At 46.4% G+C, this 144,179-nt stretch overlaps 1 pseudogene; it reads left to right on the top strand.

The window, feature by feature from the left end:
* Nucleotides 1-48,103: 48,103 nt before the first annotated feature.
* LOC144793559 (small nucleolar RNA U3) lies at nt 48,104-48,198 on the top strand (annotated as a pseudogene).
* The last annotated feature ends 95,981 nt before the right edge of the window (nt 48,199-144,179 follow it).

The following is a 144,179-nucleotide window of genomic DNA, read 5'->3' as shown; positions in this document are numbered from 1 at the left end:
CTTCAGCATCGTAAAGGAACTCTCCAACCCCAGCACCAATGTCAACGACATCCCTCCCTCACAAGAACTGTGCGACTGACTAGCCATCTTCTTCCACCGCAAGATCACTGACATCCACGACAGCTTCAACACCACGACCACCCCGACTACGCCAGACTCCACCTCCCCTGTGAACACTACCAGCGCCAACAGCCTGACCTCCTGGTCCAACGTCAACGAGACACGCAAGGTCATGAACTCCATCCACTCAGGATCTCCGTCAGACCCGTGCCCACACCACGTATTCAACAAAGCAGATGCAGCCACTGCACCCCAACTACGGAAGGTCATCAACATCTCCTTCGAAACAGCGACATTCCCGGAAAGCTGGAAGCATGCCGAAATCAACACCCTCCTCAAGAAGCCCAAGGCGGACCCCAAGGACCTCAAGAACTTCCTCTGGCCCATCTCCCTGCTCCCGTTCCCGACAAAGGCCATTGAGAAAATCGTCAACATGCAATTGGCCTGACACCTGGAAGACAACAACATCTCGGACCCGTCCCAGCCCGGATGCAGATGAAACCACAGCACCGAGACAGCCCTCATCGCCACCACAGACGACATCAGGCGCCAACTAGACAACGGCGAAACATCAGCCCTCATCCTCCTGGACCTGTCAGCCGCCTTCGACACGGTCTGCCATTGCACTCTAAAGACACGCCTCCTAGAAGCCGGAATCCAAGAGAAGGCCCTTGAATGGACCACGTCCTTCCTCTCCGGCAGAACCCAGAGCGTCCGCCTCCCACCCTACCGATCCGAAGCCACCAACATCATCTGCGGCGTCCCCCAGAGCTCAACTCTCAGCCCGACGCTGTTCAACATCTACATGGCCCCCCTCGCACAAGTGGCCCGCCATCACAACCTCAACATCATCTCCTACGCCGACGACACCCAGCTCATCCTCTCTCTCATCAAGGACCCACACACCGCCAAAACCAACCTCCACGAGGGAATCAAGGCCGTCGCCGACTGGATGAGGAGCAGCCGTCTGAAGCTGAACTCGGACAAGACGGAGGTCCTCATCCTCGGACCCACCCTCTCAGCCTGGGATGACTCCTGGTGGCCGACCACACTGGGAGCAGCACCAACACCCACTGACCATGCACCCAACCTAGGATTCATCCTCGACTCCTCCCTCTCCATGTCTAAGCAGGTCATCGCCGTCTCCTCCTCCTGCTACAACACCCTGCACATGCTCCGCAGGATCTACAAGTGGATCCCGACCGAAACAAAAAGAACGGTGACACAGGCCCTCGTCAGCACAAGACTGGACTACGGCAAAGCACTCTACGCAGGAATCCCAGCCAAACACCTACGACGACTACAACGCATCCAAAACGCCTCCGCCCGACTGATCGTCAACGTCCCCCGCCGCAGCCACATCACCCCCCACCTGAGAGACCTACACCGGCTCCCCGTCGACAAGAGGATCACTTTCAAGCTCCTCACCCACGCACACAAAGCACTCCACAACGCCGGACCAGCCTACCTGAACAGCAAACTCAGCTTCTACACCCCCACCCGCCAGCTCCGCTCCGCCAGCCTCGCCCTCACTGCTGTCCCCCTCATCCAACGAACGACCTCCGGCAGCAGATCCTTTTCCTACCTCGCCGCCAAGACCTGGAACACCCTCCCTACCCACATACGGCAGACCCAAGACCTACCCGCCTTCAGAAGACTCCTCAAGACCTGGCTCTTCGATCAGTGGCAGCACCCCCCCCCCCCCCCCCCTCCCCATAGCACCTTGAGACCCTCACGGGTAAGTAGCGTGCTTTACAAGTACTCTGATTGATTGATTGATTGATTCCCTACCTCCCGAGGCCTCCCCAAAAAAATGGAAATCCCTCTGCTGTTTACAACAGAGGGATTTCGAGCCCCTGTCCTCATGATGAATGGTTCCGTCATGAGAACCGGAGCACTGAAGGTGTTAAAGAGAGAGAAACATAAAATGCCTGTTTCTCTATTCCTGTTGCTTCCTTTGCAGTCTTTGAGGCCAGGGGTTGCAAAAAGAAAATGCCAAGGGTCACAAGGGGCAAGCCAGGGGTCGCACGTGAGACACCTGGTGATCCCTAAATGAGTCCATGATTTCACGAGGCAAGTAGGATAACCATGGTTGTCTCGAGGACAGGCTTAAAAAAGTGTGACTAACACAATAAGCCAGGTCGTCACTATCTCGACTCAGACAGCATACAAGATCCTCACAGTACAAATTATTTATTTACAGAGGCTTCATTGCACTGTCGCATATGTATTTTCACATATATGAAAGCACCATAAAATACATTGCAAAAGATCATACAGAACTCCAGTGGAAGGCTTGTTTAATGCTGAGTGAAAAATTGTATATATTTTATCCAAACTATTTCACTCTAGGAGACAGGGCTGTTGGTATAATTGTGTGCATCCAAGTAAATCTGTCATTCATTGTGGATGACTCATAATCAGTGGTGTAACAAGGCCCAGCTGAATGCGCACAGTTGTATTACGTATGGAATATATTTTTTATGTAACAGTGAGAACCCATTTGTACAATATCAAAATAGTCAGATAATACCACACAACAAGCAGTGTAGTTTGCCTTTCATTAAATAATATGCCTGGACATGTCACCTAGTCTGTATTTCCTGTTTTAAAAAAAAAATATTTTTCTTTGTAGCAAAAGTATTTTTAACAAAATGAAAAAGCAACCTTGACAGATCCTGTTACATAAATGCAATATTCATAATTCATTATTCGTTTTAAGTCTATGAAACCTTCATTCAAAACGTCACAGATATTTATAATACACAATTCATCAAGAAAGAAAACTTAATAAAAGCAATTAGAAAGAACAAACAAGATCAATTATGATTTAGTGCTGCAGGTACAATATACAAAAAACAGAAGCTCATGATATACTAAAAAGCTCAAGACCTGTTCAATATAAGTAATTATACTTATAAAACTCATGAATTGTGGTGAGATTAAAATGAATTAACGCATAGTTAAAAGTTAGTTACAAAACAATTCCGTTAAAAAATCACCAGATTCTATCAAATTTGGCAGAAGAGCCCACCCTCTTAGCGAACAATGTTTCTCGTTTGAGAACTCTGCCTTTTTATAAGCCATTGACTGATCGTCGGAACCACCTTGGATTTCCAGTTTGCTAAAAAAAGAGATCTCTCAATAAATGTTGCAAAAAAACTAAATTGATGTTGACCTGAGGCCGTCTTCACTCATCTCCATTCCACCAAAGAGGGCATTTAAAGGGCTCGGAGGAAGATTTATTTCCAATTTTTTATTGATTTCAGAGAAAAACATCTTGCTAAATTCTTTTTAGGTGGTGGCATGTAAACCCAATGTGAAGCCAATCCCCAGTTGTAAGTCCACATCTAAAGCACCTAGGACCAACAGTGGAGAACATTTTGTGAAGCCGATCAGGAGTATAGTAGATCATCCATCTGCTAAACCATGCAATCCTTCTTAGGTTGAACAGCAAAACACACAAGATGGCGGACGGAATGTTGCACAATGGCAAAACATTCACCCCCCAGTCACAGATCTGGGTTTAATCCATCGTTATTTTGCTCAGCAAGCCACCCCAGTTCAGACATGGCCATATGCAAATCAGTCTTGACCCTGTGCTTCATGGGAACAGTCCAGTCCGAACTGCCAAGCCATGTCTTCCCTGGACCGGAATCAAGCATCCTAGGACCGGTTTCTGGCTATCAGAGGTCTTCAGCCAGGATAGCTTGACTCCAGTGGCCTAGTGAGCAAGGGACCCACGTCTGGGCATACCCTTCCCACATAGGGTGAACAGCAAAACACACAAGATGATGGATGGAATGTTGCATAATGGCAAAACATTCGCCGCTAGTCACAGATCTGGGTTTAATCCATTGTTATTTTGCTCACCAAGCCACCCCAACTTCAGACATGGCCATATGCAAATCAGTCTTGGCCCTGTGCCTCATGGGAACAGTCCAGCCTGAACTGCCAAGCCATGTCTTCCCTGGACCAGAATCAAGCATCCTAGGACCGGTTTCTGGCTATCAGCCGTCTTCAGCCAGGATAGCTTGACTCCAGTGGCCTGGTAGAGCAAGGGACCCACATCTGGGCATACCCTTCCCACATAGGTTGAACAGCAAAACACACAAGATGATGGACGGAATGTTGCACAATGGCAAAACATTCACCCCCAGTCACAGATCTGGGTTTAATCCATCGTTATTTTGCTCAGCAAGCCACCCCAGTTCAGACATGGCCATATGCAAATCAGTCTTGACCCTTTGCCTCATGGGAACAGTCCAGCCCGAACTGCCAAGCCATGTCTTCCCTGGACTGGAATCAAGCATCGTAGGACCAGTCTCTGGCTATCAGCCAGGATAGCCTAATTTCTAAATAAACCTTTACTTGAACTTAAAAAACGTATTACTGCAGCTTGAGTAAAGTTTTCTGGAACTGGGTCCCCTTCAATGATCCCATTGAATAACGTTTTTAAGAAAACAGAGAGTTGAGGGGAAAAAATCATATAGATCTCGGAGGGGATTCCATCTGGTCCACAGGCCTTGGCTGCCGGAGATAAATGTATCGCCTGTGTACCTTCCTCAAGAGAAATAGCTGAGCTCAAGAGCGCTTGTGACTCAGGAGGTAATATAGGGCTGTTTATCCTATCAAACCAAGCTAAAGGAAACTCTGAGCTAGTGTTATGCGTTTCGGTGTAGAGATCTTTGTAATGATATAGAAAAACTTCTGAGATTTCTGAGGGAAGAGACGAAGAGCACAGCGATGTTGGGTCTACTATTTTTTTAATATGGTTAGTATTTGATCTCATTTTAGTAGACTAAGCTAGAAATCTGCCTATGTGATCGCTCTCTTCATATCTTTTCTGTCATACCGAGTCATGATGTAGAATTTCTTTAGCCACAAAGTATTATTGTAAGTTGGACTTGGCACCAGTGAGCTTAGCTTTCCCTTCTGGCATATCAAGATATTCTGCTGTTGTACTAATTAGCTCTTTCTCAAGTTGGAGTATTTAAGTATTCTCTTTCTTCCTCTTAAAGGCCAAGTTTGAAGTCACCTCGCCTCAAAAGAAAGCTTTTTCGGCGTTCCAGACAGTAAACGTAGAAGCGGTGTTAATATTAAATTTTTGAAGCTCCTCCAACGCCAAATGCATATGCGAGACCCATTGTTCATCAACAAATAGGGATTTATCGAATACCCATCTGGGCCTTGTTTTTGATTGAGTTTTAGTTTCAAACTTCACAGTAATCATAGCGTGATCTGAGAAAGGATTTTCACAAATCTCAGACTCAGTCTTTAAAAGAGTATGTGAAATAAAAAAAAAGTCAATCCGAGAGGAGGAATGAAATCTTCCTGAATGACAAGTATATTGTCTTTTATCTAGGTATTGGTCACTCCAGCAATCTACTAGGGCAAAGTCCCTTATAAAATCTTGGTGCAGCTTTCCAGACTTAGGTTTAGTTTGTGTTTTCTTGGCCCGAGAACAATCAATGGCTGGATTGATCAATAGATTAACATCGCCCCCTAGCACAAGATACCCAGACTGATTGCTTGCAAAATCATACAGGGGCTGCAGAGATGTAGGGACGCCCCCAATAGGGCCATAGTAGCTCACAAAGATAAAAAGCTGGTGTGAAATCTTCATCTGCACCCAGAGCCACCTTGCACTATGAGCTTTATGAACCATCAGGATCTCGCATGCATTGGAGTTTCTTAGTTATTAATATAGCAACCCCTCTAACAGCTGCGTTGGAGGAGGCGTACAATTCATGTTGAGTATAGCCAGGGGGCGTATGTAAGGGGGAGCCCTCCTTATAGTGTGTCTCTTGTGTGAGCATTATATTGGCTTATAGAGAGAGCTAAACCAAGCCATCATAGATCGTCTTTTGACTTTATTATTAAAGCCATTCACATTACAGGACACTACCTGCAGCATTTTAGTAAAAAAAAAAATGTTTCACAATAAAGACTGCCTGATAGCAGAACAAGGAAAAACAGATACATTTTCATAGGTCTTTGAGCTTTTACACATATGCTATATTTTATTGCCCAACCCATGACCCTTCCCTCCCAACCCACTCGTGTGACCCCCAACCCAATCAACCCACAGGCCCCCTTGACCTTGGAACCCCTCGAGGGTCTATCCCGTCTAGGGATCCCTGGGTGCCCTCCCCCGCTTCACGAGTGATCCCCCTCCCCCTCCCACTACCTCTCTGACCCTATCCATCCTCCCCCTTCTCCCTATGTTAGGGTGCAATGACATGGCACCCAGGGCGATGAGCGGGCGGCTCATGCTATTCAATAAAAGACTGAAGAGAAAAGAAAAAGAAAAAGGAAAAAAGAGAAAGAAAAAGAAAAAGAAAAAGCTGCATGACTGAATCCACTGCTGTCTATAGCCATCTATAGCTCAGAAAAGAAAGAGCAGAAGAAACAAGAAGCACTAGCCGTTACTCCCATCCCCTGCATGCTGCAAGGACTCCTGAGCTGTTTCAACAGGATAAGATTCTGGCGCGTGCTATCCAAGACAAAGGATTTCAGACCTCTGATAACTTTTCATTTAAAGTCTTTTCAGATATGTCCGCCTTCTCGGCAAGGAGGAGAAAAGAGTTCAGAGGCATGATTAATTCCTGTCAGCAGCTAGGGGTCCCGGCGGGTATAATCCAGCAATCTAAATTGAAAGTTCTATATAAAGGGCGTGTCCGGATTTTCCACTCTGTTGAAATTGTTTGTATTTCCTTGTTGCATAAATCTGTCAACTTTGCTGCAAAACTTGGCTCTCCCCATCCACAGAATTCCAGTAATACCGTCAGACCGGGACAGAGGATAGGACGGGCACCAAAATAAATGTGGCCGTCAGTAGCTAATTAGATAGTCAAAAAAGTGTCCCATGTTTGTAAATTAGGGAAGTTTTGGCAGCGGCAGGATCTCCGCATTGCAGTTTCTTATTGCGGGGAGCCCGCCACCGGGAGACAGCCATTACCACGCGGTTTTTACACCGCGGTACCATTTACGCGTCAATCCCAACGCAAGTCGTTACAACGACTTGCACTGGATGGCGCTATGTACTAAGGAATTGCATGATTTACAAATCCAACACCTTCCCTACTGTAACATAGGCTGGAGTTGGAATAGTAAATCATACTATTATAAAATCCAGCGCCTCCAGCGCAAGTCGTTGTAATGACTTGCGTAGTGATTGACGCGTTGTAATGGTACCGCGGTGTAGAAACCGCGTTGTAATATCACACAACCCCGCCACCAGTGCGGAGTCTCTGCCAGGAGTGCAGAAGGTCTTTGTAAATCGGGCTCCAAGATGTATGAGTATTTGTTAAGGGATGTAAGACTTGAGTTTGCTGCAGGCAATGTTTGTTTTAATATCAGGGAAATCAAGAGTAAAGCACCGCTCTAGCAGACCATACAACAGGACTACAACCAGCCAAACAAGCATTGGGAAAGCCAATAGTTTCGCCTCCATGAGTGCTTTTGACTTTGTCAAAGTCTTTTTGCGATGTACAGAAGAGTGCTGATGCTCAGTATAGATAAAAGGTAGTGGCGTGGCGTAGAGTGGCATAGAGGAGAGTAACACAAAGGAGAGTGATGTAGAGGGATGTAAAGGGAAGTGCCATAGAGTAGCATGGAGTGGCATACAGTAGAGTGGAGTTGTGTACAGTAGAGTGGCGTAGTGCAGTATGGCGTGGAGTAGAGTGGCATAGAATAGAGTGGCATGAACTGGAGTGGCAGAGTGGCATAAAGTAGAGTGGCATGAAGTGCAGTGGCTCAGAGTGGAGTGATGTAGAGTGGCATAGAGTGGAGCAAAGTGAAGCAAAGTAGAGTCGCATAGAGTGCAGTGGTGTAGACGTTAGTTGAGTAGAGTGACATAGAGTGCCATAGAGTAGAGTGGCATAGAGTGGTCTAGTGTAGAGTGGTGTAGTGTGGTGTGGAGTAGAGCGGTGTGGAGTGACATAGAGTGCAATGGAGTAGTGTTGGGTAGAGTGGTGTGGAGTAAAGCGGTGTGGAGTGGCGTAGAGTGCAATGAGGTAGTATAGAGCAGAGTGGCATCGAGTGCCTTAGAGTGGCATTGAGTAGACTGGCATAGAGTAGAGTGGCATGGAGTGGTGAAGAGTAGAGTAAAGTGATGCAGAGTGGAGTGGCTTAGAGTGGTGTAAACTAGGGTGGCATAGCGTAGAGTAGCATAGCATAGAATAGTTCGGTATGGGGTAGAGTGATGTAGAGTGGCGTAGAGTAGAGTGGTGCAAAGTGGAATAGCATAGATTAGGGTTCTCTGAGTGGAGTGGCGTAGAGTGAAGGGGCGTAGAGTAAAGTGGTGTAGACTAGAGGGCCATAGAGTGGTGTAGAGTAGAGTGGCACAGAGGAGGGTAGAGTGGCGTACAGTAGTGTGGAGTAAAGTGGCATGGTGTAAAGTGGCGTGGAATAGAGTAGAGTAGCATAGGGTAGGGTAGAGTGGCGTTTAGTGGAGTGGCGTAAAGTGACGTAGAGTAGAGTGGGGTAGAGTCAATGATTAATTTGAACTGGTGGTTTCCGGTGCTCAGCACCGGGACTTAATCATCAACATCGACGCTTTTCATGAGCACCAATGCCTAGAATCCCAGGAAGTTGAGCCAAGACTTGCTCTTGGCTCCCCAGTTCTGAAGGCAGCAGCTCTGGCCATTACGCCACTTCCTCTCCCCATTTTAATGGTTAGTAGTTGGTTCCTATTTAGGCAGAGCTAATAGGAGAAATGGGCTTGCAAGCAGCCTCCTGACAAGGGCCCGACACTTATTTATTTACAAATTAACCACTGGCTAGAGTGGAGTAGTGTAGGTTGACATAGAGTACGGTGGCATAGAGTAGAGTTGCATATAGTGGAATGGTGTTGAGTGCAGAAGAAAGAGTGGCAGGGGTGTGGAATTTAATACAATATCTACTTGTCCATTGGACAGGTTGCTTCATAAATGTACTTGTCTTGTAAAAAAGTTCACTTGTCCCTTTAGCGCAATATGCAGCAGCCATAAATTATGGCAGCAATCCCATTACATAAGAGCTCTGATAATAGCCTCTCTGATTATGCCGGTAGGATTTGAATTCTAGCAATGTCTACATTTTGACACCTTTCCACAGATCTACGTATTGGGGCTGGAGGTAGCAATAAGCAATAGTTCCAAGGTTGGAATGTGCTTTGGAATCTGTGCAATTCTACTTACTTGCTTGTTTTAGGGGGTTTCACCAGCTCTTCTCTAATCTTTTCACATACTGAGAGAGGTTGGACATTTTCTACTGACAAGGATGGAAATAAAACTTCTTCCACGGTTGGTAAAAAAGTGGCTGGAGGGAAAGTGAACTTGTAAATGCTCAACAGATTTTTGCATGAGCTAAAATGCACTTCACAAATATTTTCTAGGAGAACTATTTCCTGGCCTACATCTGTAAGCTATGGTGAATTCATGAACTTTGTAAATCTGCATTAATGGAGGGAATATATCATGGGTGCACTTTGCAACTTTATTTTAGAATTGAGTCCCTAATTCGGTCTTAAGTTAACCAAGACCTTTTGTTTTTATTAAACTTCTGTTGTCTATCTGTCTGTCTCTCGCTCTCTCTTTCTATCTATAGACTGGCTTCACTGTGAGTGACAGCATTCTGCTCTTTCACAAGGAGCATATCAGCACACAAAGTAGTTTTGTTCAGAGACTAAAGTGGCAATGTGTGTTTTTTGAGACCAAAAAATATTATTGCTTTTTCACAATGTTTGTTATAATGGTGAGGGACTGACAGCTCCCACAAAAATAAAGTTTTACTAAAACCATGTCAAAACAAGACACGCATTGACAAAACAAAAAGGCAGAACACCAATGTCAGACCTGTTGGCTTTGCCAATGATTGTTTATTTTCATGTTTCCCATAATCTAGTTGAAACTGGTTGCACTGATTTACTACTATGAATATTTTTCGGAGGAATACTAGCATGCTTCAACACATTTTAGTACATGTTGCTTCAAAGAAATGGTACCTAAAATTTCACAATAGTTTAGCAAAATGTTTTCTCCTAGTTGTATTTTTTTGGGAACATTTAATTTGAAAGCAAAGACTCGATTCGATTCAAAATCTTTATTCGGATTACAAAAAATCCATAAAAGCACAGTTTAAAATACAATTCAACATATTTACAATTACAGTTACAGTAGATGCAATAAATGTTATAAAGTGCATATCAGTACAATTACAAAGTCACATATTTCCATTGTCTAAAGTGCAAAGGAGGTCAATAATCATGAGGAGTACAAATAAATCAAGGGCATTCCATACTTCTACGTACATTAAAAATAACTTTTAGGAAAGTGCTTGTGCGGAATATAAGTTCATCGTCCTCTAATTTTAGGAGCATGAAATAGGACTGGTTCAAGGAAAGAGGTCTATGTTTTTTAAAATACGGGGCTAGAAACCATTTAATATATTTCATATAAAACTTACACATAAAAAAGAAATGTAAATCATTTTGTTTACTGGTTCCGTCACAAGGACACGGAATATTTCCATCTGGGCTGTGTCCCAAAGGAAAACAAAGTGAAAACTTTATCGTTCCTGCTCTCATTCTGAAGAGTAAGGATCTTTCCCAACTACACATTGGTAGTATCAAATACAATGGGAGTTGTTGGATTGATAAGTCATTGTTAATATAGGACACAACAGTTTGTTTTCGCATCTCTTCTGACAGTCTTTTTCCATTATAGGTGGCATATAGTTCAAGTTGGACTTCCTTTTTATCGGTCCTCTTAATGTGAGATGGATTATCAAAGAGGTCCCCTCTATCTATGCTAGACAAACTTTCTTGTATACCTCGAAGCCATGGGATCTTGTTCCATTTGTCACAGGCTAAGCATTCCCTTAGGATGTCCTGTGTTAGGCTAGCATAGTCATTTGCCCAAATAGCAACCAAAATAGTACGGGCCTGGCAGCAATAAAATCACTAATATAAGGTATATTCAGCTCTGAGTGGTAAATGTACCCTGATGATGAAATGGGAACCCCCAGTAGTTTCCTACAGAGCCGATTCTCTTCTCTTTGTAGTGTGGGGGGTTTTACTGAACCCCAAATTTCGGCGCCGTAGGTTGCCACTGGTGTACATTGAAGCCTATATATCTTTAAGATGGCTTTAGTTGCTCCAATTTTCCTCGGTCTGGGAAGGGATAAAATTGAGTTTATAGCCTTTGAGAACTTGTCTGTGGCGTGGGCAATATGCCCACTCCACACGCCGTTCGCAGCAAAGACTATACCTAAGTATGGGAAAGTTTTAGTTGAGAGCAACTTATCAGCTCCTATCGTAATAGAGTTTAGTTGCCTAGCACCCGGCCCACAAGACATAATGAATGATTTTTTTTAAATTTACTTTAAGATCCAGATTCCCCATATAAAATGAAAAATCCCTGACTAGTGCACGTAGGGCATTAGGTGTTAATCCCATGAGCACGGCGTCATCCGCATACAAAAGACAAGGTAGTGGGCCTCCTTTAATTTTGGGAACATCTGAGGTAGCCTTCTTGAGAGAGTTGCTCAGGCCATTTATATAAATAATGAATAACAGGGGTGCTAAAACGCACCCCTGTCTCACACCTCTTTCTACATTAATTGGCCCAGAAACTGTACCCTCCATGTCAATCCGTACTTGCGCCTTTGTATCTTTGTGCAGGTAGGCGAGGAAATGTACCAGGGGGGGGATCCAGGCCGTATGACAAAAGAATCGACCACAATTTTGACCTATTTACCAGGTCAAATGCGGACGATAAATCCATGAATGCAAGGTAAATGGGTGATGCCTTAGCTATATTATATTTACTGATTAAAAGATTTAGATTTAGGCATTGTTCAATGGTCCCAACCTTGCATCTAAAACCCATTTGACAACGGTCTAGTACCCCCATTTCCTCAGCCCAGTCATTGACTCTGTTGTACAGTACCCTGCCCAAGATCTTCAATGTATTGTCCAGGAGCGAAATAGGCCTGTAATTTACAGGATCAGATCTTTCGCCCTTTTTATAAATGGGCACTATTATGCTCGTGGACCAGGTTGCGGGTATTGGGACAAACGGTAGACTGTTAAAAAGGTTTACAAACATTTTCCCCCAGAGTTCCGGCTTATACTTGATTATGTCTATTGGGAAGCCTTCGGGCCCAGGTGCCTTGTTACCAAGGCTCTGATTGCTGGCCACGGTGACTTCCCCTACGGTGATTTCTAAGGATTCCAATATTCCTGGGGCATAGTCTTCTATAACAACTCCAGGGCTAGCATATATTTTGGAAAAGTGCAGTTCCCATTGCTCACTTGCTATGGTACAGCTAGTTGGAGTTAGTTGCTTACCCATATCCCGCATCTTTTTAACAGCAGGCCAGAAAGTCGTACTGCTCCCTAACGCAGCAGCAGTTATTAGTGCCTCCCATTGCTCAGCTAGTAAAGCAGCCTTCCTTGAGCCTATGGCTGTTTTATAATTTTGTCTAGCGGCCCTCACATCCCTTATGCTCCTGGGTTTGCAGTTTAAAGCTCTACGAAGAGCTTTATTTGCTGCTGAGCAATAGCAATCGAACCACCTTGGCTCAGGGGCAGTCAATTTAATAGGGACACTTAGGAGGGATTTTATGGTATTGCAGAGTTTAGAGAAATCTTTTACTATTCTGTGATGGTTCCCATCATCCAAAGAGCAGGATTCGATTAACAGACCATGGTTACTTATGATTGTGTTTGTTACTTGGCTACTGTCTACCCCTCGCCATTTTAATCTTAAATTATTAGTTGAGGCCGTGATATCCCTAGCTCCCAAGATGCGAACAAAGGCATTAGGGGGACCTAAGCCAATGTTAACCTCCAGGGCATTGTGGTCCCCGAAGGCAGTTTCAAGGACACCAGCCTTCTTGACTCTATCTATTAGGTCAGAAGACATAAAGATATAGTCCACTGTGCTAGAGAATTCTCGTCCTCTAAAGGTTGGGATGTAGGTAGGTGGCTCGTTTTTATTAACATCCATTATGTCTGTTAGGATGTGTTCATTAAGGAAGCGTTCTAATTCTTCGCCCCGTTTGTAAGCCCTATCTATTTGTATATTATCCGTTTTAGATGTTGTAAACTTTGCATTAAAATCTCCTGCTAGGATTGTCCTAGTGCTCACCTGATTATGGGATTTTTCCGTTATTTTAGATAATTCTCCGAAAAGTTCTATGTAATTCTTATTCGGAGTTGAGCTAAAATCATTATTATAAAAATTAATTAGGTAGTATGGAAGCCTACGAGTATACTCAATTATCTGAATATTTGGATTTTTAGAGGGGATCAATTTTATGGACCCCCCTATATTTATCTTAAACCCTATTAATAAACCTCCAATCGGGCGGCCAAAAACAGGCTTTTCGGCCTTAATACAATAGCAATGAAAGCCCTCTATATATACCGCTGTTATCGCCCAGGTTTCCTGCAATAATATTATGTCCTTATCTGAAATAACCTTTAGCCATTCCAAATCAGAGACCCTTTGCTGGAGTCCTGCAACATTCCAGCTTATAATCTTAAGTTCCTTATTTTGCACCCTTAAGTATTCACTACCTCTATTTGACTTAGTGTCCCGAGTGCTAATATAGCAACCCGGGTCTTGAATCCTCTGTTCCACCAACTCATAGGGGGTGGCATGTTCTTCCTTTTCTTGGGACACCATTTGACCCGGTGCACTAACTAAGCCTTGAGCTGGTGTAAGGTGTGCCTCATCTGTTTGTATACTTCCCACCTCAACCTCATTGATGATTTTTCCCCTAACACTGACATCTATTATAGTATTTTGTGATTCAGTTAGTGAAGGGAGTCAGTCAACCATATCCAAACTATTAAATCTGTTAGATGTGGGGAACCCCTAGATAGCCTCCCTTACCGGAGGACATCTCTGATAATTCCTATAATTATTATGCCTATGGTTGTTTCTCCCCCATTCTCCCCAGTTGTTTCCTAGGTCCCTCTGTCCCACCTGAGTCCACCCTTCATCCAATCCATAGTCATAACGTTCTTGTCTAACATTCCCTCTTGGTGGATAGAAGTATGAAAGGTGCCTTGTCTCGATACCCTCATTATATCCCTCACTGACCCAGGAACAGATGTAGTCCACTGTGCGAGGGTCATCGAAATTAATAATCACACAATCGCCTTGAACTCTCTTTTTCTCATGGCCTACCCAGGGTACTCTCCGTACTGTTCGGATTTTACTTGCACAGTGTGGTGGTAAAGGCCTATTATTGCTCAACCAGTGTGTGACTTTATTTAGTAAGGACCAAGATGGCTCATCTATGTTGTCTGGGGTCTCAGGGACTCCCGTCATCACTACAACATAAGGACTTGAGCCTGGGGGGAGATTAGCGGCGAATCGTCCTTTCTTCCCTTTATGCCACTCCTTTTCCTTATTTCCCTCATTGACTTTATCTTTCCCATTAATGGCATTATCCCCTGAGATGTTTTGGTTGTTATCTTGTAATTTTACAGTTGGGGTCGGTACTGTTGGTTTTAATGCCAAATCCTTAGCCGTCGGAGCTGCCTTAGATTTGGTCGTAGTGGTAGGGGGTGGCATGGTTTTTAATGTTGGCTGGGCAATTTTTTTGCGAAGGGGGAGGAGGACAATATTTGGATTTTACAGGGGGGCCTTTAATTATAGTACTTAATTCAGTTAGTTGTTTTTCTATCAACCCCAGTCGTGCATCCATGGTAGCTAGATGAGAACTCACAAGTTCCCCAACCTTCATTATTAGTTGACTGTTAGAGGTACAATCTTTACATATCGACCCAGACTAGACATTTCCCCTAAACATGCAGAATCTGTGATCCCTTTCTTACTCCCTTTTTTTAGACTATTTGCTGGGCCCTTCCCCTGCTTTTTCTGAACCTGGGGATTCCCCCTAGGGCTATTTGTAGTTGTAACTGAACTTTGTAATGGTGGTTTCTGTATAGCCCCCTCCCTTAAACCTCTCAAATTCCTTGAAGTGGTAGTTGAGTCATCCAAAATATTACTGGTGACAATGAGTGTATCAGGGATGGGGTTTACAACCGATAGGTCCAGGTTTATAGTCGGAGTATCACTAATAATAGGGTTATTTACAATTTCAATATTAGGGGTAACTTGAGGGGCCTCTATCATAATAGAGTCTAAGACAATTACAGGACTTGCTGTTGGAATTGACTCAGTCACCATACCCAGTTGTGTGTTAAAATCATCTGTCAGATCTAAATTTGGTGATTTTTCCAAACCCAACTGTAATTCTGACAGTGACTGGGTTGCGGAAAAATCTACGGTGTTTGGCATACTATGTATTTCCACTATTGCGCCAGGCTTAATATATGTTTCAGAGTCTCGGCAGGGTGTTTTGGCTGAGACTAGCAAACCCAATGATTACCTTTTCGCCTCTGCCAGTTCTAGGGAGACGCGTCGTTCCAATAAGGATATTCCATGATCTATTGCCTCATTTGCTTTTGTAATAAAGTTGTCAATGGGACCAGTAACCTTTGCTCCTCCAGCTGCAGTTTTACTCCGGCTACCCCTTGTAGACATGGTAGCCGTTATTATTCAAGCAGGAGGTATATGTTACAATGTAATAGGGGATATATGATTGGTACTTATCCTCGAATAGGGATCACAAGTCACGAAATCCAGATGTAAAGGGGGTGGCCCGTCCCGTCCCCTGTCGTCCCCGGACGGCCACAGACGGTCCTGCCCTTGTCCCGGGCTTCTCCCGGGCACGCTCCCGGGCACGCTCCCGCGCGCTCCCGCGCAGCGGCCCGTAGAGCTCCTTTTAAAATAGAGAGGGAAAGATTATGGGCGGGTGGGCGGGGCCAGCAGGGAGAGCAGCCCAGGTGTGGCGAGGGCTCGCAGGGACTCCTGGTAGGTTGAGTCCCTGCTTCCTAGCTCGCAGCCCTGCCGTCAGCTCCACACGCCCCGAGGTCACAGCTCCTCTCTGGAAGATGCACGCACTTGAAATGCGGCGCTGCGGCGAGGTCTCTCTCACACCACAATCCCGGTCACAAGGTGAGAAGTCGTTAGGAGTAGCAGCAAAACAGGCAAAAGGGTCCCGCAAGAACAAGCACCTCGCCCGCTTTTCACTCCGTGGGCGGGGGGCGGAGCCAGCAGGGAGAGCAGCCCAGGTTTGGCGAGGGCTCGCAGGGACTCCTGGTAGGTTGAGTCCCTGCTTCCTAGCTCGCAGCCCTGCCGTCAGCTCCACACGCCCGAGGTCACAGCTCCTCTCTGGAAGATGCACGCACTTGAAATGCGGCGCTGCGGCGAGGTCTCTCTCACACCACAATCCCGGTCACAAGGTGAGAAGTCGTTAGGAGTAGCAGCAAAACAGTCAAAAGGGTCCCGCAAGAACAAGCACCTCGCCCGCTTTTCACTCCGTGGGCGGGGGGCGGAGCCAGCAGGGAGAGCAGCCCAGGTGTGGCGAGGGCTCGCAGGGACTCCTCGTAGGTTGAGTCCCTGCTTGCTAGCTCGCAGCCCTGCCGTCAGCTCCACACGCCCCGAGGTCACAGCTCCTCTCTGGAAGATGCACGCACTTGAAATGCGGCGCTGCGGCGAGGTCTCTCTCACACCACAATCCCGGTCACAAGGTGAGAAGTCGTTAGGAGTAGCAGCAAAACAGGCAAAAGGGTCATCAATTTTACTTTGAAGCTTCTGCAAATATTTGCATCTAATCAGACAGCATTCTGGGAGCATTATACTTAGCCTCATAGTGTTAAACTCCACAAATGTGTGTACATATTTTTATAAAGGAATAACTGTCAGTAGTGCAGTCCGGGCTGACAACATTTTAATACCGCTCACTCTAATACTAAGGACTTTGCATTAATGAACCATAAATACAAGTTCGTACAGCATTGACATATGGGCATAAATATTACCTTAACTGCAGACAATTCCCTTCCCTGAGTCATAATGTGGGGATGTAAAGTGGCAGCCAAAGAGTTAGTGCTGACTACTTATCCCTAGCATGGAGTGGCTTTCAGTGGTGTGGAGTAGATTCCTATAGAGAACAATGCAGTGGAGAAGCATTGAGTGCAGTGGCATGGAGTGGCAGAGAGTTACATCTAGCAGAGTGTGTGTAGTGTAATAGAGTAATACAATGGAGCATAAAAGTGGGATGGAGTGGAATACAGTTGTGTGCAGTGGCGTAGAGGGGTGTGCAGTGGAGTGAGGTAGAGTGGAGGAGCATACGGTGGAATAGAGTGATATGGTGCAATGGTGTAGAATGGAGAGAGTCAGGGCCGGACTGGCCATAGCGGGCACCGGGCAATCCCCCGGTTCGCCGCTCGGGTGGGAGCCGTTTTTGTTACACAGTCGTTTTTGCAGCATAGCTGCAAAATCGGCCCTGTACCAAAATCGGCTGAAAACCGGTCACGGCAAAGAGCTTGGCGGCACCTCCAACCCCCCGAGGGGGTGGCGAGCACTTTGCCAGGGCCCGTTGTGGTTCCCAGTCCGGCTCTGGAGAGAGTGGGGTGGTGTAGAGCAACTGGGAGTGGCGTAGAGTGGTATAAAGTAGTATAATTGTGGGTGTATGTAATTAAAGCATTGATAGGGACAGCAGATAGGGTGACAGCTACATAACTAAGAAGTCATACACCTATGGTAAAAGTAGGAAAGCACATTACACATGAAGGAATAATAGAGAAACGCTTGTAGAATAGAAGACATAGTGCACTGCAAAAAGACAAGGAGGAGGAACATAGATGAGAAAGAACACATGTACTTGGTTCATGCTCCTAATGAAAGGGAGGGAAGCCTACAGGAGAATGACAACGAACAGGTTGTAAACCCGCTGAATATTAAAGAATACGACTTGCAACGCAGCCACTGCTCTGTGTATGCAAGACCTAAAAACCGCTCCATGCACTGACCTGTCAGAGCAACCCTTCAGGCACTTCCTGATTAACCTTTAGGCAATTCCGACCCTGAATTATCCCTGTATTCAGCATGTGCTTCATTTCCAGTGCCTTTTAACCAACAGCAAACAGGCATCTTGGTCTGCATGCTCTCCTGGCAGCACACAAGGACCAGGGAAGGGAAACACTCCCCCAGATAGCATCCAATCACAATTCATCCTCATTGAATTCTAGAGCCTGGATGTGAACTATATACCGTGACTGCAAAGTGGAGCCTTCAAAAAGAATTCAATGCAGACTATTCTTCACTTGCAAAAACATCTGTGCCAGTTTCATAGCTGTGGGAAGTGACTCAAAAGCATTACAGTGAGCCAATTCAGGAAGCACCCGTTGCTACCAGACTTGACATCTTGTGCTGACATTTGGAAGGCGAGTGGTAAAATCAACAGGCCTATGCCACTGTACTGTGTTTATGAATTTTGCAATGACAGCATCACTCTTCTTCTAAACAAACTCAACTAGACTTGATGCTAGGGAATGCGTCGCAAGACATGGACCATGTAGGGGTCAATGCTCATGAGCTAGGGTGGTCTCCTTTTGTGAGGTTTTGTAGTACTAGTTGAAGTGTTCTGGGGATTGTTAAGCCCAGCTTTCCACATACCTGCAAAGATAACACCACAGGTTAATTGGAAAGGTAACGCACCAAGGGTCAGATTTACAAGCCCCTTGCGTGGCTTTTACGCCGCCATTGCGTCAGTTTTGTGACGCAGCAGTGGCGCAAAAGATGCACCATGGTGCGGGGTATTTACAACGTGACGCATCTCCCAGATGCGTCACGTTGTAAAGCCCTGCGCCAGAAGAGGCGTGCCATCGCAGGGGAGGCGTTCCTGCGCAGGAACGCCTGCCAAATGTGGCTGAGTGAAATCTACAAGATTTTACTTAGTCACTTTTGGGCCCGTGCTGCGTCAAAACCCTGCGCCTGCTTGAAGCAGGCGTAAGGATTGACGCAGCATTGTACACATAGGGCCCCCCTGATCATTGCTGGAGCTGCGTCGCGCTTGCGACGCAACTCCAGCAATGCGCCGCTTTTACGGCACAGATGCGTCACACATCTGTGTCGTTTTTGCCCCATGGTGCGCCGCGTTGTAAATGCGGCGCATCATGGGTGGCGGAGCTGCGGCGCACAATTACTGGCGCATCCTTGCCGATATGCAGGGATGCGCCAGTAAATGTAAATCTGCCCCTAAGTTTATTAGAAGAATACAACCCACGACCGGCTCGGAAAAGTCTGCATCCAGATGGTCCCTAGCAGAACGCTAGATGGCTTTTAGAACTTATATGCCTCACGGAAGGTGCAGGCACAAGCATGCAAACACTTTATCTTGTATATCCTAAGTCATAGTTAACATACCATATTTGTTTATGCTGCTTTAACAAATGTAACTGTCATTTATGTGATGCAAGGAATTTACATCAACCCAGTATAAAATTGGATTATCAAGCATGCTGGTTGACTACATACCGCAAGGAATAATCACATCCCTTATCAAGATGAACCTCTAATGTCACTTAGGGGATATATATGAAACGATTTTGTATTCACAAATGCTGCAATTTGCAAAAAAACAGCGTTTGCGGGTAAAAAAATCACAAAACGCGATGTATGAGACATTTTCGCATCGCATTATTAAGGAATCGCTAATTTTGCGATTCTCAATTTTGCGTGAGCATTTAAGGAATTGCAAATTGCGATTCCTTAAATGCTATGTAACAAGCACCCAAGATGTGGAATTTCTCCTTAAGAAATCGCAAATTACCACCAACTTCAAGTTTCACACATGCTCATTTCAGGGGTTGCATAAGGGTGTCCTTATGACACCCTTGCAATTATTTTCAATTTGCGATTCTCAAATTGTGAATCGCAAATTGAGAATGACTTCCCATTCATTCCCAAAGGAATGAATGGGAAGGTATTCCTTAATTGCGATTACGCAATTTGCTAATCGCAATTAAGGAATACCAAGAAATCGCAAAATATTTGCGATTTTTAAAATACATCCCGTTTTGCAATTCTCAAATAGCGATTCTCAAAAAATCGCTATTTGAGAATCGCAATAACGGATTTTGATACATTTGCCCCTAAATAAACCTGAGCTCCATCCCCGATAGCAATGACACAGAGCAAAGAGGCTTAACTTAGAGCATTGTGTAAAGTATTTTCACAGTACTGAAATAGTAATAAAGTTGAAATGCAAAACAATAAAAATCCCAAACCACATTAGAAAAATGTATCAAACTTTAATAAACAAATTACACCAAAATTACGAAAATATAATAAGGGGAACTTCAGATATGATTTTTTAACATTTTAAGTAGGTATAGTGCCAAAAACACAGTACGGATGGTAGCCAATGGCTGTGGTCAACGGCAATTTGAGGTTGACTGCGATGGAGCCCGGATCAGATACACCAACTCTGGTCATTCTGGTCAAAGGTTTTACCTTCTGACTAGGGGCCAGATGTAGGAGCCAAAATACCGGTCGGTAACGGCCGAATTTGGCCGTTACCGACCGGTATTTAGGAATTGGCATGTAGGGGGCCAATTTTACTGATTCGGTAAATTTACCGAATCGGTAAATTTACCGAATCGGTAAAATACAGAATCGGTATTTTTACCGATTCGGTAACTTCCAGATGTAGGTGGGACTCTTCTGAGTCCCAAAGGCCTTTCAAATTCGGTATTTTACCACCCAATCCAATTGGGTGGTAAAATACCGAATCCAGGTGTGCATGCACATGTGTGCATGCACACCTATGCCATGTGACAGACAGACATGCCCTTAGGGCATGTCTGTGTGCCACATGGAGAGGTAGAACAATATCCCAGAAGGTATAAATTTCAAGACAATTTTCACAGTATGCAAAAAGCATTACATAACGTATTGAAAGGAGACACCTATTCAGATAGTTTTTGGAAAAAATACTTTTTAGTTGTTTTATATTGAAGCAGCAATTTTTTGAGAAAAAAAGTAATCTACAGCACATATACCATAATTCAGGGTGACAACCCTAAGAGAGACTTGGTGCCCGGTATGTACAAGTGAAGGGTGGCGACTCAAGTGCAAGCGTGTGCAGCGGCGGACGGCGCAAAGTGAGCAAAGTGCAGTATATACAATAAGTGGCTCAGTAGTGACATAAAATCAGTGACAATTTACAATGCAGTCTGAAATTGCAACAAAAACAATTGGGGTCACAATAATATGCGCCTGAAATTTGCGCTGGAGAGTCGACGACGTTTCGGTCCTTAGTCAGTCAGTCAGAATATCTTTATTCGACTTATTCAAAGTCATACAAAGAAGAAAACGATAAAAACATTTCATACAAGGCTTTTCCTTCCTTTTCCTTAAGAACAATAATTTAAATATACAATTTAAGAAAGTATTATACACAGTTAAAAAGTATTACATTCATAAAGTGAACATACATAATAAGACATTTACTTTAAGGCGAAGTTTGGCAGACAGCTTTCGCCCTTGAGGCGGCTACCAGAAAATTAGCTATGCAAAAAGTGACGCGTGGATTAGACATTAATTGTAAAAGGAGCAGAGCCGGTCTCACTTGAGTGAAGCCAGCCTCTTTCAGAATAGGGAACAAATATTTTTTTCTCTGCTCTATGTACAACCCACAAAACGTAACAAAATGAATTGTGTCCTGCACAGAGAACTGGTCACAGCAACAGGGAGGGGCTAAATCCGGCTTCTGCCAACTTTTAAAGGAACCTAAATAAAAGTGTAACAAATTAAATCTAAACTTAGTTAATAAAAACCTGTGAAAGGGGATTGTAACAAAACTAAGGTAGGATGCAAGTGAGGATGAGCTAACCAGAAGGCAATGTTCCCTTACTAATGGTTTCACCAATTCACGTTCCTCTCGGCATGCTTCCTTCCTTTCCCTAAATGACTTTTTTATAAAGTCAATATCCTGTGCCTTGATATTCTCTGGAGAGGAAAAAAGTTCCGGACGTCCCAGGTCAGTGAATGTTTTAGCTAAATAAGCCAGCCATGGGATATTATTAAATTTGTCCAGAGACAGCACATCGTGCATGATTTTATGATTCAGGGGAACTTCCTCGTTCATCCACATTTTCAGCCAAAGGATCAGAGGGGACATGCTCAATGTATCTGACAGATAAGGTAGGCCCACTTCTTTGTGGATAGAGTAAGTTGGGGTTGACTGTGGTACAGAAAGCAGGTTTCTGATGAATCTATTCTCTGCTCTCTGTATTAGATCTAAATTTACATACCCCCACAGAGCGGAACCATATAGCGCAATGGCCACAGGTTTACACTTATAAATTTTTAAGAGGGCTTCCATAGGCCTAGCCCCCAACTTGCCAGCAAAACCCAGGAGGGCTGATGACGATCTAATTACAGCTGACCTCTTTGCTCTTATCTGTGGCCCCCAGGACCCTTTCTGGTCAAACAGTACACCTAAATAGGGGAATGTGGATACCTTAGAGACGAGGTCCCCCCTGCAATAAAATGTTTTATGTCTTTTTGTGTTGCACTCGCACCCCATTACCATTGTGTGAGACTTAGATACATTTACCTTAAGGTCCAGACGCTCCATAAATGAACCGAAGGCGTCCAGGAGGTGCTGGAGGCCGACACCCGTGCGAGCGATCAGCACAGCGTCATCCGCATACAGAAGTGCCGGGATTTGGGCGCCTCCTGCATACGGGACGTCGGCCTCCTGCCCCCGCAGGTGTGCGCCCAGGCCATTGATGTAGATGATAAAGAGCAAGGGGGCTAATATACAGCCTTGCCGTACCCCCTTTAGGGATTTAAATAGGGGCGTACGTCTGCCATCATTAGTTACACGTACAGCTGCGAAGAGCTCCTGATGCAGAGAGGCCATGAACGCAACCAGGGCTTCATCAATGCCCATCTCCAACAGGATCAACCACAGCTTTGATCTATTGACCAAGTCGAAGGCCGAGGAGAGATCCATGAAGGCAAGAAACACGGACCCCTCCTTGGCTACAGTGTATTTGGAGATAAGCAAATGCAAATTAACGCACTGTTCAATGGTCCCTTTTTTTTCTCTAAAGCCATATTGTATCTCGGCAAGCCCGCCGCAGCTCTCCACATTCTCCCTCAACCTGGATAGAAGGACTCGGCCTAAGATTTTTACAGTTGAGTCCAGGAGGGATATAGGCCTATAACAGGCGGGATCATCCCGCTGGCCTTTATTTTTAAAAATAGGGACGATAGTGGATGTAGCCCATGAGGCGGGGACTGGATTACCATTAGCTGCGTTAAACACATTTGTCAAAACCTTTGCCCACAGTTTTGGTGAATACATAAAAAAGTCAGCGGGGACGCCATCAGGGCCAGGTGCCTTGTGCTTTGCAGTGTCCAAAATAGCTTTTTCTACTTCTTGGAGGTTAAAAAGGATGGGGCGGGGGGCTGCAATGCCCAACGGGACATCCTCAATTTCTTCATCCTCATCCCCGTAAACATTTTTAAAATGGGACAGCCATTTTTCGTCAGGGATCACGCAGTCCATGGGTTCATTGTTCTCATCTGAAAATAGAGGCTGTTTAATGATCTCCCAAAATCTCCTACTGTCCTTCAACACTGCCGTTGAAAGGAGATTTTCCCATGCTTCGCGTTTGATGGTGTCCTTACGCTTCTTTATAGCTAACTTGTAGATTTTCCTTAATCTGGTAATGTCTTCTTTTACCCTAGGGATATTTTTTAGGGCTACCAGCAATGATCTGTGGGCATTTGAGCATGCTGAGTCAAACCAGTGCATTGTTCCAGGGGTTCCCTTTTTTTGCTTGACTAAAAGATCCTTAGACACCTGGCCACATATTGCCTCAAAAGCCTCTACTATTTCTTGGCCCTGCGCACAAGGTTTTTTACAGATCTCTACCTTGTCCTTGATTTTAGGAATTTTTTTTGCATAAAATTCTTCCGGGATCACTTTGGCCCATTTCACTCGCCTATCTTGATCGGTAGTCCTCAAGGGGTGGGCAAGTTTTACTGTTATTGGGGGTGCTCCCATCTGAGCTCCCCAGGCCACTTCAAGTACTACCGGGTTATGGTCGCTAAAGTGTATTTGTACTGTGCGATAATCCATAGTCCGGTTTAGAATACCTTGTGAGACAAAAATATAGTCTATTACTGTGCCTTGTTGGGCACCCATAAAAGTTGGAAGTCTCAAACCCCCGTCAGGTTCATGCAAGTCAAAATTAGCAAGTAGTTCTTCTAGCTCCTCCCCCTCTGTAGAATGTTCAAAGTGGGGTCCCTGTGGACCCACGTCCCCATCATCATCATCACTACTTCCCATACAGGCTAGGTTACACAAATGAATATTAAAATCGCCTAATAAAATGAACTCAAAAACATACTCGATATTCTGGCTTACTGTTTTTAAAATGCTATCTAAATTAGCAACATTGCAACCTCTATAGTCACTATTCCCTGAGTTATAAAAATTTATGTATATGGTCCTGCTAGCGTTGTTAATCACCCTTCAACCATTAGGATGTTGTGGGAATCGGTGCTGATCTGCCTATAACTTCCCTTTAAGTCTAAAGAGAACAAGATTACAAGGCCTCCCTTAGCTCTTCCCATACGACTGGGGACAGCTGGCTTAGTAAAACTAGTGAACCCATCCCACCAAAGATTGGTGGATGTATCCCAGGTTTCTTGGAAAGCGATAATATGATGTTTTAAAACAAAACTTGACCAAGCCTTATCCTGTCGTTTGGTATTTAAGCCTGCTACGTTCCAACTTATAATCTTGCAGGAATCAGTGGGTTTCTTAAATTCTTGGTTCCCCACCAGAGCCCCTACAACTGATCGTGGCGATTGTGTCCCCTCATTAATTCCCACTTCCAAAAGACTCTGTAAATCATCGCTGACCAGGCTCTGATTTGCGCAAACCTCCGGCCAGTTTAGTGTATGAAAATGGTCACGATTTAATGTAACTTGGCCCTCTATCACTACCTTGCGGGTGGACTCGCTAGGATCTTGACCATTGATGTGTTGACCTCTCTTAGATGGTGGCATATTCAGAGCATCAGATGCCAAATCAATTTTGTCCGTGAGTCAATCACAGTCATTTAAGTTAGATAAAGGGCCATACCTGTTCCCCATTCCAAATCCCCAATCAAAAGGGGTAGCTACCTGGCCCCATCCACTGGCTGTTGTGTTCCACATGGGACGTTGGGTATTTGGATGTATCATAGACTGATCGTTTCCCAGCCGGGATATAAACCCATTACCCCGACCTCTATGGTCATATCCTTGTGGGCCGGGGCCCCAACCGTTTATAGTAGGCCCATGTACCATAACTGTTCTGGCATTTGACTCGATCGGGTAATTAAATCTTCCTGACTCATAGTTGATCGTAGGTTGAAAACGGTCATTATTGTATCGAGGTCTGGTGTCCCCTCCCCAGCTAATGGTATTTATGTGTCTCTTAGATCTGGGGATATTGGGGAAGGTAGAAAACTGGATCTCATTATAAAAGAATTTTATGGTGAGGGGAATTATAGAACCACTTCGTCGTTGGGGTGGAAAGATGTTAGACAGGATATTTGGGAGTACCTCTGCGTTAGCAAAGTTTAAGATTACACAGTCCCCCTTAAACTTTTTTGGCTTGTTCCCAATCCATGATACCCTCCTTGCCATAACAATATCCCCCGCTAATTTATCTGACCCTTGATATGCCATATGCATATTATTGGTGAGCCAATGTAGCGCTTTGTCCTTTAGACCTTGGTTAGATTCTGATTTATCTTGTGATAGAGCAGGGACGTTTGCCAATACGAGGACAACTGGTGAGGCTTCCAGGATGAATTGGGCTGAGTCATCCTCTTGTTGCAATCCTGCTGGGGTGACAGATGGAACAATGGAGGAATCTCCTACTATTTCCTGACTAGGCGCAGGTGGTGTTGGCAATGGTGGTGGCTGCCCTTGCGGGATAGTCTGTGTTAAGCTTTCCATTGGGGAGTCCTCCGTATCCACCAGTTTTGTGACGAGAATAGATAAGTTCTCCACCTCTTCAGTCAGCTTACTTTGTGCCCCACCCAACTTTTTTACCTCAAAGGTTAGTTTGTCCAGTTTCCCGATCAAAGGCTTAATAATTGTCCTGATTTTCATATCTATCATGTCTTGAATCCTGTTAAATAGATCATCATCAATAATGCGTCTTGACTCCACGTCGACATCGAGCTCCACATTTTTCCCTTCGCGTCTTGGCGGTGTTGCCAGCTTTTTCCTGCCTTGCTGTCTCCCCCCACGCTTTGCCTGAAATTTTCTACAGGTTCGCACAGCTCGTGCAACAGGCAGCTGGGGTGATAGGACTTCATCTACCGTATCTATGTGGTGGTTGGAGTCAGAGGCTACATTTACTGACAAATCTGCTGGTGGATCTGAGTCTTCGTCCTCATTGCCATTTTCTTGAGGATTAGGATCTGATATGTTTAAAGGAGGGTTTTCTGACGGTATGTCAGGCATTAATACGCTTAATGCACTTGAAGGAGGGCTTTCTGGAAGCAAAATTGGCGATTGGCTTAAGCCTAGGGATTGCCTTCTCTCGTTGTTAATCTTGCTGACCACTTGTACTAAATAGGAGTCTAAAGTATTGAGTGGCTCAGTGGCTACAGGTACCAATTTTTTCCCCATGTTTACAACTGGCTTTTAAGGGTTATCAAGGGGTTAGCACCACTAAATTTGTGCAATGTTAGCAAGGCGACGGGGTGTGACTATCATACAACAAAAGACACTTTTCAAATCAGCTCATGTCATAACGTAGACACGTACTTGACAAGGAATCCACAAATACAGTACCTTAGCAGCTCGATTCAGCTAATGTCAGGGAGGTGGCCTTGCCTGGCCTTTTCGTGCCTCTGAGGGCCACAGAGGGCCCGCCCTTTGCCCGGGCTTAGCCCCGGGCGTCCCGCTCGCGTCCCGCGACGCTGGGTGCTTGCTGATTATATTGCCCCTCCTGGCGCGTCTAGCGCGTCAGGGAACGCGCCGCCGCAAGGGCTGCCGGGATTTGTGGTCCCGGAGCGGCGGCGGCGAGCCTGGTGGTAGCGGTCACTGCGGGTGAGGTGTTTTATGGCGTGGCGTGGGTCTCCAGGACTCCTCTCGTGCCTCAGTCCTTCTCCTCGTATAGCTGGTGTCAAATAATGTTCCCCCCGCTCCTCCGAGGGCTTGCTGATTATATTGCCCCTCCTGGCGCGTCTAGCGCGTCAGGGAACGCGCCGCCGCAAGGGCTGCCGGGATTTGTGGTCCCGGAGCGGCGGCGGCGAGCCTGGTGGTAGCGGTCACTGCGGGTGAGGTGTTTTACGGCGTGGCGTGGGTCTCCGGGACTCCTCTCGTGCCTCAGTCCTTCTCCTCTTATAGCTGGTGTCAAATAATGTTCCCCCCGCTCCTCCGAGGGCTTGCTGATTATATTGCCCCTCCTGGCGCGTCTAGCGCGTCAGGGAACGCGCCGCCGCAAGGGCTGCCGGGATTTGTGGTCCCGGAGCGGCGGCGGCGAGCCTGGTGGTAGCGGTCACTGCGGGTGAGGTGTTTTACGGCGTGGCGTGGGTCTCCGGGACTCCTCTCGTGCCTCAGTCCTTCTCCTCGTATAGCTGGTGTCAAATAATGGTGTCAAATAATGTTCCCCCGGTCCTTAGTCAATGTGGACCATCTTCAGGACAGGGTTGTCTCGATTGGGGGTGCTGTGGGTAGAGAAATTAATTTTAGACCACTAGAAGAAACAGTGGTAGGGGAATGGGTAGGGTAGGAATAGCGGGGCATTCAGCTAGTTGGATCAGATGTGGGAGGGGGAGTAGGGAAGGGGAGGTAGGCAGATAAGGGACAGTACACTACAAGATTAATGTACAATTAAAATCAAGGGAGAGGGCAGCGGAGTACGAAAGCCACTGTGGATGGTCTCACCTGCGCGCAGAGGACCACGGCCGGGATTGAATAGAGCCGGCACGTTGTATCTGATCGCCCAGGGACTGGAATTCAAAGAGAAACGGGGGGTAACTATATTGGGTACTAGTTGGAACAATCCCCATTAGATAAAAAGTGGGAAGGAGAGTACCTGAATCCTACATCTGTTGGGATCGGCGTCTCAGGAATTAAAATAATGGTGCAATCACCTGTAAAACAGGCATGGTAGTGAGGGATAGGCCGATGTTAGTTGAACCACCGCGTATGAGATACAAAAAGGTCAGTCACATGGGTACCTGTAATAAATAGTTCCCCTCTACTTTCGTCTGGGCGATTGGAAGGCTAGGAGTACTGGATGCCCGGGGACCTGTAATAAAAGCGGGTCGTCAGTCTTGTTGTATTCCAGCTTGCCGGGATTGCATAGGAAACTACAGCTAAGGGAAATACCTTTTAATTAAAAAGTTCACTCCGCGCGAATTATCGAGGAAGCGGCAGTAATGGCGAATCCCTCTCGGTGGCCAGGCTCCTGCGAAAAAAAAAGAAAAAAAAATGTGTGCCACATGGCCATGCCTGTATTCGGGGTGCTAGAGGGTGTCAAAGTGACACCCCCTGAACCCTTGCTGGAATATTGCCCATTGATTCCTATGGGCTTCAAGGCCCATAGGAATCAATGGGCAATACCGAATCGGTATTTACCGATTCGGTAAATACCGATTTTTACAGAATCGGTAATTCAATTACCGATTTTACCTAAATCTCCCTCCTTCTATTTTACCGATTCATAAATACCGACTCGGTAAAATTTGGTATTTATGAATCGGTAAAATAGATTTACCTACATCTGGCCCTTAGCCCTTTAATTCCCAATCCACCACAGGAGTACACTTCTAAAGCCCCCAGGACCTCAAGGGGAGGCACTTAGAGACTATCAGGTTGTCAGGCAGAGGCCAACACCAGGGTCTAGTCCTGATCCAGTTGCCACTGGTCAGCCGGGTAAATACAGAAAAGGCCTCATGTAAGTTGTTGAGTTTTTTAGCTTGAAGAGAAGGTCCCCCATATGACCCTCCGAGTCTGGGGGCGTGGCTTGGACGCCAACCGGGATGGCAGTGTGAGCGATCAGCTCCGCGCCGGATCCCGCTATTAATCCTGAAATCCATACAATCGGTGCTCCCTGAGACGCGGTTTCACCGCTCGAAGCACAGCGGGACCGGAGGAGAGCAGCTGGGGGCTTGATGGAGACCGAGCGCTGCGCTGCGGGCTGATCCCAGACTTCGAGGGGACCGGACCGACACAAAGGAAGATGGCGGCACCAGGGAACTGAGGGGACGGCTGGCGGCCTGAGGAGAGACCGGACCGGAGCCGGATTGCCGAAGACTGCTTCCTAAGGCAAGTGAAACAGGGGCTCAACGGAAGGACTTTCCAGCGCCGGGCAGGAGACGTGAGAGGTTCTCACTGCCCGAGGAACAGACGAACACGGCGCCCATCCCCCCGCCCCCTGTAGTGGTGGCCGAGTGCGGAGCAGTCTGACCTAGGATCCGGCGTCTCCATCGGGCGGCGGCCGGGGCTTTTGCAAACACGGCCGGAAACTATTTAGGGGAGAGCGGAACGAGGTGATTATTTGGACTCTGTCCCTTTGCCGGTACTAGATGTCGAGGATGCGGAAGATATAGGGGGACCCATAACGCTGTCAGAGATTAAAATGGCCATCAAACAGATGGCCAGAAACAAAACACCAGGCGTGGATGGACTACCAATTGAATTCTATGTCAAATTTATCGATATATTAGCACCCAGGCTATTGATAGTGTACTCGGAAGCGGGACAGAGGGGACATTTGCCCGAATCGATGAGGGAGGCGCTGGTGGTTCCACTTCTGAAACCAGGCAGAGAGGCATTGGACGTGACGTCCTATCGACCCCTGTCCATGCTGACGGTGGATTATAAGATCTTAAGCCGTATCCTGGCCACCAGGTTACTACCGTACATGACCAGATTAGTTCATAGGGACCAAGCAGGGTTTATCCCTACCAGGAACACATCCATGAATATACGCCGGCTGATCCAGATGCTAGACAGTGCCAGGGACTCACCTCATAGTCCGGTGGTATTATCAGTTGACATCAAAAAGGCTTTCGATAGCCTTGAGTGGCAGTACCTGGATGGGGTGCTGCTGAAATTCGGCATAGGTGAAGGCTTCAGAAAATGGACGACGGTTCTATACTCCTTTGCCACAGCGAGGGTACGACTGGGACCGGTAATATCCTCGGTTTACCCTGTGCGTAGGGGGACGAGGCAGGGGTGCTCGCTGTCTCCCTTGTTGTTTGCACTGGCGATGGAACCTTTGGCAGCACTGGCAAGATCGGGCGCAATGTATCAAGGGGTAACGCAGAGAGCGAAGTCGCATTACATATCACTGTATGCGGATGACCTGTTACTGTACCTAGCCGACTCCGGACGAGCCCTGGAGGGAGCAGTAGACATGCTATCCAGATTTGGCATGATATCGGGCCTTAAGGTGAACTGGGCCAAAACTTGTGTTTTTCCATTGCAGGAGGGCACACCGTGCCCCCCCCTCACGCTGGAGGTGGTTTGGGAGCCCTCCAGCTTCACTTACTTAGGCGTCCGCATATATCACGAGACCGCGAACTTTTTAGAGGGCAATGTGGGGCGTTGCATGCGCGCGCTGAAGGGTTGTATGTCCTTTTTCTCAGCGTTACACGCATTGCACGTCAGAATAGACTCGATCCTCTGTAGTGGCCCCTTAGCTGCCATGGTAAATCACACGGAATATTTGACCAGGACGATCTCAGATCATAATCCCTTATTGGTATCAGTGCAATGGCAACAGGTGAGATCAGCGGTCCCCACATGGAGGCTGCAGCCTTACACACTAGAGGATGCGGTGTTTAGCAACACGGTCCAGCAGGGCATTGAACACTATTTTGGGGTGAATGAGGGCTCCGCGGCCACGAGATCGATAGAATGGGATGCAATGAAAGTGGTGGTGAGAGGCGTATGTATGGGCAGGTTCTCGAATGTAAGGACATCGGTCTTGACTGATCTGGTAAAGGCTGAAGATGTGCTGAGGGGATTGGAGCAGCGTAGGCCTGAGCGACCAGACCTACAGGAGCAGTTGCTTGAGGCTAAGGAAACGGTGGCGAAGGAAACTGAGCGGCTGCGATGCTATGATTATAAGCTATACACTATCAAGGTGCATGCGGAAAGGGATAAAGTGGGTACGCTTCTTGCCAAGCTCGCCAACCCAGAACCTAGGGGGTGACCGATCATGAGTATAAGAACAGGAGACATAGTTTACTCGCAATCAGTGGTCCTGGCACGCTTTAAGTCTTATTACACAGATTTATATAAATGCCAGTTAGAGGTGGAGGCTTCTGAGATAGGTGATTATTTGGACTCTGTCCCTTTGCCGGTACTAGATGTCGAGGATGCGGAAGATATAGGGGGACCCATAACGCTGTCAGAGATTAAAATGGCCATCAAACAGATGGCCAGAAACAAAACACCAGGCGTGGATGGACTACCAATTGAATTCTATGTCAAATTTATCGATATATTAGCACCCAGGCTATTGATAGTGTACTCGGAAGCGGGACAGAGGGGACATTTGCCCGAATCGATGAGGGAGGCGCTGGTGGTTCCACTTCTGAAACCAGGCAGAGAGGCATTGGACGTGACGTCCTATCGACCCCTGTCCATGCTGACGGTGGATTATAAGATCTTAAGCCGTATCCTGGCCACCAGGTTACTACCGTACATGACCAGATTAGTTCATAGGGACCAAGCAGGGTTTATCCCTACCAGGAACACATCCATGAATATACGCCGGCTGATCCAGATGCTAGACAGTGCCAGGGACTCACCTCATAGTCCGGTGGTATTATCAGTTGACATCAAAAAGGCTTTCGATAGCCTTGAGTGGCAGTACCTGGATGGGGTGCTGCTGAAATTCGGCATAGGTGAAGGCTTCAGAAAATGGACGAAGGTTCTATACTCCTTTGCCACAGCGAGGGTACGACTGGGACCGGTAATATCCTCGGTTTACCCTGTGCGTAGGGGGACGAGGCAGGGGTGCTCGCTGTCTCCCTTGTTGTTTGCACTGGCGATGGAACCTTTGGCAGCACTGGCAAGATCGGGCGCAATGTATCAAGGGGTAACGCAGAGAGCGAAGTCGCATTACATATCACTGTATGCGGATGACCTGTTACTGTACCTAGCCGACTCCGGACGAGCCCTGGAGGGAGCAGTAGACATGCTATCCAGATTTGGCATGATATCGGGCCTTAAGGTGAACTGGGCCAAAACTTGTGTTTTTCCATTGCAGGAGGGCACACCGTGCCCCCCCTCACGCTGGAGGTGGTTTGGGAGCCCTCCAGCTTCACTTACTTAGGCGTCCGCATATATCACGAGACCGCGAACTTTTTAGAGGGCAATGTGGGGCATTGCATGCGCGCGCTGAAGGGTTGTATGTCCTTTTGGGCGTCCCTTCCCTTATACGTGTTGGGCCGCGTGGCACTATTGAAGATGGTGGCACTTCCGCGGCTAGTTTATTATTTTAGGACATTGCCGATATGGATCCCGCAACGTATGTTTAAAGACCTACAGATGTTGGTGACTGGCTTCCTGTGGGGCCACGGACGGCGCAGGGTGGCGCTGAGAACCCTGACTAGGCCCAAGCTCGAAGGGGGGATGGCAGTCCCCGATTTTGAGTTATATTATCTGGCGGCACAACTGCAGATATTGACGCAACATGTGGCCAGGGAATTCAGGGGACCAGACCTCGACCGAGGGATCGGTATTCAGCGGCATGTCTTGTCCTACATAATATTGCAACAGAAATTAGATATGAGGGACCTCACGATGGAGGAAAAGACGCTCAGGCTCTGCTGGAACAGGAGTCTGAAGAGAGCGAAAAGCACCCGGTCATATGCACCAGAGATCCCACTGGGGATGCTGACTGCGCTGCCGCATGGGGGTGATTGGTCCCCGTTATCGGAGTGGGAGGAAGTGGGATTGCAGATGGTGGGAGACCTATACTTTGAGGGGACACTGGTCCCCTTCCGGACGTTGCAAGAACAGTTTGGCCTACCGGACGGGAACTTTCTGCTGCACGCGGCAGTGGTTGCGGCGATGCAAAAGCACTGGAAGGGAGGGCTGGCTGAGCCAGAGACGACTATGGCATGCCAGTACGTGGTTATGGCTGCGGGCACTACCAAGGCGGTGACCTGCCTCCATACTAGAATGTTACACGAGGGACTGGAACCGCTATTGGTGCTGAAGGCAAGATGGGAAGATAGTATAGGTAAGCCCATACCGGACACGATCTGGGGACATATTTTGAGCCGAACATGGAAGGGCACGAGAAATGCCAGATTCCAGCAGGTGCATTTCTTCATTATACATAGAGCCTACCTGACCCCGGAGAGGATTAAGCGGTACTTTCGGGTCCATGACGCCATGTACCCGAGGTGCTTGGCGCCTGAGGTGGACCTGTATCACCTGTTGTGGGGGTGTCCAAAGCTGGGGACGTACTGGCCTGAAGTAGGGGAACTCCTGAACGTGGTTACGGACAGGGAGGTCGATTTCGACATGGCGGCATGTCTGCTGCTCTGGTTCCCTCACACAAAGAGGACGAAAATTACAAGCAAATTTATCGACTTGGGACTCATGTTGGCTCAGAGGGAGATCACCTGGCACTGGAAGTCTAAAGAAGGCCCCTCAGTGAGGAGGTGGATGAATGAGCTGTTGAAATGGGCCGGTTGCGAAAGTATTCTTAGGATGCGACAGGCTGCCAAGACCGATAACGATAGAAGCTTGGAAATGGCGAGAGCATGGGAAATGATAGTTCAAGCATTGCGTGATTACATGGTAGAGGAGGAGGATGAAGCGCAATGAATGACAAGGGCTCCATGAGGCGTAAATGAGCAGAAGTTACTCCCGATTAGTGGCGTGCTCCAGTTCTACTGCAGCTTACATACACCCACATCAGCAGCAGTTGGGGAGGGTGGAGGGGGGAAGGGAGGGTTTGTTAGGGGTAGTTAGGCACACCGACACAGTTATGGAGGGAGCTGGGAGATGGGATCTGGGGCGAGACCGCAGTACTAGGGCCCCGGAGGTCTAGGGCAGGAACCCGGGAGGCGAGTATAGTATATCCCCAAGTTGGTCTCCACAAGAAGAAATGATAGGACTACATTGCAATAGGGGCTACACACTGAAACTGCCCCCGCAAGATGGTTGGTTGTGATTGGTGATGCATAGGGAGGTGAGACTTTAGGGGGGTAAAAAGCAGAAACCGAATAGGGTTGTTAACCGACCACCCAAGTGAGGTGGGCACTGGGACATCTTCTTGTAAATATGACCTGGCACGCCGCCCGACCTCCGGGATGTGGGCTGACTGGCTGTGTACGATTGTCCTGTCATCTATATGTTTGGCGATGTCGTAAGTGTACTGGTCGACCTGTTCTGAGGTCTTGTTACTAATTCTGCAATAAAAACAACTTAAAAAAAAAAAAAAAATGACCCTCCGAGTCTGCCTTTTACAAGAAAAACAGGTTGAGTCCCTCTGAGCTCCTCTCAGGTCACAGACAGCAGGTCCTGTCCTCTTCCGATCTTCCACAGGTCCAGCATGTGTTCGGGAGTAGGTGCCTGGAGGTGGCACATGAATACCTGGCATGAGCTAGTGGGTGAGAACGATTCCTGGGGACGCCCTAACCAATGGAGTAAAAGTTCTCAAAACCAAGCCTAGCGAGTCTGGGCATTTTTAAGATGATGAAAGTCTTCAGACACACTTAACTCAGGCTCTGAGGGCTGGGGTTTGTGTGGGGGAGCGTACTAAGGTAATCCTACGGTCCTCCCACATCCAACACTAAAATCTAGTTTGGGGAAGATAGTATACCCACAATAATCCCAGAGACAGAAGTCTGGTAGAAGAAAAGTAGGGTTTTCCAGCAACCAGACAGTGGATACAGAAGAATGGGTTTGGCATCCTGTGCCCTTTCTTTTCAAGTGCATTCACAGTGTTTTATATAAAACCCAGAGACAGACGTCTGGTGGAACAAACAAAGGGTTTTTCACCAATGTTAGAAAGGCGAACCCGGGGGAGGCAGAAAGTGTCTGACTGACCACCCCTAGGTCTACCCCTCCTTCAGAGAAGGGACCGAGCGATGTCGAGAGGCCTCCGACGGGAGGGCCCTCTCCTAGAATCGTACAGCAGAGTAACCACACCACTACAAATATACACCACACGTAGATAGAGTTTTCAATCTTTATCGGGCAATAAAATATCGTTTCAATATATACAGCAGATCCAGAGATCTGGAAAGTCTCGTGGCAAGGGGCAAGGTAGCGGTACAGTCTTATAGATGGTCGGTTGCAAGGAGACCCTACGCACAGCTCTCAATCCTCGAGCTGGGGGGTTCTGGAAGGTTGGGCCGCGGCAGCGCCAGCAGGCTCCAAGATGGTTCAGCGAAGATGGACCGCGGCAGCGCCAGCAGGTTCCAGGTAGAGCAGCAAGGGGAGTTCATCTCAGGGTCAGCCGCGACAGCGTCAGCAGGGCTTCTCGACTCCGGGATACAACTGCCGTCCTACTCCGGGGCTGGCCCAGATATAGGTCTGGAGTCCTTTGATGTCCGGACCCTCTCGCCTGGGGGTCAGAGGGGCCGGGATGATGGTGTCCAGACACCCAGCAGGGGGTGGGGCCAGCGCTCAGGGATGCCGGAGGTCGATCGAAACCAGGCATCCGGGGACAGTTGGAGAGCCATCGAAACTCCCCTCTCCTTGTCTCTGGTTGAGTGGCCACTCTACCACCCGGAGGGTTCTTGGTGCCTCGATGGCGGGCTCGCTGGGGCCGTGGCCGCAGCTGGTCCGGGACCACGTGTCTGTGACGTGATGGGCCCAAGATGGCGTCGGGCCTGGAATGAGGGTCCGGGGTGGGCACCGGACCGGTAATGCTGGGGCGGCCCGAGTGTGCCGTGTCAGTGGTTGTGGGCCACCGGGTGGCGGATCTGGTGGTTTGGAGGGCGTGCAGAGGTGTGCCCGAGGCCGACCCGGGCTGGATGGAGGGCCGATGTCGTCCGGGGCCCGCCATGTGGGAGGGGTAGGACCACGCCACGAGGCCGGGTCCAACACGCGTCCCCTCCAGCTGAAGGCAGGGGAGAGTCACCCATCTTCTTGGGGATTCTCCTCGCCAAGGCGGAAGAATCTGGAGAGGCTATCAGCGTTGGCGTGGTCGTTGCCAGGGCGATGCTCCACGGTGAAGTTCATCCCTTGGAGGGAGATGGACCAACGTAGCAACTTCGGATTCTCGCCATCTGCATCAACCACCGCAGGGGCCGGTGGTCGGTCTGGACTCGGAAGTGGGTGCCGAAGAGGTAGGGCCGGAGCTTCTTTAGGGCCCGTACGACGGCGAATGCTTCCCTCTCAATGGTGCTCCAGCATTGTTCTCGGGCCAGCAGGCGCCGGCTGATGAAGGCCACAGGAAGGTCAACTCCGTCAGAGTTCATTTGGGACAGTACGGCCCCAATGCCGTGTTCCGAGGCGTCAGTTTGGACGATGAACTCTCGGCTGTAGTCGGGGGCCTGGAGCACCGGGGCGGTGCACATGGCAGTCTTTAGTGTCTCAAAGGCTACTTGGCACTCGGGGGTCCAGTGCACCTTCGGGGGTAGTCTCTTGGAGGTTAGTTCTGTGAGGGGCCCCACAATGCTCCCATAGTCCTTTATGAACCGCCGATAGAATCCAGTGAGCCCCAGGAAGGCTCGGACGGCGGTCTGGGTGACGGGGGGCTCCCAGGCCTGGATGGCGTCGATCTTGGGTTGAAGGGGAGCCACTTGGCCGCTCCCCACTGGGTGTCCCAGATAGGTCACGGACCCTTGACCGATCTGGCACTTGCTGGCTTTTATTGTTAGTCCGGCCCGTTGGAGGGCCGTCAGGACCTTCCAGAGGTGGGTCAGGTGCTCGTCCCGACAGAGGCTGTACACCGCAATATCGTCCAGATAGGCGGCACTGAACTCTTCCAGCCCTGCCAGCACCCGATTCACTAGTCTCTGGAAGGTGGCCGGAGCATTCTTCATGCCGAAGGGCATCACGTTGAAGTGGAAGTGGCCATCGGGGGTCGAGAAAGCGGATCGTTCTTGTGCCCCTGGAGTGAGGCCGATTTGCCAGTATCCGGCCGTGAGGTCGAAGGTGCTGAGGTACCTGGCGGCTCCCAGGCGATCGATCAGTTCATCCGCTTGGGGAATGGGATGGGCGTCGGTCCTGGTGACGGCATTCAGTCCCCGGTAGTCGACACAGAACCGCAGCTCCGGGGGCACCCCGGGGGCGGCGGCCTTAGGGACCAGGACGACGGGACTGGCCCATGGACTGTCTGAGGGCTCGACTACCCCTAGGGCTAGCATCTTGGAAACTTCTGCTTGGATGCAGGTCCGGACTCGGTCGGGGACTCGGTAGGCTCGGTGCCGCACGGGCGGACTGTCCCCGGTGTCGATGTCGTGAACACACCACTGGGTGACTCCGGGGGTGAGGGAAAATAAGTTCGCAAATTGATCCAGCAGTTTCTGGCAGTCCTGGCGCTGTTTGGGTGTCAGCGCGGGAGAGAGGGAGACTCCCTCGACGGAGCCATCTTTCTCGGAGGTGCTCAGGAGGTCTGGTAGAGGCTCGGAGTCGTCCTCTGCTCCGTCATCGGTAGCCAACAACAGGCTCAGTTCGGTGTGGACAAAGTGGGGCTTGAGCCGATTGGCGTGTAGGACCCGGAGGGGGTTCCGGGGGGACTCCATGTCCACTAGGTAGGTGACGGGGCTCTTGCGCTCCACCACGTTGAAGGGCCCCGTCCATTTGTCCTGGAGGGCGCCGGGGTCGACCGGGGACATGACCCAGACCTGCTGGCCCGGCTCGAATTCAATGGACGAGGCATTTTCATCATACCAGCGCTTCATCTCCTCTTGACTGGCCTTCAGGTTGGTTTCGGCCAGTTCCCGGAACTTCCGAGTCTGGTTGCGGAGAGTCAAGAGGTATCGGAAAACATCGGGCGGAGTATCGGAGGCGGCCAGCTCCCAGCCTTCCTTGACCAGGCTGAGGGGGCCTCGCACCGGGTGTCCATATAATAGTTCAAAGGGGCTGCACCCCGGGGACTTCTGGGGTACCTCCCGGTAGGCGAACAGGAGGCATGGTAGCAGAACGTCCCATTTGCGCCGGAGGGGCTCTTCTAGGCCTTTGATCATTCCTTTCAGGGTCCTATTAAATCGCTCCACTAGTCCATTCCCTTGAGGGTGATACGGGGTGGTGAACTTATACGCGACCCCGCACTGTTGCCACAGGGACCGCATATATTTCGATATAAAGTTTGTGCCCCGATCACTGACGACCTCTCGGGGGAAGCCGAATCTGGAGAAGATCCCCATTAGCGCCCGACCCACTACGGGGGCTGTGATAGTCCGGGGGGGATAGCTTCTGGGTAGCGGGTGGCATGGTCCACCAGGACGAGGATGACGCGGTGCCCCTGAGAGGTTGGAGGATCCAGGGGCCCCACGATGTCGATCCCTACTCACTCGAAGGGAGTGGTCACCACGGGAAACGGTTGGAGTGGGGCCTGGATTTTCCCCCCACTCTTTCCGCTGGCTTGGCAGGTCGGACAGGTTCGGCAGTGGTTGTACACATCGCGGTGCATCTTCGGCCAATAAAAGTGGGTCACCAGGCGGCTGTAGGTTTTGTCCTGCCCCAGGTGCCCGGCGAGGGGCACATCATGTGCCAGGTTTAAGAGAAAGTCTCTGAAGTGGAGGGGGACGACTAGCACTCGGCCGGCCCCCAGCTCGGCGACCTTTTGTTCACTGTACAGGAGGTCCTGGTCCCAATAGATCCAGTGGGACCCCGAGGAGTCTCCTGTGGCTTGTGTGGCGGCTTGTTGTCGGAGTCCCTCAAGGGAAGGACATGTCTTTTGTTCCCGACGGAACTGCTCGCGGGTGGGGCCCCCTTCTTGGCGCCACTGGGCTAGTTCGGGAAGGGGCCCGAGCTCGGGAAGTTCTTCATGGCGGGGGCCCTGCGGCCCTAGTTCGGGTTCGGCCATGGCAGTGGCGGGTGGCGGAGGTGCCGGCCATTCAGGTTCTTCGGGCAGATTGTCTTCGGTTGGGACGGCGTCCCGGGTGGACATGGATCGGGTCGTTACGCAAACCCATTCAGGAAGGCCTAGCATCCCCAGATGCTCTCTTCGCTCGATCTGTGCCCAGGGGGAACTTTCCAGGTCGTTCCCTAGGAGGCAGTCCACCGGGGCATCGTCTCGGGCGGTGACTTTCAGCATGCCGGACACTCCTCCCCACTCGAAGGGGATGCGAGCCATCTGGCACAGGCTCTCGGAATTGTCCGCTGACCGGACAGGGCACAGAACGTGGGGCAAGATTTGTTCTGGGGTCACCAGATGGCAGCGGACGGCGGTCATGCTGGCCCCCGTGTCACGGAGAGCCTCGGCCCGGCGTCCGTTGATGGTGACCCACTGGCGGTACTTCTGGGTGTTGATCGGAATCTGGTCTCGGGGGATCATGTCTTTGTCGCCCAGGGAGGCGAGGCAAATGGCCGCGGACTCCCATTCTTCTGGTTCCATAGGGACCTCTTCTTCTTCATCCTTTTCCTCGCTCAGAGCAGCTGCAGTGATTTGTCGACCGGGGGGCCCGGTGGTGCCGGGCCGCTGGTTCATGGGGCAGAGAGGATCATTGGCATAGTGACCCAGCCGCTGGCATCTGTGGCACGTAACGTTGGGGCGTGGCCCCGGTCTCCCTGGATGGGCCCCCCTCGGGCTGGAGGCTGGTGTAGAGGAGGCGGGCGAAGACCCCGGCGAGAGGTCTCGGCTGATGCCAGACCGGCCGCCTCGCGGCCGGTGGTTCCCCGGGGACCCTCGTCCGTATTCTCCTGTGGTGTTCCGGTGGACGCGGTTGCTCGCCCACCGATCTGCTTCGACCGCTAGCTTTCGCGGCTCGGTCAACTTGCTGTCGAGGAGGTGTTGTCGTAGTTCAATGAAGCAGTTGTTGGAGAGGTGCTCCCATAACATCAGTTCGACCAACTGCTGGTAGGTAGTGACCTGACTGCCTTTGACCCCCCCTCGAAGGCTCTGCTAAAAAAGTTCACATATTCTACCCACGTGGTACCGGGGATTTTTTTACAGTCTCGGAACCTATGCCGGTACATTTCGGGGGTGAGTCCGTAGCGCGTGAGTAGGGTCGTTTTCATGTGTTCATAGGAGGTCATTTCGGTGTCCGGGAGTTCCAGCAGGGCGTCCCTCCCTTCGTTGACGAACTTTCCCCACAGGCCGGCGCCCCAATCCTTCAGGGGCACCCGATGGGCGGTCATGGCCACCTCGTAGGCTTTGAACCATTGTTGGATATCATCGTTCTTGTAGTATTCTTTGACTCCATCTTTCGGTAGGTGAACCTTGGTGTCCACGGGAGGGGCCGAGGTCTTGGCCCCGGCCGCGCTATCTTCGTTGATCTTGGCCTTGATTTCTAGTTCTCTCAGGCCTCGTTCGTGTTCATATGCTAGTCGTTTTTCTTCGAGGTCACGTTGTCTCCGTTTCTCTTCTAGATCTCCCTCCAGCCGTAGTTGCTCGAGGGCTATCTTTTTCTCCGCTAGCTGGAGTTCTCCGTCTAGCCGGAGTCGTGCAAGCTCCACTTCGTGTAGCCGGTTGCGCTCTCGTTCTCGAGCGTCTTCATAGATGAGGTCCGCGTTTAGTGTTGCGGTTCTTTCCCCCATCGGGGGTGCGCTGGTTTCCTGTTGCCCGTTCGGGCCATTCTCCTCTTGGGGTGGTCTGTCTCGGGTTTCCACCCAGGCTTGTAGGGCCGATTTGAAGTCCTCTTTTGTGCTCAGGCCAGTGGTAGCGATACCCATGTCTTTACAGAATTGTTTTAGTTCTTTGTGGCTGTATTCTTCTATCTTCTCTTTCTGGAATTCGGCAGGTAGGTTGGTTCCTTGGGTCGTCATGGTCTCTGTGTGTTTTTCCGTCGTAGCGGGTAGATCACTCTCTGTACGATTTTGCGTTGGCTCGGATCGCAGCGCCTGCCACCAATGTTAGAAAGGCGAACCCGGGGGAGGCAGAAGGTGTCTGACTGACCACCCCTAGGTCTACCCCTCCTTCAGAGAAGGGACCGAGCGATGTCGAGAGGCCTCCGACGGGAGGGCCCTCTCCTAGAATCGTACAGCAGAGTAACCACACCACTACAAATATACACCACACGTAGATAGAGTTTTCAATCTTTATCGGGCAATAAGTATTGTTTCAATATATACAGCAGATCCAGAGATCTGGAAAGTCTCGTGGCAAGGGGCAAGGTAGCGGGACAGTCTTATAGATGGTCGGTTGCAAGGAGACCCTACGCATAGCTCTCAATCCTCGAGCTGGGGGTTCCGGAAGGTTGGGCCGCGGCAGCGCCAGCAGGCTCCAAGATGGTTCAGCGAGTGTGGACCGCGGCAGCGCCAGCAGGCTCCAAGATGGTTACCGCAAAGATGGACCGCGGCAGCACCAGCAGGCTCCAAGGTGGTTACAGCGAAGATGGACCGCGGCAGCGCCAGCAGGCTCCAAGGTGGTTACAGCGAAGATGGACCGCGGCAGCGCCAGCAGGCTCCAAGGTGGTTACAGCGAAGATGGACCGCGGCAGCGCCAGCAGGTTCCAGGTAGAGCAGCAAGGGGAGTTCGTCTCAGGGTCAGCCGCGACAGCGTCAGCAGGGCTTCTCGACTCCGGGATACAACTGCCGTCCTACTCCGGGGCTGGCCCAGATATAGGTCTGGAGTCCTTTGATGTCCGGACCCTCTCGCCTGGGGGTCAGAGGGGCCGGGATGATGGTGTCCAGACACCCAGCAGGGGGTGGGGCCAGCGCTCAGGGAGGCCGGAGGTCGATCGAAACCAGGCATCCGGGGACGGTTGGAGAGCCATCGAAACTCCCCTCTCCTTGTCTCTGGTTGAGTGGCCACTCCACCACCCGGAGGGTTCTTGGTGCCTCGATGGCGGGCTCGCTGGGGCCGTGGCCGCGGCTGGTCCGGGACCACGTGTCTGTGACGTGATGGGCCCAAGATGGCGTCGGGCCTGGAATGAGGGTCCGGGGTGGGCACCGGACCGGTAATGCTGGGGCGGCCCGAGAATGCCGTGTCAGTGGTTGTGGGCCACCGGGTGGCGGATCTGGTGGTTTGGAGGGCGTGCAGAGGTGTGCCCGAGGCCGACCCGGGCTGGATGGAGGGCCGATGTCGTCCGGGGCCCGCCATGCGGGAGGGGTAGGACCACGCCACGAGGCCGGGTCCAACAACCAACCAGAAAATGAATACACCAGAATTGTTTTGGCATCCCATTTCTCTTCCTTTTTAGTGCACTCCCATGTTAACATAACATTTCTACATGTCCAACTTTTGAATACCTTGCACACTGCCTGTTTATTTTGACAGGTTGAATTGCAGTGTTTACACTGCTATAGTCAAACTACACTGGTAGGCCTGAAGCCATGTTTGCACTGCTATTGTAGTGGGTAGCACAATAGGTGCAGCCCACTTGTGGCATTTAACTTTCAGTCATTGGTACACTTGTAAAATATACTAGGGACTTATAGGTACATTAAATATACCAATTAGGAACGTGCCAATTCAACCGTATTTAAAAGGGGAGCACAGGCACTTTGCTACTGGTTAGCAGGGGTAAAGTGCAGGCAGTTCTAAAGCCAGCAAACATATACAGTCCAGAAAAAGGTGTTTATGCAAATGACATGCTGTTATAATTGAGCAATACTACCACGGGCTGGTGGGACACAGCGATAGCTCTCAAGGAGTTTCACGTGGTCTCAGGCTTCCACATAAAATGGCAAAAGTTGTGTTTCTGTCCTCTTTGCCGCTGGCCCCAGAGGTGCAGCTGTCCATTGGCTGGTCCGTAGTGCACTGGCAGACCCATACTTTTTGATACCTAGGCATAAATATTTGCCACTCTAACCAGGACTTACTTGACAGAAAAATCTCACACGCAGTTGCAGCCCTGCGTGGGCAAATAGCCTTTTGAAATACTATACCTTTGTCAGTAACAGGCAGGAATGCGTTGCCAAAAATAATCATGCTCCCCGCTTACTTTAGTATTTTGCTAACCTCTCTCTTCACTTGCCAGCCATGTTTTTACACAACTTAGACTCTATGCTTAGTGAGCTAATTTGGAACATATGCCGACAATGGGTTGTGTAGGTGAATTTCTGCTCCCCCCCCCTCGAGCAGGGAGGGTGGGTGCCCAAATTTTTGAATAATACTATCTAGCCTCCCAACTGCAGTGGGTAACTCTTCGGTTGACCAATAACCATTTGGATGACACTGCCATTATGAATAGGGCTTGACATCAGATGGATGTGCTCCGATTGTTTGCTCTGTGGGCCGCTCCTCATGACCTCTCCCCCGACACGCACGAGTAGTTTACCCATGCTACAGAAGAATCATGACTCTCACGTCTCCTCTCCTTCCTTATGCCCCATCTATGCCACTGCAAAGCTTGCAATGCTTTGTAGCTCACAGGGCTCTCACCTCTACTCAACAGTGGCGTGAACTGGGCATCGAAGCCATATGGGATCTTTTTGAGGATGGGGCATTGCACTCCTTTGATGCTCTATGGAAAGTTATGGGTTACCCCAGGTACACTTCATGGCTTATAGTGCACTGCTGTATGTGGTGGTGGTACGCCGCTATTGGCAGATTACTGCCAATAAACCATGCACCAGTCGCTCTATTCCTTGGGCAAAGGCCTTCATCTTATTAGATGGATCGCCTCCTCACTAGTTTTTCACACACTGGCACCCCTTGATGTATTGTGAGCCACATGAGAAACGGAGTTTGGGAGAGCACTCTGTAATGCGGAGTGGAAGCGGGTTCTTGCCCACCAGTGTGCAGAATCCAGGAATGATGGTCTGAAATGAGTCCAATTTTACATGTTGCTTAGAGCCTGTCTGGCCCCGGCGCAAATAATTACCTTCTTCCAGATTTACAAGCCCCTTGCGCCACTTTTGCGTCACTTTTAACATGGGAAAAGTGAAGCAAAAGTGGTGCAAGAGGCCTGTAAATCTGCCCCCTAGGCTTCTAGCTTCATCATAATTACCTGCAGCACATACTTGACAACTATGTGGGCCACATGTCACCGCTCCACCTGTCCTTATACTTGAGCCCTGTTTCCCTCCCTGTCCCGAGGCACCCGCCCCCTATTACAAAGGTGGTACACCTTCTGTGTTGTCTTGCCATCCTACCTTGTAATGTTCTTAGTTTTTAGGTCTCGCTGAACCAACGCGCATGCTTTGTTCTGCGAGAGTATAGTGGGCAAAACAGCTCTTGAAACCAGCGAGGATTGTCCCCAATGCATGTGAGTTACTCAAGCGCGACGCTTGCCCAGCGCACGCTTGAGCTCACTGCTTAATCACACCCCATATGGTGTTCCCTCCCACTCGCACATCAAAGGCTGCTGCTCCCCCGCCAATGCGCTCCCACCCCGCCACCCCACAGCAATGCCAAGAGCTTGTTTTGTTTGTTGTTTTGCGATCGCGCTTGTTTCAAATGCTGGATCACATCTCTTTCATAACGAAATTACTTCGCAGCAGTGTGGTTTGTACGCCGCTAAAAATAACACATAGGTGAATTCCTCTTTGCGCATTCTGAGAGAAAAGGGCAGTTTATACTTCATTAAGCCATGCTCTAAAGCTGCTGCAGCTGTAATTTCCTTCTATGCAACAGTGAGGTTTGACCGCGATAGGGAAGGGAAATGAACCGCCATTAATGCCAACAAGCTGCACTCAGTAAATCCATCAAGACGAGTTTCTTCCAATCATTCTGTTATCGCACCGTCACATTATTATCTCAAAATAGTTTACCATTCCAGTCTTAGATTTCTATTTTGGAATCGACTCTTTTCATTAAATGAGAAGTCTATTTGAATACACCGAGCTGTGAGCTGGACTACTCGTGTGCTGGCTGTGTTTATGCAAATTAAGTGCTTTTTAGCATAGGTGATCGTCCCGAGATAGGCGTGCGTGGTGCCCAAATCACGACCAATTTTCTGACTGAACAGCAGCTGGCAGTAGCACTTCCTTCACTGGGCGAGACTTACACTCTTTGGAGAAGTGACTCATTTATTACCCCCTTGCCTCGACTCACATCTTTCCGTAAATGCTTTTGCCATTGCTGTGATTGTAAAGCACACGCCATGTTATCGTGTCGGCTCTATGTATTTTCTTTCTTTCTGAAATCGGGCATTTTCTGTGCTGGTTACCTACTTCCGTCGTTTGTCACTAGTTTTAGTAAGCACTCGTGTTTCCAAGCTCAGGCGGCCCTATACATTTTTTTATCCAATCGTTGTGTTTTCAATCCCAGGACTCCGACAGCCCTGTTATTTCTTTTTATTCCTACGTAATGTGCCGTGCTGCTTATAGTGGCTTCACGAACGCTCGTGTTTCCAAGCTCCGACGGCCCTGAAAATCTTTTTTTTAAAGTGCCACAGTATGTGTAAACAGAACAGCACTGATCTGCTAGAGGTATTTTTTTGTTTGATCGATTTCGTCCCATTTTAGTTTAGTGTACCGTGGTTTTGTGGAATCCTTTTTGTGGGCAATGAATTCTGCCATGCGGGACCTGTGGCATGATTACTGATAGTTGTAATGTGGAAGCGACACATCGCCCCAGTAGTCTTACTGTGCCCTGAGGTTCCCACAATTCCACAGTCAATTATGCACACAGTACAGATTGTGGCACCCCCTACCCCCACCCTTTCCAAGCAGAGGCCTCATACTTGCATGAGCTCATGAACCCTTTCATGCAGAGTGCCAGTTGGTTACACAAGCATCTGCTGCAGTGTTGCTCAGTGCCATCACTGTGACTCTAAGAATGTCCGCACTGCCCGAAGACCAGACTGGACAGCTCCCCATCTTGGGCATTTCGGTGCTTCAGTGCCTGCAGTGCTTTCATGCAATGCCGCACGTTAATTATTCCTGTAATTGCAAACACAACAGTGATGGACAGAATGTGGATCAATGTCACACATTCACCCCAGTCCAAAGATCTGGGCCCAAATCCATCGTTTTTCCACTCCACACCACCCTGGGTTAGACAATGGCGATATGCAAATCAGCGCTGACCCTGTGCCCCATGGGAACAGTCCAGTCCGAACTACAAAAGCCATGTCCTTCCCAGAACGGAATCAAGCAATCAAGCCATTATCTGACCCAGGGTGGTGTGGAGTGCAAAAAAACGATGGATTTGGGCCCAGATCTTTTGACTGGGGGAGTGTGTGACATTGATCCACATTCAGTCCATCACTTGTTGTTTTTTGCAATTGCCGCCCTAAGTGCGCTGGGGATGCCCAGACGTGGGTCCCAGGCACTCCACACCACTTGGAGTCAAGCTAGCCGGGCTGAAGAGAGGTGTTACCTCGAAACCGGTCCGGTCCTCGGATGCTTGATTCCGGTCTGGGAAAGATATGGCTGTTGTAGTTCGGACTGGACTGTTCCCATGGGGCAACAGGGTCAGAGCTGATTTGCATAAAGCCATTATCTGACCCAGGGTGGTGTGGAGTGCAAAAAAACGATGGATTTGGGCCCAGATCTTTTGACTGGGGGAGTGTGTGACATTGATCCACATTCAGTCCATCACTTGTTGTTTTTTGCACGTTAATTATTCCAGCACTTCCATATGCAATATTGTCCTGCATTGTGGTACTGTAATGCGCTGCAGTGTGTTGATACAGTGCAACACTCCCATACATCACCGTGGTTTATACTGTGGCCATTTTACCCCCCCCCCCCATATATACATTCCTGAGGCATTCACCTACCATTACTGAGACATTTATGTTCCATTTCTGAGGCATTCACATTCCATTCTGTAGCTGCTTCAACAACCAATAGGTTTTGCCTTTAGGACCTTATAAGTGTATAGCCATGTAACAGTAGAGGTTGTTGCACCAAGGATATTGTGGTGCATACCTAAACACTTATAAGGTCCCAAAAGCGAGACCTATTGGCTATGCCACATACAAACCCACACACGCACCCACAACCGCACCCGCACCCAAATACACACCCACAAACACACCCGTACCCACACCCACAACCACACACACACAACCACACCCACAACAACACACACAACAACCACACACAACCACACACACAACAACCACATACAACCACACACAACCACATACATACCACCACACATGCAACCACACACGCAACCACACACACAGCCACACACACAACCACACACACAAACACACACACAACCACACACACACAACCACACCAAACATTGGCATAGCTAATAGGTTTCGCCTTTGGGACCTTATAAGTGTTTAGCTACGCAACAGTTGATGTGGTTGCACAAAGGATATTATGCTGCATAAAAAAAATACTTAGAAGGTCCCAAAAGCGAGAAATGCTTGGTGTGGTTGTGTGTGTGGTTTTATGTGTAGTTCGTGCTATATAAAAAAAACGAAAAAAAATATCGCAATGCAATAGGTCTCACATTACTGAATCTTTTAGCTGCTAGTGTTGCATTATTATTAGCACTGTCAACAGCTCAAACTTTTATAATGCGAGACCTATTGCATTGCAAATGCTTGTTTTTTTATGTTAACTGTTTGCAATACAACTGTTTCTCCCTTGTCTAAACGCCTCTGGATTCTATCCAATGTCTGCATCAATTGTGCTTTTACCAGAAGTCATATTGTATCTGCCATTTAACTATTGATACAAGGCTTATGCACGACCCTGTAGAATAAAGCAGCTCTTTCGGAAAATCAATAAAACAGAATCACAAAGAAAAATAGGGTCCAGAAAAAGGCGAAAAAACTTAGGATGGCCACGCAGGAAAGGAGGATTTTCTGAAAACCCTTAACATCTATCCACTAAAAAAATGTTGTCAAAAGAAACATCATTAAAACAACTACATAGAACATTGCGAAAAGGACATTCCAAGAATATTCACAAATGTGGGGCATAGAAATATAATGAACAGGACATAACTCCCTAGTAAACCACAAAGTCTTTCTATTTGTCTTGAAGCTTAGACGAGAGATCAGACCTGGTGTAAATGTTGAAATTATTCGGCGCCAGTTCCTTGCCATAACAATGCTGATCAGCACTTGAGACACCTGACGGCCCAGACACTTCTGACACACCAGCATCACCTTCAGACACTTCCATAACCTCTTCGTGACCTGCTCTCTTCTGAGCGTGAAGCGAGTGAACAGTGCTGCATTTATGTAGCTGCTGTTTGCTATTGATGATCGTTCTTATCCCTTTCAAGAGGGTTGGAGATAGAGTACACAAACTGGGGGCCCTTCTTGTTGTCATCAACCCGCAATTGTGAGGAGAGCAGAACTGTGGACGGAGGGGGCCGCTTGCTGATTTTCGACCCGACCGAACGGAGCTTACACCCGGGGACAGGACTACGTTCCCCAGGGTGCACCGGCGAATATCACCTGTTGTGGCTCAGGGGGAGGCGGGGACAGCGCGCATTTAAGACACTTCCCCAGTTCCGCAGCCGGGACGAAGGGCGGGCCTGTTTGTGCCTGTTCAGGACCTGGAGGGACTGGACTGGGCCACCCTATTAACCTCCTGGGACCTTCACGAGACTGTTAAGTAACATTCATGCTTCATAAAATGTGGGGAGAGGTCTAATTATAAGTGAGTAGGCCGGGATAAGTGTGAGGGACTAACACAGCTAGTAGGGAACAAGTCAGACGTCTAAACATTATATAGGGTCGCCAAAATCTTTATTTCTGTCTCCCTACTACCCCTTGAAAATGGGCAAACCTAAATCTTTAATAAGCAGACCGCAGACCCGACAAAAGTCAGCAGCACTAACTAAATCCCCCACTGTCACAGCCATTGACAAAATGCTGCAGAAGGCTATTGGTGCTGTGTCTTCGGCGATTGAGAACACAGAGCGCAGACTTTCTATTACACCGAGCACTCCGGGCATCTCACAGCCACAAGGATTGCCTGTAGGGCTGCCCGAAGGTATATCAGAGCTATTCCCCAACCTGTCCGTAGAAAAAACACTGAGTCCACAGACATCACAGATTGAAAAATCCGGCTCTATTACCCCTTCTCCTGTAGCCCCTCGACCTGTAAAAATGAAATGTAAGCCCGCTACCAATGTCAGGAAACAAAAAAAACTAAGTCAGTATGCACAGAGGCAACAGGACAAGTAGAGGGTATGCTTGAGGGCCCAATACTTGTCAATCTTAAGCCATCACCTCCCCCTTGGGCAATCCATCTCATCCTAGACATGCAACAGGACCTAGAAAAATGTATTTCTACCCAGTTTAAGTCGGTCACAAGTCGAATAGATAGGCTTATATATTTGGTCAACAACAGACTAGAGTGCAGTAATATCACCCCCCCCCTCTACCTTCAACAGGCTGACCGCAGTAATCAATGAGGTAGATGGTATCAAGTCGCCCTCTCCAAGCCCTCCTAATACGAATGATGGCCGCTTAAATGATAACTCCCCACCCATCACGGCCAAGGGAAATTCGGAAGGTAGTGGCCCCAGTATGGCAGGATCACAAACTTAGCCCCCAGGAATATCGACACCCATGGACAACGCATATCAGGGAAGGAACTCCCATATTAGTCACCCAAAGCACAATGAACCACCAAAGCGAACGCCAACTAGTAATCTACACCTGAATGTTGCGACAAGGCGGGACACATTACCATGTCTACACTTACCGCCGGTGGCTGCACCGTATGTCGTCGTTCTTGCGGGGGTCACCCCTATTAATGTAGAACAGGGTGACACCTCCCCAGAGCTTAAAAATAAGATCACACACTGGTTAGGTAGACATAGACCCTTATCTGGGCAAGGGGAAGGAGAAATCCTATTTGCACGTAGAGTAAGCTGGATAGGCTAAAAAAATAAAGACATTGACGGGGACTGTGTAGTAGTCGACTTTAGAGATAGAGGGGTGGTCAATCACATAACAAATTGGGATAATAATGGACCCGAACACGAAGGACCAATACATACCCTTCCCCTAGCATACTTTTACCCTCGTGCAGAGAACCTCAGACACAAACATAGTCTCAGACCTAATCACTTTGTAGGCCTTCAGGGTAGCGATTTCAACCTCCCATTGAATAACCGATTCAGTCCACTGAATACAATAGATTGACTGAGCCTAGAAAGCCCACAAATATCCATCCCCAGGGGACAGTGTCATTGCTAGCAGTCGCAACAAGGTCGAAAGCCAGAAAGTAGGAATCCAGCTGCCAACCCTTGGTGCCCAAATATTGCAGAGTACAAGTTCCATAAGTTAGGGCATTATAAAGATCCTATCATGGAATATAGCGGGGCTCTCAGCAAAACTAAAAAATATTGAATGGGTTGCTTACATCAAAAAGTTCCAGGCCATATGCCTTCAAGAGACATGGGAATGGAATAGCAACCAGTTAGCCCTTAAGTGTCTCAAGATGTTTTTTGTGGCGGCAAGAAAGGGGCGTTTAGGTAGAGCTAAGGGGGGGCTGATGATTTTTGTAGACTTAAAACTAAAAGGAATATGGGAAGATCTGAGCTGGAACTCGGATGTACTCCAAGGAGTAAAATTACGCATTAGGGGCCAAAACATACTATTTGTAAATTTTTCTAATGCCATAAACTCAGGGTCATCGTGTCTCAACCTTCAAGAATTGGGAAGTAGGCTTGAGGGAGAAATAGATCAAGAAGGATGCAAGTGTGACTGGGTGCTAGTTAGCGATTTCAATTGTCACCTCTGCCCGAGTGTGAAAAACACGCGGGGTGTGCGGTACCCCTGTTCACCTGAGGAAGGTCCCCACCTGGAACATACCCTGGAGGGAAGGAAGTTAAATGAGGTGCTGGATAGGTACGACCTCCATCATACCATGGATCTATCTAATGGAGATGAGGAAGGGCAGATAATTCCAACATTCAAAGGAAGAGGGTCTGATTCAGTTATAGATTTCATCTTCGTATCGCGCACAATGAAACAGGAGTTACTGGGTTTTGACATTCAATCTAGTGCATTCAGTGACCATAACCCCCTAGTCATCGCCCTGAGGGATCCTAACAACATCTCCCCCCCACGATAAAAGAGGTACGATAGGGGAACTAAGGGCATCTGACCAGGGCAGAAGGCTAAGATGGTCCAAAATTGATCTTGATGGCTTCTATGAAGCACTAATGGCAGAGAAAGGTCACCATATAGAAAGGTGCCTAAATCTTGAGGTGACAGGTGTTGAGCTGGCCAAGGCCTATGAAGGCGCCACTCTGCACATTGATAGACTCCTTAGGGCCGGTTGTATGACATCACAACACATGCTTTTACCACGCATGCCATTACAACGCAGTTTTTACAACGCAAGGCGTTACAACGACTTGCGTTGGGGGGCGCTGGATAGTAGAATAGTTTAATTTTCTATTCTAACTCCAGTCCCCGTGGATAGTAGGGAAGGTGTTGGATAGAAAATTAAGCTATTCCCTATCCTACAGCGCCCTCCAGCGCAAGTCATTGTAATGACTTGCGTTGTAATGGTTGCGTTGTAATGGTAGTGTAGGGTAAAAGTTGCGTTGTAAAGGATGTTCCCCTTAGGGCCAAGCCCGGAAAAAAAGAATCAAGGGAACATGGCTGGTTTGATCAGGCCTGTTCAAAAACGCTAAGAGATCTAAAAATGGCTTTGAAAGCCTGTCCTTGGAATAAAGTTAGGGTCAAGGAATGTCGAGGCTTTTACAAGGAGGCGGTCAAGCGCCGTAAATCCCTGATGCAACAACAGGCATGGGAGAATCTTAGGGAAGCAGCAATCACCAAAAACATGACGGCATCTTGGAAGATCATAAATGACCCCTGCTTCCAAGATAGAAACAAACCTAAGATTATAAATCACATTTTGGAGGAGACCTGGCACGGCCAATTTAACAGCTTATATAACCTCAGTACCCTTGAAAACCATCTTGTGTCCAATAAAGGGTCAGGGAGGAGGGAACCCATAATTTTCTCTCTAAATGAAATAAAGGCTGGAATAAAAGGATTGACCAGAAACAAAGAGCAGGGACCAGACGGTGTTCCTTCGGACTTGTTTCTAGCACATGTAGAGTTGCGGGCCCCCATTCTGACCAGGGTCTTAAATGCCGTAGTGTGCACGGGCATGCCTGAATCCTGGTCATCAGCCATAATTGTCCCAATCTTTAAAAAAGGTAACAGGGAGAGTCCGTCCTGTTACAGGCCTATCTCTTTGATAGATGTGTCAGTAAAAGTGTTAGGCAGGGTCATACTTAACCGACTACAAGATTGGGCAGAAGAACACAAGATTATAACAGACATTCAGTATGGCTTTAGGGCTGGCCGCTCTACTACGGATCAATTCCTCAACTTGTATCTCCTGACTGCCAAATACACGATACCAACCCAAGGAGCCGTGTATTTGGGATTCATGGATCTCACAGCTGCATTTGACCGGATGAATAGGGTCAAATTATGGGAACTGATGGAGAATCTGGGAGTGGAGCAGGGTCTTGTAACTATCCTGAGATCGCTCCACAGAAACACTTACACCCAGGTCAGGTATAACGATGAGGGTAGTCTGACAGATAAGTTCCCATGTACTAGGGGAGTGAGACAGGGTTGCATATTGGCACCCTTCTTATTTACACTCTACATCAATGGTTTGGAGAAAGCCCTGGCTGGGTTGGGAGTGGACTCGCCCAAGATAGGCCAAAGGGGGTCCAGGTTCTGCTTTATGCAGATGATGCTGTACTCCTGGCCCGATACCCGAGCGGCCTTCAAACACTCATAGATGGCTTTATTAATTTAATGGAGAGCCTAGATCTGTCAGCAAACCTAGCCAAATCCTAAGTAATGGAAGTAGGAATGGTGCCCCCAAGGAAATACATATACACGATTGGGGCACATCGCATTGAAAAAGTCCAGTGCTTCTCATACCTAGGGATTTTGGTTGACTCTAGGCTGAATTTTAAACCATTGTTGGAAGACAAATGCCGCATATTAACTAGAAGCATGGGGGCGATCATAAATCACGTACAAAGGCTAGGACGATGGGCTCCCGATCAGATCCTGGCCCTCTATAATTCAATATATTCTGCCAAAGCCCTCTATGGCGGTGAGATATGGGGGTTTGTTGATGCAAAGATGCTCCACACTAAGCATGGGCGTAAAATCCGTTCCGCTCGCGGATTTTGCGGATTTTCGGTAAATTCGCAATCCGCGAACTCTCGCGAACTTGCCGAAAATTCGTAAAATCCGTGCGAAGCGGATTTTTTGCTTGGTCGCATTTGACAACTAGAATACTATACAATTTCGCGGGAGTAAATACTTGCGAACACGTAGATGCGGCGGGCAGCGACAATCTCGCAATTGCGAGATTGCAAAATTTGCAATTTTGCACAAGAAATCCACCAGCAGGCAGCATAAACCTTGAAAATTATGGTTTTTATCAGAATAACTCCTCAGGTTGACATTTGCCTGCACTTTTTCTTTGCAAGGAGTCCATTTTGGGGGGTGGGGGTGGGAGGAAGGAAGTGCCCCACAGTCTCCAACTTCCTGTTCCTGTCCACCAGGCTCCTCCCAGTGCTTTCTTCATGTGCTGGTCACTTTGATTTGGATCTTGACCTGGAAGGATTACTTTTGTGGATGCTGCTCGATATTTGGATTTTTGCAAAACTGAAAGCACTCAGCAGGTGCAAAAGTTCAATCTTATCATTAGTAACCATTCCCTGTAGTGCTTCCTGAGGGGGCCCTTCAGAGTTCATTTGCCTACTTGCAACTATTCTATGACCCTGCTCTGACCCTCACAGCAGGCTCAGAGAATAGCTACAAGTATACAACAAAGGTCCTGTTAAAAAAATTACACTGCAACAGAAAGCAATTACAGACAAAACTGAAAGCACTCAGCAGGTGCAAAAGTTCAATCTTATCATTAGTAACCATTCCCTGTAGTGCTTCCTGAGGGGCCCCTTCAGAGTTCAGCAAATTACAGATAAGGAAGCAGGTGCCAGCCAGACTGGAAGTTTAAATTCAGTGACACATTAATCAACCCCAAATTAATTCATGTCAGTTGAAGCAGGGCAGGTGTGCTTGCTTTTTTTCACTCCCATAATCTACAGTGATAAACCAACCAGAGGGTGGAAGTGATGTACCAGAGGGTGGCATGGGTGTACCAGAGGGTGGCAGTGGTGAAACAGAGGGTGCTGTGAACCTGTGATGATGAACCAGCTGTAGAAACAACATAGTCGCGGCCGTTGCGAGCCGACAAGTAAGTTCGCAATTGCGAACTGGTACAGAACCCTCGCGAACTGGCAGAAATCCTTGCGAACACAAAAAAAAAATCCGCAAATTCGCGAGAGTTCGCGGATTTTGCGGATTGCGAGTCCGTAAATACGCAAGTTCGCGGATTGCCAATTCGTAAAATCCGCCCATGCTTACTCCACACTGTAGAGAATACATTTTTAAGAAGAATTTGGAAAGTGCCACAAAGTACCCCAGGTTTTATTGTACATGAGGAGCTGGGCGTTGTTCACCTCGAGGATAGGATAAAGTTAAAACCGATCAGCTGCTGGATTAAGATATGGACAAACCCGGAGGCCAAATTGACAAAAGAGATCATCTGTGATTGCCTGGCAAGGGATAAGGGGATGAATATCCCATGGCTTAAATATATTAGAGACTCTCTCAAGGCCATTGATCACTTTTTTTTTTTTTCTCATCCTACAAAACTATTGGCGAAGGATAAGATAACTGTCAATAGGGAGTTTTTGAATTTATTGGGCTCCAATAGGGAAGAAGTTGAAATAATAAAACCCACAGTGAGAATGCATATCTTAACGAAATCTGACCTAGGGATTGAACCTTACCTGTATCTCATTCACAGCCCCCAGGATAGGTTCCTTATGACACGTTTTAGGTTGGACCTCATACATCACAGCCTAGCGGTGCCGGCTGGTTTCACCAAAACAGTGGAGCAAAAGGGCCCTTGTGGCTGCGATAATAGATCTCCACAAGACACCCTCCATTTTGTTCTGTTATGTTCATATTATATGTTCCCAAGAAAACATTTTTTCAAAGAATTTAAAAAAAGGCTTTTTTTAAACGGGCAAAGGTGGCCTTACTTTACTTGAAATTATCAGCGGATATTTTAACACTGCATTGTACGGTGAATTATTTACGAGCAGCTATGCGCCTCAGGAACACAAGAGGTGTCATATAATTTGTGAAGGGCGAGCTTCCCTGTAGGGCCCAAGAGAGTAGGAAACTATAGAGGGCATAAGGGAGTGGTTTTTAGGTCTCGCCTGTCGATGCGCATGCGCATCGAGCAAGCGAGACTATAGGGGCTCATCTACTCTTTATCTAACTTGCAAGGAATCGTGGCGATTCCTTGCAGTGCCCGTGACTTTTAAGCTCAATGCGCATGTGCATTGAGCTTAAAAGCGCGTGCACAGCCGCCCGCATTCCTCCGACACCTTTGAAGTGAAGCTTAGCTTCACTTCAAAGGCCCGGCTTCTTCACACCCACATGCCGCTCTGCCCCGCTCCGCCCCCTCCCCTGAGTCATCCTGCCTGCCCCTTCCCGCCGTGTCGCATTTCTCCTCCCCCCTCCCCTCTCCCCTCTCTTCCCTCCGTCTTGTTTTCTTTGATGCTGGTATTTCCATATCTGGCAGCTTCCTGCCCTCACCCCACGCACGCTGTTTATTTATTTATATTTAATATGCAGGAGATCTCAGTTTATTTAATTTATAATTAATGATGCCGCCCACGCTGAGGCTCGAACCCTGTTCTCCTTCTCCAAAGTCGGCATCGTTATATGTTGAGCCACCTCTTCGCACCGTTTGTTTGTGCTGACTTTCTTGCTCTGCCGCTGCTGGCAGCGGCATTGCGCTTGGAGGGAACATGTAATTGACCCGTCTCGCTTCTTTTCATTTGAATTTTTTTTACATTGTCTCCTTCCTTCCGCCCCTCGCAGTTTGTTTTCCTTGCACCGTCCCTTCTTACAGTCCCTTTAACCATTTTGGTGTTGCTCAGCCCCAACTAGCATGTTATTGTCAAGCCTCCAAATATGCAGCACAAACACGACGTACAAAGAGATTAACGTGTTGCCTGGAGCACATTTCGGGAATAACATTAAATGAAAGCCCAAACCCGCTTTACCGCAACTTGCTTTCACTTGTTGTCTTTGTTTCCAGTGCTATTTTAGAGCTTTGTGCAAACTACACTCTCGTTATTTTGCTGGTAATAACTTTGAGGGAATAGCGTATTTTTGTTTTTTAAATAGCTGGCAGCTTCCTGCCCTCACCCCACGCACGCTGTTTATTTATTTATATTTAATATGCAGGAGATCTCAGTTTATTTAATTTATAATTAATGATGCCGCCCACGCTGAGGCTCGAACCCTGTTCTCCTTCTCCAAAGTCGGCATCGTTATATGTTGAGCCACCTCTTCGCACCGTTTGTTTGTGCTGACTTTCTTGCTCTGCCGCTGCTGGCAGCGGCATTGCGCTTGGAGGGAACATGTAATTGACCCGTCTCGCTTCTTTTCATTTGAATTTTTTTTACATTGTCTCCTTCCTTCCGCCCCTCGCAGTTTGTTTTCCTTGCACCGCCCCTTCTTACAGTCCCTTTAACCATTTTGGTGTTGCTCAGCCCCAACTAGCATGTTATTGTCAAGCCTCCAAATATGCAGCACAAACACGACGTACAAAGAGATTAACGTGTTGCCTGGAGCACATTTCGGGAATAACATTAAATGAAAGCCCAAACCCGCTTTACCGCAACTTGCTTTCACTTGTTGTCTTTGTTTCCAGTGCTATTTTAGAGCTTTGTGCAAACTACACTCTCGTTATTTTGCTGGTAATAACTTTGAGGGAATAGCGTATTTTTGTTTTTTAAATAGCTGGCAGCTTCCTGCCCTCACCCCACGCACGCTGTTTATTTATTTATATTTAATATGCAGGAGATCTCAGTTTATTTAATTTATAATTAATGATGCCGCCCACGCTGAGGCTCGAACCCTGTTCTCCTTCTCCAAAGTCGGCATCGTTATATGTTGAGCCACCTCTTCGCACCGTTTGTTTGTGCTGACTTTCTTGCTCTGCCGCTGCTGGCAGCGGCATTGCGCTTGGAGGGAACATGTAATTGACCCGTCTCGCTTCTTTTCATTTGAATTTTTTTTACATTGTCTCCTTCCTTCCGCCCCTCGCAGTTTGTTTTCCTTGCACCGTCCCTTCTTACAGTCCCTTTAACCATTTTGGTGTTGCTCAGCCCCAACTAGCATGTTATTGTCAAGCCTCCAAATATGCAGCACAAACACGACGTACAAAGAGATTAACGTGTTGCCTGGAGCACATTTCGGGAATAACATTAAATGAAAGCCCAAACCCGCTTTACCGCAACTTGCTTTCACTTGTTGTCTTTGTTTCCAGTGCTATTTTAGAGCTTTGTGCAAACTACACTCTCGTTATTTTGCTGGTAATAACTTTGAGGGAATAGCGTATTTTTGTTTTTTAAATAGCATGCACGAAAACAGTATAATTTCAATTTGCACCACTTATTTCCCATGTTTGTGTCAATGTAAAAATCGACCCTGCACACCCAGCACCAGGGCCGTGTGCCTCAATGATGCAGTACACGCACCAGTAACTGAAATATGACGAAAGACTGAAAGGAGTAGCTACAAGCTGTGCTCTAGTTCTGCTCTCCAAAAAATCAGCAAAGAAACAAGCAATTAAGAACATTTCATTGAAGAAACCATTGAGCAGGAAACAGAAGGAAATCCTACAGAAAGAATCCTAGAGAAAGAAGCTTGAGGTATGTAAACACTTTTATTATGCAAAGGACGTCAATTTCAGGATGCTCAGATGCTCTCATTGGAGTGAAGCGATGGCTTACGTTGAATGAAGAAGCAGCTCTGAGCACTTCAAGAACAGCTGTAGTTTACCACAAGGCACAGAGGCTCTGGCAAGCTTGCATAATGTGGCGGTAGTCCACATCTCGTCATCTAGTGCCCCTCCCTCTGACCACATTATAACACGTTTGTGCCGAGTTGGCTCTATGGTTTATGCAGGAATGAAAAGAAACAAGTAAAATGCATCAGAGATGAGAAAATAAAAAACAGCGAATCTTTCGTACTAAAAAGATGTATGTGAAATAGTTACGAATCTGTTAAAATATGAGCGACAATCCTCAAGTCATCCACAACTTACACTGGTGTTGTTCACTGAAGGGTTCACACTCTGCTTATTCAATTGTTGGCCTCTTGCTGAGATGGTGAATAAAAAGCTATTTAGTGTTCATTTGTATTAGAGCATGAATTACAAGATCAGCGAGTAGTAGTGAGACCACCCAACAATTCTCCATCAGTTGGCAAGTAAGGGGCCATTCTAAAATGGCAACACCCAGATCCTGGACTGCCTAACTCTCGGCCCACCCATAGTATAGTCTGGTAAAGATGATGCTCACGAGTGCCTGTGCAGCAACAAAAAATATCAAAAATGCATAATCTCGCCGGCGCTGAACTATGGATCGATAATTATTTGTCAAATACATTTTTAAAACATAAATGTTCCTCTAAGGCACATGGCAGATGCTATCTGTAGCCTTGAAAGTCCATAGGCCCTGAGAAGTGAAAGGTGATTGGTGAGGGCAAGTTGTGCTAAGACATACTCCTAAGCTTGTGTGCTCACCCTCACCCTCAAACCTTCACCCTCAACCCCTCACTCACCCTCACTCTCACTCACCCTCACTCAGCCTCAACTACTCTCACTCACCCTCAACCCCTCACCCTAACTCACCCTCACCCTCACTCACCCTCAACACCTCACTCACCCTCACCCTCACTCACCCTCACCCTCACTCACCCTCAACACCTCACCCTCAACCTCAACCCCTCACCCTCACTCACCCTCACTCTCACTCACCCTCAACCCCTCACCCTCACTCACCCTCACTCACCCTCACTCACCCTCACTCTCACTCACCCTCAACCCCTCACCCTCACTCACCCTCAACCCCTCACCCTCACTCACCCTCACCCACTCTCACCCTCACCCTCACTCATCCTCAACCCCTCACCCTCACACAGTGCAATAGGTCTCAGACCATTTCAGTTAGAGCTTTAAGAAATGTTTATGGCTTTTTTTATTTGTAATTCTTTAGCATTGGCTACAGGAAACAAAAATGCTAAACATTTACAAAAAAAACCCATAAACAATTCTAAAAGCACTAACTCTAATGGTGCGAGACCTATTGCATTTCCAATGCTTGTTTAGTAATCTTTTAAGTCCACACACCAGAGGTTGCTACTTTGTTATATAGTCCCTAATATGGTGTATAAATTGCATTTGCACTTTACATTACCTTCTGCTGTCTACAAATTGCATTTGCACTCAACTTATTTTAGAATGTAAGCACCTGTGTTGTTCATGAGTGGCTCATGTATTCCAAGTTAATGAGCACAAAACTGATTTTTCTGCTCTGTCCAACAAGGGAAGTCCCGCGGACATATGGGTTTAACATGTATTATAAGGCTGTTTTAATTAGATCAATTGGATGGGTTTTAACAATGACTGATCATTTATTTATTGAATTGTTTGTATTGTATTTTTATCTGTGTTTTTATAGCCGCCTTGGCCGAAATAAAAGCCGAATGAATGAATGACCTGCAGGATTAGATGAAACCCTCCCACTGTTCACACAATCACGACTCCCATTCGAGTTCCACCAATCAAAGTGATACACGTCATTCACCTCATCTATCCCACCATCAGGTCAGGTTCTAGAGGGTGGGCCAGGTGGGTCAGGCACACCCATACATCACCTTTGGCCCTCCCAGTCAAGGTCTAAAAAAATTGCTACATGCACATGTTAAATTCCTCTTTCTCTGTGTCATCGGGTTGAACGTTCTGGTGTTCTTGAGCCGCTGTTGGCTCAGCTGGGCAGTGCCTGGCGTCCTATCTCAGCCACACCCACGTTTTTTATAAGTCTTTAAAGGACCATTTACATGCCCTTGAGATCTGGTTAACAAGGCTTTTTTTTCACTGGTTCCAGTTCTCCTCGGTCCCGACTATGCCTATTCCTTATGTTTGTATTTTATTTTTACTGCCACAGAGGGAGAATGTATTTCATGAAAATGCATATCATGAGTCGGGTTGCCACCTTTCCAAGAGAAAAATAGCGACCATTTGTTGTTTATAGAGTCTGCACAGGCCTGGCTGTTATATTAAATAGGGCTGTAAATAAAATCGTCTGTATTCATTTGCAGCACAATTTTCTGTCTTTGTTTCCTTTAATCAGTCATGGATCATGAATACAGCTCTAGAACACATTTGAAAGTACTTTATATTTATGTGTACTGTTGGAAGTATGCACAGACGGGGGCTAAAAATACTGGCTTTAGGTGCCTTTTTGTTCAGGCCGACACATCAAAAACCGGGGGTGCTGATAGAAATCCAGTCAGCTGGCAACCCTAATCACAAGATTTTGTTTGTTGCAGGATCAGCAAATTATTTTTCCTTCAACCTCCATCCCTGATTGATGCCATAATAGCAGTAATTTATCTTATATCTGAAACTCTACTCGCCAAATGTCAATAACTATGGACCAGATCTTCCGCCTGAATCTTCTGTTTTGGAAGACCGCGACAATCGAGGGTGGCAGCTTGTACACGGTATTTGTGGACTTGCGAGCCGCCTTCGACTTAGTACCAAGAGATAGATTATGGATCGTATTGGCAGAGTTGGGTATTCCGGCTGACATCTTGACCATTCTGATAAGATTACACCAGGGAAATTTTGCACGTGTCAGGTGCGGTAGAAATGGGGCACTTTCTGGAAGGTTCCCCGTTGACAAGGGGGTGAGACAGGGTTGCGTGCTCGCGCCGACCCTGTTCTGCCTCTTTGTCAACGAGGTAATAGCCCATCTGACCAGTATAGGTGACATTGATGCTCCCAAGCTAAACGGCAGCAGGGTGCCCGCTATCATGTTCGCGGACGACACCCTGCTGCTGTCCAAGTCCCCTATGGGAATACAACGGGTCTTGGATGGGTTCTCAGCTTTTTGTGTAGAGCGGGGGCTTGAGATCAATGCCTTGAAAACCAAATTCATGATTCTCAACCCCCCCCCCCCACAACACGCCCCAATCCTACCATAGGCGCACTAAGACTCGAGAGAGTTCTTCCTTTTGAATACCTTGACGTAACTATTAATCAGGATATGACATGGGACACGCACCGGACCAAGGCTAACATCAAATTGGTCCAGCTAACGGGTGGCATTTCTAGGATGGCAAGTAGGTCGATCTACAAACCCTTTGGTCCCGTGCTTCAAATTTATAAAATGCAGGCAAGAGGGGCAGCTTTATATGGAGGGGAACTGTGGGGTCACACTTCTGCCCAAAACCTGCTGATTACTGAAAATAAATTCATCAGACAGTTGGCGGCCTTACCAACAAGTACCCCGCTCCTTCCCATGAGACTGGACTTGGGTCTTAGACCAATCACGGAAGAGCTGGAACTAAAACCAATAACTTTTTGGCGCCGCATCTGGAGCACGCCAGAACTTACGGACTATAGGACTGAGCTTCAAGAGATCCTACGCCTACCTAATGCTACACAAATCCCATGGCTGAGATATATAAAACAAACATGTGAGAGCCTAGGAAGACCAGAAGTATGGCTAGACTCAGGAAATGTATGTAGCAGGATCCCTCGCAAACTCCTCTCGAGGGATTTTTACGAGCTGAAGTTACTGGCCTCAACGGGGAACACACGGGAGGGGTCTCTTACTAATCTGTTCATTAAATCTAAAGACTTATACTATCTAGAGCATGTGCTCGATGGTATCTCTCCCGTTACGACTAGAAAACTATTTATGCAGTGGCGCTACGGTACACTCCCCATTAGGGCATTTACTAATCGTTGGGCCCAGTCATTAACTAGAGAACAGTGCCCGTCATGCTCATACCATCAGGAAAACGACCTGCACATCATATTTTTCTGTAAAGCGTATCAAAGACCTAGGAAATACTGGCTTGTTCCTCTTCTTAAAAATTTAGGTTTCACCCAACACCTACCAGCTTACAGAATTCTAAAGACGGATCTTTCACCCCCAATTGTCTTTGCGGTGGCAACATTTTTAACAGCGATGTGGCACACCCGCACTCGCTACTTGACGTTTGAGACAGAACTGGGATAAATGAATTGCACTGATTATTTTTAAATAGAACATATACTAATTGTTTTTAATAGGCTTATCCTAACGTCTTTTAATTCTTGTTTTACTGGGTATTGTTCTGAATTGACTGTAAACTGTTCGCATTTCTTTTATGATCTAAACTGATCAAAATAAAGATTGAAATGAAATGTCAATAACATGCTGAGTTACTCCAAGTATCTGGGCATACATGCTGCATTCGGACAACTAATTTCTCATTCTCACCACTCACCCTGCACTCACAGTGATCACACTGCACTCGCACCGCTCACCATGCACTCATGCTGTTACCCTGCACTCGCACCGTTTATCCTACTCTTACCCTGCACTCACATGAGCACACCATTCACCCTGCACACACAGCGACCACACTGCACTCATGCCACTCGCCATTATCTCACGCCGGTCTCTCTTGACTTATCCTGCGGTCACAAGAGCACACCGCTCACCCTACACTCACAGCAATCACACTGTACTCACACTACTCACCATGCACTCACACTGTTCACCCTGCACTCACCCTGCAGTCACAAGCACACTACTCACCCTAAACTCTTGATTCACTTCACTTACTTGTCACTCTCACTGCTCACCCTGCAATCTCACTCAAACAAGCACATCACTCACCATGCAGTAATTCCTCCCACTCTGCACTTTCACCCGCACCCAAACTCATATGGTTACATCACTCACCCTGCAGTCACTCCTCTCGCTCTACTTTCACACTGGCACATCACTCACCATGCACTCACATAATTACTCCAATAGCTAATCCTTCACTCTCATGGGCACACCACTCTCCCTGCACTCACACCATCACACCATGCAAACAAGCACATCACTCACCGTGGAGCACACTACTCACCCTGCACTCCCTCCTCTCACCCAGCACTTACACAGATGCACCTTTCAGCCTGCAAATATACAGGCACTCTGTTCACTCTGTCCGAACAAAGGCACAATAGTCAGCCAGAACTTATAGGGACACCTTGCAGTCACAAGCACACTACTCACCCTGCACTCATGTGTCACTACACTAACTTGTCACTCTCACTGCTCACCCTGCAATCTCACTCAAACAATCACATCACTCACCATGCATTAATTCATCCCACTCTGCACTTTCACCCGCACCTAAACTCATATGGTTACATCACTCACCCTGCAGTCACTCCTCTCGCTCTACTTTCACACTGGCACATCACTCACCATGCACTCACATAATTACTACAATAGCTTTACCCTTCACTCTCATGGGCACACCACTCTCCCTGCACTCACACTATGCAAACAAGCACATCACTCACCCTGGAGCACACTACTCACCCTGCACTCCCTCCTCTCACCCGGCACTCACACAGACCCACCTTTCAGCCTGCAATTATACAGGTACTCTGTTCACTCTGTCCGCATTAAGGCACAATAGTCAGCCAGAACTTATATGGACACACAACTCAGCCAGCACCAACTCCTCTCACCATGCACTCACCAGTCACTTTCACAGATCACCCTTCACTCTTGCTGCTCACCTTGCACTGACACACAGACACCCCACTAACCCTACATTTATACCACTCACACCACCATGCACTCACTCCTTTCACTTTGTACTCACTCCTCTGACCTGACACTCACATGGGCCATCCTCTTGTATTGCATTCAAGCAGCTCACTCAACACTCACATCGGCAAGGTTTTCACTCTACACTCACACTCACTCTGCACTCTCTCACACTATTCACCACTACCCAGCAGAAGACAAGAGATACCAGGATGCAGCAGGTGCAGTGATACCATGGCAAGAGCCTGGAGAGTGCTAATGAAACCTGATTACTGCTGCATTTCAGATTTCAAACACCGGACTCAGTTGCACTAGGGCCGCTGACATACTGGCTATGCCACTGACAGCATACAGAGATGAAGGCACTTGAAGGTGATGCTTTTTAGGTCTCGCTGAGCCAGCGCATGCGTTGCCCCGAGACATTTAGTATCGGGGTTTTCAAAGTGCTGCCACTGGCATTTGGAGCCTGGCGCTTGAGTACACGCGAGGGTGCATGCTCGCAGCCGCCATCTGCCTCCATTCCAGCGCGAACAATTTTTACTTTTTACTAGCGTGTTGTTTTTTTTAACATTACATTAATCGCGCGATCACTTTTACATTTTAGTGCTGCTGCGCGCGCGGCACATTCCTCGCACTGTGACTTCAAAATAGAAAGTGCTGAGCGAGAAGCGCTCCCTGCTGCACCGTTCGAGACTGGGATTTCACACATTTGGAACGCGGCTGCCATGACTTGGACATGGCATCACGGGGATGCTGCTGGCAGTGAATGCATCTTTTTTAAAGTGAACTACATACAAACGTGCGTGCACTTAGTATGAATGGTTCATACTAGTTGCTGGTTATACAAAACAATGTAGTAGTTTCGAATGCACACTCATGCCACCTTAGCAGCTCTGGAATTGGATGTGACTATATTTGCTGATATTTTCCCCTCCATGTCACGGTTCCCTCTCTCCCAATTGCCTCAGAATGAAGGAGTTCGCTCTCTCCCACCCTATCAATCTTAGAAGCCAACCTGGGTAAGTGGGACTTCTTCGCCTTATAACTTCAGTCTTTCAGCTTCATTGCTTTTTGTACTGGAAAATTCAGTTGATCTGTTACAAATGGTTCCTACTTCATATAGATGATAATATATGTTTTTATGTACATTGAATAATCTAATATATAATTGCACACTTTCTTTCTGCCTCCACATGCTTCTAGAGCAGATTGGGACCGAATCTGAAGGAATCTTTTAGACACTATCTTTGGTGAAGGCTATAGAATGCATCAACAGGATTTTGTGGCCTATTTAATTGCGATGAATCAACAAAAGGACTGTAGCAGAGGAAGCCCAGAGCTGCTTGCAAGGGGTGCCTTTGCAGTACATTCGTAAGGTGGCTATTTTGTTTTCCCCTCACAGGGCTGTGAAGCATCATTGTGTGGAACCTAGTAATTAAACTTCGGGTAGATTTTTGGTTGACCTTATTTTTAAGCGGCATCTGTTTTTTCTTTATAATTCCAAAGTACTACCATCGAAATTGTTGGCTCGAGAGAATCTTTAAAAGGTAATTCATTGGCAATAATTAATCAGCAGAATTGTTTAAAATAAAGGGTCTGAACAAGGATGTGCTATTTATGTGCCTAGATGCTGTCATGGCAGCAAACACTGTAGCCATCACAATCAACATTACCAAAAGCATGTAAATTTACACATCAGTTTGTCCTATTGTGAGAAGTTGGCCTGATGTATGATGTCCACAGTTCTGTGGGCACCTTGTATCAGTCCAAACAATCCCTTATGGTGGTGGTTGTAAGTCAACCTTATAGACTAGCTATCCTAGGGATAGCATAGACCTAAGCAGTCTTAGGCTTAACTCAAGAGGGCATGTGAAGCCAGCTGTTTTACCATATGCAGTCCTGTAATATCAAATAAAAGGACACCACACAAGTTATATATTATAAAAATATATGTATTTATTACTAGAATAATCCTCTGTACTCTTTATGAGTCCAGAGGCACAAGCGTTTAAACAAAAGCACAGTTAAACATACACAAGTTGCACAATTATAGATAGGGCCGGTGGCCACTCAAACCATATACTAAATAAGTGGTATAAGTATCACTTTATGAAAAATGGTAAGGTCTAGGGCCTTGGGAATCGCTGGGACTTCACTGGACTAACAGCAGTTAGGACGGGAGTAGCCCGCGGGTTTCGGGTGCAGCGCTAAAAGCACACGCATGCACCAATGCAAAGTCAATGATGCGTAAAAGTTAGAAAGTTACTTTTTTGGAAGTCTTACGACTGGAATATAATTAAACTACTTTAAACTAGGACACTAGAGGTGTAAACCACTACAGGAGCACCGGTGTTAGATCGTTACCTCACCCACCGGAAGCGGGTGCATAGGTGCCAAAGTGTGTCGGGCTTCGTCGTGGAGATCTATGGAGCCTGGAGATGAAAATGCTGCAGGCGGCCAGTAGAGAAGAGTCCGGTTGGATCCAAGGGTGGATCGAATATGTAGAGTACCTGAAAGCAGAGGGGACAGAGTCTGGGTCACTCAGCAGTGACCAGGATGGAACCAGGAAGGAACCAGGCAATGTCGGGCGCAATCAGGTGGTTGTCGAGAGGCTTGTCTCCACTGCCACGTGGACCCTGGGGCATCGAGGATGTCCAGGAGTGGATCACCAGCTGTCCCACAAAGGCTCTCGCTGTCAGCGGTGTCGGCTTTCGGATCGGAGTTAACAGGCCTTGGCAAATGCAACCCACACAGGATTTGAAGATTGCTTCTTACTCGGACTAGCAAAGGAGAACAAATTCAAAGGTTCGTTGGTACGGGGCCACTAGCCAACAGGCAAGCGACCGGACCAACGCGTCGAGCAGGAAAATGCAAAAGGGCCCCACGCAGCACTCGGTGAGTGTGGAGGGGAGATCTTCGGTGCACCAGCTGCTCGGGGATGGGCTTCTCAAACCCCAATGCACAGCTTCGAGGGTGCCTCGGGAGCTGCACGGTCAGCACTTCGTAGTTTTTCCAAGATGGCCGGCTCCACGCTTCACGGCACCTCCTTGGGTCTCAGATTCGCTGGGACTGTGGATCAGGCTGTTAGAAGTCAGGGAAGCTGGGTCTTGTCAATCTTTGTTGCTCGAGTTCCGGCGGGAACTGCAACAAAGCAAACCATTGGGCGCTGGATGGTACCTGTTTGCACAGGGTGGTCACTCCTTGACCACAAGGGAGATTCTTCAGTCTTCCACGTCGAGTGGGATGTCGAAGGGTCCAGAGTTCTGTATCAAAGTTTCAATCAGGATAATCTAATGCTTCTGGGCACAGCTCCTACCTTTATTCCAAATCAAGGGGCTGGATTACCTGCTAGGTCCCTCCTATGGGTGGGACCCTGGAAGGGGGTGGTTACACCCCTTTCCCTTTGTCCAGTTTCGCACCAGAGCTGGGGCTGGAGTGCCCCAGAACCGGTTTGACTGGATGTTGCATGAGACACCTTGTGTGCCCCAGACAGTGTCTAGTTTCTTTCAGCCCTCCCTTCCCCAATCCACTATCTCCTGTCTGGGGAGGTGTAACACCTCCATGTGACAGGAAACCCTTTGTCCAAGCCTCCCCTGCCAAGTTTCGGTAAGCAGCAGGAGGCCAGACTTGTGTCTGTGGCAGCAGCATCCATTTTGTGATGCTGAGGCTCTGGTTAGATTTAACCGCGTTTAAGTAAAGTAACATGTCTTCTCCCTCTAGAAGGGTGGAATGCTATCCCCGTTGCCAGAACTGGCGAGGGGGTAGTATTCCAAAGTGTATGACACCTTACACGACATGTTTTGATAAAGCCAAACCAAAGTTAGCAATAACCGCGAGGATTATAATGCACTTAAGAATATATGGTATGGCAATACCTTGGAACAGCTATAAGAAAATGGTTCCGAAAGCTGCAGACAGGCTCAGCTCATGCTAGAGCACCATCTCACATAAAACCAAGCACTCTGCCTCCAGGATTGTTAAGGCCTGCTATAGGAGTGACTTATAGGTATATATGTGTCCAGATATAGGTTTAGATATAGGTATACTATATCTAAGCAAGGGGTGATTACACCACCTTGCCCCAGCTGAGTGATCAGTCAGTTGTGTCGATTTGAATGGCCAGCCAGGGGTGGCAAAAGATATGCTGCAGCCCCTGGTAGGCCTTGGATGCACCTATGCCCTGGGTACCTATAGTACACTGTACAGGGGCTGATAAGGTGTCCAGTACTAAATTGGTGATGTACCTAAAGTACATGTCTGTGAATTTAGAGAGAGAACAGCAGGCTGTGGGTCTGATTAGCAGGCCCACAGCCACATTATGTCGAAAACCAGTGAAGCAAAAAGCAAAAATTGGGGTGACCATAGGAAAGCATAATCTACTCTCCTACATAACCCCCCCACCCCCCAAATGCAGGGACATTAAACGTAACCTTGACCAGATAAGTCTTCATGTTCTAAGTGGAAATACCTGGAGAGACCATCTGCATTGCCATGGTCAGTCCCTGGTCTGTGCTCCACTGTAAAGTCCATCCCCTGTAGGGAAATGGACCACCTGAGCAGTTTGGGATTTTCACCCTTCATCTGATTTAGCCACAAGAGGGGCTTATGGTCTGTCTGAATTAGGAAGTGAGTGCCATACAAGTATGGTCTCAACTTCTTCAGGGCCCAAAGCACAGCAAAGGCCTCCCTCTCAATGGCTGACCAACGTTTCTCTCTAGGGGTCAGCCTTCTGCTAATAAAAGCAATGGGCTGGTCTTGACCATCTACATTAAGTTGTGAAAGCACAGCTCCCACCCCCAACGCAGAAGCATCTGTTTGGACAATGAACTCTTTGGAGTAGTCAGGACTCTTCAGGATAGGTGCAGAGCACATGGCCTTCTTCAGGTCATCGAATGCCTTTTGACAGCTAACTGTCCACTGAACCTTTTTGGGCATCTTCTTGGATGTCAGATCATTTAATGGTGTCACAATGGACCCATAGTTCTTTACAAAATTCCTGTAATACCCAGTCAGGCCCAAGAAGGCTCTGACTTGTGTCTGGGTAGTTGGAGGAGCCCAGTCCTGTATGGCCTGGATCTTGCTCTCCAATGGTTGAACCTGACCCCCACCTACTAGGTTGCCCAGGTACACAACTTTGCTCTGCCCTATCTGGCACCTGGTAGCCTTGATAGTCAGGCCTGCCATTTGCAGGGCCTCTAGAACTTTCTTCAGGTGGATCAGGTGATCCTCCCAGGTGGAGCTGAAGACAGCAATATCATCTAGATATGCTGCACAAAAGTCATCCAACCCAGCAAGGACTTGATTCACCAACCTTTGGAAAGTGGCAGGTGCATTCTTCAAACCAAAGGGCATCACCACAAACTGATAAGGTCAACTGGGGGTAGAGAATGCTGTTTTGGCTTTAGATTCCTCAGCTAACCTGATTTGGCAGTAGCCAGCTGTCAGATCAAATGTGCTCAGAAATTTGGCAGAAGCCAACTTATCTATGAGCTCATCTGCCCTTGGAATAGGATGAGCATCTGTCCTAGTGACAACATTGAGACCTCTATAGTCCACACAGAACCCAATTTCTCTTTTTCCATCCTGGGTATGAGGTTTTGGCACAAGGACAACTGGGCTGGCCCATGTGCTCTCTGATGGCTCAATAACTCCAAGTTCCAGCATTTTCTGCACCTCCACCTTTATACAATCCCTGACATGGTCAGGTTGCCTGTAGATTTTATTATTCACAGGCAGACTGTCACCAGTGTCCACCTCATGGGTGCACCAGTTAGTTTGACTGGGTGTAAGCGAAAACATATGTCTATGAGCCTGCAACACTTGTCTGCAGTCCCATTGCTGCTGGTCAGAGAGGCTGCCTGCCAAGGCTACTCCATCCACTGAACCATCATCAGGGTTTTGGGATAACAGGTCTGGGAGAGGGTCACTCTCTTCCTCCTGGTCCCCATCTGTAGCCATGAGTAAAACGGATCACTGAAATAATATCGAGGGACAGAATATCGACCAACAAAAATATCGTTGACAAAATATCGAGAGACAAAATATCGAGTTTCTATCTACAAACAGGTAAGTACAAAAATATCGAGTAAAAAATATCGTTTACAAAAATATAGTTGTAAAAAATATCGACTTTAATAAAAACAATGTTTAATTACATTAATATAAAAAATTAATTACTAAAATATACTTAACAATACTTAAAATAACTTTTAATAATTAAATAATTAATGAAAGTAAAAAAATAATATTTTTTTAATCATATTTCTTAAAACATATATATATATAGTAACAAAATGTAATTAAATAATAGCCAATATTATTAACGTACAAATACAAAACAGTAAAAATTACTATTCCCACTCCAGTGGGTGCAACAGTAGGGAAAGCGTTGGATAGCGTAGGGGTTAAAATTACTATTCCCACTCCAAAGAGTGCAACAGTGGATATATGACGTTACAACGCAACTTTTACAACGCACTACCATTACAACGTAAGTATTGGTAAGTATATAATATTTTTATAATTTAAGTTATTTAAAGTTAATTTAATATAATTTAATTTAATTTCATTTCATTAAATTAAATTAATGTAAATTTAATTTTACTTTATTTTTACACTGTACCCCTGTACCCCAAAAACCCAAAACTGACCCTGAACCCTAAAAAAAACCCTTTACCCAAAAACCCAAAACTGACCCTGAACCCTAAAAATACCCCTTTACCCAAAAACTAAAAACTGACCCTGCACCCTAAAAATACCCCTTTACCCAAAAACTAAAAACTGACCCTGAACCCTAAAAATACCCCTTTACCCAAAAACTAAAAACTGACCCTGAACCCTAAAAATACCCCTTTACCCAAAAACTAAAAACTGACCCTGAACCCAAAAAATACCCCTTTACCCAAAAACTAAAAACTGACCCTGAACCCTAAAAATACCCCTTTACCCAAAAACCAAAAACTGACCCTGAACCCTAAAAATACCCCTTTAATTTAACATAATTAGCAATTCATCAATTAAATTACATTAATTACCAATTACATTTTAATTAATTAACAAATATTTTTTAATTAACAATTAATTAAATATTACTACCAATTATTAAATTTACATATTTAATTAATTATAATTAAATTACTTCCCACCCTATTCCCCTATAAATCCACAACCCGCTACAGGAAATAAATTATTTGAATTTACATAATTAGCAATTAATCAATTAAATTAAATTAATTACCAATTAAATTTTAAATAATTAACAAATATTATTTAATTACCAATTAATTAATTATTACTACCAATTAATAAATTTACATATTTAATTAATTATAATTAAATTACTTCCCACCCTATTCCCCTATAAACCCACAACCCGCTACAGAATAAAATTACACAATAATTAAAAAAAATCATTAATTAAAAATAATTATAACATAAAATGACACTTTTCACACATATTATAACATAAAAACACTATAAATAATTAAATATTATTTAAAAAACGATATTTTTTACTATCTAGATTATATACTTGGATATTTTCACTTTCTATATTATTTACAGTCGTATTTACAGTCGATATTACTTCACTTACCTTAAAAACGATATTTTGGCTGTCGATATTCTGTCTTGTCGATATTTTGTCCAAACGATATTTAAAACTCGATATTCTGTCCAAATGATATTTTGGAGTCGATATTATGTCTGTGCACCGAGTAAAACCCATGTCAGCCCTGTCCACATATGCTTTCAATCTGTTTACATGGAGCATCCTGTGGGGGCTCCTATGGGTGCCAAGGTCCACCAAGTAGGTGACCTCTCCCTTTTTCTCAAGTATGGTGTGGGGTCCAGACCATTTGTCTTGGAGGGCTGCTGGGGCCACTGGCTCCAACACCCACACCTTCTGCCCTGGCTGGTACTCAGTCAGAACAGCCTTTTGGTCATGCCAAGCTTTCTGTAATTCTTGGCTAGCCTCCAGGTTTTTGGTTGCTCTCTCCATGTACTCAGCCATCCTGGAGGGGAGACCAAGTACATAGTCCACAATATCAAGTTTAGGCTTTTTGAGAGGTAACTCCCATCCTTCCTTCACAAGACACAATGGACCCCTCACAGGGTGGCCAAACAAAAGTTCAAAAGGGCTGTAGCCAACCCCCTTCTGTGGGACCTCTCTGTAAGTAAAGAGCAGGCAGGGTAAAAGGATGTCCCATCTGCGCCTAAGCTTTTCAGGTAACCCTTTTATCATTCCCTTTAGGGTCTTGTTGAACCTTTCAACAAGCCCATTGCACTGTGGATGGTAGGGTGTGGTAAACTTATAGTTTACTCCACACTCTTTCCACATTGCTTTTAAATATCCAGACATGAAGTTGGTACCTCTGTCTGAAAGCACCTCCTTTGGAAAGCCCACTCTGGAGAATACTCCAAGTAGGGCCCTTGCCACAACAGGAGCTGTTGTGGTCCTCAGGGGAATTGCCTCTGGGTACCTGGTGGCATGATCCACTACCACCAGGATAAATCTGTGCCCAGATGCTGTTTGGGGATCCATTGGTCCAACAATGTCTATCCCAACTCTCTCAAAGGGCACCCCCACGAAAGGTAGTGGTATAAGGGGGGCCTTTGCGGTACCACCTGACTTGCCACTGGCTAGGCAGGTGTCACAGGAGCGACACAACTCCTTAGTATCCTCTGACATGTGAGGCCAGTGAAAGCGAGGGACAAGCCTGTCCCAAGTCTTGTTCTGGCCTAAGTGTCCTGCTAAAGGAATATCATGGGCCAAGGTGAGAAGGAAGCCCCTAAATTGCAGAGGTATAACCAACCTCCTGGTACCACCAGGCTTGGGGTCTCTAGCCTCTGAATAAAGGAGCCCATCATCCCAATGCACTCTATGGGTACCTTGAGCATTCCCAGCAGCCTCAGCAGCAGCTTGCTGTCTGAGGGGTTCAAGAGAAGGGCAAGTTAACTGAGCCTGCCCCAGATCTGCCCTTGAGGGTCCCCCTGTCCCCAGAAACTCAACCTGATCAGGTTCAAGTTCTTCCAGGACAGTCTCCTCTTGGATCACAGAATCATCCTCCTGGGAGGGCTGATCCTCAATCTGGGGCAAGTGGGAAGGCACTGCCTTAACCCTCTTGCTCTTCCTCTTGGATTGTGGCTGGTCTATTGTTTCAAGATCCACCACAGGTTCAGGTAGGCACTTCTTGGCCTGGGACCTGGTTACAGCAAGGACATGTGCGGAAATACCTAGCATCTCTGCATGAGTCCTATACTCCACTTCTGACCATAAAGAATTCTCTAGATCATTGCCCAAAAGACAGTCAACTGGGAGGTCTGCACTCAAAACAACTTTCTTGAGGCCATTTACCCCTCCCCAGGAGAAGTTAACAACAGCCACACTATGTGTAGTAGTGGCATTGCTAGCATTGGTCACTAGGTAGTTCTCACCTAGTACAATTTGTCCAGGGTCCACAAAGTTAGGTGTCACCATAGTGACACTGGCACATGTGTCCCTGTAGGCCTGAGACAGTTTCTCATTGATTAAAGGCGTCTGCCTATATTTGCCCAAAGTATTGGGACTCACAGTAGTGGACATAGCCATGTCCACATCATAGAGCAGAACTGCCTGAGTAGGGATTCTGACTAGGCCAGACTCCATCTCAGTACCCAGGGTTAACCCCACTATACGCTTGGGTTGTGTACCACCACTGCTGACTGTACTAGGGGGTGCAGGTGCCTTGGGGGCTGCAGTGGTAGGGACTGGATTTTTCTTAGTGCATTCACTACCCCAGTGTGAAACTGATTTACAGGTATTGCACCAAGGTTTCTTTGGGCCATCATTCGTCTTCTTCTTGTTTCCATTTTGGGAACGACCCTCCTAGACCCTAGAATTATTTGGGGGGCCTGAAGAAGACTTCTGGTCTTTTTATTTCTTATCTCCACCCTTCTGGTCTGCCTTCTTCTGATCACCTCCTTGGTTCTGGTTTTTCTGCTTAACCCTGGTTCTGACCCATTTGTCTGCCTTCCTTCCCAATTCTTGGGGAGAGGTCAGATCTGAGTCAATCAGGTGTTGATGCAACAACTGGTTCTGGCAATTATTAAGGATCTGTTCTCTCATTATAAGATTGTACAATCCTGTATAGTCTGAAACTTTAATTCCCAGCAACCAACCTTCCAAAGCTTTAGTGGCACAATCAACAAAGTCAGTCCAGTCCTGAGTCTGAGCTTTTTGGGTATCGCTGAACAACAACCTGTATTGCTCAGTGGTTAGGCCAAACCCATCAATAAGAGCACTCTTCAGGACCGGGTAGTTTTTAGCATCCTCAGGTCTAACAGTGAGGAGCTTATCTCTCCCTTTCTCAGAAAAGGAGTACCATAAGATTGCTGCCCACTGTTCTTGAGGAACATGCTGTACCATGCAGGCTCTCTCCAGAGCAGTCATCCATTTGTGGATGTCATCCCCTTCCTTGTAGGGGGCACAATCTTTGTCAGGTTTCTATTGTCATAGGACCTGTCTTTCTCTTTAGGAATAGTGCTGCAACCAGTGGACTCTAATCCACACAATTTTCTTTCCCTTGCTAAAGCAAGTTTAGCTTGGGCCAGGGCTATCTCTTCTCTTTCTATCTGGAGTTGGACAGCCTTCATTCTAGCCCTATGTTCTTTTCTCTGAGGGGAAGTCATTCCCCTTTCAGAGGCCCTTAAGACACTAGAATTGTTAGATTCCCTGGAAGGGAATCTCTCTCTTCTATTGCCAGGGTATAGTCTGCTGTTGGGTCTGGGGAAGTGGTTCCCTTCTCCATTCCCACGTAGATCCAAGTTAGCTTGGCTATGCCTCCTAACTTGTACCTGGATATCCCCTTGATCATTATCTGAGTCCTCATCATCTGCTACCTCCTCATCTAATACTATGGGAGTGATGGGGTCAGTCTCTGGGGGATTTACCTCATCTCCTGGGTTCCCTGGGGGACCTGCACTAGCTTTCTCAAAATCATCTTTTTCTAAAATTGCTATCGGGAGTGAGATGGTAGGGTTGTGACCCTTTTTAGCCCCCTTGAATGGCACAAGCCACTCTAGTCCTTGAAGCCGAGGTTTGCATATTTGGAAGGTTCCCTGGTCAGGTCACCTCTCACATGTAGAGAGCTGGAAGCTTCACCTGTGCCAGACATGCTTCTAGTGAGGTGTAAGTGGTGCACTTACCTACACTAAGTGTTTTCCTACTGGAACCTTGCTGGTGAGTTGCAGTCAGGGTGTGCTACTCCCTTTTATCTACAACTACTAAGTTCAGTAGAACTTAAGTATGCTAAGCTTTTGTTTTATATGTACCTTTAGTACTTAATGTGATCTTTCAAATGATATAAAGATTGCAATGGTAAAACAACAGCAAGCTCAAATCCCACCGCTGCCACCAATGTGAGAAGTTGGCCTGATGTATGATGTCCACAGTTCTGTGGGCACCTTGTATCAGTCCAAACAATCCCTTATGGTGGTGGTTGTAAGTCAACCTTGTAGACTAGCTATCCTAGGGGTAGCTTAGACCTAAGCAGTCTTAGGCTTAACTCAAGAGGGCATGTGAAGCCAGCTGTTTTACGATATGCAGTCCTGTAATATCAAATGAAAGGACACCACACAAGTTATATATTATAAAAATATATGCATTTATTACTAGAATAATCCTCTGTACTCTTTATGAGTCCAGAGGCACAAGCGTTTAAACAAAAGCACAGTTAAACATACACAAGTTGCACAATTATGGATAGGGCCGTGGCCACTCAAACCATATACTAAATAAGTGGTATAAGTATCACTTTACGAGCAATGGTAAGGCCTAGGGCCTTGAGAATCGCTGGGACTACACTGGACTAACAGCAGTTAGGACGGGAGTAGCCCGCGGGATTCTGGTGCAGCGCTAAAAGCACACGCATGCACCAATGCAAAGTCAATGGTGCGTAAAAGTTAGAAAGTTACTGTTTTGGAAGTCTTCCGACTGGAATAGAATTAAACCACTTTAAACTAGGACACTAGAGGTGTAAACCACTACAGGAGCACCGGTGTTAGATCGTTACCTCACCCACAGGAAGCGGGTGCATAGGTGCCAAAGTGTGTCGGGTTTCGTCGTGGAGATCTATGGAGCCTGGAGATGAAGATGCTGCAGGCGGCCAGGAGAGAAGTGTCCGGTTGGATCCAAGGGTGGATCGAAGATGTAGAGTACCTGAAAGCAGAGGGGACAGAGTCTGGGTCACTCAGCAGTGGCCAGGATGGAACCAGGAAGGAACCAGGCAATGTCGGGCGCAATCAGGTGGTTGTCGAGAAGCTTGTCTCCGCTGCCACATGGACTCTGGGGCATGGAGGATGTCCAGGAGTGGATAACGAGCTGTCCCACAAAGGCTCTCACTGTCGGCGGTGTCGGCTTCCGGATCGGAGTTAACAGGCCTTGGCAAATACAACCCACGCAGGATTTGAAGATCGCTTCTTACTCGGACTAGCAAAGTCAGAGAGGTTGCTCTTTTTCAGGAGAGTGAGGGCCAGTCTGGATCAACCAGACTAGCAGAACAAATTCAAAGGTTTGTCGGTACTGGGGCCACTAGCCAACAGGCAAGCGACCGGACCAACGTGTCGAGCAGGAAAATGCAAAAGGGCCCCACGCAGCACTCAGTGAGTGTGGAGGGGAGATCTTCAATGCACAAGCTGCTCGGGGCTGTGGGTTCTCAAACCCAAATGCACAGCTTTGAGGGTGCCTCGGGAGCTGCACGGTCAGCACTTTGTAGTTTTTCAAAGATGGCCGGCTCCACGCTTCACGTCGCGTCCACGGGTCTCAGATTCACTGGGACTTTGGATCGGGCTGTTAGAAGTGAGGGAAGCTGGGTCTTGTTGATCTCTGTTCCTCGAGATCCGGCAGGAACTGCAACAAAGCAAACTGTTGGGCGCTGGATGCTACCTGTTTGCACAGTGCAGTCACTCCTTGACCACCAGGGAGATTCTTCAGTCTTCCACGTCGAGTGGGATGTCGAAGGGTCCAGAGTTCTGTATCAAAGTTTCAGTCAGGATAATCTAATGCTCCTGGGCACAGCTCCTACCTTTATTCCAAATCAAGGGGCTGGATTACCTGCTAGGTCCCTCCTATGGGTGGGACCCAGGAAGGGGGTGGTTACACCCCTTTCCCTTTGTCCAGTTTCGCACCAGAGCTGGGGCTGGAGTCCCCCAGAACCGGTTTGACTGGATGTTGCATGGGACACCTTGTGTGCCCCAGGCAGTGTCTAGTTTCTTTCAGCCCTCCCTGCCCCAATCCACTATCTCCTGTCTGGGGAGGTGTAACACCTCCCTGTGACAGGAAACCCTTTGTCCAAGCCTCCCCTGCCAAGTTTCGGTCATCAGCAAGAGGCCAGACTTGTGTCTGTGGCAGCAGCATCCATTTTGTGATGCTGAGGCTCTGGTTAGATTTAACTGCGTTTAAATAAAGTAACATGTCTTCTCCCTCTAGAAGGGTGGAATGCTACACCCGTCGCCAGAACTGGCGAGGGGGTAGTATTCCAAAGTATATGACACCTTACACGACATGTTTTGATAAAGCCAAACCAAAGTTAGCAATAACCGCGAGGATTATAATGCACTTAAGAGTATATGGTATGGCAATACCCTGGAACAGCTATAAGAAAATGGTTCCGAAAGCTGCAGAAAGGCTCAGCTCAAGCTAGAGCACCATCTCACATAAAACCAAGCACTCTGCCTACAGGATTGTTAAGGCCTGCCATAGGAGTGACTTATAGGTATATATGTGTCCAGATATAGGTTTAGATATAGGTATACTATATCTAAGCAAGGTGTGATTACACCACCTTGCCCCAGCTGAGTGATCAGTCAGTTGTGTCGATTTGAATGGCCAACCAGGGGTGGCAAAAGATATGCTGCAGCCCCTGGTAGGCCTTGGATGCACCTATGCCCTGGGTACCTATAGTACACTGTACAGGGGCTGATAAGGTGTCCAGAACCAAATTGGTGATGTACCTAAAGTACATGTCTGTGAATTTAGAGAGAGAACAGAAGGCTGTGGGTCTGATTAGCAGGCCCACAGACACATTATGCCGAAAACCAGTGAAGCAAAAAGCAAAAATTGGGGTGCCATAGGAAATCAGACCCTACTCTCCTACACCTATTCTACTAAACAGAAACTAAAAGTAATTTACGAGTTACTGTTCTCACAAGAAACACTGTAAAAAGCAAAACGTGGGACTAGCAATAACATTTATGGAAATAATACAATTTGTGATGCTGCATCAGCTTCTCTTCTAAGTTAATGTACTTACATTATAGCCCTGTCTACAACTTCACATTTGTCCATTACTAGTTTCCGTAGCACCTTGAATTTTCTCTCCCTGAACGGTCTTGGCAGTGGTCTGAGCACCTGCGGCAATACTAGCTGTCTTTTGAATCTGTGATCAAAAAGACTCACCCGACATCTCTCTGGCAGCTTGTTATTCGTAAAAAAGCCCTGCCCTCTACATCAACTAGATGTTTAATTAGAGATTAAAGGAGAAGGTGAAGAGAATGCCCTTCTCGTGATCGTGATCCCCAGCTTCCTGAAGCTCTTTGCTGATAATGTCACACTACACCTTAGATTGCCTTCCGGTGCTTTTAACCCTTGCCATGACTTATTCTCTGACGTCAACTCAGCTGGATCTGTTATCTAGACACCCACGCAGCCCTCATGGTATTGGCAGCTTTCCCTTAGTGCCTTGTTTCTGCTTCACGAATACCACTTTTTTACTGCTGAGCTCATCATGGCCACACCTGTCCCATGGAACGCTCAGCACAGCAGGGGAATCAGCCCAGTGTGCGAGCGTTCCATTTAACGGGCACGGTCATGACATGAGCACCGGAGCGCCGTGACTCATGACGAGCACAAGAGGGGTTAACTATTGGAGGTCTAATGACATGAGAACACAGTGCACCTTTCTTAAGACTGCAGTGGGCGGCAGATTGGTGTGGTGGGATCGCCTGGACTCTGATAGAGCCATATAGTTCCCAATAGCCGAACCTAAAATGATGGGGCACCTATGCAGGATGAGATGAGGGGCCCCTTAGATGCCCATATCTCAGATATTCATTGGGCTTGGGATGACTGGGGCCCTTTGAAGGGTTGAGGGGCCCCCTAGAGTGTCTGGACTCCCCGCCCCCCCGCACTCAAAGGCTGCAGAGCCTGGTCATACCACTGAGCATTCTGTTCTAAGCTATGATCAGTGTAAAAACATGCAGAATTAAGATGCTCTGGGACACAGCTCTCAAACGTAAAGTACAACAGGAAAATTGGAGTTTATCAATGAAACATTTAGCATACTGTCATAAGAATACTGGTCCTGACCCGCTCACATGAGTTATCTACCAGTCGGACGGAGGAGATGGAACGTGCACTGAACAGGACACCCTGTGAGGTGGGCTCATCGGACCTGGGATCCTAAAAGATCATATATATAATACAATGTCCCACAAATCAGTGTGGAAGTCAGTTATCCCTCTGTCGCCAAAAACAGAAAATCGTTGTTATTCAAATTGTTCCAAAACTCAGTCAACAGTATTTTTTCTGTATTTCCTTATATGGCACTTGTGCACCAAAGATCACTTTTGTCACCATTCACTTACACTGTGCTTCAACTTTAGAGGACCTATTTATTGTTTATGGCTGTGTTTATTCATTTGATTGAGGTGAGTAAACCAAATCTGAGATAAGGCATTGCAAACCGTACCTATCTTTCTTTATAATGATTTGCCAAGAGAGCTTACAGCTCTCTCTGAGGGAACCACTGTTCGTGTTCTGCTACAGATGTGTCTGCAAAGATCATTATAACCATTATAAATGCTGTCCAGCTGCAAATAAACGATGTACCCACGGTAGAACTCTTTGCCACTTTGAAAGAGTGTGAAAGAAAAAATAGAATAAGTTTCGAGTCCAGTCTGTTGTAGAGAATTCAAACTCCTCTTCTGACTGTGAAGACAGTAAAGAAGTGTGTGGTCTACTACTTGTGGAGACAGGTGTTTAAGGTCTTAATATTAAATCACACAAAAACCTATTTGCTCAATGAAATTAGGAAGTGTGCCCATTTACATCGTAGCAAACACAGGTTCACCCTACTGTAAAGTGAATAAATCTGTTTGGATAGATACCTTTGAGAACCTGATTGGTAAGAAATAAGAACTGCCATATATATTTCCAGACAGTTTTACAGGTAAATCAATAACTGTGGTGGGTTTCATGATGGTGTTCCTTGATTTTAACGCCTTAACCATGGCGGCAATTCCGCCACGTTGCGGGCGTTCTATTGAGTGGGCAGGGCTGCGACGGCTGTTGGAAGCCGTTCGCAGCCAACAGCCGAGGGGAGCACGGAAGGGGTTAAGAGTAGAACATCTTTAGTAACTCTTTATGTTGCAGAGAAAGATAATTTTGTCCTTTTTTAAAATAATTTTTTTATTAAATAGAAAATTCCAGAGCGACTGAAGATGCGATGGAAGGGCGCTGGGGGACAACTTACTGCATTTTTATTGTTTAGTGGGTTGATAAATATGACAGAACTTATTTGTCTATGTGTAGCGTTCTCTGTGGCAAGGGAGTTGAAAGCAATTGAAATTTCTGGCACCACAACTTACTTGATTGTAACCTTAATAAAAATATTTAGGAATAAAAAAAAAAAGAACATTCCATTAATTGCATGTATTAATTTACAAACCATTTGCCCGTAGACACCTTTTGTCCTTTTTTGAGTAGATCAGAGGGTATTAGGTGCCTTATTATATTTCAATAGTGAAGATCAAGTGTTACATATAAATAATGATGCTAATTTTGCTCAGGAGATTTGCAAAGAATGTCACAGTGTGTCTTTAGCAAATTTAGATGGGGCCACCATAGGATCATAATAAAGGGGAATTCTAAACCTGTGGCACATAGAGTGTCCAATGTTCCCCTTGGGGTCAGAGATTATGTTGTTGTAGAGTAAGAGAAGCTGGAATCTACTAGGCATTATTGAAGATGTTGAAGATAAAGAGTAGTTGGCTTCCTTGGTCATGGACCAACAAGCGAATGGCAGTGTTAGATTATACATAGATTTGAGAGATTTGAACTATAACATCTATGTTAACACGTTTTTCCTGTCTAAATTTATAAAATGATAGCCATGGCCAAGGGAAATGAATGTTTTTTCTCCCTCAACCTTTCCTCAAGTTATCACCAGATTCCACTTCATCCCAAATCTAAATGCTAAACAGCAATTTTTTCACCCATTGGGTATTATTAATTTGTACAAATGCCATTTGAGCTGAGTTCTGCAGCTGCCTTTTTCCAGGGATTAATGTAGCAGCTTTTCAAGGATCCTACAGGAGTCATTCTTTTCCAAGAAGACATATTAGTCGTGGGAAAAAACAAGAGGAGCATTATTGTCGTTTGCGGAAAGTATTGACTGTGTTAAGTGAAAAGAGGCTGAATTTAAGAAATGCAAGTCTGCTGTGCCTTCAGTGACCTATTTTGGGCATGAAATAGGAGAGAGAGGTGTGCCTCCCAAAAGAGAGATTGTGGGGGCAATTAAAACGCTCCGAGCCCTACTCTAAATATTATGTGAGATGCTTTCCTAGATTAACAGAGTTTTACTCTTAGTTTGTATGTGATTTTGCCACCAAAACATATAAAAATAGACAATTACAAAAAAAAATGTTTGAATAAAGCAAAGATCTTCAAGTATGTTTTGAGAATATGAAAAATGATATCTGTAAGTTGGTCCCTTTGCAATGTTCTGAACTAACTGCTAGGAGCACTGTTACACCTTATGCTAGCGGGAAGGGGTTGGGAGCCATGGTGTCCCAAATTGAAAAAAGATGGTCATGAATTCACTATATTTTTTTAATCACAATTTCTTTCCTCCACAGAAGAAAAAATATCTATGCTGGAGAGAGAGAGAGAGAGAGAGAGAGAGAGAGAGAGAGAGAAAGATATATGTTAGCATTTGTGTGTGGGGTGGCAAATTTAGACTGTGTGAGGGATTCTGAGTTTCTAATCCAAACTTATCACAAACCCATCACCAAGATATTTACTACAATCTGTATGTTAAGGGTTATGCCACACTTCACTAAGAGGTCACTGAGGTGCTTAGATTTCAATGATAGAATATGTTATGTCTAGAGAAAAAATAATGTAGCTGATTTTGTAAATCGATTGCCAATGCAGGATCGCTGCTGATGTGTGGAATGAGTGCTCTCAGGCAGTTGTGATAACACTGATGCTATAACGAAGGCACAGTGGTAGGGTGGTTATAGTAAGAATGAAATGCTGTGCAATATGCATCAGTTTGTATTGGGAGCTTGGACATGTGAAAAAGATTTAGAAATCAAGGGTAAAATATCTGTGGATCAAGATTTTTTTGTTGAGAGGTTCCAGAGTTCTTCCCCCGAATAGTTTGAGGACTAGAATTCACCATTCTCCACATTTCTTAGTGTGTAATTTGATTCATTAAGTTTTTTGTTGTTTTTATTGATTTTTGTTAAAGGAGGTGAAATGAGTAGTGTTTGATGCTCCAGAGCTAAGGTATAAATAACAAGGACACCCCTATCTGCTCACGCTGACCAGGGTAAACACGTATTAAGACAATGATCCAGTGGGGCTCATTTACAAGTGGAAACTTTGCATGTACCTAAGAGGGATCACAAAGTCATGTCAATTTCTATTTTAGACCAAAGTTAATTTACAAAACAAAGCACAGGACACATTTGGTTTCCATCTCAAATGCATGGAATCCAATCATATGTAGCAAAATACGAAGTCAGTGATCATAGTTTAAACTACTCAGTGCTCCAATGGTGATTCTATTTACAACATATATAAACCAAGACACTGTACAATTCCCAATGATTGTCACCATTATTCCCAAACGTTCATGACAAGGTTGTGTGCATTTCTATGACATCCCTTTAGAATAAATTACACAAGTCAACCAAAAGGAAGGGGTTGTTGACGCTTCTACCCCGTTTGAATGTTAGAGTCTCTTCAGGACGTACTCATCTGACTACCAAACTCTTTAAGTCACGCCTTAAAGTAAGAGCACCTCTCTGGTCACTGATGCACAACACCAAATTGCTTCCAGATAGGTTCACAACAAGGTCAATGCTCTGCCAACCAAGAGTATGATCAGTTCAATAATATATTTTGATGGCTCACAGTGGGGTTTTAACTTTGAAGAGCAATGCAAATACAACCCATTACAATTCAAACATAGTGGAGAGCAATGAGGAAGGGGCTGCGGGTGCAGAGAGCAGGGGTCTTGGGCAGTGTCTGCTCACCCTTCAGCAGACAAGCCGAACCCAAGTGATGCCTCTTAATTCACTATCTCACATCTCAAGAACCATTGAAAGTAAACCCACTGCACCACTTAAGAACCCTCTACACACAGCAAGCAATCAATGTGAATGAGGTTAAGACCTCAGTGTCTGGCTCATTTTAGGGGAATGTGAGTGAGGGCAGAGTGATCAGCATGATATTTGTCAGAAGATCTGAAAGGAAGCAGCTTCAAGCAAGTCTACCAGAGCACACCTAACACACACTGCAACAGGCATGGTGACCAGGTACTTGGGGATCACAGGAACTGGGGCACAGGGCCAGGTAGAATGCTGTTCAGAAACCCCAGAAGGACTGAAGTATCCTAAACAAGCTCGACAATAAATCTAATTCCATCATTTGTTTTGTAAATCAGGCCACTAGAATAATAAGCCAGCTCAAGGCACAAGCAAATGCTCAAGACCTAGTAGCAGTCCACACCTCCCATCCACCTCCATCAGATTCAAGTGCTTTTGTATCGCAGGGGCAGTAACTAGTCTGTGTAATATGGGGTTTGGTGAGATCTCAAGAGAAGAATCAAGTAGGTGGGGAAGACCAGCAACCGGCTGTGAAACATCATTCAGAGACAATCCAAACACATACCGACTCCACGCGAGTTTGGACGTAAGCTCACAAAACTCACAGCCTCTTTAGATATCATCCACAGGGAAAACCCTACACTTAATCCACACAAAACGTAGGTGTAGGGCAGGAGCATGGACACCCCCTTTATTGAATCTCCTTTCCCAATGGAAACCTCACAACTGCAGTCAACCTCTGCCCCAAAGTGCTGAAAGGCTAAATTATCCGCAAACTTGTTTACATAAAATACGTAAAATCATATACCATATCCATTAATCTAATCTATAAACACACACATGCATAAAACTCTTTGTGGTTGGCGCCCCTTCCAGTATGAACTATTTCTGGGCATAGTTCCATGTTGTAATTATCTTGCTAAAAGAGATTGTGTAAATGCTGATTTGTTGCATCTCTTTATTATGTTTGGCAATCAGAGAGTGTGGTGGCCGAGCCAAGGGAGTTTTTGGTGTTTCACTTTGAATACATGGAGAAACGTCCCCTAGCCACCTCTGACTGCAACCCCTCTCCTTTTTTGTAGTTTGACAATTGTTATTCAAGGATTAGTGGCATTTCCTTCACCTTCCTGCAACTGTTTTAATTTTGTTTTTGATTGCAAAACAAAATATTCAATTGGTGTTGCCTCTATCAGAGACTCCGAATGAAGTTGCACCAAAAAACCTTCAGTTGCAAAACTCTCCATGTGCCTGGAAGCCTCATTCAAGGGTCACTACTATTAAATTGGGAGACCCACTTGATGGGATCTTGCGTGATCTCCTCCGTCTGAGTTAGAGGAGTTTTCATTTTAAGAAGTGAAGCATCAGTTGAAGCCAGCCTCTCAGCAGTGCCCTCAGGGGTCTGTTGCAGATCCTGTAAGGCTGACAAAATGTGTGCTTCTCCAGAGGATGGCCAACCCTCTGATTCATCGGATTATCCCATGGTCTCTGCACTAGGGATCACCACAAAAGCCACCTTGCCTTCCCGCTCTCATTTACCCCAGGCTTTTGAGCCTCTGGTGGCCAGCAATCCAGGCACTTTGGGCGCATTTACTCCAACCAGGAAGAGAAGCAAACTAGGTATTCTTGCTTAAAATAGCCAATGTCATGCTAGTCCAGCGGTCATACCACAAGGGCTCATCTTCAGACTTACATCGCTCAAGCCCCTCTTGCTCCGCGCAGGCCATCTTTCCAGTTAATCCCTACGCCGCCGCCTCATTCAGAGTTGCAGCAATGTGGGCGGATCAGATTTTTGGCCTGCTCTCATTAGATCATGTGGTGGGCTGCTCTTGTGTTGTAGAATATAGAAATCATTGTGTTGTTTTTTTTTAACAAATTGTATTGGGTTTTGATATCAACTTCACTGAATGCCACATGTTGGTGACTTATAGCCTATTCGCAGTAGGCTTCAACTTTGTTCAGATAATACGTAACATATATATTGCTGACAATTTGAGTAAAGTATTCCATCATACCACTATTACTTGGCATTCAATTGGACTAATTCTGTCGTCATCCCATTCACTTAACCCTCTCCTACTGTCCCGCCTCCCCCCACCCTCCTACCTCCCCGCTCAACTCCCCTCCAAGAAGAATATAGAAATCATTGTGTCATAGGTTTGTGGCAGTTGTGAAATCATGGTGGGATCTCTGGGCTCAGAAGGGGTTTGTCTTTCCAGCTGCCGGGAGATGGTGGTGTACCTTGTAAACTGAATAAACATCTGAAACTTAACCACGTTTTTTGGCATCTATTTGCCGAGTGAAAACATTAATGTGGCACCGAGATACATTGTACCCTTGACCACCACACATGCCATTACACATTTCAGGTTTGACATGGATCTTAACCATGGATCTTTTATTGAGACTTCACGATTGGTTTCAGACTTCGATAAGGTGCGCCTTTCTACTTATTGCTAGTCTTGAATTTATGAAGTAAGTCAAACAGTGCTGTATCTCTCTGGCCACCATCCCACACATCTACAAGACCAGATCTGGTGGAAAGTCCTTCTCCTACATCGCAGCCAAGACCTGGAACGACCTCCCCCCACCCCTGGAAAGCCCTACACTGCTCCAGTTCAGGAAGGACCTCAAGACCTGGCTCTTCAGATGACCACAGCATCCTACGGAAAAGCCACCCCCCTCTCCCCCAGCACCTTCAGACCCTCACGGGTGAGTAGTTGCACTTTACAAACCCCTGATTGATTGATTGATTGATTGATTGATTGATTGTTACGTGTATGGAGATGTAACGGGTATCGGCTCATGAAGACTCGAGTGAGGCTAACTGTTAACAAGTGGGAGCTTGGACACTTATTCAAAAGAAGCATCTTGCGTCACCTTGACCACAGTGCATTGGTTCCTTACATTAATGTTCTGTTGGGTGTGTACAAGCCATATATTTTCTGCAATTCTTTCTTTACTGGCTGCAGATGGATGCTACCGTATGTGGTAACAGGAAAACATTGGATGATATAATTCTGTAATTCCAACACAATGTTGGGTGACAAGAACTAGATTGAGCCCTTTGGTGAAGATATCTACAATTGCTACTAAGTGATATCAATCATGTCACTTATAGGAGAACAAAGATTTATGTGCTTGGATATGCAGTGATGATGGATACGGTTCAGGTAGTGGAGAAACTGTTGGCAAAACGTATGTTGCCTGGCCTGGCATTGGCTAATGTCAACGAGCTCCCAGATCTGCTGAGAGGCTTTTGAAATGCACATGAAGAGTTGAATCCGGTGTATGACAAACTGTACTGAGGCCTCAGGCTGGTGTTGCCTACAGATTTAAGAAAAAAAAGGATCAGTGCCTAATTTGTGCCTGTGGTTTCTGGTGCTTATCACCAGCACTTATTTCACAGGGCACCAACTATACCATTTTTCCCCCATTGGCAGCGGGCCTGATAATTACTAACAAATAAATGTACGTGTCCTTCAGGTGACTGCTGGTATGTTTTCACAGACTGGCCCACCGAGGACCAGGTATGATCAATGTGCATCATCATGTTAGTGATGTCAGCACGGCTGCCTGTCATGAACACCAACATCATTAATTCATTGTAGTCATTCCGATTGGATAATTGTGGCTGAGCTACGTCCCTTGCTCACCAGGCCACTGGAGTCAAGCTTTCCTGGCTGAAGACGGCTGATAGCCAGAAACCGGTCCTAGGGTGCTTGATTCCGGTCCAGGGAAGGCATGGCTTGGCAGTTCGGGCTGGACTGTTTCCATGAGGCACAGGGTCAGACTGATTTGCATTTGGCCATGTCTGACTGGGGTGGCAGAGTGGGCTAAAGAACGGTGATGGATTAAACCCAGATCTGTTGACTGGGTGTGAGTGTTTGATTGGTTCAGATGCTCCGTCCATCACCACCCCCTTTTGTACCACTGAGCTACGGAAAGGCAGGCTAAGACAGCGCAGGCGCAATACGAAGTTTTCAGTAAGGTGCATCATAAGAAGCGCAAATTTAAAGTGCGTTTGTACCTTTTGCCCGCCTCACTGCCTAGATCTCAAAATGGCTGGCTGTAATTCCACCTTTGTCAGTGTGCTCATCGCTCACCACCAGCTCCAGTTGGACCACTTTGCATTGGAGTGCTGCACAGGATATAATGCTCTTAACTGCCAGCATCTTAACTGCTATGTTACTGCTGCGTGAGTATGGCAATGGCAACATTACGGGGATCAGCTGAGCAAAAGGCACCGGCACGGCATGTCATGATGAGTAGTGGACACCTGAATGGTCTGCACAAGTTAAATATTTATATCCCCTCCCAGAGCAGATAAGCGGAGGATGCCATTGGCGGCACTGGGCCCTTGCTGCTTCTTGCCATGTGCCTGCATGAGACGTGGAACAACATTTTCTTTATAGCTTTCCTTTACTCAGAGAACATTCCTGTTATTTATGCTGTCTGAGAGGCTGATGACAGAGATTGTTCAACAATGTGTCTGATATCTTAGTTAATGTGTTACTTTTTACTGCAAGAACTTGAAAAGCTGGAGGGAAGTCAATATGTATGTCATTTGGTGTAGACGCATCGTTTTAGTAAAAGTACTTTCGTTTATGATGCCAGGGGCTGGGCCAGGCTAGAATCATATACCTGTGTCTGCGACTGAAACTAAGTCCAACGGCCAGATTCATCAAAGTAAAATCGGCTCGCAAAGGGCCAGATTCTGAGAATCCGGCCCTTTGCGAGCGCTATTTTTGCATTTGGGATTCATCATCCCAAATGCAAAAATCGCAATTACAGAACTCGCTAAATTGCGAAGAATCGCATTTAAGGAATCTCAATTAGAGATTCCTTAAATGCTATTCATGAACCTTTTAAAAATTGCGAATTCGCAATATGGGGCCGCTATTTACCGCGAAGTGTAACTTCGTGGTAAATAGCGAAAACTTAGGAAAATGCACTTTAGTGCATTTTTCTGAGTTGTATGTTACACACACACATGTCCGTTGGACATGTGTGTGCGCAACACCGGTGTACATTTGCATTTCAGGGGTGCTACAGGGTGTCCTTTGGACACCCTGGCACCCTTGAAATCGCTTCCTTATTTGCGATTCGCTAATTGCTAATCGCAAATAAGAAATGATTCCCCATTCATTCCTATGGGCCTTGAGGCCCATAGGAATGAATGGGAAAGCCATTCCTTATTTGCAATTAGCAATTAGCTAATCGCAAATAAGGAAGCAGTAGAAATCGCAAAATTAATTGCGATTTCTACATGCATCCCGTTTTGCGAGTCGTTAATAGCGATTCCTTAATAATCGCTATTAAGGACTCGCAAAAGAGGACAATGATGAATCTGGGGGTAGGTCTTCATCTGGGTCAGTAATTGAATCTTAGTGAGTCTGAACCGTAGCGTCTAATTCGTTGATTAAATCGAGGTTGCAAAAAAATTGCCCATGTCTATGGGGTGGTAGTGGAGGTTCATCCAAAATGTCTTACCTTCCTTAAACTGATTCATTAATTTACTCTATGTCAACTAAAAAAAGAGTACCTGAGAAGCTATGGACATGTTTATTGGAGTTGTTATCAACATGGAATTCTTCAGCTGTGGGTCAGCGGGCCACTTTCATAGCACTAGAACCACTTTCATAGCACTAGAAGACGAGATAACGGTGAATGTAAATGTAAATGTAAATGTACCGGAATTTATATAGCGCAAATCACCAAGCGGTTTCTAAGCGCTTGCTTAGGGAACCCGTCCTGGTATTCCCCTGTGAGATAACCCCGGCAGGCTATCCGCAAGGTGAAAGCCAGGCATCCCACCGCGAGGGGCCGTTGTGGAGATTAAGCAAGCTATTGCCCAGAGTCGCAGAGTGTGAACCCGTGAATCGAGTAGGCACCGGAGCGAGAATTGTCGAGTCCATGGACATTTTAGGACTCAAGACCCCGCCGAGCCGGGAATTGAACCCTGGTCCCGGGCTGACCTCTGCTTCCAGGTCTGCCTCCTCTAACCAGTGAGCCACACTTCTCCAACGGTGGGTGTGGGAAAATTTGTCTGTTGGTGAAGAAGAGCAAAGCAGGATATTATTTTTTGTTGCTTCGTCTTACTTTCTTCTGGAGCTGGTTGGGGTATATGAACAGCCTTCCCATGCCTCCCATAACTGTCATTACTTAAAGCGGTATCTATTAAGTCCTGCATCTGGGTAATTTTCAGTGCTCTAGTAGTCTTTATGCTTGATTATGTGTAGTGTGACTGTCGAAGTCCCATGTAAAGTGCTTACTATGAAAATAGAGATATAGTTATTTGAACTTGAAGACCTTGAAAACATGATCCAGGATATGAGATATTAGTTAAATTTGCGCACTGGATCCCAAATCGTTATATGATATGCCGTAGTCTGTATAGCATATTTAGCTCAGTGGCATTGTTAAAATCACTTTTCTGCTCAGACTACAGTGTCTCCTTATATGGTCTTCTGTGGACCTCTTTTGAGCTGCTGCTAATGTATAGAATGATCACTAGTAGCTCGCCGCCATGGTCAGTGATGTGGTGTTCATGAATTATTATACGTAAAAGTCTCTACTGGAACGAAATATTTTTAAGTAGAGGTCATCAGCTCATCAATTCAGGATTTCCAACATGGCACACCTCTTAAACACTTTTAAATGTCAAATCTCATCCTCCATCAATTAAGGACAAAGCGTTAACCCTTGAAGTCAGAAAGGTATGTTCATCTAATCATTAAAGCTGAATTGCCCAGTGCAAAACAGGAGAATCCTTCTGGGGATGAATCCCAGTTTCCTGCTAAACCAAATTGTGTGATCTTAGGCAAAGAAAGAGACCACGGTCGGCGCTGAACCCTTGCTGCTTATTGTTGTGTGTGTGCTTGAAATAGAGGTAGGTGAGCTGCTGAAAGTCTGAGGAGCTTGCACAGGCGGCGAAACTAAGGGAGAGACATTGGGAAGCAGCTTTGAATCCTTGGACTCAGCAGCACCCTCTGAATTCTGGCAAATAAAGATGTGCCTGGAAAAAATGTGTAATGTAGTCTTGGTGTGACTGTTGTGAAGTGCTCCTTTTTCTGTCCATGTCAGGGTTAGCACCCTGTAAAACTGCAAAAAATAAAATATGTCAGGGTTAGCACCCTGTAAAACTGCAAAAAATAAAATGTGGATTCTGATTGTCAGCTCTGCGCTAATTTTATGCTCCATGGATTAAGGACAACGTGTTAACCTTTGATGTCAGAAAGAAATACATATCTAATTACAAATGGTGAATTGCAGAGTGTGTAAGTGGAGAATCTTGGGTCAGTACTTGACCAAATGGTGTGATCATAGGCAAATAATTTATTTCACTGATCAAAGTCCCTTTTTGTTCATTTTCCTTTTGAGAGCACCTTCAGAAAGCATGATTTCAAGATGTGTGCTGCAAAAAAATCTCTCTTGCCTTTGAATTATTAGCCAATGTTGCTCCATCAGTCATTATATAAGCCACATTATGGGTTGCATATCACTGGAGCCAATGGTGGAAGTTGGTGGAACCAATGGAGAACATGGGTGAGCCAGGAAAGTGGGTGGTGGCCTCCACCGAAAACATTTGAGCACCTGCACTTCTTATTTTACATTTTAAGCATGGGATCAAGTTAGCCCATTAATCACATTCGAGGGGGAATGTGATCGAGGCCAGGGTGAGGAAGTTTTACGGATGGCCTGGAGTTGACCATCAATTGGAATGCGTGGTCAAAGATTGTATACTTTTTGCCAGGAATGAGAAGACTTGAGTAACACACCCACCCCTGTTTCCCCTGTGGGAGATTCCCGTTGAAAACCTGGACAAAATTGGATCTGGACATCATTGATCTCTTTGAGTTCATGCACCCAACAGAATAATCTGTATTGTTGATAGCTGATTATTCTCCCAAATGGGTAGTATCGAAATGTGTAAACTCGAAGGGCCAGATGTACGAAATTCCCATTTTGTATTTCCTACATGTCAAATCTTAAGATATCGCTATTTAGGAAATGCAAAATGGAATGTACAAAAAAGAGATTTCCTTATAGCGATTCCTACAGATTAGGAATCGCTATTTCCTACAGATTAGGAATCGCTATTAGGAAATCGCTATTTAGGAAATGCAAACCTATTCATTTCCATGGGCCTAAGGCTCAAAGTTATGAATGGTTTTGCATTTCCTAATTTGCGATTTCCGAACAGGAAAACGCAAATTTGGAAATGCAAAAGCATTCCTATCTATGGGCCTAAGGCCCCCCGAATCAAAGGGGAAAAAAGAATCGTGCTCATATAGGGCCAGATGTAGGTAGCCCAATACCGGTCGGTAACGGCCGAAAATCGGTATTTTCTGCCGTTACCGACAGTATTGAGCATTTGGGATGTAGGAGACCGAAAATCGTCCGATTCGGTAAATTTACCGAATCGGTAAAGTTACCGAATCGGTAATCATTCCAAATCGGATAAATTACCGAATCGGTAAATTTACCGAATCGCAACGGTTTGCGAATCGGTAAATTTACCGAATCGGTATATAATACCGATTTTTTCCCTACATATCATTTCCCGATTCTTAAATACCGAATCGGTAAAATTCGGTATTTAAGAATCGGTAAATCTGGATTACCTACATCTGGCCCTTAGAGTGCTCAATTGCCCTAGGGGCAATGGGTGAACTATGGCACAGAAATAAATGCATTTTAGGTGCAATTTCAAAATTGCATATGGTTACCAAAAACTTGGAGTAGATGGTAATAGCATTTCCTAAATGCCGATTTCGCATTTTGGAAATGCTTTGTACATGTGCTAAGGAAATCGCAAATAGGTAATCCCTATTTCAGAGTCCTTATTTAAGGAATCCCTAAATATGATTTCTACTGGGTGTAATCACATTTTGCGACAGCCTTTGGACCATTGTACATGCCAAAAGGCTATTTCGCATTTCATAACGGCCCAAAATAGCGATGTGGACTGTTAAGAAATGCTAAATAGCTCAGACAATGGGGGGTTCAGTTTGTCTCAGAGGTGTATGAATTGCATTACAATGGATGAGAATGTAATCTCTTGGGTCACAACTGTGATTGTCGAGGCCTTTTACAACTGCTGTGCCAAGGCCTGCCCTACTAAGGCAAAGAAAACAGAACATCAAGAACATCCTTTCAGCACTTGACTCTCAGGGTAGTGGGGCGAGCAGTCAAAGGTTTCTCAGGAATGTAGTGTGGGGTGGGTGAAAGGGAAGGAAAGGCCCAGAGCTCAACTGATACTAAATAGCATGCAATACTGATAGTTGAACCAAGTTTTTATGTTTTCTAAAAGTACGTTAATAAAGTAAAACAAAACTCCACAAATATAGGGCCTTGAACACAGGGCTTTACAACAGGTACAACTGGGGAAATAGACTAAACATATGAGGCTTAGAATAATCTCAAAGGTGTAAGCTCACTGCAAATAGCTTAAGTAGAATTCTGTGTTAGTGGCCCAAGGGCCAATCACTCAATGCCACACCACTGGCAAACCCCACTGAAGTTTTTACCTGAAGCCAAAGGAGTTGTAATGCTTGTGAACACAATTTTAAAGCAGAGGGAGTTGCATGAGCTTAATGGCAGCAAGAAGAGAGCCTACACACCGATGTTCATGAGCTACATGCACACTACGACTGGTCAGTCGATGCAGCTGCAGGCTCATGTATGAAAACAGGCCCAGAGCATAAGCCTCCCTCCCAAATAAGTGAAGAGCCCAGTTGCTGGTGATTCTCTGGCAATTCCCCGCTCACCAGCAGAGTCAGCCAAGGATGCAAAGCACAGTTTTGGAGGCTACAGACGCAGTCGCGCTTCCTCACACTCTAGTCCTCCTTGGTTGGTGCAATGCACCTATTGTGGTATAAGCAGCAATCGAGAAACCCCTTCCAGTACTCAGGTCAGCTCCTGCATTTCTTTCTCTCCTTATCTTTGCTGAGTGTATCAATGGTAATTGGGTGGGAAGGGAGCCACACTGTGGCACTCCTATCAGCTCCTTTGTTGCTCCCCTAATACTTCCCTTCTGGGGTGCAGCATTCGAGCACAGCCACAATATCTTCTACACCCCTCCTCAGCAGGCAGGTTCCGTTAGTGAAGGATTCCCACAGCTTCTCTAGACTTCCCTCCCCTCTGGGAGACTTGTTGCCAGGGACACCAGCTGTGGATCACAGGAATTCCTATAGGGCAGTTAGAAATCCAGAACTTACTTGAGATGTTTCAGTCTCACTTTTATAGTCATGTAACAGACAAGGAAAGTTGATTCCAATGTCAGAGTTGGGGTTTGGAACCCATTCAGAGCATGTCCCTTTCTTGGTGCATCTCTCCTCAGTACAGGAGACAGAGAGCCTGATTTAGATCTTGGCGGAGGGTTACTCTGTCACAACGGTGACGGATATCGTGTCTGCTGAAATATAAATCCCATAGGATATAATGGAATTTATATTTGGCCGGATGGGATTGTGAGGATCACGGTGACGAGGCGGACCGGAAGGGGCCCATGGGTGGTGTTGACCCACCAAACAAAGGAGGGAGTGCAAGTGCTGCTTGCACTGTTTCCAAAGGCACTCCGGTGGGAGATAAGACTCCTGAACACTGATTTTGTCGCCAAAAAATTTATAAAGTTCAAACAAGCGTAGTCAATGGTATTCTTTCTTGAAGAAAAATTTAATTGATAGGTCACATGTTATATCCACATAATGACTTTTTCATGAAGCAATACTCCAAGCGTATTTTCAATTAACATCAATCGATCAGTGCATCATCCCTATGCATTTCGGGCAGGGGCCCTTCTTCAGGGGATAGCAAAAGATCTGTAAGTAAATGAATTTATATCAGGAAGGGAACTCGCGGCCACGAGGTAATAGTGACATTAAAACGGGTGCAAATAAAATGAAACATGCATTATTTGCAGTATAAACGGGTAGAAAAAAATGAGGGGGTAAAAAAATGTGAAATTAGCCCAGTGTGGGGTGGGGACTGTGACAACCTTGGCAGTAGTGTAAACGGTAAACCAAAAACACCCATTGCGTCTTAGCTGCAGATAAAAATCAACCTGACATAAGTCAGAATGGTCTAACTCGATATACGCTTCAAAAGTGCTCTCACGATGTGCGCAGTAAATGAAAGTGATCTAGGGAGTCGTAATCATGCAAAAAACACACTTACCGAGTCTTCTCTATAACAAAGCGCGGCGCACAGAGTAGCCGGCAGTTAGTGTGAAAAACGGTGACTGCGGAGTAAATAAACATCCGTGGTGGTAAAGGTAAAAAACGGACTATCCCGAATGTTAGTAGCGTGGTATGCATGCCCATATGTTTAAGGCTCAACAAAATCAATAATTCACTGATATTGCCCGCGGCCCAATTGCATGCGATGTCGGGGATGGTTACACAAAAAGAACATGTTATAATATTAAAAAAACAAAAAGAACACTCGGAATCGATGATGGCGGCCATCTTGGAATGGTCAATCGAGGTGTACAGTCACTATTGAAACGGTTACAAATGTGGAAAAGGATGAGAGCAACAGAGTTAAAAAAAGCTGGAAAAAGAACAAAATGGTGTAGGAAAAGTAGGGAAATCAAAGGTGAAGAGAGAGATATCCTGAGAGCCAAAATAAAAAAAGTGACCAAAAGGGTGGTGAATGAGTACTGTCTAAACTGTGGTGGAAGAGTGATGGCCATATGGGAGAGGTAGGAATGAAGGTAAAAACCAAGGAAAAGGGAGAGGAAAGTGAAACATGGAATAATGAAATGTGGAATGAACGACAAGGGGGTTAAAGAGAAGATAAGTACAGTCAAACAGAATAACTGTATGTACGTTGAGACAACAACGAATTATAGGAAACAACTGTATTCAATTCTGTCGTTGAGCCCCTTGGGCTGACAGGCATCAAGTCTCTTGATCCACGCGGTTTCCCTCTGGAGTAGTATTTTCTTGTTATCCACGCCTGCTCTCAGCGGGACAACCTCCAAAACCAGGAACCTGAGTTGGCTCACATTGTGCTGGTGTGTGATGAAATGAGCTGCCAAGGGGGCTTTGGTTGATCTATTTCTGATGGTGCTTTTATGTTCAGTCAAACGAACTTTGATCTTGCGTTCAGTCTTGCCTACATAAGGCAGTCCGCAGGGACATTTAAGTAAGTATACAACGTTCTTGGAGTCACAGGTAGCGTTGGTTCGTAATTTAATGGCTTTCCCTGATGATGGATGGTTTAGGATGTTGCCTGGGATGATGTTGTGACAATGGCTACAGTTAAGGCACGGAATGGTGCCTGAATGTATTATGGACGGGTCCACGGGTACAGTCTCGAGAATGTTTTTGATATTTTTAGCTCTCTGGTATGCAAAAAGTGGTCTGCTGTTAAAAATACCCTGAAAGTCTGGTTCAAAACGGATCATGTCCCAACTCTTCAAGATGATGTTCTTGATGGCCTTGCTTCTTGTCGAGTACTTTGAAACAAAGACTGGTCTCTGTTCACCGGTTAGTCTGATGGGTGTAGTGAGTAACTCTGATCGGGTTTTGGTAGCCACACGATTTTTGGCTGCTTGTAGTGTGATCTCAGGATATCTCCTGTCTCTGTATCTTTGGAGTATCATTTCTTCCGATCTTTCATAAGCTTCTGAATCAGAACAAATCCTTTTGGCCCTTAGGAGCTGGGAGTACGGTAAGTGTGTTTTGAGTGAAGTGGGATGGCAACTGGTGAAGAACAAAGCATTGTTCCTGTCAGTGGCTTTCACGAATAAGTTGGTTGTAAGTTTGTTATCCTGTAGTGAAACTTGTACATCCAGGAAAGGTAAACTGTGTGGACTGATAGTATGGGTGAACTTTATGTGATCGTCCAAGTTGTTGATATATTGCAAAAATTCAGGAATTTCATCAGGTTGACCAATCCAAATGAGGAAAATATCATCTATGTACCTCCATATGGTAAGGATGTTGTTAATCCATTTGTTGTGACTCAAGATGTGATCCAGTTCCATACGGTGCATGAACAAATTAGCGTAGCTGGGAGCAGCACAATTTCCCATTGATGTTCCAACGAGTTGAAGGTAATACTCTTTGTTGAATGAAAAGTAGCTGTGGTACAGGGTGAACTGTATAAGTTCAAGAATCAGAACTTTCAAATCGTCATCGATCGGATGGTTAAGTAAGAAAGATTCTATGGCTTCAATGCCCCTGTTATGTGGAATCGATGTGTACAGGGCACATACGTCAATGGTTACCAGAGTGTATTGTTTGTCGGGTTCCAGGGTGACTTGTTGAAGGCGGTTCAGGAAATCCGTTGTGTCACGTAAGTAAGTTGACATGGAAGTGACAATTCCCTGTAAATACAAATCGATAAACTTGACAGGGAATTGTCACTTCCATGTCAACTTACTTACGTGACACAACGGATTTCCTGAACCGCCTTCAACAAGTCACCCTGGAACCCGACAAACAATACACTCTGGTAACCATTGACGTATGTGCCCTGTACACATCGATTCCACATAACAGGGGCATTGAAGCCATAGAATCTTTCTTACTTAACCATCCGATCGATGACGATTTGAAAGTTCTGATTCTTGAACTTATACAGTTCACCCTGTACCACAGCTACTTTTCATTCAACAAAGAGTATTACCTTCAACTCGTTGGAACATCAATGGGAAATTGCGCTGCTCCCAGCTACGCTAATTTGTTCATGCACCGTATGGAACTGGATCACATCTTGAGTCACAACAAATGGATTAACAACATCCTTACCATATGGAGGTACATAGATGATATTTTCCTCATTTGGATTGGTCAACCTGATGAAATTCCTGAATTTTTGCAATATATCAACAACTTGGACGATCACATAAAGTTCACCCATACTATCAGTCCACACAGTTTACCTTTCCTGGATGTACAAGTTTCACTACAGGATAACAAACTTACAACCAACTTATTCGTGAAAGCCACTGACAGGAACAATGCTTTGTTCTTCACCAGTTGCCATCCCACTTCACTCAAAACACACTTACCGTACTCCCAGCTCCTAAGGGCCAAAAGGATTTGTTCTGATTCAGAAGCTTATGAAAGATCGGAAGAAATGATACTCCAAAGATACAGAGACAGGAGATATCCTGAGATCACACTACAAGCAGCCAAAAATCGTGTGGCTACCAAAACCCGATCAGAGTTACTCACTACACCCATCAGACTAACCGGTGAACAGAGACCAGTCTTTGTTTCAAAGTACTCGACAAGAAGCAAGGCCATCAAGAACATCATCTTGAAGAGTTGGGACATGATCCGTTTTGAACCAGACTTTCAGGGTATTTTTAACAGCAGACCACTTTTTGCATACCAGAGAGCTAAAAATATCAAAAACATTCTCGAGACTGTACCCGTGGACCCGTCCATAATACATTCAGGCACCATTCCGTGCCTTAACTGTAGCCATTGTCACAACATCATCCCAGGCAACATCCTAAACCATCCATCATCAGGGAAAGCCATTAAATTACGAACCAACGCTACCTGTGACTCCAAGAACGTTGTATACTTACTTAAATGTCCCTGCGGACTGCCTTATGTAGGCAAGACTGAACGCAAGATCAAAGTTCGTTTGACTGAACATAAAAGCACCATCAGAAATAGATCAACCAAAGCCCCCTTGGCAGCTCATTTCATCACACACCAGCACAATGTGAGCCAACTCAGGTTCCTGGTTTTGGAGGTTGTCCCGCTGAGAGCAGGCGTGGATAACAAGAAAATACTACTCCAGAGGGAAACCGCGTGGATCAAGAGACTTGATGCCTGTCAGCCCAAGGGGCTCAACGACAGAATTGAATACAGTTGTTTCCTATAATTCGTTGTTGTCTCAACGTACATACAGTTATTCTGTTTGACTGTACTTATCTTCTCTTTAACCCCCTTGTCGTTCATTCCACATTTCATTATTCCATGTTTCACTTTCCTCTCCCTTTTCCTTGGTTTTTACCTTCATTCCTACCTCTCCCATATGGCCATCACTCTTCCACCACAGTTTAGACAGTACTCATTCACCACCCTTTTGGTCACTTTTTTTATTTTGGCTCTCAGGATATCTCTCTCTTCACCTTTGATTTCCCTACTTTTCCTACACCATTTTGTTCTTTTTCCAGCTTTTTTTAACTCTGTTGCTCTCATCCTTTTCCACATTTGTAACCGTTTCAATAGTGACTGTACACCTCGATTGACCATTCCAAGATGGCCGCCATCATCGATTCCGAGTGTTCTTTTTGTTTTTTTAATATTATAACATGTTCTTTTTGTGTAACCATCCCCGACATCGCATGCAATTGGGCCGCGGGCAATATCAGTGAAATATTGATTTTGTTGAGCCTTAAACATATGGGCATGCATACCACGCTACTAACATTCGGGATAGTCCGTTTTTTACCTTTACCACCACGGATGTTTATTTACTCCGCAGTCACCGTTTTTCACACTAACTGCCGGCTACTCTGTGCGCCGCGCTTTGTTATAGAGAAGACTCGGTAAGTGTGTTTTTTGCATGATTACGACTCCCTAGATCACTTTCATTTACTGCGCACATCGTGAGAGCACTTTTGAAGCGTATATCGAGTTAGACCATTCTGACTTATGTCAGGTTGATTTTTATCTGCAGCTAAGACGCAATGGGTGTTTTTGGTTTACCGTTTACACTACTGCCAAGGTTGTCACAGTCCCCACCCCACACTGGGCTAATTTCAAATTTTTTTACCCCCTCATTTTTTTCTACCCGTTTATACTGCAAATAATGCATGTTTCATTTTATTTGCACCCGTTTTAATGTCACTATTACCTCGTGGCCGCGAGTTCCCTTCCTGATATAAATTCATTTACTTACAGATCTTTTGCTATCCCCTGAAGAAGGGCCCCTGCCCGAAATGCATAGGGATGATGCACTGATCGATTGATGTTAATTGAAAATACGCTTGGAGTATTGCTTCATGAAAAAGTCATTATGTGGATATAACATGTGACCTATCAATTAAATTTTTCTTCAAGAAAGAATACCATTGACTACGCTTGTTTGAACTTTATAAATTTTTTGGCGACAAAATCAGTGTTCAGGAGTCTTATCTCCCACCGGAGTGCCTTTGGAAACAGTGCAAGCAGCACTTGCACTCCCTCCTTTTTTCATATTATACAGTCCTTACCGGCCGGAAGGGACTATTTCCTGGCACCCTAAAAGTCTAATCTTAGCCTACATCATTCACATTGATGAACTGTTCTTACCACGAGTGCCGCCAGTCCCACATAAATCTTGACCCACCAAACAAGCCAGAAACACCCAGCGGTCTAGTGGCAGCCCAGAGGACTGAGGAGGAGCCCATGACGTCATCGGGAGGGGACGGCCAAAAAGGCGTGGATCCGAAGATCGAGAGAGGTGAGAGGACAGAGAAAGAGAGAACGGAGATGGTGGAGACGAGTAGAGAGAGAGACCGGACGAGGACGGAGGAAGCAGAAAAGTGAGACGGAAGGACGAAGACCAAGGAGAGAGTGCTATACACCGCAACTGAGCCCGGCGGCCCGCAGGAGGGGGAGGACGCCCCGGGTCCCAACGTCACGGCCCTGGACACGGGTCATGGCTTAAGGCGAGTACCACTAAGGGGGTAATTTTAGTGGGGGTGCAGGGGAGGCACTGGGAGCTAATGCACGCATGTGTTGCCTGAACTCCGCACCGCGGAAATTCCCTCACGTTATCGCTTCCTCACTTCACGAGTCCAGTGGTGGTTACACTTTCACAGCAAAGAGACACAGAGACCCCACGTTAACCCAGGCTTGTTATTTTCTTTCTTTTCCCCGCACCCTGAGCCAAGAGAGGCGCCATAGACTCCCAGCTGCCACAAGACCCCAAAAAAACGAAGAAGAGCTGAAATAACAGTGGAGGAAGTTGTCCCACACCCATTTGTTGCCTTGTCCCGGGATGTTTGTGTTGACTTTGTTTGGTATCACTTTTCCCCAAAAGGGGAGGGTCAAATGAAGGTTTAAAAGAACATAAACTCACCTTTTGCAAGTCCTGTGGTCATTTCTGCCCCACAGTCCACCCCAACCCTTACAGGTGGTGTCAGAAGTGGGATAGATATCCCTCTGTGTCAAACCATGACACAACCCATGCCTGTGGAGGGCATGATAGCCCAGTTAGCAGAGGAGCAGTGGCACCTGCAGTTAGTGCTGGAGCAACAAGCCCAAACAGCGCAAAGGGACCAGGAAGCCCTGTAGGACACCTTGAAAGAACAGGCCAATATGCTCACCACCAACCAGCAGGTACAGGACACGGCCATCCAATGGCTCACAGACGCTATCGTGAGTACCAGGGTGTGTCCTAACGTCTCGGGATCCGTGCTGCAAAAATATCAAGAAGGAGAAGATCCGGATTACTTTTTCATTAACTTTGAAAGAGTGGCAATCACCGCCGCTTGGCCCCAAGAAAGGTAGGGCCAGTATATAGCCCCAGTCCTGTCAGGGGAACTCCAGTCGGCATACCAGGTGGCCAACCCAGCCAGTACCACAGCATATGAGGAGGTAAAAAGGGCCATTCTCAAGCGTCTGGGTTATGACTAGGAATATTATAGAACAAAGTTCCGAAGAGAAAAATGGACTGCAGGAGACAACCCCCGCGCCCTTTATCATCAGGGATCTGGGTAATAGGTGGCTGACATCCCATATATATACCATGGAAGAACTCACTGAGAAGGTGTACTTGGAGCAGATCTTGGACGCACTGCCCTCTAATACCCATTCGTGGGTGAAGCAGCACCCCAACCTCACTCCCACGACGGCGGTGGAGCTGGCCTGCGCCTTCCATACATCTCCAGATTTCAAGGCCGGCCTGTCACGGCCCCCTATAACTCCCCGAGAAACATAACCCCACCAGAAACCAGACCCCAAATGGCTCCCCGCATGACCCCTAAATATCCCTTCCCGTCCCCCTTCAAAGCGGGGGGCCCAATGTTATCACTGCACAGAGTGGGGGCACATAGCCCCCATCGTACCCCGGCATCCGAGCCCATGGAGGTTGGATACTCCAGGGGCCGGATATACGTGACAGGGAATGTCCCCCATCAGTATAGGAAAGAGGTCCTTTTAAATGGAAAGAAACAGCAGGCTTTCCTGGACACAGGGTGTCATATCACGGTAGTAGATCATGCTTTGGTTTCCCGGCCACAGCTGAGGGAGAAGGAACATATAAGCATTACATGTGTGCATGAGGACACCAAAGCCTATCTGGTAGCAGATATCTTGTTAGACGTATACAACGACTCCCACCTACGGAAGGTGGGTGTAATACCCTCCTTACCTGAAGATGTCATAATCAGGACCTATCACCCTAAATTCGAACAGTACCTAGATAAAATGAAGGGGAGCACTATGACACGGTTACAAGAAGCGCCTTTTGGTGGGAGCAACAGAGAGACCACAAGAATGAGGGAGAGAAAGAGCCGACAAGAAAGATGAAGGGATAAGAGAGACTTCACCCGTTCACAGCAATCAAACCCAGCTTTTCCTCTCTTCCTCGCAGACACGGACAGGACGGCCCCGATTAGCTTTGGTACAGCCCAGCGGGAGGACGTCTCTCTTACGCATGTTTGGGAACAGGGCAGAGAACAAGAATCAGACCAGGTAGGACCCGATTTCCTAATAAAAAGGGGGTTATTATACAGGGCTGTAAAAGGGGACACGCACAACACCACACAGTTGCTAGTTCCCATCCCCTTTCGCGACCACACCCTACTGTTGGCCAACAATCAGAGAGGAGGAGGACACTACGGCAAAGAAAACACCTTGAAATATTTGTTGGAAAGGTTCTACTGGCCGGGGGTGTATAAGGATGTGGCGAAACACTGTGCTGATTGTGTACACTGCCAATACGTGAACCCAGGTGGAGCAAAGAAAGCCCACCTTTGCCCCATACCCATAATTGACGTCCTGTTTAAACCGGTAGGAATAGATCTAGTAGGGTCTCTACCTCCCTCAGCCCAAGGACACAGATACATTCTGTTCATAGTAGATTACGCAAGTCGTTACCCTGATGCTTTCCCCTTATCAAGCATGACCACTCCCACCATAGCCCAGGCCATGATCTCTCTTTTTTCAAGGGTGGGGTTCCCCTCCGAGATCATAACGGATCAAGGGACCCCTTTTATGTCTCACCTTATGGCACAGACCTGTGCAGTACTGGGCATTGACAGGATGTGCACTTCAGTATACCACCCTCAAACAGATGGCCTCGTTGAGCGCTACAACAGGACCATCAAAAGCATGCTCAGCAAAATCATCTTGGAATCAGGGAGGAATTGGGACCAAAAGTTACCCCTGGTCCTTTTTGCAATACGGTCACACAAGCAACAGTCTACTGGCATCTCCCCCTTTGAGTTATTATTCAGGAGAAAGCCCAGATCATTATTGGACATGGCGGCAGAGCAATGGGAGGGGGAGGATGGGGAAGGAAAACCCCTGTTGTGCTATGCCACTGACCTCAAATCCACATTAACCCAACTATGGGGTCTAGTACATGACGACATGGAAAAAGCCCAGGGGTCACAGAAGAGGTACTATGATCGGAATAGCCATCTAAGGGAGTTTAGTCTCGGGGAGAAAGTGCTCCTGTTGCTGCCTTCTACTGAAAACAAGCTGTTCACACAATGGCAGGGCCCCTACATCATAACAAGCATTGGAAATGCAATAGGTCTCGCATTAGAAAAGTTGGAGCTATTGGTCTTGTAAATGACAACTATTTTATTTATGTGTTGGTTTTTAAAATAGCTAAATTGATAGCTTTGTCATTTACAATTCCAATAGTTATAACTTTGGCGAATGTCAGTACTAAAGATTTTTCAAGCATTTAGGTGGCAACACATGCCCGCTTTGGCAACAAAAAAAGCTTGGGTTTTGGGATTAACAGCAGAAGGATTAAAATACCAAAACATATCCCAAAGTGTTCAAAAAGCAATAAATAGCAGCCAGTTCATAAGCAAAGTATAATCCAATATCCAGCTTCGACAGAGAGTTCAGTTTGAAATTAGCAGCAAGGGAAGGTAGTGACAGGGCATATCCTATTCTGTACATAAATATTTTCATTAATGTATTCAGTCACCAATTAGTTAAAAGACGTGTCATTAACATATGAACTTTAAAAATCATATCGCATTCTGTTTTATGAAAAGTTACTTCACAAAAAAACAAGTCTATTCCTGTTTGAACCGTCCAGTAAATGAGTAACTAACGTACCATGTTGTGCCTGAAAAACTGCCAGCTACACTGTCACATTTATCACCAAAGGAGAGCTCCGCAGTATGACATCAGCAAGCCACCAGGCTCTGTGCAATCCTACTCCGGGTGACCTGCCATTTGACAGTGACAGCTCTTTTTGCAGTAGTTTTGCCGGCGATAGAATCCTCTCAGGGCTCTGATTACAGGAAATACGGGTCAGACGGCGAACTCTGAGCAGGCTGAAAGATGTTACTTGGAGCTAAGTTTAAAGCCCAGAAGGGTACACAGTGCCACGAGAAAAGCCTTACAGACGAACCATGAAACGGAGAAAGAGGAGCGCGCACCATATGGGAGAGGATGTGGCGTAAGGGCCAGAGCTGCCCAATTTGGCATTTGGGAACCGGGTTCGAGCTCGGGCATATTTACTGAGTTGCTGCTGCTTGCTATTAATGTTCGGTTACATTTAGTGCCATTTCTGAGAGGAAAATGCATTCTTGTGGACGAGAAGAGGCATTTTGTGCTCACAAATAGCGCTAAATGTAGATTTATTCTTTCTGGTTATTAAGCGTGATCTCATGGAATTCACAGGTAATTCTGCGTAATTGCGCTACACTGAATTATGCGAAATACACCCACCCCTAAATAGTAAACTAGAGCACAAATCACATCGAAATCTGGAGCCCGAGATCCTAGTGATCCATGCTTTCTCAATTGACCACACTGTGTGACCCTGGGCAAATCGTGCTTCTGGCTGAACCGTAATCGTCTTGTCTGCTTAAATCTGGAAGCGTTTAGAAACTGCATTTCTACAAACATTAAGCATTGTAACAAAAATGAACAGTACTCTGGACCGCAGATATGTTCTGGATGTGCCCAAACAGGTTGGTTGTGATACACTCCAACTGCAGTCATTGAGACACTCAAATACGCCCCTCCCCCACTCCCTGATACAGAAAGAGCACGTTTTACTCACAGGTTGAATTAACAACTCTAACGCAAGCAAGGAAAGTGTGCCATTTGCCCCTGTTGCAATGTAAGAGACAGCCACGTCTACAATACGGCAGGCCCTTAACACCCCTGGGAGCCGGTGTCACTGCACCTTAATCAGTGGCGTAGCGTGGGTTTAAAGCACCTGGGGCATGGGAAGTATACCTCCACGTTTCTTTTACATTTTTACGCCCTTGAGAATGCCCCTGCGCCCACGCCCCGCCACTGACTTGAATAGCTGGGCTTACTGAACATTTAGGATGTATCAGTGATCACAATGCCAAGAATTGGCATGAATCGAAAGCAATGGGATTGCAGCTCATGGATGAGGTGGTGAATTCTAGAGCCGCTCGATACAGCACAAGTTTTAAATATCAATAATTTAGGTGAATTCACAGCATTGGAATGACAGACAAGACGGAGGGCATTGCTGTGGGGAGGGGGGAGGAGAAATGCGACACGGCCGCAGAAGGGGGCGGAGCAGGGCGATCTAGCTGCTGTGTGCCTCAAAGCATCTCTGAAACGCTACCTTGTCCTATGAGAACATTCCCAGTGCCCGCTCACCCAACTATACTATAAGCTTGTTCACTCCAAGAGGCATTATATGACCCTTAACCTATTGTGCTTTTTAATACTACGTGTTGAAAACTTCATGCATAGTAAGAAGTGATTGATAATCGGCCAACTACAAAAAGTAGCCACGTATAAGGGCTAGTTACTTTACTTCTAATCAAATTATTTCATTCTCAAGCATCGTTAAGAAGTTCAGTTTTCAGCATTTGTCACATAGGGACGACAATTGTTATCCAAAACTAAAGTAAGGGAGAAATACGAACTATTCAGAGCAAAGAAAAACGAAGTATCCAGTGAAAATGCAAAGGAAAAAATTCGTAGGTGAAACAACCCTTTTACCTCTAACCTTGGGTCATGGATAAAGGGCTACTTGCCGCAAAACGCTTTAACGACTCAACGCCTCATTGGGGGTAATAAGCTCTACTTAAATAAGATTTACATTTGCAAACTACAGTAGACAAAGACTAACTTGCTAGTATGTGCAATGACAAAATAACCAGAAATGACGGAAGGGAAGTTTGACAGGTAAACCATCATAGTTAAGCTAAGGAACCCGAGAAACATGAACAAACAATAGCGGTCAAAAATAAACAACCATTTAAAGATGCAACCTTGCCACTGTGTGCAAAGCAATCCCCTAGCACTGGTAAGTAGCCGCGATAGGGAAAATGTAACTTTCAGCGGTAAAAGCAAACTATTCAGACAAAACGTGCACCAGGACAGATGCGACACGGCCGCAGCAGGGGGCGGAGCAGGAAGAGCGGCCTTTGAAGTGCACTTCACATGGCCGGCCGGCCGTGAAACTGAAAGCACGGCCGGCCGGCCGTGAAAGCCTTTGATGCCGCAGGGGGTGGAGCGGCACCAAGCTGGGAAACAGATGGCTGACAATTTGATGCTGTGCACGCGCATTTTAGGTCAATGCGCTTGCGCATTGACCTAAAAGCGCATGGGCACAGCACCAAATCGCCAGTTGGGTAAAGTCTGTTTAAGTGCCTATAGTCTCGCTCTGCTCAATGCGCATGCGCATTGAGAGGCGAGACCTAAAAAGGAAGGTGACCCCGGTTATGTATATCGTCTTACTGCCCCTTCGTGCTGGGTGAAAACAAATCTACCATGTTAACCTCCTAAAAAAATGGGAGGAGCCCCTAACGCATAGAACAAAAGGAACGCCTGCGTACCTTGTGTGCACTGACAAACAAGCAGATTTTCTTCTATTGACAACCCAGGAATCCAAGGCAGAGGCAGTACCAACCGGGCACGTCATATCTCCCACACAAAAAGCCCAGTTACATGGCAGACACCGAACTATATAGATACATTCAAGTCCGACACGCGCTCCAGAGTGCAATCCCAACAGGCACTAAGTTAGCGGACTCATCCCCCCTCGAAGACAGACTACTTACTGACCATTTGGACAAAAAAGCTATCTCACAAACATATCGTAAACTTTTCAACAATCTCCCAGACCCTATGGTTGTCTTACGCAGTAAGTGGGAAGTGGAGCTGGGGGACATAGACGACACAGGGTGGATGGATGCACTGGCATCGGCTAGAGAGGCGGCTATCCCATCAAGGCTGAAATTAATACAACTTAAAGTGCTACATCGAGTATACTACTCACGCACCCTACTCCACAAGTTGGGACGGGCATCAGACCTGCTCTGTCTAAGAGGCTGTGGCATGGCGGGAACATTCTTTCACACCATATGGGAATGCCCTAGAATACAAACATACTGGGAACACATACTGGCGGAAATAGTACTGGTGGTTGAGACAGATGTCCAACTAGACCCCGGATGGTGTCTCTTAAATATTCGGCCCCCCAAAGACCTTAGCCTGGGACTCCAGACCTGGACTACGCTCGGATTAGCCATCGCAAAGAGGAACATTGCGAAAAATTGGGGTTCCGGAACATTGCCCACACAGACACAGTGGGAAAACGACATGGACGTGGCGATGGTGGCGGAAAGGGCGGTCTATACACACATGGGATGTCCCAAGAAGTGGTCTAAAGTTTGGGAGAAATGGAATGAATTCCGGGGACACATTTGCGACCCGCCGCAGCTATCAACGGTCCACGAGCCTAGTCCATGAGAATAAGATATACTGGTACAGCATACTTGGAATGGTTCGTGAGGGGATGCAGGCGGGAGAAATGAGATATTGATATTACTCCATGTACACCGCTAGAACAAGCTGTACTAGCTGCTTTCCGTATTTAGCGTTGTATAAGATGTTAAACTGTTTTGACCTGGAATCCGGGTGGCACAATTGTACTGCAGTGGGAGGATGGGTTGGGGGGGAGCCGGGAAAGGGATCGTTATTTATATAATGGACTGTAGCTGATACTGCCTCACTCGGACAATGGAGAACTTGCTGGTGTATTCCCTACCTGTCAATGGAGAAAACTGTTATGGGACGATGACATGATTTATGCAAACAATGTATAATTCTGAAGTGCAAATGTAAATAAAAGTTAAACAAAAAAAAAAAGCCCAGTTACTTGCTCTACTGGAGACCTTCCCAGCCTCTTTTCCACCACCCCAGGACTGACCACCATGGCACAACACAATATAGTGTCCTTGGAGGAGAAAATCGTAAAACAAAAACCGTATCGCATCCCAACAGCACAAAGGGAAGCGGTAGAAAAAGAAGTGTCTGCCATGTTACAATCTCGTATTATTGAGCCCCCCCAGAGCAATTGGTGTTCCCCTGTGGTGATTAAACCCAAACCCGATGGTAGTCTAAGTTTTTGCATAGACTTCAGACAAGTAAACGCAATCACTAAATTTGACACTTACCCCATGCCCAGAATCGACAAACTAATTGAATGACTAGGGACGGCCAGATACATGTCAACCCTTGATCTCACCAAAGGACATTGAGGGAGAGGTGTGGCGCCGCGGCCAGGGCGACTGACGCTGGAATCTGGGAACCACGGTTCGATCCCCGGCTCCGGCGGCAGGTTAGCCCAGCACCATGTGACTCTGGGCAATAGCTCGCTTAATCTCCCCGACGGCCCCCAGCGCCTAGAGACCCTTACAGGTGATTGTGCGCTTTACAAATGTGGACTTTACTTTACTTTTATTGGCAAATCCCTTTGACTCCACAAGCCAGAGAAAAAAACTGCATTTTCAACCCCTTCTGGTCTCTATCAATTTAGGGTACTCCCCTTTGGTTTACACAGGCCACCAGCCACTTTTCAACGTGTGATGAATAGACTTCTGAGGCCCCATGGAGAGTACGCTGCCTCTACCTTGACGATATTGTTGTCTTCAGCCCGACATGGGAGGAACACTTAGTTTATTTAGATGCCATTTTTGTAGCAATTCGAGCAGCAGGCTTCACCATAAACTCCAAAAAATCCCTTCTAGTCACAAATATCATCCAGTATTTAGGGTATATGATACAGGAAGGCCTCATAAAACCCCAAATCGACAAAGTCGAAGCAATCAGGGCGATCCCTATTCCCTCCACCAAATGAGACATACGTCCCTTCCTGGGGTTCATAGGATACTACCATAGGTTCATCCCTAACTTCTCCTCCCTGGCCAGCCCCCTTTCAGATCTCCTAACAAAGAAATACCCCTCACGCATACCCGCCTGGACTCCAGAACATGAGAACAGCTTTCATGTCCTGAAAAAAGCCATATGCACATCACCGGTATTGCACGGTCCTGACTTCCACAAGACATTTGTCCTCCAAACCCATGCTTCAGGCCTCGGTCTGGGTGCCATGTTATATCAGCCTGACTCGAACAATGGCCTTAAACCGCTTCTCTATATCACCAGGAAACTCTTTTCCCAGGAAACACATTATTCGACAATAGACAAAGAATGGTTGCTATAAAATGGGGCATAGAGGCCCTGCAGTACTGTCTATTGGAATGACCGTTTATTGTGCTCACTGACCATGCACTACTCACTTGGCTGGTAAACAACAGGGCAACGAACCCCGCATCCTTCGTTGGTTCCTAGCTTTGCAACCTTTCTCTTTCCAGACTATGCACATTCTTGGAACACAGCAAGTGAGTGCTGATTACCTGTCCCGACACCCGTTCTCCGAATGGCCCCAATGTCCATTTCTGAGGGGGGAGATGTATGAGGATTACGGGGATGAGGTGGACCGGAAGTGGCCGATGGGTGGTGTTGACCCCAGTGGTCTAGTGGCAGCTACGAGGACCGGGGAGGAACCCATAACGTTATCTGGAGGGAACGGCCAAAAAGGTTGTGGATCCGAAGATCGAGAGAGGCGAGAGGACGGGAAAGGAGAGAACGGAGGCTGAGACTGTGGAGACGAGTAGAGAGAGAGACCGGATGAGGACAGAGTAAGAAGAAGCGTGAGACGGAAGGACGAAGAGCAAGGAGAGAGTGCTATACACCACAATTGAGTCTGGCGGCCCGCAGGAGGGGGAGGACGCCTCAGGTCCCAACGCCACAGTCCTGGACACGGGTCGTGGCTTAAAGCGAGTACCACTAAGGGGGTAATTTTGGTGTGGTGCTGGTGAGGCACGGGGAGCTAATGCATGCGTGTGTTGCCTGAATTCCGCCTGCGGCAATTCCCTCATGTTTTCCCTCCCTCACTTCACGACGTCCGGTGGTGGTTACACTTTCACAGCAAAGAGACACAGAGACCCCGCATTAACCCAGGCGTGTTATTTTCTTTCTTTTCCCCGCACCCTGGGCCAAGAGAGGCGCCATAGACTCCCAGCTGCCACAAGACCCCAAGAAACCGAAGAAGAGCTGGAGTAACAGTGGAGGAAGCGGTCCAACACCCATTTGTTGCCTTGTCCCTGGACATTTGTGTTGACTTTGTTTGGTATCACTTTTCCCCAAAGGGGGGGTCAAAAGAAGGATTAAAAGAACATAAACTCACCTTTTGTGTGTCCCGTGGTCCCTTACAGGGATAGCCGTCATCGTTGTGATGGAGTGACCTATCGGCCAAGATCTAAATCAGGCCCAAAGTCTTTGTTTCAGATGATGGTTCCCATAGCAGGAAGTCACAATGGGCATCTCAGACTGAAGCACCCAAAACATGAACTGAATCAAGCATGAAGATCTTGCACTTCACAGTCTTAACCCTGTAGGAGCAGAAGATCCAGGAGAGATAAAGGGGTAGGCCCAACCTCCGTAATTACCAAAATATAACAAAGGAGACCCCTGTTTGTACCTCTCACATTCTACATTAAGCAAAATCATGGTGCAGAAGAAGAGACAATAAGCAGGATTTTGCTAAAAAGTTACTGCTGCAGCCCTGTATCCATCCTCCCACACCTTACTGTCTGACCCTAACACAAAGTTCAGGAATGGCTGTAGTACACTTTGCTAGTCTGGGGATGCCGTCCCTCTGCCTTCATCTTGTGTCATGATTCACCAGGGGTGAACAAGGGGTGATCTAAAATGGACCCCTTTGGTCGCAGGTCACACAAGGAATCACTCTACCAATCACTATATATATATATATATATATATATATATATATATATATATATATTGTAATGTTGCTAGCCCACACTGCACACTGAGACCAGGTAGGTGTATTACTTCTTTATCTTTATTCTCATTCAAAACAAATATCCTGAGCATAAGGGCGCCGAGCGTCTGCACAGTGACTGCTCCGGTCGCCAACTGCCGTTCTCCCCGTTCGCGCCTTGCAATTAGCGCCTACTGCGCATGCGCGCGCGTCGCGCTCCTGTCTATGGCGTGACGCGTCATCGCGTTCACGCTCATAGACTAGAGCGCATCCTACATATCTCCCCTTTTTAACAATAAACAATTTAACTTTTCTCAAACTCTAACAGTGTGTCCATGGTCCCCAATGTTCTCTGGCTGGGCCACCAGTCTGACAAGCCTATGATCAATGTCCACTCATTTCAAAGTCTCTATATCGAGAGGGCACTGTGACTGCCCTGCCACTACGGGTGTGTCTTACCGGCATGTTCTCTTCCATCTCTCTTTCTCCGCCTAATCTCGACCCTTCTCTCCGGTCTCCACTCTGTGTTACTCCAGTCGGTGTTACATCTCTGGTTGTAGATCCTGTGCTGGGATTTTCCATCGCACTGTCCTCTCCTACTCCCTCAGGAAGGACTTCATCACCCTGCAAACAGAAGAACCTATAAGACTGATACTGGATTATAGCAAAGAAGCAAAAGAAGTTGTCCAGATTCTCAGAAAAAACTGGAAGTTGTTGAAATTAGATCCAACAATTGGTCAGAAAATGGGAGACCACCCAGTGGTTACATACCGCAGAACAAAAAATCTGAAGGACCAACTGATTCATAGTCACTTTATGAAACCGGAAAAAACAATTTGGCTCAAAACTGTTGGATTCAACAAATGCTATAACTGTAAAGTTTGTGAGATAGCAAAACCAACGAAACAAATTGAGATGACTAATGGAAAAATTTGGAAAATTAAAGAACTAATCACTTGTAAAACCCAGTATACAGTCTACCTGATTGAATGTCCGTGTAAGCTGCGCTATATAGGAAGTACAATTTGTGAGCTAAAGAAGCGCATCTTGGAACATACTAGAGCCACAACCAACAAGGACAGAGGCAATGCTGTGGCCAAACATATGGAGACAAATCACAATGGCAATTGGCGACTTCTAAAATTTCTGGGATTGGAAACATTGGCCCCAACGGAAAGGGGTGGACATCGAGAAAAATTGCTACGCCAAAAAGAATCACGCCACATCTTGAACTTTCGAACGATGACCCCGTATGGTCTGAACCAGTCCGAAGAACTTTATGTACATATTTAAGAATAATGAAAGCCTCTCTTGACATGCTCCATAATGGATTTTTCCCCTCCTTGTAACCACGGCATAATATACATGTAAACCGAATTCTGGGCCAAATTCTTAATGTACCTAATTTTGTGTTACTATCAAAAACTCTCACATAAATCAGCCCACTTGAGGGCCTCAAACAGGTCAAATGTATTTAGACCCAAAAAAATAAGTGATTGTTTGAATACCATGAGAAATTATATGTTGAAATAATAATTCTTTATTACAAAGTACTGGAGACACCAACTATCTTTCCAATTGCAAGGAATAATTAACCATATGTGAGTCTTAAAGATATTACATATTTAAGTCAGCCCACCAGAGGGCCTTTAGAAGTTTTTGAAAAATTGTTTCTAATTTCAATTGCCTTAAATTACATTTAAGTTTTTCCAGTACATGAGAAATCTTGTTGGTAAATGTCATAAAATTAGTGTTTTAGAATTGACAACCAATAGTGAAAAAAGTGATGCACAATTTGTTCTTTTGTGAAAATAACACGAAACAACTTTTTTAATGTAAATACTACAAGTCCCAGAAGGCCATAGTGTGAAAGAAAACCTAAGGCTGGAATCATGTGACCGATGGTAGGAGGGTCTCCCATTTTAAATTGTTCTCAGCAAACAGTGTTTGTAACAACCGTGATCAAGTGAGTAGGGAGCTCACGAAACGCGTTGGTTTTACGCTGTGAAGTATGCTGTATTGATTTAACCAATAAATCTATCAGTTTCTTTTAAAAAACTTGGACTGGAGTTGCGGCTTCTTTTGGCTGGAGCGCGGGAGGTCCTGGGCTCAAGCAGAGATATAATATGTTGCGGTTTGGTTCTACCGCGCGAAGCAACGCACTTGCCAGTAGCGCCTAAAGTGAGAGGAGAACGGAACCATCTGGGATATATTTGGAATTCCTCTCGCGGTGCTCATCGCATCGAAATTCAGAGCTAAAAGGAAACAGACTTGGGAAGTGCCTGTGGAGGACGGGAACCCACGCTACCCGGAGAATACATCCGAGGTAAGAAGGGATCCCCCTCTCTCCTTCTACATATAAACGGATAAACAAACGTGTAGTCTGAACTTTTCCTAGCGGTAAACAACCTGAAAGCATTCTAGCGATTACGCAACGGCTTAACAAAGGGCATTTGTTTCTGTAACGCTTATAAACATTTGGAAAGAGCGCTTGACACATTGTGGAACACGCGCATTCTTCCAACAACATTTATATCCAATGTGGAAATCAGAACTAGCCTAATTGTTTTAGAAAAGCCGGCAGTCTTCAAAAGAAACAGAACGAAATAACAAACACAGTAATCAAATAAAAACAGCAATTCACAGCATTATAGAGATGGAGAAAAGAGAGGCTAAAAGAAAGGAACTTGTTACTAGTATGTTCGACAAGGGGAACATGGAGAAGGTTCAAGCCAAACAGAGTGATACACCGAAGGATGATGTAAAAGGTAAAATCAGAGCCTGGGAAAAGCTAACCAGAAAAGAAATCAATAAATCCTGGGAGGCCATTGCATTACGTAAATATCTGGAAGCAGAAAGGGTCCCAAGAGGCCTAAGAATAATGTTGATGCCCAGCCAGCAGGATGTAACTAACGAGCTGCTACAGGAATGGGGGGCATATATTCTAAATTCATCACTGGGCCTAATAAAGATTTTGGTTAAGCATATTGAAATTGCCCTGGAGAAAATAAAGGAACAACTAAAGGAAGTGGAAAAAGAATTGGAGGCATTAAAATTAAACCAAGAAATGACCAAATTTAAAGAAGATTTAGAACAACAAATAGAGAAACATGAGGAAACTGTAAGACTGAGAAAACACAATAAATTTGTACGTGATGCCAATGATTACGCAGAAGGGAGAATCTTCACATTTGCCCGAAAATTTGATCTTTACAAGAAACCATTACAAACTAAAATCGTCTCATCCTCTAGCCTATCTTCAATTACATCAACGGAATTGATAGATGAAGATTCTAATTTGGATGAAGAACAGAAACGTTTTTTAGGGGATATGCGCCTCGTACTCCAACAGCGGCAGTGGGAACAGGAGCAGGGGGCGCCCAGACAAATGCAAGGAAGAGGAAGAGGCCGCGGCAGATTTTGGCAATCAAGACAAAAAAGCCAACCACAACAACAATATCAAAAAAAACCAGAAGAGGCAAGAGGAGAAAATGTACAAAACCCACAAAGTGGCCCGGAAACAAGGGGCATGAAACAGAAGAGGGGCAAATAATGGAAGAACTGCAAGTGGTCAACTTATCCAAAAGGGTAATGACACCAGCGGAAACGACTCTACTTAAAAGGGGCATCAATTTCTGTCCCACAAGAAAAATGGATTTAGCACAAACTAGGATAGATTTGTATCTATACATTCGAAAGATTAAACTAGCTAAACATTTTCTAGAGAGACAAAACAAACCACAAATCAACAGAATCCTCATGAAACCATTCTCAGACCTAACTGTAAAAGACGCTGATGGATATCTAAACCTTCTGAATTTGAATGCTGAAGAGGAAAATGAAATAAATTTGGCAACAGCAATACCACAAATGGGAGCGGGGACAAGCAAAATGAAGGCTAAGTCAAAATTCTACCCGCAACTCTCCCCGGGTAATAAAATTGACATCTTCCAGGAGACGGTCATACAGGAACTATATAATATGCCGAAAATGCAATTCAAAGACAACCTGACTCCAGAAGAACGATTGGCACTGACAACCCTCATCAATGACAAACATGTGGAAATAAAAATGGCAGATAAGGGTGGAAATGTCGTAATCTGGGATAAAGATTTATACACGGAGGAAGCATTAAATCAACTGTCAAACCCGGAGTATTATGAACAACTAAGGAAGAATCCAACAGATCAACTAAAGAGAGAGTTAGATCAAAAACTATTGACATGGGAAAACAGTAATCTAATTGATTATGAAGAAAGAAAATATCTAACAGTTGACTTTCCACGGATGGCAACTATGTACTTTCTGCCTAAAGTCCACAAAAACCCCACGAAACCACCAGGGAGACCGATTGTGTCTGCAAATGGTTCATTGATGGAACCAATGGGGAATTTTGTTGATTTCTTTTTAAGACCTTATGTGGAAAACTTAAAATCTTACCTGAAAGACACGACAGACTTCTTGTGTACCATATCTGAGTTGGTTTGGCGGGATAATTATTGGCTAATATCCATGGATGTCATCGGATTATATACAAATATTGACAACAACTTAGGATTGATGGCTTGCAAATATTTTCTGGAAAAACGAAACATACATTATAAGGAACATAACGACATGTTGTATGATATGATCAAATTGTTACTCTCAAACAACATCTTCTTCTTTGGAGAACAACTCTATCGTCAGCGAAATGGCGCGGCGATGGGTTTCTCATTCAGCCCAAGCTATGCCTGCATAGCAATGGGTTGGTGGGAGGAGGAGATAGCCTGGAATCAGCAAAATGTGAAACACACCCAACACATCGTACAATGGAAGAGATTTATTGACGATCTGTTTATAGTGTGGGGGGGAAGTGAGAGTGAATTTGAAGAATACTTTGAGCTTCTGAACAACAGCACAAGAGGTTTAAAATTCACATACACAAAAAGCAGGCAATCGATATCCTTCCTGGATACAGAAGTATATATCCAAAATAACAAACTAGAGACTACCTTACACAGGAAGAAAACAGCCACAAACTCAACATTGGAAGCCACCAGCTTCCATCAGCCTGCTTTAATATCAAGCATACCATATGGTGAATTTCTCCGTGTGAAACGCATCTGTAGCGAAAAAACAGAATGGGAGAAGCACAGTGCAATCACAATGGAGAGATTCCGAAAGAGGAAATATGGAAAGAATCTGACAAAAAAATGTTGGGAAAGAGCTAACGAAAAACCAAGAACAGAATGTTTGAAACCACAAATCAAAGCAAAAGAAACAGAAGAACCTATAAGACTGATACTGGATTATAGCAAAGAAGCAAAAGAAGTTGTCCAGATTCTCAGAAAAAACTGGAAGTTGTTGAAATTAGATCCAACAATTGGTCAGAAAATGGGAGACCACCCAGTGGTTACATACCGCAGAACAAAAAATCTGAAGGACCAACTGATTCATAGTCACTTTATGAAACCGGAAAAAACAATTTGGCTCAAAACTGTTGGATTCAACAAATGCTATAACTGTAAAGTTTGTGAGATAGCAAAACCAACGAAACAAATTGAGATGACTAATGGAAAAATTTGGAAAATTAAAGAACTAATCACTTGTAAAACCCAGTATACAGTCTACCTGATTGAATGTCCGTGTAAGCTGCGCTATATAGGAAGTACAATTTGTGAGCTAAAGAAGCGCATCTTGGAACATACTAGAGCCACAACCAACAAGGACAGAGGCAATGCTGTGGCCAAACATATGGAGACAAATCACAATGGCAATTGGCGACTTCTAAAATTTCTGGGATTGGAAACATTGGCCCCAACGGAAAGGGGTGGACATCGAGAAAAATTGCTACGCCAAAAAGAATCACGCCACATCTTGAACTTTCGAACGATGACCCCGTATGGTCTGAACCAGTCCGAAGAACTTTATGTACATATTTAAGAATAATGAAAGCCTCTCTTGACATGCTCCATAATGGATTTTTCCCCTCCTTGTAACCACGGCATAATATACATGTAAACCGAATTCTGGGCCAAATTCTTAATGTACCTAATTTTGTGTTACTATCAAAAACTCTCACATAAATCAGCCCACTTGAGGGCCTCAAACAGGTCAAATGTATTTAGACCCAAAAAAATAAGTGATTGTTTGAATACCATGAGAAATTATATGTTGAAATAATAATTCTTTATTACAAAGTACTGGAGACACCAACTATCTTTCCAATTGCAAGGAATAATTAACCATATGTGAGTCTTAAAGATATTACATATTTAAGTCAGCCCACCAGAGGGCCTTTAGAAGTTTTTGAAAAATTGTTTCTAATTTCAATTGCCTTAAATTACATTTAAGTTTTTCCAGTACATGAGAAATCTTGTTGGTAAATGTCATAAAATTAGTGTTTTAGAATTGACAACCAATAGTGAAAAAAGTGATGCACAATTTGTTCTTTTGTGAAAATAACACGAAACAACTTTTTTAATGTAAATACTACAAGTCCCAGAAGGCCATAGTGTGAAAGAAAACCTAAGGCTGGAATCATGTGACCGATGGTAGGAGGGTCTCCCATTTTAAATTGTTCTCAGCAAACAGTGTTTGTAACAACCGTGATCAAGTGAGTAGGGAGCTCACGAAACGCGTTGGTTTTACGCTGTGAAGTATGCTGTATTGATTTAACCAATAAATCTATCAGTTTCTTTTAAAAAACTTGGACTGGAGTTGCGGCTTCTTTTGGCTGGAGCGCGGGAGGTCCTGGGCTCAAGCAGAGATATAATATATATATATATATATATATATATATATTGTAATGTTGCTAGCCCACACTGCACACTGAGACCAGGTAGGTGTATTACTTCTTTATCTTTATTCTCATTCAAAACAAATATCCTGAGCATAAGGGCGCCGAGCGTCTGCACAGTGACTGCTCCGGTCGCCAACTGCCGTTCTCCCCGTTCGCGCCTTGCAATTAGCGCCTACTGCGCATGCGCGCGCGTCGCGCTCCTGTCTATGGCGTGACGCGTCATCGCGTTCACGCTCATAGACTAGAGCGCATCCTACATATCTCCCCTTTTTAACAATAAACAATTTAACTTTTCTCAAACTCTAACAGTGTGTCCATGGTCCCCAATGTTCTCTGGCTGGGCCACCAGTCTGACAAGCCTATGATCAATGTCCACTCATTTCAAAGTCTCTATATCGAGAGGGCACTGTGACTGCCCTGCCACTACGGGTGTGTCTTACCGGCATGTTCTCTTCCATCTCTCTTTCTCCGCCTAATCTCGACCCTTCTCTCCGGTCTCCACTCTGTGTTACTCCAGTCGGTGTTACATCTCTGGTTGTAGATCCTGTGCTGGGATTTTCCATCGCACTGTCCTCTCCTACTCCCTCAGGAAGGACTTCATCACCCTGCACTGGTCGAGGCCTGATTTCATGGAAGTCCCTCTGTGTCTCTATCTCCTCCAGCTTGGGCCATACGACTATCTTGTTCACTCTGGCCATGCGGTCTTGGGACCACACCCTGCCATCGCTGAGGAGGGCTGCTCTACCTCGCACCTCCTTGACTTGTAACGGCTGACTATATTTGCTGTCACCTTTCTTTTGTAGGGTAGGGAGTTTAACCCTAACCCACTCTCCTTCCTCCAGCTCTGTTCCTTTCACATTTCGACGTTTGTCATAGTTAGCAGCATAGATCTTCTGGGCCTTTTCCAAATTGTGCTGAACCACCGCAGGGGACCATTTACTGGTGATGGTCTTCTCTCTCCATACTACATTGTCCCGAGTGAACGGATGGCGTCCTCTCAGCACTTGAAAAGGACTGTACCCCACGGCCGTGGGGGTGATCCTGTAGGACCACAGCATACTCATCACCTCGGTCTCCCAATCCTTTCCCTGCGTGATGGCCGCCTGTATGGAGCCCATTAGCACACGGTTGAACCGCTCCACCTGACCGTTGCATGCAGGATGATACACTGCCGTGTGTTTTGACTCAATACCATTCCTCCTCATAAACCTGATCCATTTGTCCGAGACAAACTGCGGGCCATTGTCACTGAGGATGGTTTTGGGAATGCCTTCTCTTAAGAATACTGTCGTCAGGAATTTCAGAATCGTGTCAGTGTCCATGGATTCTTGAATGTCCACCTCAGGCCATTTAGAATACTTGTCCATTACTACACATAAATACTTGTTCACTCCTTTGCTGTCCAGGACAGGCCCCAGTATGTCGATGGCCACGTTCTCCCAGGGTCCCTGTGGGGTGTCAAACTTTCCCAAGGCCGGTCGGAGTGGTCTAAGCACTTTGTCAGCGCCTTGGCATTGGCCGCACTCCCTTACTTGCCTTTCAATGTGGACATCCATGCCTGGCCACCAATACATTTGCTTGACACGTGCTTTGGTCTTTACAATACCTGGGTGGCCCTCATGCAGTAGAGTTAATAATCTGGGTACTAGTGAGTCTGGCGGCACGACCCTCTCGCCTCTATAGATGAACACTCCCGAGTCACTCAGGGACAGTTCCTCTCTTATTTCATAGAACCTCCGTACTCCATCGGCGAGCCTCCTTTTGTCTGGCCAGCCCGACGTCAAATGTCTCTTTATCTCCACCTTTTCCACGTCCTGATCATAGGCGGCCTCCCATTCTTGGATACTGATCGATCTCTCATGGTCCTCCATGCTTGCCACCATCTCTTCCTTATCCAGGGCATCCTCCGGCGCCACTTCCATCGCCGCAGCCCTGCTGAGATAATCTGCGACCCTGTTCTGCGTTCCTGGCAGGTATTCTACATCATAGGTGTAATCGAGCAGCTTCAGAGTCATTTTTGCTATTCTCGGGGTCGCCGTCTCATGACCCGAGGAAGTCAAGACTTTGATCAGGGGTTTGTGATCAGTTTGTAGCTTGAATCTCGTACCCCAAACGAACTGCCGGAATCTGCCCAAAGCCCAGGTGACGGCCAGCATCTCTTTCTCAATGACGCTGTACCTTTGCTCCGTCGGAGACAACGCACGTGAAGCAAAACTGATCGTTTCCGTGGCACCATCATCCCTCACTTGTGCCAGAACAGCCCCTAAGCCCTTATCACTGGCATCTGTTGTCACCACAGTCTTGCCCGAGGGGACAAACCCTTGCAATGGAACAGCTTGGCTGATGCAGTCTTTGATCGTGTCAAATTCAAATTGCGCTTCTGAGTCCCACTCAAACTTGGTCTTGTCTCTGATGAGTTGCCTCATTCTGTATGTCCTGGTGGCAAAGTGTCTCACAAACTTACTATAATACTCGGCCATTCCAAGGAACGACCGCACTTCCTCCTTGGAGCTGGGTGCCTTTGCCTCCTTAATGGCCTTCACGTTTCGTTCCTTGGGTGAAATGCCATTCGTGCTGATCTCATGACCCAAGTATGTCACCGAGTGGGTCCCTATCTTGCATTTGCTCCATTCCGCCGTTAGCCCCTTGTTTTGCAGCACTTCCAGAACCTTCTGCAACTTCCTGTCGTGATCTCCTTTGGAAGAGCCCATCACCAGGATGTCATCCTGAAAGTACTGTACCCCCGGAATGTCCTTGAACAGCCGATGCATTAGCTTCTGAAAGACAGCCGCTGCGGACGCCAGGCCGAAGGGCATCCTCCGGAACTGGTAGCACCCAAAAGGTGTAATGAAGGCGGTGTACTTCTTGCTCGATGGATGCAGCTCGATCTGATAGTATGCAGATGTGAGGTCTATGGTGGAGAAGTGAGTCACACCTTTTGTCTTGGCAAGCATCTCCTCGATTCTAGGTAGGGGAAACTTCTCCACGATGAGATTTTTGTTGAGCTCGCGGAGGTCCACGCAGAGACGGACCTGTCCATTTGGCTTCTTGACCACTACCAAGGGGGATAGCCACTCCGCACTGTCCACCGGCTCTATGACGCCTTGCTCCTCCAGCCTCAGGAGTTCCTGTTGTACCGCTCCGCTGGTAGACATGGGTATGTTCCTGACTTTATGCACCACTGGTACTGCGCCCTCCTTGAGGACCATTCTGTGGACGAACTTGTCCAGTTTCCCAACTGAGCCATCAAACACTTTGGGGTATGCAGACTTCCAATCTTCATCTCTCGTGAGGGGCCACTCGTCTGTCAAGAGAATCTGCTCTTTGCCTCCCGGGTTGAGTATGATTCCCAGATCTCCTGCGTCTCTCCACCCCAGTACTGAAGGGCCTCTCTCTGCTATATACAGGGTGCACGTGGCTGACCTCCCTCTAAATTCGAATATGAAGTCTCGGCACCCCACTAGAGGAATGGCGTTCTCAGTGTACGAGATGGGTCTGATGTCCGGCGGCCATAGGTCTGGCCCCACCACAGGCACAAAGTCTTCTTCCCATATGGATCTTTGCACGATAGTCCAAGGAGATCCTGAATCGACGGCCACGTGTACCTTCACTCCCCCAATCAGCATGTCCGTGCGAGGCTTATCTCTCCGCTTTCCCGACACCTCTAACACTTGGTCCTCGATGCATAACACCAAATCGTCGTCTTCCAGGTCGTCCTCCCCGCTGACGTCCGCTGTGGCCGCATCGACGCACTTGACCGTGGATTTCTTCCCCTTCTTGCGGCATACTTTTTCAAAATGGCCGACCAGGCCACAAAACGAGCATCTGGCGCGGAACGCGGGACAGCGTTTATCCTGCGCCGAATGTGCCGTGCTGCCACATCTATAACACGCAAACTTGTTGTCTGGACCAGGGCGGACTGTCTGCTTCCCTGTCCATCTCGAATCCTTCCTCTGATCTCCATACACCCCTCTGGGCTTGCTGGGCTGGGGTACCTCGTCTATCTTGTTGACCATCTGTCTCGGTGCGTTCTCACGTTTGGCTGCTTCTGCACCACGTTTTGACATCTCGGCCTTTTTGACCATAGCCACAACTTCTTTAAGCGATGTCTCACTCTGCGCCCACAGTTTGTCCTGGACAGACCTACACGTGGTGTGCATGACAATTTGGTCTTTGATATACTCCTCCTGAAGACCTCCGTACTGGCACGTGATGGCCAGGCGTCGGAGCGCCGCCACATAATCATCAATCGATTCACCAACCTCCTGCTTCCTCTGTTGGAAATTATACCTGTCTATGGAGACACAAACTGCTGGACGGTAATGGCTGTCCAAGTCATCCAGGGCGTTTTTAAAGACATCTGTTTCAGTCGCTCCCCTCTCCTTGGGCACCAGGTTCTTGAACACTCTCACCCCCTCCGGGCCCAGGTTGTGGAGTAACAGTCTCTTCTTCCTTTCCGGGGTGAATGCCCCATCATTTTCATCTTCAAGTGCCTCAATGTAGTTTTGAAAGTATTCCTTCCAGTCTTCCCATTTTAGCTGTGGCTCACCCGGTCTAGGCAGGAAAGGGACAGGGGCCATCAGTGCGGACGCTTGATTCGCCATCCTGGCCTCGCCTCTGGGGTCTACCACCTGGGCACTGTGTTGAATGGGTACACCGGATGCTCCTGCACTCCCTGCCGTGTTCCCTTGCCCTCTGGGGCTACCTGGGGTGCTATCCCTTCTGGCCTGCGTGGGGTCGTCAGTTTGTGCCCCTTCCTCTGTCTTGGGTTCGATGCCTTTGGCTGCCAGGGTGCTGGCTGTGCTCTCCTTCCCTGGCCCAGCACTGACCTGGTTATTGGAGCTTTAATTTGTTGTATTCCGTGCTTTTCTGCTACTGCCACGCCCTCTGCTCTTCTTTAGTCGCTGTTGTCCTTCTGCTGGTGGTGTGGGGCTGTAGTGGAGTGTCTGCTCCTGACCACTGTGCTCCTTGGTGTTCGTGGTCCCAGCCTCGTCGCCAATGTAATGTTGCTAGCCCACACTGCACACTGAGACCAGGTAGGTGTATTACTTCTTTATCTTTATTCTCATTCAAAACAAATATCCTGAGCATAAGGGCGCCGAGCGTCTGCACAGTGACTGCTCCGGTCGCCAACTGCCGTTCTCCCCGTTCGCGCCTTGCAATTAGCGCCTACTGCGCATGCGCGCGCGTCGCGCTCCTGTCTATGGCGTGACGCGTCATCGCGTTCACGCTCATAGACTAGAGCGCATCCTACATATATATATATATATTGCACCTCTCAAGTAGTAAAACCACAAGGTGACGAGACTATGTGCTGGCCAAGGAATTTTATTTTCAGACAGCCCTCGGACGCGTTTCGCCTGACCAGCAGGCTTGTTCACCGAAGCTTCAATTCATTTCAATCGCCATTTTAAACAGTGTGCAAAACATACAATCATGTGACCAAAACTACTGGGAGAAAGATAGTGAAGAGAGACTCGTAGTTTTACATGTAAATTTCGCATGCAATGACTTTTGTTGCAAAACGACTGGGAACCCGGCATGATTACAAATCATTTCAAAGGCATGCTTGAGCACACGATGGTAATTTTTCTGATTGTCAACATTTTTAAATATATTTTTTTAATATATTTTTAAATATATTTTTTAATTTGTCAGTTTACGTGCATGCGTCGAGGGCCTCGCACTAAATTATGTGACAAGTCCCGAATCAACAGGTGGAAGTATAGCTCCACTCCAATATAATCCTACTCTGTTAAGTAACCAGCGCGCATACAAATTAGCTGACAAATTTAGCCCAAGTGGGCAACTCTTCTCTGCATGCCCCAGGTTGGTACTAAACCAACATGTCAGTCCAGTTTATCATACTTTACATTCTGCCCAAGTGGGCAATTGTTTATTCAAAACTACCCCCAGTAGAGTAACCATGAGTTGTGTAGACATAGTGCTCAGACATATTTGTGCAACATTTAAACAAAAATTAATTAAAATGAGGTTACTGCTGCTTTCTCAACATTTTCTACGTTTTCTTATCAATGAATACAGTGGTCTATTGGGACTAGGGTCCTCTATTTCTTCCTATAGATGTGTACTAAGATCTTCTTCGAAATTCAGACCTCCCGGGGCCTTCGAATTGAGTTCCAAAATGTACCTCGATTCGAGACGTCTTAATTTCTTTAGTCTATCTCCGCCTCTTACATTTTTTGGCACACAGTCAATTACAAAATAGCACAGCCCTGCTTCATTTTTGTTGTGTTTTTCTTCGAAGTGGCGAGCCACCGGGTATGTTTTATCAGCGTTGCGGATCGCTCTCATGTGCTGCAAGATTCTGATGTGCACTGGATGAATCGTGCTGCCCACGTACCTCAGACCACATGGGCACTGAAGCACCTAGACAGCATAGTCTGTCTTACAATTAAAGAAGCCTCTGATTTGTTTTATTCTTTTAGACAGGCCTACCGCATATGATTGCGTATTCACCCCTAGCTTGCAGGCTTTGCACTTTGTGCATTTTAAGAATCATGGTTTCTTTTTCAGCAAGTCCACCCCGCCTCCCTTTGATTTCTGTTTGGGTGGGAGCATATTGGAGACGAGCATCTGTTTGAAAGACCTCGCTTTCCTAAAGGTGATGGCCGGTCTCTTTTGGACTACATCTTGGAGGATGGGATCATTAGCTATCAAATGCCAGTGTCTATTTAAGATCTTTCTCACTTCTTTGTGCTTTTTATTGTACGAAGTGATCATTCTGACCTGAGTGGACTCAGTTTTCTTTCTGCTTTGGGGTTGATTTTTATTGAATAGGATGTCTTCTCTGCTGCGTTTTTTTGCCTTTTTGATACAGCTACTGATGTTTTGTTGAGCGGCAGCTACAATCTGAAGTGAGGAGGAGTTGTTGTTGATATATATATAATATATATATATATATATATATATATATCCCCTGAGCACACTCAGTCAGAGGTGTTAGCGCAGGGTCTAGGCACATCATGGAAGCAGTCATTTACCCATGTGAGGCTGGTATGCATCTCACTCGTCAGGAACAGGAAAATACCTTACCTATAGTATAGATCAGAAAGGATGTATGCTGCCATGATTTTGTCCCAGAACGTGGACAATAGTCCTGTGTCCTAGTAATGCATGCATGGAGTACCACTCCAGACCCCAGACCCAAGCCCTGGGTCCCAGAACCTTTTGTATCAGCGCACATACATAATTTTTGTGTGCGCTAATCTAATTCACATCCCAACAGTGGATCTTTTCTCTCTTACATGCGTTTGCGAGAGAACCAATATCTTTTCTCTTTTACACCGATCTGGGAGAACTACCCATATTGCTTCCAAAGATCTGCAGGCACTATTAGCAGGAGAGAGCATGCTCCTACCATTAAAGATGCTCTGTCGTTGGCACTGTCATAGGATCTCCTGTATGCATTCTCCTTGCTATCCCTCTGCTCTAGGGTAGTGATAAAGATCAGGGAGGAGATAGTGACAGGGGTATCTGTTACATTGTCCTTGCAGAGGTTAGTTTCTGTTACTGCACTAAAAGCATGTGGCTCTGTTATTGAGGTTGCCACATGAACTCAAGGTACTAAAGGGGCAATTGGCCATCCAGACACTCTGACTGTCAGAATGGAGGTTGAGTGGAATGGTTAGTTGAGGAAGGGCATTTTCAGAGAGTAGTCATGAGTTATTCTACAGTCTCTCTAGCCCGCCACCATTACAGCCTGTAATAAGCATTGGAAAGTTTTTCAGTATGGTGGTATTGTAGGGGGTTAAACCAGTGTTACTTTTGGTTTCTTCAGTGAATTTTGAAGGTTTTTTAAATTCTAATTCCTAACTATAATGTCCCTGTCACCTTTTTTTTCAGTGAATTTTTTTGGTTTTTTAACTAGTACTCGCGTTTGCAGAGTGGTGGAGAAAGGCGGCAGAGCCTCCGACCAGCTCTCAGAAAGCATGCTGTGTGGGACTTACTGGAGGTAACAGGAGGGGTTCTTGGCCCCCAAGGACCCTTAGGAGCCAAGGGGATTTTATCCTCCAACCAATAGTGAGCCAGAAGGTGCTTTTGTAGAGTGGTGGAGAAAGGGGGCGTGGCCTCCAAAGACCTCTCAGCAATCCCGCTGTGTGGGACTTACTGGAGGTAACAGGATGGGAAGTTGTCCCCCAAGGACCCACATGAGCCAAGGGACCTTCAACCCCAACTAGTAGTGCGCCATGAGGTGCGTTTGCAGAGTGGTGGTGAAAAAAAGCGGGGCCTTTGGTACCTATCTGGCCGGCTTATTAAAAAAAATAGTTGTTTTATTAGGGGAGGGGGGCCATGCGGCCCCCTTCCCTAGGCCCATTTCGCCGCCAACCCCCGACCCCAGGGCTTTCTGCAATGGGGAGGAGGGCAGCACAGCCCCTGTGGCCAGACCTTTTTTTTATTTAAATTTTTATTTTAGAGGAGGTCCACCCAGCCCCCCTCCTTTCCTCAGACCTATTTAGGTCCTAGGGACCCCATCCCCTGAGGTCCAGCATACTTATAATAGGGGAGGGAGCTGTGCAGCCCCCCTCCTTGTGCCGATTTCTGCCCTAGGGACCCCATCCCCCGGGGCCCGGCCATTTACAGATGGGGATGGGGGGCTGCACGCCCCCCGTTCCGAATTCGGTCCCGGGAACCCCATCCCCCAGGGCCTGGCAATCTTAAAGTGGGTGCCTCCAGGGCACCCACTCTCCACTGGGAACACGGGGGAGCCTGAAGGCCCCCGTGGTACCTGCTCGAGCCGGCACTGCTTTCACAAACAGGGAGCTGCTTGAAAGGTAGCTCTCTGTGTGTGAAAGCAATTCTGCCCCACTTCCGGCACGCAAGAGCATTTTTGATCTCATTTTCTGTGGTTTGGCAGGAGCGTTAAAACTCCTGCCAAGTCACAGCAAACAGCTGTGTCCCGGGGGTAGGCACCTCGAGACATAGAAGGAGCAGGCTCTAGGGGGTGGCCATCCCCAGAGCCATCTGTTGCTCTAGGAGGGGGCTACTCGACCCCCCTCAATTGCACTATTTAGCCCCGGGCAGGTGGTGGTCCCCGGGGTTACAGGGGGCCATGCGCCTCCCCATTATGTAATATTTAGCCCCAGGATGATGGGGGTCCCAGGGTCTTTTAATGTCCTGGGGAGGTGGTGCTGCCCAGGGCTGTGGGGGGGGGGGTGTGGGGCCCCCTCATTAATTGCAGATTTGCCCTGGGAGGTGGCAGTCCTCAGGGTGGGGGGGCTGCTGAGCTGGCAACCCCCACATAAATTAAAAACAGTGCCCCGTGGAGGTGGCAGTCCCTGGGGCTTTAAAAGCCCTAGGAGGGGGGCCCGTGCGCCCCCTCCTACATATATCATGCATGCCCCCGGGATCTGGCCCACCGAGGGTTCATGATTACGGAACGCAAGAGCTTGCGCTACTGTTTTTTTTTTGGGGGGGGGGGCAGGATCCGTGGATCCAGAGCGATTCCTGCTGAAAATTTTAAAAAAATGCTTTTTGAGCTGAATGGGGTCCCTCTGGGACCACCCCAAGTGGCCTAGGGGTCAGGTTATTTCTACTTAAAAAATCACAGAGAGGCAACATAAATATTTCAAAATGCAAAAGTGCACAATAGACGAATCAATCCAGACTCTTCAATTATGTTAAATATGATCCTTTAATGGGTTCTTGGACCACATATGGCGTAAGGTGATGGAATGATATAGCCAACGTGCAGCAAACGCGTTTCGCCCTGAATAGGACTTCCCTATGGCTGCAAGCATAACATAGGCACAATCAAATATTCTGTTGGTAGCACAAAACAATTACACCGTGATCACTCAATATAATAAAATATTCTTCAGAGATTCACATGTTTAACATTGCTACCAAACTCAGTATTGTAATCATCACATTGGTATTTTACACCAGTGATTCGTGTTCATCTACACGTGACAAGACCCGAAAAAAGAGCCTGAGAAAAAAGAAGAAAAGAAAAAACCCAGAAGTTTGTAAACACCCAGTGAGTTCTTGAAAGATTCAGAAAAAAGCCCGACAACAAAGCCAGCATTGAACAATGAGCTATCAGAACTGTTCCTAAGAAATTCCAAAGTTGTCATTCAAAATTAAAAGTTAACATCACTAATAACAAACCACAACATATATACACATTAAGCACCCACTAGTGCCTACCAATTATGTCCAAAAGCCACATCTAAACTCAATCCTCCCCAGTAATCAGAATACTCCAATCTTATAATGGTCACTGAAGTCCCAGGATCATTATATCATACACTAACAAGAAAGAATATATGCATAATATCAATGACATGGCCTTATTCTGTATAATGATATCACAAACACTACATGGTCATAGGAAAGCGCAATTCAACCATACTGTCAAATTGATACGAAATCATTCCCTGAAATGCACAGTTACTGTGGACTTTTGTGGAAAGTGGGAGACAAACTGAAGGTTTTCCATTATGATACTTGCAATCAGGGAATGATTGTGTACCAACTTGAAGGTATTGTTGAATTGCGCTTTCCTATGAAGTCAACTGCCACCCCAGTTCAGACATGGCCATGAGGCACAGGGTCAGACTGATTTGCATATGGCCATGTCTGAACTGGGGTGGCAGAGTGGGCTAAAGAACAGTAATGGATTAAACCCAGATCTGTTGACTGGGTGTGAGTGTTTGATTGGTTCAGATGCTCCGTCCATCACCACCCCCTTTTGTACCGCTTTGTTCACCATAAGTTGGCAGGGTATGCTCAGACGTGAGTCCCTTGCTCTCTTTAGTGAGTTGTGTGATAACGTTATCACGAAGGGCGCGCTCCTTTAATATGAAACTGAATAGTTTCTTCACGGCTTTTCAAAAATCACCAGGGTCAATCATTTGGTGCTTTTACCAATCATTCTTTATTCAATTGTTGGATATTTCCCGATTCAACATTTTTCAATTATTCATTCCAGTCATGAATTCTTAGAACATTCTTGTAGTACGTTTCATTATACCCAATGCATTTCAGGTCAACCAACTAACCCTTCATCAGGGGTCTGTGGGAGAGAACATACAGGACCTTAGCATTCTGAACATAACATATTGGTATCATACGTAAATTCTACAATTATACTGAAATAATATAACTAATAGCATGTCGATCTTATTACAACAAAAACTAAAAGGGGTTCTATTGTGTGTACACGCTTGGTTAGGTGGTCTAGAGACGTAAGTGTTCGCATCTGACGACGGGTAGTAATGCTAAACATGCGAAGGTGGTCTACGTGACTTTGCCACTGGATTCAAGCAAGCCTGGCTGAAGACGGCTGTAATGCCAGAAACTGGTACTAGGAAGCTTGTTTCCGGTTCAGGGAAGGCATGGATTGGCAGTTCGGGCTGGACTGTTCCCATGAGGCACAGGGTCAGACTGATTTGCATATGGCCATGTCTGAACTGGGGTGGCAGAGTGGGCCAAAGAACGGTGATGGATTAAACCCAGATCTGTTGACTGGGTGTGAGTGTTTGATTGGTTCAGATGCTCCGTCCATCACCACCCCCTTATGTACCGCTTTGTTTGCCATAAGTTGGCAGGGTATGCTCAGACGGGAAACATCCTTTACAACGAAACTTTTACAACGCACTACCATTACGACGCAACTTTTACAACGCAAACCATTACAACGCATAGCGCTGGGGGGCGCTCTAGGATAGGGAATGTATTTAATATACTATCCAACACCTTCCCTACTATCCACGGGGACTGGAGTTGGAATAGTAAATTAAATAAATCACTATCCAGCGCCGAAAAGCACTATGCGTTGTAATGGTATGCGATGTAAAAACCGTGTTGTAAAGGTAGGCGTTGTAAAAGTATGCGTTGTAACGTCATACATCCGCTCAGACGTGAGTTCCTTGCTCACTTTGCCACTGGATTCAAGCAAGCCTGGCTGAAGACAGCTGTAATGCCAGAAACCGGTCCTACGAAGCTTGTTTCCGGTCCAGGGAAGGCATGGCTTGGCAGTTCGGGCTGGACTGTTCCCATGAGGCACAGGGTCAGACTGATTTGCATATGGCCATGTCTGAACTGGGGTGGCAGAGTGGGCTAAAGAACGGTGATGGATTAAACCCAGATCTGTTGACTGGGTGTGAGTGTTTGATTGGTTCAGATGCTCCATTCATCACCACCCCTTTTTGTACCGCTTTGTTCCCCATAAGTTGGCAGGGTATGCTCAGACGTGAGTCCCTTGCTCACTTTGCCACTGGATTCAAGCAAGCCTGGCTGAAGACGACTGTAATACCAGAAACCGGTCCTAGGAAGCTTGTTTCTGGTCCAGCGAAGGCATGGCTTGGCAGTTCGGGCTGGACTGTTCCCATGAGGCACAGGGTCAGACTGATTTGCATATGGCCATGTCTGAACTGGGGTGGCAGAGTGGGCTAAAGAACAGTGATGGATTAAACCCAGATCTGTTGACTGGGTGTGAGTGTTTGATTGGTTCAGATGCTCTGTCCATCACCACCCCCTTTTGTGCCGATCTGGTAACTTGAAACAAGAGCCATCCACATAAAATTCCCCTTGGGCCACAGATAGAGGAATGTCTGTGAGATCTACCCGTCCCTTCGTCTGTTCTTCGGTCCGAAATATACAATCATGTACGTCATTGTTTTTCTCGTCCCGAGGGAGGGGTAGCAACGTGGCAGGATTCAGAGTGGCACACCGCTTAATTGTAATATGGGGAGCAAACAAAGTCAATTCATATCCAGTAAGACGCACACTTGTAAGGTGCTGGGTCTTCGTTTTGTTCAATAATGTATCCACAGCGTGTGGTACCATCACTGTGAGGTCAGTGTTCAGAACGAGCCCTTCCGACTGTTGAATGGCCACCGTAGCTGCAGCAGTATCTCTGAAACAGCTAGGAAGCGCTCTGGCGACGTTATCCAACACTGCCGAGAAATAAGCACAAGGTCTTTGCTTACCACCAAATCCTTGTGTTAACACAGAAAGCAAACAACGGTCTACCTCGTGTACATAAAGCACAAAAGGTTTTCGGTAGTCAGGAGTACCTAAGATGGGTGCAGAGCAAAGCGCAGATTTCAAAGAGTCAAAAGCTTCCTGACATTCATCAGTCCAAGGTAGAGGTTCATGCACATCTTTAGTGGTTAAGTACAAGAGGGGTTTAGTGAGAAGAGAAAAATTAGGAATCCATTGACCACAATAAGAGGTTATGCCAAGAAATGCACAAACATCACGCTGAGTACTTGGTACAGACATATTAGAGATGGTAGTCACACGTTCAGGGGTTAGTCTCCTCCCCTCTTTCGATGGTAGATGACCAAGATAAGTCACCTTCTGTCGCCAATATTGGAATTTAGAGAGGGATACTTTATTACCATTAGCAGCCAAGTGAGACAATAATTTAACAGTGGCTTCCTTGCAGCCTTCCTCAGTATTGGAAGCCACCAACAGATTGTCTACGTACTGGAGGAGCACATTACCAGGGGGCAGGATCAATTCATCCAGTACCGCTTTCAAAGCCTGACTATAAATACTAGGACTCTCAGTGTACCCCTGGGGAGCGCGGCAAATCCGAAAGCTGTGCCCAGATAAGGAGAAGCCGAAAATATGACGGCTATCAGGATGGATCGGAATGCTAAAGAAGGCATTCTTCAGATCGATAACTGAGAAATACTTAGCAGTGGGAGGAATCATAGTAAGAATAGTAGTGATGTCAGAAACCACAGGATACTGCGGCTCAACTATCTTATTAATTTCTCGCAAGTCAATTACAAAACGGTAAGTATCGACATGGTCAGGGTCACTTCCAACAGGGGCCTTTTTCAAGATCGGCAAGATAGGACTATTGCATATATTGGCAGCTGTTTCTTCCACTACACCCTTATCAATCAGGTCTTGGATAATGGCGAGCAAAGCCCTCTCACCAGCTGGTGATATTTTGTACTGAGTTATGCGTGGTAAACGAACATTAGGTTTCAAAGTAATAGAAACAGGCAGAATCCCTAAAAGACCGACATCTGTATCTCTGGTCGCCCACAGGGTCGATGGGATAGCAGTGAGCTCCAGAGGGAGGGGTTTATTTTTAGTAAAGCATTGCAGTATATGTCTACCGGGAGATTGTATGGTCAAAAAAACACAGTCAGGGGAACAATGAATTTTCGCATGTAGCTTCTTCAGCAAATCCAACCCTAATAGGTTTTCTCCGCAATGCGAAGTTAGTAAAAACGGAGAGTCCACTGTGACCGGACCAATTGTAAACGGAATAGGTTTAGAGATGGGGCTCACCACCGGGATTCCAGAAAATCCCATCGAAACATTATTCCGCCCGGATAGAGTAGCCTCTGGGACCAGCGAACGAGCAATCAAACTATTCATCGCACCCATATCAACTAGAACATTTTCAGAAGTCCCCATCAATCGCCCTCTCACATAAGGCCCTTGCTGATCAACGGGTACTGACACCTGGCCCCTACTCTGTCCATGGCTGTGCTATGTATAACCATACCCATCAGTCCCCTCAAACCCACAATATTCGTTGTAATACTGTCTCCCTCTCGGATTATCAAAGTAATTCTTCTCTGATTCACCATGCGATGCTTCCTCTCTTCGCATATCACTTCCATCCACACCACCTCGACCTCTTCCTCTCCCTCTCACTGCCCAGTTCCGAGCCAGCCACAATGGACACTGAGCTCACCAATGCCCTTCCTGTTTCCAGTAAGAGCATTGGTTTATTCCCAAAGCAACAGCTGGACCTCCTCTTCGTCTCGTTCCCGCCCTTTCTCAGGAAGGGTCCTCTACCGCCTCGATCTTTGCTCGACCCCTGACAACTTGCTGTAACAATACTCGTGTCTTGAGGTCTTTTGCTTTCTTTTCTGGCTTATCCTTGCTTTCATTTTCCCTATGCTCGTAGTACTGAGCCATGCTCAGTATAACCAAAGGTGTGAAAGTTGTCCAAGTACTCTTAGCAGCTTGTAGCCGCGCGGAGATCTCGGGTAACAGATTCGTCACAAAACGATTAACAAATAATCGCACACCGCCTTCTACTGACAAGTCCTGTCCACTAAAATCAATAAATACCCACTCGAATCTGGTAAAGGAATCCAAAACGCTCTCATCCTTCTTCTGTTTACATGCTTGTCCCAATCCACCTTTCGAGGCGGAATCAAGGAATGCATGTAGGTAATAATCCGCCCTGGCAGAGCCAAGATTTCAAGTTTAGGTTTATCGCCAGGCTTTCGATCCTTGTCCTATTCTTTAATCTGTTCACAAGTCCCTCCCAACTCTGTAGCATGATCCTGATCATGCACCTGGCGCCATACATCAACAGGGACTAGTAGACCGAAAAATAACTCGATGTCAGCAAGGGTCATGACAGCCGAAGAGGCCGCCTCGGTGAGCTCTTCATAGTAAGCAGTAGGATTTTTATGGGGTCGGGGAGTTGAAACTTCAGGGAAACCACTCCTTTTCCAAGGGGTATAGACCCATTGCTCCTGAAATCGTGCTTCCACTCGAGCTCTAGTCACTTGATTCTGATCATTTCTTAATTCCGGTATTTCAGGATTGTAAATAGGATGAACTTCCCGCATAGGATGCTGGGAATCTCAATTTGGACATTTCAAGTGCAGCCGCCCTCAATATTTCACTAAAGTCTTGACATTCCTGTACACATCTTCCAAACCTAATTCAAACTTATGAGCCCGGTCTAGAATATCATACATTACTTGAGGGGCTCTTCCGTCTGGGAAACACTGTTCCCATAAGGAAATCAGACGGGTAGCCATATGCTCCAGGGCATGCTCCTGCATAACAGGTTCATAATCTCTAAGAGTACTCCATATATCAGCTATAGTATACACGGCATTCCGCATCCATTGGGACGCCTGATTCGCAACCATGTTTCTCGTCTAACCCTACTGCTGATCGAGTAAACAAACGTCACGTGCCAAGATCCCCCGGAACACGAGAGGGAGTTTGGTCAGCTAGGGCGGGGGTCATGCTTGAAGACTGAGAAACCCAAGCTGGAGAAGGGGAGGCCAAAACACTTGTGGACGCAGTGAGAGAGGACAACGCATCAGGCACTAAAGTAGCCAATCCAAATGCTAAAGGAGACAAAGCAGAAGAAGTTCCCCTAGAGGCAGGGGGAGAGGATACTATGGGGGCCAATGCCATAGGAGCTGAGGCTGGAGTCAAAGGGGCTGCAGGATATATGCGCTGAGGGGCATAAGGGGGAGGTGGAGGCACATCTAATACATCCTCTATTTCATCCTCTGGCTCAGTCCTAGTTAATTAGCTTTTATATACCTGCAACCTGAATTGTCTATTTGTGCAATCAATATTTTTATCAGTCTGTTCCTTATCATAAGTTATAGCCTTCTGTGTGATCGTCTGGCCTCCTTTCATTTTACATAACTTCTCTGCCCTAATGCGTCTACGCTTTGCTTTCTTCTGCCACATATTCAGAGAATCAAACATTGCCTGTCGACTTCGTTTGGAAAATATTCGATCCTGTAAGTAATGTATTTTCTTCTCATCAAAAGACCCGGTTAAAGGCCATTGTAATTCCACATTATCTTTAGTATATTTATGCCAGAGTGCATTGAACAAAATAGGTGTGATGCCATGCTTAACATACATATCATGACTCGGGCTACCCTCTGGCGGGACAAGCTGACTTTCATCCAATCGCGTGCCGTTTCGGTGACAGCAACATCCAAAACACAATTTACTAAAACACTGCATCCTTATTCACCAACAGTTTAATTTCATTCAGAAAAACACTCTTTCCAACATGGCCATGTTCAGACATTCTCAACCTGCTATTCACCATTCAAAGATACAGACAAAACAATACATACATGAGTGCATTCAAAGGAACAGAAAGTTCAAAACTACATGTCTTTTCCAAAACAGAAGAACGGAGCCCGTCGACTCCCGTTCATGGAGAACTAATCAACTCGATTTCCAGACCGAAAAATACCAAAATCAGGCAGTCCAGAGACTACCAAGAGAACGTTGGACAGGAGTTAACCACAGACCGACCTACAGACCGTCCCGCGATCCTCCTGGTTTACCCTCAGGACTATTCTGACTAAGCCCGCTGCCTTAGCGTCGCTCCGGATGTGTCCTGAAGGCTACCCAGGTATAATCACAGGCTTTTCCGAGAGCAGTCCGGCCGGGTGTGTACCACACAAGCCACACCAAGGCATCCGATCGATGTCTCTATTATTCACCAAACAAGTCTGTGGAGCATCTGCCCGTGCAGCCACACTGCTGCCCCGTCAGACCCCCAAAGTTCTCCGTGGTACACCAACCACCAATTCCAATACAGTTAACTGCTTCAAAGCACCGCTCAACAGTGCGTTCCAACAGATACCGATCACAATTCACTCACCTGGTGCACGCAGGTACAATTGCGTATTCTCCACTGTCAACTCCTGAAGACAAACACGGTCAGCTCCTGGGTTATGCCCGTAGGACTCTGGCGAAGGGTCACTAACAGCTAGGGCTCCCTGATCACGAGAGCGGAGGAAGTCAGAATTTCTGGTCAGTCCACCACCTCGACCAGAGCTCCCCTTTCTCTGTCCTTTCTACCCGGTTACGGGAGGACTACCCCACCGCGGAGTCCCACCAGAGTCGCCAACTGACGTACCATAAAAATAACATAAGGAGCTATACTTACCAATAGCCCCGATACCAACTACCAAATAACCAGTTAGTTAGTAGTGAAGAAAGTTCAATCGTTTATTATGCAAAATACTCTTTAGAGGAGTCTCTCCCATCCTCACCCATCAAGGTGCGCGGAGGAGACTACTGGCTTACATTCAAAACAGCACATATATACTTTCAGTAAGGTACGCGAAGTCACCGTAAATGGAAAAACACTACTTGGCTGTTGGTCCTCGAGGAAGGACCATATATGGCACACATGATTAGTTCAAAGCTCTGCTTAGTTATTATTGGGGAGGTCAGGAGGGATGACTCCCTTTCGTCCCGGTGCCCGGGAGTGCAGGCAAGGCGCCTTCAGGAATGCGCTTATCGCACCCAAAGCCAGAAGCCACCTTGGGTCCCAGGGCAGGGAAAGAATAGCGTGCATTCAGCTGCTTTCAGTAACTCAACTGAGCCGGGGCCTGACAACCACTGGAAGGTAACATGTGATTACTGCTCGTGTCTAACATTACAGAGGAAGATGGCGTCTGTATGGTTCTCGGCCTACTCGAAGTAAACAGAACACACGAACAGCATATACCCCTACCTACTAGCTGAAACAGAAATAGGTTAGACTTAATGCATACTCACATGAAAGAGTATACAGATACATCATGCTAACACAACAGATATATATGGCTAATACCACTGACATAGGGGAAATCAGATTTTATCCCTCAACTTTTTTTTTTCTTCTTTTTTATCAGGCTTGTCACGTGTAGATGAACTCGAATCACTGGTGTAAAATACCAATATGATGATTACAATACTGAGCTTGGTAGCAATGTTAAACATGTGAATCTCTGAAGAGTATTTTATTATATTGAGTGATCACGATGTAATTGTTTTGTGCTACCAACAGAATATTTGATTGTGCCTATGTTATGCTTCCACCCCTGAGGAAGCTCTATTCAGGGTGAAACAGGTTGTCTGCACTTTGGCTGTATCATTCCATCACCTTACGCCATATGTGGTCCAAGAATCCATTCAAGGATCATATTTAACATCATTGAAGAGTCTGGATTGATTAGCCTATTGTGCATTGGTGCATTTTGAAATATTTATGTTGCCTCTCTGTGCTTTTTTAAGTGTACTATAGCTGTGTGGTCTGTTGGTAGTGGACCAAGGAGGTGGGCAACTTTGACCTAAAAGTATATATATGACTTGTGTATAGCTAGGTTGTGTGGCTTTGATTCATCCCTTACTGCCTTCTTTCCCAGGTTATTTCTACCATGCCCCCCCTTTTTTTTACAATTTTCTGGGACTTGGCACAAGCCGAGTCCCAAGATGGCTGTGAACACTTCCTGGTTGAAGTGTTGGCAGCCAATCAGATTACCTCACAGGGACTGTTGAATACACAGAGGATCTGCGTCCCTATATATGCAAAGACTAAGGGATGAGAAGAAGAGAAGAATTTCTAGGGTTCATTTGGCCTCAGCCACCCACAGAGTCTGTGTGCTGACAAATTCTCTGTATTCAGCTTGGATTCCCCCAAATATTTAAGTAACATCACTGCCAGCTGTTGTGGGGCAGCACCTGTGGCACGTCCTGCACTTGTTCAAGTTAGGGCCCGTTTCAGGCGCTCCACTTAGTTCTCAGCCAAGCTTTATGCCAAGAATGGGCTCAGAAAGAAGGGTGCCACCACACTGTTTTTCTTTTATCTGTGTCTCTTCACATACTTTATCAGTTGCTGCTCACATTGTCTGGTAAATATATTTTTACCACGCCTACTTGTTTACTCAAAGGATGTTAATGGTAGCCCATTAGTACTGACATACTCACATCAGAGTCAAGGACACTGGAATTATGTATTTATGTGGCTGAAGCGTTTTCTCCATAGTGATTGATTTTCCTTATTTGCCACATAATGCACCACCTGTTGAATAATTTGAATATTTCACTGAAAAAGATTTTTTTTCTTAGTTCAAACAGATCAAACGTTACTAAACAAAAAGCACTACATGTAATTCTGAGCAGTGGCAGATATTTTTCATTCACATCATTAAAACAAGCCCTGGCAATGCAAACTGTTTTTTCTTTTCTTTACTGAAAAGGTTAATATCGAGTTTCACAATATAAATGGGCCACAGCAGCAAAGTCTTTCCTGACAGAAAGAATAAATAAAAAAAACAGGTTGCAGAAGCAAGAGGGACATCACACGGTTCACTCACACATACAGAAAAGGCACAATTCAGGTGGCTAACACACGAACGAGGGTGTGAGACGAGTTAAAGGACTGGGGTACAGTCTCTGTAAACAGATATAAACATAGAAGAAATACAATAGTCCTGGAAGAAACAACCAAACCTCTTATGCAACTACCACATTCATGTACAGTGGCAAATTTGTAAAAAATAAATTTGTGCCGGGGCTCGCATCAGGAGGTAACTTGACCTGCCCATTTCTCCTGTTAGCGCAGCCTAAAACAGAACTAACTACTAACCATGAAAGTGGGGAGAGGATGTGGCATAATGGCGAGAGGATGTGGCATAATGACCAGAGCTGCCAACTTCAGAGAGGAGGAACCAGGTTCGAGTCTTGGCGTCGGCTCAACATTCCTGTGATTCTGGGCAAATCTCCTAATCTCCCCGTAAATGAATGCGTCCTTAACTGGTGCTCATGAAAAGCGCGGCTTTTGATGGTGAAGTGCCGGTGCTGAGCACCGAAAACCACTGACTCAAATTAAGCACTGTTCATCTACTACCCAGTGTGGTATTCTTCATTAACGGGTTCCAAATCTAGCCCTGGGAAACATCTAAGAGTGCATTACTGTTTATTGGCTGTGCAGTTTCCTAGTTATGACTTTCCTGGGCATTAGTTCCTTTGTTTGGATGAGGTTATGTGCCTCAAGTCATCTTTTATGTTCTCCTTTCCTTAGACTCAGACCTATATTAAAAGTGTGTGTGGGTGAAATAAAAATGTTACTGGTCTCCCCCTCCTGCAAAGTTTAAAACAGCAGGGTCGAGCAATGTATGCTGCTCATCACATTTTGGCGCTCAAATATTGCCTTTATTGGGTCAGGCACCTTCCTCAGGACTACAGGTCTTGGTATCTTACATCAAATATTGTTAAACCTTCCCTGGTTCATAGGGCTTATTTTGCACGTACATTCAATATACCCTTTGTTTTTCATTGGCTGGAACAACAGGAGTGGAAATAAACCTTCTTCATAGAACTGGACGCGGTTCGTCCATTGGGGCGTGGCGTAGCCCCCCCTGCCCGACGCCGCAGGCAGCTCCCTCATGACAATCATGTCAATGAATCAACATGACGTCAGACCGCCGGGCGGGCGTCATGTTGATTCATTGACATGATTGTACGGACGGCAAACACAAGTACGCATGCGTGGGGACGGAGGGTGAATTTTTACCCGTGCCCACGCATGCGCACTTGTGTTTTGGCGGCGTTGCGCATGCCCATCAGGAGCCCTAATGGGCGTGCTGCGGGCGAGAGGGTACCTGTGCCCCTGGCGCCAGGATTGGCCAGGGGCGCTGTGAGCCTGTGACGTGTGCGGGACCGGCAGCAAGGTAAGTGTGTGTGTTTTTCGGTGTTCCAGTAAACTAGCTTGCACAAATGACTTGAGATAGTACAGTGTGTTAATGATGTATGGATGCAGGATGGGTGGGTGGGTGGATGCATGAATGATGTATGGATGGATGCATGCATGATGGGTGGATGCATGATGGATGGATGGGTGGATGCATGAATGAATGATGTATGGATGCAGGGTGGGTGGATGGATGGGTGGATGTATGAATGATGTATGGATGGATGCATGCATGATGGGTGGATGCATGATGGATGGATGGATGGATGCATGAATGATGTATGGATGGATGCATGAATGATGTATGGATGGATGCATGCATGATGGGTGGATGCATGATGGATGGATGGATGGATGCATGAATGATGTATGGATGGATGCATGAATGATGTATGGGTGGATGCATGATGAATGGGTGGATGCATGATGGATGGGTGGATGGATGGATTGGTGGGTGCATGAATGAATGATGTATAGATGCAGGGTGGGTGGATGGATGCATGCATGCATGAATGATGTATGGATGGATGCATGCATGATGGGTGGATGCATGATGGATGGATGGGTGGGTGGGTGAATGAATGATGTATGGATGCAGGATGGGTGGGTGGATGGGTGGATGCATGAATGATGCATGGATGGATGGATGCATGGATGCATGCATGATGGGTGGGTGGATGGATGGATGCATGAATGATGTATGGATGGATGCATGCATGGATGCATGCATGATGGGTGGATGCATGATGGATGGATGGATGGATGGGTGCATGAATGAATGATGTATGGATGCAGGATGGGTGGGTGGATGTATGGGTGGATGTATGAATGATGTACGGATGCATGCATGCATGATGGGTGGATGCATGATGGATGGATGGGTGGATGCATGAATGAATGATGTATGGATGCAGGGTGGGTGGGTGGATAGATGGGTGGATGCATGAATGATGTATGGATGGATGCAAGGTGGTTCGGGCTCGCTCACTGCGCTCGATCGCTGCAGTGCAATATGCAAATTAGTTTACGCCCCTCCACTTTCAAATGTCACCAGCCGCCCCTGGAACTGGTGTATCATGGACAGAAATAGTGTAAGCTTCTACCCTTCAGAGGACAGCTACAGCTAGAGTAACAGCAACTGCAAAAGTTTCCCTATCACAAGACAAGAACAGATCAGGCAGTGGCAGTGCAAGCTTTGCTTCCTCATGGAACAGGTACAATATGGCAGTAGCAAGGCGGTGACGTAGCAAAGGGGGATGGGGAGCGCCGGGTGACCCGAGTTTTGGGGGCGGCGGCCTATCCACCCCCTGCTCTTATCCGTGGCCTCGAGGGGCGGCAAACGCAGGATTTGTTTGCCAGGAACCCCCCCCCCCCACTCTTACAGCCACCGTGGGGCGACAAAGGCTGGGACCGCCAGGGGCGTCAAACGGCCTATCTACGTCACTGTAGCAAAGTAAGCGTCTTTATCTCACAAAAGGCACCAAGTGCATTCTTTCATCCCCCCCGCAGAACAGATCCAGCAGGGCAGACGGGTACAAGCTTTCATGGCTCACGAAAATGCACAGTTAAGGCAAGAGTGACATGTGGGTTGAAGATCAGTCTCTGGAGGGGGTACTTAACTCACTGACAGAATGCATAGGTGGATGAAAACCATTCTCAGTTGTGATATTCCATGCCAGCATCCTGAAAGTCCTGCTGCTGTCACTTGGAGACCTGTTATCACTGCTGTAACTCCTGCTGTCAATATCCTGCGGTCTTGATGATGTCATGTCCTTTAGATCCACTGCTGCAATATGGCTCATTTAAAGAAAAGAAATGGCAAAAACAAAAAACGCCCATATGCTGCTCTTTTGTTCTCCCCCCACCATTGTCTCTCTGGCTCTATAATCCCCTCTATTAAATATTCCTTTCTCTCTCTATATCCAGACTTTGCCTTTATCCACTCTCCTCTTTCCTACCCCTTCCCAATTTCCTATTCTCTTTTCCACCCTTTTGTTCTTAACTTTCTTTCTCTTATCATTTTCTAGTATAGTAGGTCATTGCTGTTTGGGGGAGGCTAAGTAGCTATGTTCTCGATAGGCACACAGGTGCCAACCTCTTCCAGAAGGGTTTGAGGGCGTGTGCACGTGCGTAAGGAAACTTGAGGGGGGTGGGCCTTGCATGCAAGGTACAAGGCCCCCCACCCCTCTCCGGATTTAATCCGCAGCTCTCAGTCCAAAGTACTGTGCTGAGGGAGCCCCCTGAAGCTCCCCCCCCCCCCCCCAACTGCGGGGGCTGCGGTGGCCTGTGTTAGGCCACTGGGCGTGTGCACACGCGCCTTGGTCCCAGCCTCTCTGCTGCACCTGTTAAAAATGCCGAGGGTCGCCAATGAGTGAAAGATTGAATATTATCATTACCTGTTTATCGTGTCCAGCCTTACGTATCACTCACTAACAATGCAAAGCAATGAGCAAATACACTTCTCCCCTTGCTGTTTCAATATGCCCCACGTGACTCTTCCTTAATAACGTTATCTAGCCCGTAGCTCAGGTGTGTGTGATGTTTTGCGTCAGAGGAGTTCTCACCTTTCAGCTTCATACGTCAGTAGATTTTTTTAAAAATCTTTTTTGTCAGGTTTGTGAGATGTTGTTGACTCAAGATTCTTTTTTTTAACCTTTTTTGTCAGGTTTGTGAGATGTTGTTGACCTTGAGTCTCATTGTCGAGCTCCTCTCCTTATTTGGAAATTCCCTGGGGCCGGGTCTGAGTCACTCGTGGAGCCGGGGCCGCGCTTATCTGGCGGCACAGGGTGCAACCACACCCGGAGCACACCAGCTGTTTGCGTCATTAAGGACCTGTCTGTACTTCCGGCCGGCGACTCGCCCCCTTAGCAGAGTTTAGCGAGCTCCACTGCTTGGAATGCCGACTTTCACAGATATTGACCAATGCGCCTGCAGTAGGAATCCGGGTAATGTGAGGTTAAAGACATTCTTCAATAGGGAATACCTTGACTTTCTATCATCCAGGGTCGGTAGACTGAGCCCCAACCAAGGCTGTTGGGTTATAGTGGTTTTGCCACATACTTTGTAATTCCTTAGGGAATTCAGTTTGAGGGGATTTTAAGTTCGAAGCAGGTCTCACCATGCTGCCATTCAAGACTTCCATGTCTGTGCAGAATAGCAGCATGGAGATTTTTAAAAAAAGTGAAGAAATGTTCTGGATAAGTGCATTTGTTTTACACTATACTGCTAAAATGTTCATATGAGTGCATTGCTATGTGATAATTGGCTGCTTATTGTGGTAAAATTCGGCAGTACACAAACTGGGAGCCACACTAATAAGTGAAAAGTGACATTTTTTAAGCATACTGTTTTCCCATGTCACACAGATGTTCAGAGGAACAGAGGGCCAGATGTATGAAACTTGTTTGCTGGACTTTAAAAAACGTTTCGGGGAGACTTTACAGTAGACCAGCAAAACTATATTTTTTTAATGAGAAAAAAACCAGTTGTGTCTATTTTTAGGAATTTGGGCTTCTTGCAGGCTGAGCTTTCTAATGAATATTGATTGGGTAGGTTGAATTCATACTCTCTTCTATTATGAATTTTACAAGCCAACGTATTAGTACATAGGTTGGCTCACAAAATTCAATATTGATCACAAATAATACTGCTCTCAAATTCCGAACAGTTTTTGTAACAGTAGAATGATACATCTGCCCATAGTGATGGAAGGAAAGTTGCATCACGACCAGGACGCCATTCCAGTCCATTGTTTTTTCACCCGCTATCACAATCTTGACAAAGACCATTGGTGCTCATTGGTTTGATAGAAGTGGGTGATTTGTTGTGAGTAATCTCGTAAAATTGCAAGAGGGGAGTGCTCAGACCAATCTACTTCTATGGATTGGGTGCAGCATACAAGGACAGGGCATACTGTGATAAAATCAAGAATCCATTCTCGTTTATGGCCCAAGCATAAATAGATAGGCCTCTATACTTTTCCCTGTGTATATATAATTCCAAGAAGCGTTATGTCCCTCTGTAGCACTCTAATCCCACACATATTAAGGAATAAAACATTTATTTCACTTTGGGCTGTTGGCTGGTAATTAGCACCACCTGGGACATAGTCAGCGCATAATCTGCATTCTTGACAGTCTTTTGCACAGAGGTGATTAGATGTTTGTATCTATGTTCTACCCATAATTGATGTCCTAGGTGTAGGACGGTGGAATCTGACTGCATGGTTACCCTCACTTTTTGCCTGGTGTTTTGCTGGTTTTCGACATACTTTGACTGGGATCCTGCTAATCAGGACCCCAGTCTATCTGCTTTCTCCCTAAATTGGTTGTTCATGTAGTTTAGGTACACTCCAGATTGGATTCTGGGGTACCCTTATAAGTCTCTAGTATATGGTATACTATGTACCCAGGGCATAGGTACCCCAGAGGCCTCCCAGGGGCTGCAGCATGTATTATGCCACCCATGAGAGACCATTCAAAATGACACAACAGGTCTGCTACTGCAGCCTGTGTAAGGTGGTGCATGCACCCCATACTTAGATATAGGTTCACTATATCTATCCTTATCACTGCACATTTAAACCTACCAGTCACCCCTATGGCTGGCCTTATCAATCCTGATGGCAGGGTGCTGGGTTTTATGTAAGAGGATGCCTCCGCATTCGTAGAGCCCTTCTACAGCCTTCGGAACCTCTATTCCGGGGTTGTTTGTGATGCAGCTAACCATATACTCTTAAGTGCATTATAACCTCGTGGTAAATGCTAACTTTAAAACGGCTGCAAGGAAACATATCGTGTTTGGTGTCAAACACCCTGGAATCATACCTCTTCACCAGTAATTGGCGGGGGAGGTATTATTTCACCCTACTAGAGGGAGAAATATGACAGCACCGCTTCACCCGGTACCAGCTTTCTCGACCCTGGCATCACAACATGGATGCTGCCAGCCACAGACACGCGTCTGCCCTCCTGCTGCTGGATCGAAACTCCGGTAGGGGGGCTGGACAATAGGTTTCCTGTCACAGGGATGTGTGGCCACCTCCCAGATGGGATTTATTGTATTGGGGCTGGGTGGGTGCACTCCAAGAGTGCTTTGATGTCTGCACTGGGGGCACATTTGGTGTCCCTGTGCATAGTCCAGCTCAAACCGGTTGCAGGGGCTACCAGCCCCTGCTCTGGTGTGAAACTGGACAAATGACATGGGTGTAGCCACCCCTCGGTCCTGACCCTCCTATAGGTGGGTCCCCAGAGTTTGCCCCACCCCTTCCTTGGGTATAAACTAGGAACCCCTGACTACAGGACTTTAGATTTTACCTGGTCTAACCTCTGATACAGAAACCAAGTACCTCAATGATCTGCACTACACTGGTTGACTGAAGAATCTCCCTTGGAGTAAAGGAGTTACTCCCCTGCAAGGCAGACCCCTAAACGTATCAGACCGGTTTACATCTACGCAGTTCCCGATGGACTCCAAAGATTTTGCCATACAGGAGGTAGGTTCTCAAGCTTCCCTGAGGCCGACTAGTGCTCTCAGCAAACCTGAGACCCGCAGCCCTCGAGGAGACTGTGCAACCTGAACCCCTGGACACTATGAACATTTGCAGCAGCTTATGCTTTTTGGCAATACCTGAGGCTGTGCTTTAGGCCACTTGTAGTCTAAGTCCCGAGCAGTGTTTCTACTGAAGATTACCAGCCTACACTTCACAAGTGTTCCGTGGGCTGGTGTTTTGTGATTCCTCTTGAGGCCTCTTTGCGATCCCTGGTCCGCCAATGTGTGGGTCACTGAGAAGGGAACCTTAACTTTCTATGGGCTTCCCTG

This window comes from Lissotriton helveticus, chromosome 11 (assembly GCF_964261635.1).
Source record: "Lissotriton helveticus chromosome 11, aLisHel1.1, whole genome shotgun sequence".
Taxonomy (NCBI): Eukaryota; Metazoa; Chordata; class Amphibia; order Caudata; family Salamandridae; genus Lissotriton; species Lissotriton helveticus.
The sequence above is the reverse complement of the archived record's forward strand: the minus strand, read 5'-3'. Positions and strand labels throughout refer to the sequence as shown.